The sequence below is a fragment of the Phoenix dactylifera genome, chromosome 9 (genome assembly GCF_051530095.1).
Source record: "Phoenix dactylifera cultivar Ajwa chromosome 9, Ajwa_hap1_PhDact_Kaust_v1.1, whole genome shotgun sequence".
Taxonomy (NCBI): domain Eukaryota; kingdom Viridiplantae; phylum Streptophyta; class Magnoliopsida; order Arecales; family Arecaceae; genus Phoenix; species Phoenix dactylifera.
In genome coordinates this window covers 6,374,224-6,510,764 of record NC_143198.1, presented here as the reverse complement: position 1 = coordinate 6,510,764, position 136,541 = coordinate 6,374,224, and the positions used below count along the sequence as shown (strand labels likewise).

The window sequence follows — 136,541 nt, the reverse complement described above, 5'->3', positions numbered from 1 at the left end:
TAGCGAGTTCCACAAATTCTTGTACATTCAAAACAAAAAGTGAATTGAGATCAAGCATTTACTTTTTTAGCTAGAGACCAATGTCATGGAGATAAGATGGGATCCATCCAAAAACTTATTAGTTTAGGTAGACATCTAATGTGTTCCTCGACTGAGAAGGTTATTTTTGGAGGAAAAACTATACATTTTTGGGATCTTCATTTTCCCTGGATAAAACCCTAAGGCTTTGAGTTTCATCCTTACAAATATACGCCTCAAGCAACATAGCATGAGTCGATATGCTAGATATCTTGAAAGATCCTAAGCTCATATTATATCTCACGAGCAGCTCAAGTTCATCTTGAAATTAAATGAGCTAGCTTGAACCCGTCTCACTTACAAAGCAGGTTGAGCTTGAGCTATGCCTAGCTCACTTGTGTTAAGCTTATCTACACCCTTAACCCCTATGCATGAAAAAAGAAGTCCATAAAATGCTTCTATATTTAAACACAGACCTTTGTCAGCTCTTGAAATGATACTTTTAACCACGATATAAAATTTGTACGTCAACATTAATTGCAAAAGTTTTTTCTCTCCTTCCTGTAGAATTGGCTGGTCCAGCACGATGGCAACAATAGTCTGTCATCATAATTTCCTAAAGGTGGACAAAGAGTTTGTTGGCAGGAGTAACTAAAGATTTGCCGTAGACCGTGATTTTATAGCAACTTCAACCAGGGAGATAAAGTGAAACTCTCAAAATGCATCACTTGCAAATTGTACTCGAGCTTGAGAATGCACAGCATGGTAGCGTGATTCCTTTCGAGAAATTAACATGGCATGAAAAATTTAGAAAAAAATTCAAAGTTATAGTAGCAAATTTTATTATTATTGCTATTGTTGTGTTCTAGATAAACGTCAACATTGTTGAAGGACACCATTTTCGTGTCAGGATCAAAAACAACAATGCAAGAAAAAGCAACACCTCTAAGATCCTCAGAAAGGCATTCCCTGAATTGGATGGGGCACAAATAGTTCCACGAGAGTAACCAAGATAGCTCAGTCATAGAAGCGATGGCAGCAGGAACAACTTTCATCAATACCCTACTCAAGGTACTTAGATGGACAACAATGCCGACCGGACTCCTAGTTGTTTCCCAACTAGAAAATATATTTGAAGGGATATCACTTCAACTGCTTTTGCTTCCAAGCCAGAGAAGAGAGATCGAAAGAGCTACCTGAGATACGCTCTTGTGAAGTCATTTTTCTAGTGCTGGCGTAATAAATCTTGAGTACTTTTCCCAGCACATCGAAGACGAGGGTTTTTTGAGTACTTAGTTCTCTGTAACGAAAAGTTGTTTTGTTTTAATTGGTCTCCCAACCTCACGTTCATGTATGCTGCTAACTAAATCATGGATATCATATGTTTTTGGGGTGTCATGGATATCATTCGATGCCCAAATTTTAAGGCAGAATTATAGTGCCAGCAATCTACTGGCCACTCTAGCAAGAAACTATTTGGTTCCTCAATGACTCCAAAATCCCCGGTCGAAACGCTCGATGTATTACTTGGATGGTCAGCCACTTTGCCAAGACCACAGGGTTCAAGGGTTGAATGCTTGACCTCACCTCCTAAGGTATATTACCTCCTTTTCTTCACCTTCCCGGGTCCTCATCCTCTTTTTTCTTGCCTTCCACTTCTTTATCCAATGCTGCATCATCCTCTTCTCTTGTTGCTGAAGAAGAAGCAAAAAGACAAAAAGAAGAGATGATGGGCCAGGCCGAGAGCCCAAGAAGATGGATATGGAGAGGCCCAGGTCAACCGGGAAACGGGCCACACAAAACCCTCCACAAGAAAATACTTTTTATTTTTTATGACATGGGTGGTGCAACATAATGTTGGACATTTCTTCTCTTTTATTTTTAAGTAAATCATCATTTATATTTCTTGAGTTCCTTGTGGGAAGGAGGAGAGAAAGAAGTAGTCTTCTCCCGGACGAAGCTGAGATGGACTATGGAGAGCACAGTCCACTTTATTTGCATCCTCTCATATATTTTCACAAGGGAATTGGTAAGGAATCTCTTTCTTCCATTACCCTACTTTGATTTTATTCTTGCAGTGGATCAATTTGGAACCATTCATGTGCATTGCATGTGCCTAGAGCTAGTGTATAGTGACAACTTGTTTGCTATTAAATTGGTCGATAGAGATGGCAGTGGTCCAAACCTTTCCCCACACCCACACACATTTATGTTTGTAACTATCATGTAGTAAATAGCACATTTTGTGGGTGTTGGTGGGCCTGATCTGAGGCCGTGTGAGTTAAGGCCCATCAGTCAACAGGTACAATGAAGCCATAGCAAGTGCCCCAACTACCCCACAAATTTCTAGGAAAACATTATAGTTTGGCCCCCTCTAGTTTTAGATGGATATTCTCATTTAGATCCCCTTCTTCAAAATTTTTAATTAAGTCCATTCAATTTCCTAATTGATCAAATGTGGTTTTGCAGCCTATGAACCACACTCAACACTGTGAACCTGCTATCTTGAAAGACAAAAATGCCTTCTACCTCTTCTTTCGCATATCCTGCATTGTTATCTGGCCAATCCTCACTCAAGGCTCCAGCACAGTGCACACCGTAGGGTTGACCCCGCCGACATTACGGAAGACGTAATGAGAGCAGGGGCCCAAAGTACTAGGCATGGTAGGCCATCTATTCTCAAATTCAAGTGGTGCTCAGATTACCATGCAAGGAGGATTCATTGTAGAGATACTCATACTTGAACGTCGGTCAAAAATGAGCCTCATCATAGGTGCTAGGGAATTCTTTTAAGAGCAATGAACTTCTCATATTTTCTCGGCAAGGAGATTTAAATGAGGGTGAGGGTGGGGGTGAAGTTGAGGAAAGGACTATTGATGGTAGAGAGGAGGGGTTAGTGGAGTTCGAGCTGCGAGAGGGCCATCAAAAGGGTGAGGATGAAGAGGATGGCCATGAGGGTTTTGAGATCAAGGTATGGAAGGGGTTGGCCACATTGACCATGCCATCGGCCCCGTCCCAACTTATTCTCTAGGTGGTAAATGCTATCTACGGCCTCGAGCAGCCCCTCCTCTCCAACCCTTGCATTGACCTTCTTGGCTACCTCTCTATCCTCAAGTACCTTGAGGAGGCCCTTTGCTTCATTCCTAACAACTGCATCCTCGTCGTTCAGTAGCTCGACAACATCGGTGACGGCCTCAACGACTACTCTATCATTCCCACTTCTTATCTATTCTAAAAACCTCCCTCTTCATCCTCAAGACCTCCTTCACCCCACTTGATGATGGCCTCCTTAACGTCACCCTCAACAAGATTGAGGCCAAGTTTTGTCGCCTCCTTACTGTCCACAGCACCCCCTCCCCATGCCTTTCTCCTCTTCTTCCACTGTCGAAATGGTGATGGCGCCGCCATTGCCCCACCCCTCTTTCAGTCCTGATCATCCAAATGTTGCTTTCCATCCTCAAGAGAATGACCGCTAATAACTACCTCGGTTGCTGCATCGCCACCTACATTGACGTTTGGGACTCCAATGTCCGTGCTAGCTAGCCTCTAGACCCTCGACCTTGAGATCACCTCCTTCGAGTTTGATGATGTCTAAAGCATCAAGCCCTACATCAACTACTAGAGAAATTATACCCTACATTTAGTGTATCACCTCAATATACAATAGCTAATAATATGCTTTCATATAGAAGCCCACATCTACTCCCCTAGCTCACCCCCTTGCTCTCCTCCTGCCCTGTCCCCCAACTTTTCTACTCCCTTTCCATCTCTGGCCCCCTCATCCCCCCATCACCCTCCTCCTTCTCGATCTTGCCATTATCATCTAGTTCCGACTTCCCCCCCTTCCCCCTCCTCCCCATAGGTTCTCCCCTTTTGCCTTCTCTGCCGGTCTCCTCTGCTTCCTCTCCAATGACCTCAATGCCAAGTTCTAGCTCCCCTTCCCCACTTCACCTAGCATCAACTGGGGATGGATCGCCTCCTCTATCCTCTTTCTCATTGTCATTTTCATATTCGCTAATGTCGTTTCGTCGTTGCCATCGCCTGTGATTCCCCCATCATGCTGCCGGGGGTGGCATTTTGCCCATGAACGGGTTCGCACAGGAAGACGAGAGGGAGAAGGAGAGGATGTTGGAGATAGAGGAGGAGAGAGAGGAGATGTTGGAGATTGGTAATGAATGGGTTCCAGCCAATGGCAGTGCTATTGTACGAGGCATTGATTTGGAAGTTCATAATGTAAAACCACTAGTTCGCATCAGTGCCGGCGTCGATGCAATCAAAATGGTTAAATCCGCTTTTCTTTTTCTTTTTTTCCTTACACTAATGTAGCCAAATGTTATTGGCTTGGTGAACTGCTAAGCTAGTACACTAGGTATAGGATATAATTTTTCACCCTAGGTCGCCACCTCTAGTTTGCAGTCAAGCACCTCCTCAAGGTCAGGTACCACCTCTATAGTGAGGTCTTCGAGTGCACCCCCCCCCCACAAAAAAAAAAAAAAAATATTTAGGCCAGCTGCTTCATCAAGATTACCACCTATGACGGCATCTTCGTCTTCCTCCACTTGGGAAAGACCATCACCAAGGTCAAGAAGGACCCATCAAGTTCCTCAAGCTCCTAAACATCGTCGACTCCTTGAACAAGCTCTAGTTGAAATTCAATCGCCTCTTTTTTTTTTGGTACTTTGGTAGCTCACGTCAATCTGGCATGAGTTCTACCATCAGCATCAAGAGAAATAAGAGTACATAATGGTAGGAAAGCAAAATCAGTTCCTATCCATAAAACCTCTTCCAAGTGGTGAGCATCAAAGGAGGCGACCCAATCTGCTGCCATGTTTGCCTTCCGAAACACATGGACAACTTGAAATGAGCTGCAACCATCCACCAGGCTTTGAATGTTCCTGAGTAGGGGGTAGCCATCGCCCTGTCACCCGACGTCACGAATCCACTTAGTCACCGTAGTCGAGTCTCCCTACAGAATGATGCAGTCTGCTCCTAAGTTCTACCTCGCATAGGTGACTCTCTCCTATGCTGCTCTAAGCTCCGCTCCAATAGCGGTCATATCACAGGTGTGCCTTCCGTCTGCCGCAATCAACCTAGAGTCATGATTTCGGATCGCAAACCCTGTCCCTCCTCTGTCTCTTCTCGCCAAGGCGCTACCATCAAAGTTCACCTTGAGGTGGTCAGGAAGTGGGAGCTCCCAAGAATCAAGAGTAACCCGGGCGTTGTAACAGCAAAATGGGAGCCCCAGATGTCCCTAGCCCACTTCGGTGAAGGTGCCTGGGTAGCGGCGATAATTTTTGTCGCCTGACGGATGACTCTATCCACCAAAGCCCTCGGAGATGCCCTCCTACCATAAAAAGTGCAGGCATATCTGTTTAGCCAGATGTGATACGCGATATAAGCACAGGTGCTGCCTCTGTCCAGAGTTTAATCACCTCTTTGACAAGAAGGCCTGCATCGAGATCCAGAACCTCACTAGGGATTTCATCAAGCAGATGGTTATGGTGCCTCTAGTTTAGGTGGAATTATTGAGGCAAACTCCGCCACCTTTCAAGGGCACCATTCTGAGGCTGGTAAGCTTAATAACAGAATATTGCAACAAGCTTTTTGGTGAGGATTGCCACCTATTTCTCACCCAGGTTCTGATCATTCATTGAAGCTGGAAGCATGAGAAGTTCTAAGATAGGTTTTGAAGCGATTTTATTCTCCACCCCAACCAACCGATACTAAGGATATTTTAGTTCCATATTAAATTTATGTCATTATATAATAGTCATATGACCTAATTTTATTAACAAAGATGAACGACAGAACTATATTAGGTTAGCTTGGTAACTTAAAGGATCTAACTAAATTTTTTTGAAAAAGTAAAGATTTAAGTGAGAACTGAGAATTGCTCAAATACGATAGGATAAAACTATAGTTTTTCCAGTTTCTAGAAGGTATAGAGGTCGGAAAGTGTTGAAAAAATACAATCAAATAATAATAATGCTGCAAACTTCTTTTTCTTCTTTTTATAATTAAATGGGATATCACTTACCAAGCAACAATAATCTCTATAATCTACTTAAGCAATTAATAAGCAAAAATAATCAAGCAATCCACATGCAAAAGGCAACACAAATTTTTTTTAACGTAAAAAATTCTTCGATGTGAAGAAAAAAATTATGGAATCTAGTCCAACCAAAAAATTTTACTATTTAGAATAATGTGATTACAATAGATTCTCTCTAGTTCAACTAGAGACAGCACAAATATCAACAAGATTTAATCTTGGCTTATACAACAAAAATATTCATCACCAATAAGATGAATTTTGACAATAAACAGCAAAATAGAAGATGAATCTCACCAAGTGTTGATGCTTGAAATAATCAATAGAGAAGGCTTTTCAAAGATGCAAACCATTTAATCTATAGCTCTCACTGTCGAAAACAACGTTCTAAAATTTTAGCCAAATCTGAATAAAATCAATCATCTAATCATCTAACAAAGCATCATTTTTTTTTCTTTTTTTCTTCGCTTTTTTTTTTTTCTCTCTTCCGTGGTTTCTTTGTGATTACCTCACCCACACCTGCAGTTTTCTTCTTATCCCATATTTTTTAAAAACCTTCCAATAAGGTGGGTCCCATATGAGGAGGGACCACACCAATAGAAAAGAACATCGTGCAACTTCCAATAGGGTATTCTAATAAATGCATCACATGAGCCGAGCAGCCACCCGTTGGTTACATGTCATAAAAGGATCAATGATACGATAACTCGGCGTAATCAAACTTTATGGGGTTGCTCCTCCAATGCCCCTAGACGAGCCTAACTTTGGCGAAGAACTTTCCCCAAGAATGTTTTGATCACCAGGAGACTTCACAAAAGAAAACCTTGTCAAGCCTATTTTCTACAATTTTAACATATAAGTAATGCATGAAACTTCCATTCTAAATGTGAAAATTAATGACAGTGATTTGAACAAGATGCGAGTTTCTTTATGATGAAGATATCATTGCATTTGTCCACACCAGCTATCCATGCATGCTACACGCAAGTGAGAGAAACTTTTGCACGTTATGGTTTGCTTCATGAGCATGTTTTCTTTTTTATTTCTTTTTTATTTCCATTTCCTTTCCTTTTCATGGGCATGCTTTTTATGCAGCCAGACTTGACTTTGGTTGTACTTAATTCGGCAGGTTTCCACATGTCCTGCCGACGTCCCACGCCGACATAAGACATTGATGCTCCCATAGATTGCCCGTACATGTACATTGGTGCCAAACAGAGTCAAGAATGACACCATGTTTTTGTGGTCACTTCAGTTATTACTGCACAGGGCGTCACACTCAAAGCCAAGGAATCTAACAGTGGGGCAAAGGCAAATGATCATCGTACGTACAAGGGTGCACTGATATAACTTTTTAAAATTATCTTACAACTCTTTTTTCTATTCATAGTGAATAGGTTGGAGGTGTATTTTACTTGAAAATAAGAATATATTTGTAACGGCAGTCCAACAAAAATGGCTAGACTGTGAGTAGTATAACAACTCAGAACCTCACCTAAAATTTCTAGCCAAAAAATATTATTTAGATTCCTTAATCCTGTATAAGCATATAAGTTCTATGCAACAAATAATCGATGTGAGACTAAACACACACCCGCACGGATCTTCACATGCTTTCTTGTTCAAGCCCTAACATTCTCATCAGGCTAAGGGTTCAAATCCATTCAAATCTAATCACAAATACTACGATTGGCCCGTGGTCAGCTCCAATGGATTTGTGCTGCAGTGTCCTCTAGTCCACATAGGTTATGGACTAGGTCTGCTATGATGTCATTTGTAACAACTCAGAACCTAATCCAAAATGGCTAGTCGGAAGATATTATTTGGGTTACTTGATCATGTATAAGTATCCAAGATCTATCCAACAAATAACCGATATGGGACTAAATACATGCCCGCACGGATCTTCATAGATAGTGTAAAAAATTATTTTCCACACCATACAGCTATGTACGCCATTTATTACTGCCGCTCGTTCTTGTACCAGCGCACCAGGCACAAGCACAGATGAATGGGGCCCAGAGAAACTATGGGTTGTGATTGGTTGTGTGCATGGATGACGTCGTGTATGCAGGGTAAAGAATAATTTCTCATAGAAAGTAGAGATGAACAGCTCGGGCTTAGTTTGATGATTGGCTTGGCCAAGTTTGATCATTCAGAAAATGAGCCAAGCTTGAATGACTCGATAAATTAGATATGGGCTTGGCTTGTTAATCAGCTTGATCAGTTGACAGACTTGCGAAGCTCGGTTGGAGTTCATGCCCCTTTAGAATAACAAAAGCCTGGTAAAAAGAGAGAGATGAGACTCATGGCTCGATAATGACTTCTTGATCACTGTGAATAATGCTAAACATAATAACCTTCAGTCCTTGTAACATGGAAAGCTACTCCATCAATTGATTCAACAGGACATATCACTAACTTTTTTCAGTATCAAATATAGTCTCAAACTGGGACATAAGACGATACTGCTCTGTTGCTAATTAGTTCCAGCAACATCTTGCTTACTATAAAACTACAAATTATTAATTTTATTTTCTTTCTTTTTGTTTGCTTAGCTAATGGACACTTAAAAATCTTTTCAATGTACCAATTGATGGATCTCCATGATGCAATACTATAAATGTTTGTATTACTTTCAAAATTCAGCTTACTGTTCCACAATTTAGTGAAAGCTGAAAACCTACTTCTAAATCCATCTTTTTATTGTTTTAGCAACCTGATCATCTCAACCATGATCAGCTCCGTGATGCCATGCATGAGAAGGCACTGGACAAAGAAATGACGTGGAGGAAGATCTCTACCTTCTCTCTCCGGGAGAAGGGAAGATCCCAGAACAGCTCAACCAAAGATTTTTGGCTTTTGAATGAAGATAGAGAAAGTATACCACCACCTATCCTGCCCTTCCACTTAATTACATGCCTGTTGATATGCCATGAGAAGCTACTTTTTGATCTCTATCACTCCACTTACCTCAAATATTTGAATTCTCATGTAAACAACTACTTTCATATGAAATGCGGGGCGATTGATCGCATTGTACTCTCAAGGGTCATGATCATATGTTCAATCGAGACTCGTTCACCAACTCGTTAATGATGACTAGGTATAGTAGATGGTTAATGGTCCAAGGATAAGAGAGTTTGATATGGATGTGGTCCCTGAAAGGCTGTCTTTGTTGAATGCCATAAAGATGCATGCACTTGGAGCTTGTAGCCATCTCCTTTTTAATAAATGTATATAGATTGCATCCAAGTCCAATCTTAGATGTTGACTGATAGTAATTGCAAGCAACCACATAGCATGCCCTTGGCATTGTCTCTGATTATATCACTAGATTGAACTAATCATAATTTAATGCAAGCAAGCATCATTTGTTATATTAAGAAGTACTAGAAAGTTCTGGCAGTTAGTATAAAACCTATGATTAGTGAAGAATACACACAAAGATGTCAGGAGTTGCTGCTGGCTCGCCACAAACAGCTATAAACTAATCCTTGCAGACCTCAGGGGAAGACTTTCACAACTATGATTGTTAACAGAGGGCTCAGCATAAAGGAGAATCTGAACTCTGAAGCATGATCCAATGTAAATACCGAAGTCAGCTGCCGACGGTTAAAGAATAAGAGAAAAATCTGAAGGTGGCCAATGGGCACACTGGATCCAACTTGTGGATAGAAGGGAAGCTGAGAAAAATATAAGCCACAAGCATTGGCCATGTTTGCAAGAGGGCCAACCAGTGGCACTAATCGCTTTCAAGCTTCCAGCTTCAAAGAAAGGAGAAGAGCTGTCCACAGCCCCACATATGAATGGCTGTTGCTGAGAGGGTTGGTTCAGCAATCTAAGATTAGATTCTCAGTGGGACCTCCAAAGCATTCTCACAGCTTCCTCTCCCCCCCACCCTCTCCACTGCAAAGAAGCTTGCTAAATGATTCTGGTTCACCAGCCTGAGACATCACAGCCAGCATGGTCCCCCTGATTTCACATCAGCACCAACATGCTGCACTGATGAGGCTTAGCATCAGAGCAGATGAATATTTTTCATAAAAGGAGAGAGGATCAGATTTCATCATGTGGAGCCTATATCTTTCTATAAAAAAGAAAGTGACCGGTGGCGATCTTAGCGGGGTAGGATGCGACGATTAGATGGATAATGTATCTATGGACTACCCCAGAAATGGCCAATACCCCTGCCATAAGCCACTTGGTCATGCAAAGATACTAGGTACACCTTTTTCTACTCTGGCTAATTGGTCTCATGACAGCAGTAACTTCAAACCCCCTAACAGATAACCAAAATCAGGTCAGAAGTTTGAATAGATACTGGAGAATATTGTAGATGGCTGATAGCATTTTCAAGTGGTCAGGGTAAAAAACAGACCTTCCCAACTTGGTGGTACTGATTTAAAAGGAAATGATAAGGTACTGTGCATTTGAATTTTTTCAAATCAGATTGATCCTATGCTTGCCTTCGAAGATAGATATTATGAAGAAAACTAACACGGATCAAAAGAAGCCACACTGTTCATATCAGAATTCAGAAATTTCTGTACCCCTACTTATAATAACCAGAAGAGAGATGGAAATTTCAAAAGATTAGCAGCACCAATCCCTGCAGCTCCATGAAATGGTAAATCTGGTCGTCGTAGCAAACATAGAAACCTTGGTGTATCCCCAACAAGTTTTTTTCATGATGGGACAAATCAGTCCGCATCTTTAAAGTATCCCAAACATAGAGGGAAAAATCTGAAAATCAACTGTTTTTAAATTTCCAAAAATGTTCATCCCAGCAATTTATGAGTGTAAGATGAAGAATTATGTGAGTTTCATAGATAACATTAGGAATAAGTAATAAATATAATCAAACTTTTCATTAAGAGGATCAGTTAAGCATCTACAGGGTTTCACATAAACTGGCCTCCTAAATGACCATCATAAAAGAGAATGAAAGATTGATTTTCTTCGAAGATGGATTTAGGCCATGCTTGGAATCTAATTAATGAGGATTTTGATGAGGCTTGCCAAACTCTGGATTTTTTTTTATGGTATTTTATTTATTTATTTAAGGGGAAGAGAGGAAGATCCATCCAAGATAAATTACGCAGATCCAAATACTTGAAGATGCACTACCCAAAAACTCAAACTTGGAACCTCCTCCAATGAGAGGAGGGGTGTGACTGATAAGGAAGGCATCACCTAGGTCACTTATTCAAGAGATTTAATAACAGATATAAGGTTCACTTACAAGTTTACCCACTGTCACAATGGATCATTCAAATTGACTTAATGAGAAGCACCTTTTCAAATAGAAAGCACAAAGAACTGGATGTGATGAATTGGCAGAGCTTATTCATTAAAAGTAGTGGAGCAATGACAATATATTTACAGCTGCTGATTTCGGAAATCAGTGAAACTATATCTTTGTATGAACCAAAAAACACTACAAGTTCACATGAGATAGAAACAATCACAATATCATTAGCTTGAGTTTTGAGCTCAACGCAAAATGATCAGATCTTAGTATCCCTCAACACTTACTAGTAAATGATGGCTTCTACAAAGTAATTAGAGTATCCATCAGGCCAACATCAGGGGAGGAGACAACAAGGTGGCAATCCACATCACACGGTCTGACCAGATTTTCCTCTGCATCATCATTAAAGGAAGCCATGAGGCTATGGTTCTTGCAGTTGAATTATTGAGTTAATGGGTACTGGAGGGACCCTCTAAATGTGAACTATATGCATGATCCTGTCCACATTAAAAAATGAAAAAAAATGAAAAGCAAGGATTTTTTTAAAAAAAAGATGGCGACTTAATTGCCTGGCCGATTCATAGATTTCACTCGAAGACATAGATGGGAGCACACTGAAAGGAATACATGATGGCGAAGCTATGTGAACTTGACATTTTGCGATATGAACAAGGAAAAATCTGCCAGTGGTCCAAACTCATTGATGATAATAAACTCTAGCACTAGCCTTGTTCTCATTTATTTATATCATATGCGATAGTAGACATTACAAGATATTAGCTGCATAACAGATTCAGCATAACTGTGAGGAAAGACTAAGGCTTACATTAATAGGTTGAAATAAACAATATATTTTTCTTTTTATGATGAGGAGACATGACAAATAAAAATATAAGATCGGTTCCATTATTAGATCCTAAAAAAGTGATTACATATTGTCCTCTCACAAATTGAGGTCTCCATTAATATTCAATGACTTCAAAAAAATTTAGTGCACTAAACTCATTAACCATATGCTATTTACCAGATTTGTTGTTTTGATTATTCTCAGCAGGAACTTCTCCAGCAGTAGGAAGGATGCTGCTGTTCGGCGCTGCTGCTGTCTGATTCTGCTGCACCATGCGAGATCCGTATGTATAGAAATCCATTTCCTGCATGAGATCATGCTGGTAATTTCTCAGAAAAGAGAAACAAAGGCACAAGAGTTTGGGAGCCACACACCTGAGAGGGTGCTCTCATGTGATGGAAGCCAAGGTACGGGGCATATGATCCAGGAAGATGGACATTCTGCATCTGATTAGGAAAGTTCAATGCATTCAAGGCTGGAGAGAGGCACAGTGGCATCTGGTGTGCCGTCGAAGTCGAGGCTATAGACTGATTGATGAATGGGACTCTTGGTAATTGGACTGGACCATGTATAGAGGGCATGGAAGCATGACCCATTCCCATACCCATGCGCGACATGTATTGTTGGACAGCAGGAAACATCATCGGTGCCATGCCACTTCCCATCCACATTATCTGAGGCACCGGTGACAATAAATGTAAAGAGATCAGATCTAATAAAAATCATGGTGTTCATATGCTAAGATATAATATATCTTCGGGACCTGAACTTGCAGTTGAAGGGACTTCAAGTACTCAATTGCCTCATCTAGCATCGATGCTTTGTCAGTCTGAAATTATAAATTTACCATATAATCAGCATTTGGTGCGAACTGATAAAGTGCCATGGCAATTGCAAATAAAGTGCAACAGAATATGCTGAAGAGGGCATAGAGAGAATTTGTCCTCTATCTACTATTACAAACTTGATTACATCATGACTATGTCCAATGTTCCCAAGAATAAAGTAGCTGAGGATTAGAATTCACAAAAAGAAATATTTAGAAATTGCTATTGCAGCTCAATAGGATTATTAAATGGCTATAAAATTCTATAATGACGATGAAATGCTTAGGATTCTCTCCATACATGATGAAGACAGATGCATTCGTACCTTGTTGCAATGAGGTATGAGCTCTTGCAATGCCTTCATCTTTTCATTTATTCTGTCCCTTCTTCTCTAAACGATAAAGTATTCATACAAGAACATAAGTTACAATCAGAATGAAAGAATAAGAAGATAGTCATCAACTCTTACCCTCTCCGAGAGATTATGGACTTCAGCAGAACGGCTTCTTCGTGTAAATGGAGACCGTTGAGCTAGCTTGTTTGCCTCCACATACTCATAGTCAGCCTCCTGCATATTTTAAATGTTTCGATGCTGTCAATGTTTCAGTGATGCTACATGGAGTGCATTGGAAAATTTTGAACAGGAAACTAGCATAAAATTCAAAGAAAAGGGTTAAGAAAAAAAGAAGTGGAGTACCTCGCTCTGGCATTCGGATTCCTCTGCATCTCTTCCCTTTCTTTTGTGGCTCTGATTGATGGCACTCTGCCGTCCTGCTCTTCCAAAACTACAACCAGACCCACCTGATGATGAAGTAACAGTAACATCATACGTGTTTGTTCGCGTTCTCTCCGATGGTGATGTCATCTGGGCATCCTCCTTCAGGCCTATTGCAGCAACTCCTGCAGTATCACTGCTCATGGTGTGGCTGGGATCAGGCTGAGCTTGAATCTGGTTGCTACCGCAGATACTTGATGCGATTGTCATCATCGAGGTGGACTCTCCTGCCCCTAACCGAATCCTCTTCCCTGATTCCTTCCCCAGCTGCCCATTCAATGATCCCACATCAGCCATCACTGGCCCTGGCCTTGAGAAGTGCGGAAAATTTACGAGATTGCTACTTGGCAAACAAGGAGCCTGCTGGGTAGAAGCAATAACGTTTGTTTTAGGAGGTGGCATTGTGTTTTCCTTGAAACGAATACTGGATTGCTCAGGATCAGACCCAGCAAACACATTTGTTTCCTCGATTGCACCAAATTTTGTGGGCCTCTCTCCCTCTGCAGCGACATCTTTAGTCATCTTACCGGTACCAATGGCATCTACATTTGGCATTCCACAGAAGAATTCTGGGCAGAACTCTTTTTCTAGCGAATCATCAAGAGAGTATTGGAACCATGATGCAGTTTCATCTTCTTGACTCAGATTGCTCCAAATTCCGAGAGGCCCCCGGCACTTTGGTGCTGGCTCAGCTTTCTGAGCTTGTTTAAATTCACCGATGGCGGGAGGGGATTTCCGATGAGTCTGACTGTGTGTGATTACACGCCCATCTTGCCACACAAGCTCTACAAGCTCATCGTCCAGCCTGTGAGATTGAAAATGTCGAATTAAACGGACTAGCTTGCGTACTATCAGGAAGAGTTATGATCTTCTCCTATAAAATTTACCTAGAAATTGTAGAAGAAATGGAAGGAAAGGGAGCAGATCTTGACCAGATAGTTTTTTTCTGATTTGTTGCAGGAAGAACTCTAAAAGATGTGGAGTCATCTTCCAAATTCCAGTGAGGAACATAATGATTCATCGCACAACTGTTAGCTTCCTTCTGACATAAAAAAGAGGTGAAGTATATCAGAACCAAAATGAATAGAAGTATAACCAATGGTCAAAGATCAAAAGTTATGCATGCTGCAGGCAAAAAACCAGCAATTTAACATATAGCAAGCATAGGAAGAGCTCAACTATTTAACATTTAATAAGCACAAAGAGCAGAGGTCCAGACATGCATGGTAGAAGTTCAAGAACACCTTATGATTAGGAGTTAGTTTCAGAATCTTACACATATACCAAAGAAGAAATTGATGATCCTTGAAAATTATGAAGCTTGAATAGACTCTAAAGAATAGAAAATAAAAACAAAAATGATACATAGCCTGAATACAACGCCGATTAAATCTTGGAGAAAATATGCATAAATTATGAGCGGATGAGATACTGAAAGGAAAAGAGCTTGTCATCTAACTGGTTATTCTAAAAGATGTCTTAAATAAATCAGTCATAGCACGCAGAAAGCAGAGAAAAACTCGACAATAGAAGAAACAAAGTGAGAAACTCAGCAGCTGAGACCTACAAATTCCAACGAAGGCCCAAAAAAGGGCAGAACTTCCGCAACCAAAAAAAGCAGAAATTGCCAAAGAAGCCACCAAAAGCGAACTAAAACGGAGGCAAAGTGCAAGCATAGAGGCCAAGAAACAACCGAGCAGAAAGAAGGGCCCCCAAATGAGCCACCAGTACATGACAGGAAAAGAAAAAAAGAAGTAACAGAAGCAGAGCAAGTAACCAACCACCAGAAGAATCCAATATTTATCTAAATAAATCGAATTTTTTCATTTTAATGAAGGAGGTCAATACATGCAGAAGAAACAAACCAACTTCACCCAAGGAAGTACTCAACCCAATCATTAGATATCATAAAGACTGAAAATTCATTCCACACCATTTACTTAGAGTGAATCATGCTCAAAAAATACATCTTTGTTAGTTAAAAAAACAAAAAACAAAAACAGAAAAAAAAAAGGGGTAGAAACCAGGTTGCAAGATTAACAATAATCTAAAAAAATATGAAGAAAAAAAAAAGGATAAAACTTTCTAAATATAAAATAAAAAACCATGAGAAAATGGAAAGGAATATCATGAATACAGAAAAAAGTCATATGAGTAAATTATGAATAAAGTTAAAAAATATCACAACCAAGAACTCAAATTTAGCCAAAAAAAAAAAAGATGTTCAAAAGATGCCTACAATGATGAGAGGAAACCAAAAAAGACCAGACTTCCTACCTCCAAGGTGGTTCCTTTCTCTTCCAACTCTACTGTTATGCTGTGCGCTGCTTTGAAGAAGAGGAGATGGAGACTATGAAATAGAAATGGAATAGATTTCCCTCCTGCTGCGGTCTCTGTCCTCATCTTTGTGAGGAAGGGTCAACATCGTGTGGGGTTAGCTTCTGCGGTGACCCGTGGGTTTTAACCACCGTCGGATTCGGATTTGGGAGGAGGACATGACATCACTGTCATAACTTATGCATGGCATTTATGATGGCGTCTGTGGGCTGTCTGATGAACCATAATTTTTAAAGAAACCTTCCCTTCATTTTTATGGGTTTTTAATTTTTTTTGTATACATAAAATAAGAAAAATACTGTCCTCTATACTATAGAGTATGACCAAAAAAAAAGTGTAGATGGAGTTTTCAAATTTCTAGTGAACGATTGAAGATAAAATAAGAATTAGAGCTCCTTTCTAGACAAACTTGCTCAACCTGTCTCAAACCAAAAAAAATTGAGTGGCTGGCTTTACGCATAGTAGCACTCGATGTAGAATTTACGAGTGCAAATAGGCCGAATTTAATTTGGTATCATTTAGGTTGGACCAGAATTACTTGCATCATTTGAGTATGTATGGTTGTTGTTGTTATTGTTGGTTTTTTTTTTTTCTTCAATTTTGTTTAACTGACCCAGTACAATTGATGCCTAATGTTGCGGTTCAAATCTGGCCCGAGGATGATCACGCCAGAGGAGTTGGAGGAGCTACCGGAGTGAAAAAGAAGACAGGAAGAGCCACCTCCCGTGGCCGATGGTGTACCTGCACAAAGCCTCACCGGTGTTTCCGGTGAGAATCTTCTGACGATCAAATTAGAGTAGAGTTTTGTATATCCAACACAGAAGTCTCTAGGGATTACCTGTTGGAGGCTTTTATAGCCCTGATAGGAGCACTTAGGTGGTGGAAGTATGGCCCGTCCTTATTATGAGAGGGAATGGCATGCAGCCTGAGCTAGTTTGTGGTGCGCGGTAGAGTCTGTTTTAGGGAATGATAAGACGTTGAAAGCCGTAGCAGGGCATGGCCCGTTATCATCATGAGTGAGAGTGGCGCGCTGCTTGGGCTTGATCATGGTGCGCAGTGGAGTCCGTTCTTAGGAATGGCGAGATGTTGCCCCCGGCCGTTCTGGTCCGATAATCGGAGCATGGTGGGGCGGCGTCACAATGTACGGCCACGTAGGAGGACGAATGCATGCACATGGGTGCGGTGGCTAGCAAGGCCTAGCTTGCCAAGGCTGCATCAGGCATTTGGCAAGGTCGGCTGGACGGGTGCTGAGATCGGTCTAGCTTCTCCAGTTTGGTGGTGTGTGTTGGGAATTGTATCCTAAATGTCAATCGTCAGCATATTGATGATTGAATTTTGTAAATGAATTGACAAATTAATAAAGTATTATTTGGCATTATTCATCATTTCATCTTCAAATGAACTCTTATATGATGAAGTCCTTAGGACTTATATTATGATAAAGGAGGATTTATCTTTGAGTCCTTAAACTTGTTCGCGACCAAATGATATGTTGTTACTAGGACGACAACATTATCGAGATTAGGTCATTGTGTGACATATACGTTGGTTGTCCTCTTAACCAAGGAGTATGGAGACACTGGTATGCCACACAGGTGAAGTGTAGGAGTACATTTCACCGAACGTGACCAATTCTGGAACGCTCTACTGTCAGGAGATGTTCCGAGTGGATATGGGTATAAGTTTGGTATCGGACTACCTGAATTTCTAATTCAATGACGGAAGGTCACTGGGTGCAGTCAAGTACTTGCGTAGTCAGTTGTGAGTCGAGATGGAATTAACCCCTCCTGAAAATAGGAGATAATATCTTGTGATTAATTTAGTAAAATCTTGGCCAGAGTAATCCCAGTGAGGAGTCACGGGATATCTAAAGTTAATCACATAATGGATGTACTAATTATAGGATTGATAGTGAGCTTTAAGTCATCCTGGCATTAGGAGTCAAAGGGATTGAATTATACAGTAACCATAGTCCAGGGTTTCAGAATATTTGCTTCGCATATATTCGGCCTATCCGGACATCGAGTACCATTGCTAGATAGTTACATCGATTAGTATAGGAAGATGTTCCTATACTACCGGCTTAGGTTTGAACCTATGAGGGCATAGAAGTTTCTAGGTTGATCAAATGGCTGATTGATGATTAAGAATCATTCAGGGGTAATTTGGTCAATTCGATTGACAAATTATCCTAAGCAAAAGTTGCATTAAAATAATTATTGAATTATTGGAGGATTAATTAGCAATTAGATTGCTAATGAACTCAATTTGATTGAGTAATTGGGCTTAGGTTGAGCCAAATTGAATAGGATTCAATTTGGGCTGCATCAGGGTTTGACCTAATTGGATTGTGTTCAACCCAAGTAGATTGAGCTTGACCAAATTGATGGAACTTGACCCAATTGGATTGGGCTTGATCCAAATCAATTAGAAGACCTTATTTGATGAGGATTATGAGTCCAAATAATCAGAATTGGATAAGAAGAAGAATCTCTAAATTTTAGGAACCCATCCTTATCTTCTTGGAGAAGAATGATACCTTGATTTATCCCTAATATTTTCCATGCCTATCCTCCTTATTTTTAGCCAAAAATTGGAGTGAGAAGAGAGGAGGTGTGGGTAAAAATGGTGCCTTAAATATTCCTAAAAAGATTTAGATGAATTTTCTAATTTGTAGGGATTGCATGGCGCATGAAATAGGGTGGTCTGCGGCTGAACTTTGAATGCATGAATTTCTATCTTTTAGGGATCCAAAATGCACGAAATTTGGATACTTGGGGGGGTCTTTTGGCTATAAAAGACCCCCATGCCTTGGGTTTAATATATACTATATTTAGAGGTTTCAAAAAATTCTGAAAAAATTCTCTGAGGACCTCCATCCCTTCTTGTCCTTCTTCCTCACGTTCATCCTCCATCTCCTTGAAGAACAATCAAAGGTTGAGTGTTTAGAATGAGAAAACTTTAGCCATTGCAGCATTCCTACGCGAGCTAGCACTCCCGCGGAAGACGATCTACCTAGGGCTTCGCGTGTACTTCTTGTAGAGGCCATTTGTGTGCGTGGTTGCGAAGTCAAGAATTAGATCCACAAATTTCTTCCATCATAAAAGGTATTAATTTTATATTAATCTTTTATTTTGGAGTCAAGGTCTAGGTCCGATTTTCCGAGATTTTACCCTTCTTTGGGGCTCCTCACGGAGTTATCTCCAGAATCCATTCGATGGATATTCAGAAATTAATCGAAATAGAGTGTTTATTTTTCAGATCTAATAGTTAATCAAGCATTAAAGTTTTAGTATATTTGTTTAAATGATTCCGGCATAATCCTATGTGTTCTTACAATGCTGATTTCTAGATTTGATCTTGTAAGCATGCACGAATTAAATTGTTTGATTCGATTTTTCCGCTACATTTTTGAAACTTAAAAAGAACTATGTATGGGTTGATCCCTTTTATGAAGGGGTACGTAGGCAACCCGATCAGGTTTAGCCATGGTTTTCAAAAAAAAAAAATTCAGCATGCTTAACACTGAAGAACCTCGGATTCACTTTCAGCGTGCCCCGTGTCCGAGGGTCGAGTTGCAATGTTTGAAGAGAGCGCCCGAGCTTGGTCGGGCGCATCGACGAGTAAAGCGGGCGCCCTGAGCTTGGTCGGGGCGCATCGGCAAATACAGGAGAGCGCCCCAAGCTTGGACGGGGCGCGTCGGCGAGTGCAGGAGGGCGCCCCGAACTTGGTCGGGGCGTGTCGGCGAATAAAGAGGGTGCCCCGAGCTAGGCCGGGGCGCGTCGGCTTAAGGAGGGCGGAAGAACTTTCGGTAGAGTCCGAAGTCGGGCTAATTTTGGGCCAGACTGAGGATACGTCTGGTCGGCGTTGGTGTGTTTGGGCCCCCATTTGTTTTGGGCTAGATGGTCTATTTTGACCCCCATTATTTGCTTCCCGACTTTCGAGATCGAGTTACTTTCCAGCTCGGGTGAAGGAAGTAGCTGGACTATTGATCGTCCTGCGCATCATCCAAGCGCTTATGAAAATACACACACCGAGCTGGGGATACTTGGGGCAGTTTATAGTCGAGAGCGTTGAGTCAGGCTTTCAGAGCTAGGCTTAGGTGGCTTGAGTTGCCACGCCTTTCTGAGCAGAATCCGTCGGGGGGACTTCTTTGCGTTCCACATGTGCATCTTTTTCAAAAAGAGGTTGCTGGATGGAATAGAAAAAGGGGCGACTATTAATGCCCCGTCTCCTAAAGTGCCATGCTTGATGGAATGCGAGAGGCTGGCTATTAATGCTTCAGTCTTCGAAGCATTTCGCCTAGTAGAATACGAGAGGCTGGCTATTAAAGTTCAGATCTCTAGAGCACCCTTCACGATGATCGGCATTTAGTGCTGTGATTCAGGGAGATTTGTCGAAGCCGTTTCGGGGTTTGCCATGTGGCAGAATTTGGCTCGCCTGATCGCTTGGGCTATCCGATCGGAGCCATTGAAGTGGACTATATAAGACTTGGAGAGGGCCCTAGGATCATTATTTGATCCTTTCCGCCTCTACTTCTTTTCTTTCCGGCCGCCATTGCTATGGTGTTCAAGTCTTTTCTTGGGCATTATGGGAGCTTCTTGCCGACCTTTGCGTTGAACGCTGTTCATAATCTCTGGCGATCGTCTCGCTTCCCCCAGATCATCTTCCTCGGTGAGCTCTTCGGGTAGGGGTTTTATCCTTCTCTTGATCACTCAGAGAGTCTTTTGTCTTTTCTCCTCTTTGTATTTCCATGAACAAGGCAATGAGTTCACCTACAAGGTCCTGATGTTCGGCACAGGTTCATCCTGGGCTCAGACTTCTTCCAAAGTAGGGGAGACTGAGCTTGAGGCGGGCTTGGGTCCACACGGGACCAGCTCGCTTTTGAGTGATGAGGATTTGGGTACAATTTGTTCCCAATTCTTTCTTCCTCCGGAGTTTATTCTCGAGCTCCCGAACCTTGGAGGGTGAGTCACCAATCCGATTGGATCGGAGTGTACATAGAGACGCTCCGAGCAGGGCTGAGATTCCCTCTACATGAGTTCGTGGGAGAGCTTCTGACGGTTTACCATCTTGTGTCTGCACAGCTCGCCCCGAACTCGTGGAGGATGATAATTGGCTTCATCGCTCTTTGCCTTGCACATGGTCTGTCCCCCTCAATAAACGTCTTTAGGAGTTGCTTTATATTAAAGGACAATTCCGCAGACAAAGGATGGTGGTACTTCTCCCTCCGAGGAGGCCGTAAGCTTTTCGGAGGTATTCCTACCTCCATTCACAGGTGGAAGGATAAGTTTTTCCGCATTTTCTCCGAGCGGACGTGGGGGTTTAATCCGACCTAGAGTTTTTCGCTGGCCTCGACGAATAACAGGCTCCTACAGTTGTCGCGGTCCGAGCAGGGCATTTTAGATAGTTTGCTCAGACTGGGGGGAACACCACAACTCTCCGACCTGCTCAGCAAGGAGGCTTTGGTAAATCATGGCCTAAACCCAGCTCACCCCGAAGGTAAGAGTAACTTAGTTGCTCTTTTTTTCTTTCCATGCTGGGTCCTAATAAGATCTTTTGTTGTCAAACATTGCAGGGATGATCTTCAATGCCAAAACGTTGATAGCCATGTACAGGAAAAGGATGGCCACCTCGGAGGGGGCCCAGCCCGAAAGAAAGCCGAAGAAGACCAGGGTTAGCTCCGACTTCGGCATTGAGCTGCGTGAGTTTAGGGCGATCGAGGTTGCCGCCCTTGGTCAAGTCGTATCTGATCAGACTATCATGGCGACGGTCGAGGCGCCCTGATTAGCAGCAAGGGGTCTTTGGATTCAGTGGCGGCCATGTCCATCGGCCAAGTCCAAGAGGCCAGAGAAGCCATCCGACTATCTGAATCGGGTCCTAAGTTGGGGAGCGGGTCCGAGCTCCCGACTCCTTTTGTGGACCCGACCCCTATTGAGGTCGCGGCTTTCTCTGAGGTTCCGACGTCGACCGAGGTCGACTCCATTCCTTTTGAGTCTGGAATAAGACAATCGCAGCATCAGTGTCGCATATCTAAGGGCGACTCGGCCCTTGAGTTTGATGACGTCGCTCGCGTGGTCGTGCGCAGTATTATGCTCCCACGCGGTCGAGCCTTAATGGAGGAGAATTTTGACGACTTTATTTGTTGCGTTTATTCGAACAGTATCCGAGTGAGTAGTGCAGCCTTTCTACTTATTCATTTTCTTTACAAGTGTCCGACCTTCACTGACTCTTTATCTTTTGCGCCAGTCCCTTCATGTGGTTGACATGCTGATGTTTAGCATGCTCACCTATCGGAAGGAGATAAGGGCGCTTAGGCCGAGGGTAGAGCGTGCTGAGCTCCAAGGACAGGAGGTCGAGGAGCGGGCGACACTGGTTGAGCAGCAGCAGCGCAGGATCGAGGTGAGGGCCGCAGTTGCGGAGCAACGGCTTCGGAGTCCTAGAAAGAAGGTACGGGCCATTGAGGCCCTACTTAAAGACAAGCTGCTCAAATCCAAAGAATGGAGGCCGAGCACTCTTAGGCTCACTCATCTGCCGCGGGTCATATTTCCAAGCTTGAATTTGCTCTGACCCATTTATAGGACAAGGTCGAGAAACTGAGGCCGAAGATCGGGCGGCTCGAAAGACTCTTGGAGAAGTCTTCCCGCGAGGCTGTTGAATGTTTGAGTTCCTTTTGCTCCGCCTTTAGAATCTGGCTGGGCATTTGAGCTTGTCCTACTTTGCGTCCGGTTGTCAAAGAACCAAATTTCGCAGCTCAGGTCTGAGCCAGTCTTACATAGCAAGAGTTGTTTTAGCGATTTGCCAAAGTTTTTATGCTCGACATCTGCTTTCATCTCGGAGATAATCCTTCAATAAAATGAGCTCATAGCTCTTCGTTTGACATCGCAGACCACCTTGGGCCCAATTCAGAAGGCAATGCTGGTAAATAAGAAAATCTTACTCGAGATCAGCTCAAGAACAGAATTCCGCCCGAGAGTTGATTCCAACTCGGGAATGACTCGAGACCTGCTCGAGAATTGCCACCAGCTCGAGAATAGAATTCCGCCCGAGGATTGAATCCAACTCGGGAATTGCTCGAGATCTGCTTGAGAGTAGAAATCCACTCGATGGTTGCCACCAGCTCGAGAATAGAATTCCGCCCGAGGGTTGATTCTAGCTTGGAAATAGCTCGAGATTTGCTCAAGAGTAGAAATCCGCTCGAGGGTTGTCACCAGCTTGAGAAAAAAATTCCGCCCGAGGGTTGATTCCAGCTTGGAAATAGCTCGAGGCCTGCTCGAGAGTAGATATCCGCTCGAGGGTTGCCACCAGCTTGAGAATAGAATTTCGCTCGAGGGTTAATTTCAGCTCGAAAATAGCTCGAAAGCTACTCGAGAATAGAAATCCGCTTGAGGGTTACCACCAACTCGAGAATAGAATTTTGTCCGAGGGTTGATTCCAGCTCAGAAATAGCTCGAGACCTGCTCGAGAGCAGAAATCCACTCGAGGGTTACCACCAGCTCGAGAATAGAATTCCGCCCGAGGGTTGATTCCAATTCGAAAATAGCTCGAGACCTGCTCGAGAGTAGAAATCTGCTCGAGGGTTGCCACCAGCTCGAGAATACTACAGATGGGGGTGCTCTTCAACGGCTCTCCATAGACGCCGCAGGGCGTCCCCCCACTCAGATTAGGGGTGCATTTATAAAATACTGCGGATAGGGATGCTCTTCAATAGCTCTCCGTTAATGCTATAGGGCGTGCCCCCACTCAGATTAGAGGCGCAACTTATAGAATACTGCGGAAGGGGTGCTCTTCAACGGCTCCCTGTTGATGCCGCAGGACGTCCCTCCACTCAGATTAGGAGTGCACTTATAGAGTACTGCAGATGAGGGTGCTCTTCAACAGCTTTTTATTCACGCCGCAGGACATCCCCCCACTCAGATCAGGGGCGCATTATAGAAACAGACAATTTTGTCGATAAATCCTGTAGTCGTGAGACTCTTTGGCTCTCGATTGATGCTGCAGGGCATCCCGAGCCAAGCTTGAGGGACAACTTTGTCGATAAATTCTACAATCGCGAGGCCCTTTGGCTCTCAATCGATGCTGCTATGGGTTCCGAGCCGAGCTCGGGGAACGACTTTGTTTATAAATTCTGCAGTCGCGAGGCCCTTTGGCTCTCGATCGACGTTGCAGGGCATCCGAGCTGAGCTTGAGGAACGACTTTGTTGATAAATCCTGCAGTCGCGAGGCCCTTTGGCTCTCGATCGATGCTGCAGGACGTCCCGAGCCGAGCTCGAGGGACGACTTTGTCAATAAATTAATTTACAACACGCGTCGTGAGAGCAGCCGGAGTGTGTCAAGGAGTTTCGGAGACATTTTTAAAGAAATCTCAGGGAGTGACTTTATTAATAAACACATTCTGGAATTTAAAAACTCTGACCTGGCGGGGCTAAAGTTTCGTCCGAGGGCTATAGCTTACATCTTGGGTCGTAGGACCCGAACTATCGTGGGCACAGCCTCGCCCCTGCCCCCCAAAGCCAAAAAACCGTTAACGAGTAGGAGGCGGGGGCAGTATTGGTGATGCCCGCACCGAGGCAATTATCATCGGGCTGGTTGGGCGACTCCGGGCTCTGGCCATCGAGCTCCATTCTATCGGCTTGATCACGGACAAACCGACTCAGTAGGCCTTGGCGGACGATCGTTTCAACTTATCACGGAGCTGGTAACAATCCTCCATGTCATAACCGTGGTCTTTGTGGAAGCGGCAGCATCTGCCCAAATGCTTTCACGACCCTGACGGTTGCATTTTTGGTGGAGGCCGGAGGTAGCCACGACCTTCAATTTCTATAAGGATCTCTGTCCAGAAAGACGTGAGGGGAGTGTATTCCGCAAAGTTAAGGGGAGGTACTTGCCAGACCTCCAGGGGGATCTACTTCTCGATTGGTGGTGCCCCTTGTAGAGCTCTGTGACTTGTCCCTGGAGCATTTGGACTTGTCGCCCCACTTCCTCGATCTTCCTGTCGAGCTCGGTGAAAGATGAAGCTCCTGCCGGCCGAAGGCTTTGAACAACCGCGGTAAGAGCATAGACTTGCTGAGTGAGCAGGTAAAACTACTCTGGCTGGATCTGAGGAATCTGGTCCGTTGGTTTGGGGTGGACTTTGAAGGGAGTGGCCGGGCCCTGGCGCCCGGCTACTTGATGCGTTTGGAGCTCCGTGACTTCTTAACCTTATGGTCTGGCATCCCAAGTTTGGTGGTGTGCCCCGAGTCCGAGGGTCGGGGTGCATTGTTTGGAGAGGGCCCCCAAGCTTGGTCGGGCACGTCGGCAAGTAAGGCGGGCGCCCCGAGCTTGGCCGGGGCGCGTCGATGAATACAGGAGAGCGCCCCGAGCTTGGCCGAGGCACGTCGGCGAACAAGGAGGGTGCCCCGAGTTTTGCCGGGATGCGTCGACGAATAAGGAAGATGCCCCGAGCTTGGCCGGAGCGCGTCGGCGAATAAGAAGGGCAGAAGAACTTTCGGTGGAGTCCGAGGTTGGACTGATTCTGGGCCGGACTGAGGATACGTCTAATCGGCGTTGGTGTCTATTGGGCTGAAATTGGGCCTCTTTTTGTTGTGGGCTGGATGGTCTATTTTGACCCCCATCACCTAGTATTCCCTGGGATGCTATCAAGGAATTAATTTGTTCCCAACTATTTTAAATTATAGTTATCATCGCATTTGGATCTGAATATCTTAGTTTGCAAATTTGGCTTGGGTTGTGGTTAATCTTAAAAGTTATTTATATTTGGTTCAAGTTAGGCCTTATTACTTTATATTCAGTGAAATTTGATTTTTTTTTCCCCTTTGTGTACATGGCTTGGTTGAAGAATTGTTATTTTTTTGGATTCTACAACCTAACCCATGTTTTCACATTCAAGTCTAAGCCTAGAAATAGATCTAGCTTAAGTATTTTTATTTTTGGTATTTTTTTTTAGAGAAAGGAAGGAAGACCTATTTGCACCATAATTACTCGGGTCTAAATGCTTGGAAATGCACAAAGTGTGTAATTCAAACTTGAAACCTTATATTTTTAAGTAGAGAGAGGTGTGACCACTAGGATAAGCCCCAATTTACAATGTCACTCCATCACATCTTCAATTAATCTAAAATTTACTAATAATTCCAGCCAATGTTGTTCTATATCATGTCACAGGAAGATGGGTATGTTAAATTTGAAATTTTCTTGAATTTGAGCATAGATGCTCTCCAATTGTTGCAAATTAATCTTCTTCTCTTATTGGTGGCTGGGCCTTCATCCATCTTTAGTCTATTGCCACACACCTTTCCACCATAATTTATCCTAATTTGATCTAAAACATCATTCTAATTTTAGAATGAATTTTTCTATTTTCTGTATCCAAAAGATTCTAGAGCTTTAAATCTAAGTCAATACCCACTTTATATCTTGCCTAGACCTCCCTTAACCCCTACCTTAACTTAATTTAGCCTAATTAGTCCAAAATGACTAATTTCTCTTTTTTTTTCCCAATATTCGTACATGATTTTTTTAAAATTTTCTCAATTAGGACAATATATGTTATCCATTTAACCTAGAATTTCACATATGTTCAATTTTATTAGCCACCACCCTAACAATTGGACCATACCATCATTAAGCCATGTACATCTTTTGGACATGCATATAGATCTACACTTGCTAAATTGGGTCTAATTATCTTGATTTATCTATCTTTTGTCGTCATCCATCAGCCCTTATATCCACGAATCAAGATCTCTATTATCATCACTCTCCCTCCCTTTATTCTTAACTATAAATTATCCATTTAGATCTAAAATTCTATAATATTACCATGCTTGATCACCTTGTAATCACCTTTAAGCCCCCTTATTGAGACACTTAGTATCTCTCTCTATATGCCACCTAGCCCCTTCTAAAGCCTTCCTAATTTCTCATTTACCCCCAATACCACATTCACATGTACACCCTATCTCCTCTAGAGCTAACCTTGCCATATGTCGCACTCTCCTTAATGCTCTACAATTTTTCTAGATTCCATTTAAATCACACCGACAACTAACTAAACTATCACTTCTCCTAATGCCAAAGGCCCTAGAATACACATTTGATTTTAAACTACATTTCTTGCATTGTACGCTTCTTCCAATAAGACAAACTAGGGATCTCTCTCATAACAGTCTAGCCACTTCTTTAAGTGAAGATCTATAACATGCTTTAGCTTAATAAATTATTTTATGTTTGGCCTTCCTAAACCTATCATCTCTCTTCTCAAATGTCCATACTAATCCTAGATATATCTTAAACCCTTACTATAACCCTTAGATTTAGGATTTATTGCACTAATACCCTTGTTGTACCTCTACTTCGACATTTAATTACCTTTTTATCTTCATCAATCTTAGCCATCCATTCTAAATCTATTTCATCAATCCATCAATTAAATCTCTCCATCTCACAACCCTCTCATAAATCACGGCTCTTGATCTTTTTCTTCTCTACCTATATGCATACCCCTCCTCTAATGAGAAATGGAAGAGAATAAAAAACCATGGGAAAACTTACCAAAATTGAGAACTTAACTTTAAGACATTCCTCCTCTTAATTACCTCCTCCTCCTTTTTCTTTTTCTTCTTCCAATCTTTTTTTATTACAAGAAAATCATAATCTAAGCCATTAGCCATCTTTATAACTATCAAGGAGATTTAGAAGATAGATGTGTTCTATCCCCAATCTCTCCAAGTAGAGATTCGAAAACTAAGGAAACATATAGAGGAAGCAGCGAAGAAGGAGATCAAAGTGCTAAACCGGCCTTTCATCCTCCTCTTCCCCCTCTCTTCTCTCTTCTCCCTCTTCTCTTCTTCTTCGCTTTCTTTCTCTTTTTTTTGGTATTTTGGAGTTATTTGTGCTTTTTTCTTGCTAAAAAGCAAATAGAAGCAATTAGGAACCTCTAACTTAATTCTAGGATCCCTAATTAGCAGCGGGGAGAGGGGGCAAGGGTGATCCTAGCAGTAATATAGAATTTAGCCTTATCCAAATTTCTTCATATATTTTCTAAATTTTTCTTAGACAAACCTAGGTGGTGACTCCAAGTCCTCTTGCCAAGGGTTGGCCAACATTAAATCCCTTATATGTTGACAAACTAAAATATAATGATGTGATGCCATAATATACAATCTTGACCAAGCAAGTTATGGGCAGAGAATAATATTGTTATTTAATAAAGAACAAGAAAAAAATCTCTCATTAGGGGTGCCACCATGCCACTTTGAAAGCCATTAGCTGCTTTTAGGACACCTTTATTAACATTGTTTCTTTAGTGGATGAACAACAATTGACTCTCTGTTTCTTTCCTCATGGAAAATAGCCATTCATTTAATTACTCTATTGATTTAACTTGGTAATGTTGTGTGTTTAGTATCATATTACATGGTAATATCACAACCACTTGGAGCATACTTCTCTCCCTGAATTATCACTTGAATATCACATGTTGCATGACATGTAGCTACCTAGTGGGATAGTTGCACTAATATTTCTTCTGTCTTTATTTTTACCCTTGCACCTGTTGCTTGACATCTCATTGGTCATCAAGTACTAATGGGCTGCATATGTGCTGAGTAATATTGATAATAGGTACAATCCAAAAACATTATAAAAGTAGGCCCTTGTAGTAGGATGCAAGCAACCTTACTGCTAAATAATATTTCATATACTTACATGAGCAAAGTTGTTTATCAAATAGAATCCTTTCTCATAAATTACATGAATGGAGATGAGGCTTTTAGGCACGTTCAACCATATGAAGGAGATTTTGGATGGTAGATTATTTGAATGAGTTGAGGAAAATTTTACAAAGGATAACACTTTTCGTAATTAAGAGTAACGATTTGATTAAGATTGCAACGAAATGAGATGAAAGTTCAACTTACTAATATGAAAGGTGTGTTACTATATTAGAGCTGTAAATTATAAGTTGAGATTTGAACTACGGTTGTCTGTATGAAAGGAGTTAGTTTAGTTGAGGTAAGAATTCAACTTACTCATATCAAGAGATGTGTATACACTACATCTTTTTGTTCGTCTCAAGATCAAATGCTTTCTGTCTTTTCTGCAAGAAAAGCAACTCAATAAAAAAGATTTGCTTGGGAAAAAACTCAGAAAAAAACTTGCAGGGTGCCTTTTATGTAATCAAGGACCGGAAATATGTAGTTGATTATTTGTTCTCTCAATGCTCTTTCTTTTCATCAATCAGGAAGGCTATTTGGTCCTTCTTAGGTGTGCTTTCCCCTACACTCTTTTGAGTTTTTTTGTCTCGACTGGAGGAGAAAAAAATTTTCAAAGTCTGCTCAACCGATCTTACTCATGTTGATTGCGGCTATAAATTGGGAATGTTGGAACGAACGAAATTCAAGAGTTTTTCTTAACAAGCAATCTTCTGTGATAGTTGTTGCTTTAAGAGGTTTTCAATTACTTAATGATTGGTCGTCCCTATGTAATCACAAAGCCTTGTTGGTTTTTGGAGAATTATGGTTGAAAGTGAGAGACCTTCCACTTGCTCTAATAGAAGATTAGAATTTCAATAAAGGAGAACTTTTTCTGCGCACGTAGAAGACAAAGATCAGCATTACTTATTGGTGGATTTCATTGTATCATTGAATATTATTTTGTTAATCTATTCTTCTTATGATTAATCTGTAGGAATTGAATACTTCTCAGTTCTTCTTGTTTTCTACTCTCTCTTCAAATTTAACTTTGTAATTCATCTCAATTGAATAAATATTGGGTGGCTAAGCCTCCCTTCATCTCAAAAAAAAAAAAAAAGTAATAAAAGAGTAGAACTGATTGCCATTGGAGATGACATGTGTCAATGCGGGATAGGAGCAACTATTTAACAATTAAAAGGAAGATGTATAATGCTAAAATATAATTCTAGGAAGAGGTCCTTCACCAATTAATAATCAGCAATTTTACTTTTACCTTTGCAGATATCTTTTAATTATTTTATTTATCCTTTTGCTTTTAGCTTTTACTCAGTAGCATAGCACCATAATGATCATCTCTCCTCCCTCTTAAGAAGACATCACTCCTGTAGAGAAAATCCTTAAAAGGTCAAGATAGCCAAACCCCTTACCATCTATCTTTTCTGGTTCCGACATGGGTGGCACGCCCGTGTATCTATCTAGCCCAGTCGTAAACTTGTTCTCCTTTTCATCCCACCCTCAGGAAATAGAGAAACAGAGTATTTCAATGTTAGAGCTATAAATAAGTTGCACTTTGTACTGGGGTTGTTTGTATGAAAGGCTAGGGTTGGTTAAGCTGAGGTTAAGCTTGACTTACTTAATTAGCAAGTAGATAGACAGATATAACATTTTTACCTTTGCACTAGAAAAAGATTTATTTTTTCACTGATCTACGCAGTGAGGAGATGGCGCTTTCTCATAACTGCAAAAGCTTCTGATTCCAAGAGAAGCTTTTTTTTCTTTATTACTTTATACTATTTGTTTATTAACTAATCATCAGCTCCCTTTACTTCTCAAAAATCATCGGCACTCTTTTGGACCAGAAAAAAAAGATCCTCCCTCCATCCTCTTTCCCTTGTTGAGGCCAATGGGTGGCAGAGAATTCAACTTGCGAAATCTGCTCACATCCTCTCTCTTGGTGAGCAAGTTTGGGTGACACGAGACTCTGAGCCAAAGCTCAAGTCCCCATAAACTGCCCATGGCTGTAATTGTAATTGTGTATATATTCATCTAAATATTAAAATTTATATAAATACCCTTCCAAATTTAATATTAATATATATAGCCTTATAAATACTTATTTTATGTTTATATTTTTTTTTTCTTTTTTTCTTGCATATGTACCCACACTATTTAATGCCATTAAAATAATTAGCAGTTTAAAATTAAAAATAACTAAAATACCCTTAATGGGTAGATATGTAAAAAAAAATATTTATAAGGGTATACATGCAAATAGCAATTTTGCAAGGATATTCATGCAATTTCACATTTAGAAGGATTTACACGCAAAAAATTTTAATTTTATTTTTTATTTATTTCAACTTGTTTTAACACTAGGATTAGTCTGGTTCCTACTCTAAAATATTTTCTGTAAAAATATTGCTCAAGAAAAAATAGATTTGACAATTAGATAACAAAAATGATTATGGAAATTTTTTTATTAATAAGAAGATTATTCTGCTTTATTCTTCTTTATTTATAACAACTACTGTATCTTATTTCATTAAAAATTAGCTTGTAGAATTTATTACTATAGATGGATATATAAGGACATGTATCACAATATAGAAAGAGATTAGAATTTCTTAGAGGTACATAATAGATTGTAATGATTAAGCTTCTTTGCTAATATTGTACTCATGGGTGGAAGAAGAACATCAATCATCCCCAAGCAAAATTATTAGAGGACTTCAAAATCCTTCAGACTTACTAAACAATCTCCACGGCTATGTGGTAGAAGGCCACCTCTTATATTCTATACCTTAAGCCACTATTTTTAAAAGTTTTGATTTTCTAGAAAAAGAAAAGATCTAATATTTAGGGCTCATCTTGTCATAGTAATTTTAAATCACCCACCAGCCTGCACACGAAAAATTTTCTAGCTCTAGAAGATAAACATTACAAATGTCATATACTAAAATATAAATGTAGCAAATCTCTCACAACAATTTTCTTTAAATAATCCATAAAGCTAAATGTATAACTTGACCATCTTTATATAAAAAAAGAAACAATGAAGGAAGAACTTTGATGGCAATAAGAGGGACTCAAATTCTACTCCAACGAACCAAGGAGAGGGAGAAGGGCTATCTACTGTAGAGAAGGGAGTCGAGGGAATGGTTTTGAATTCGGACAAATAAGTGAAAGAGAGAAATCAAGATAAATTAGAAAATTTCTCAGAAGAGGTAGAGATATTAGTTCCTAGCGAGACTCGTTAACATGTTACCTACTTTAGAAATAAAAAGATAATTTTATAATTTTAATTAATTTTTAATTTAAATAAATGTAATTTTTGCTAATCACGTCAATTGAATCGCTTTGTCAAAGATATTCATACAAAAATAGTATATTGTAAGGCCATGCACCCAAATATCAATTTGGAAGGATATTCATGCAAATTTCAATATTTACAAGAATATTTATAAAAAAATCTAAAAAAAAATTTATGTATACTTTCCTAATATATTAAATTGTATGAATACCATCGCAAAATTGCTATTTATTTGTATACCCTTATAAACATTTTTTTTGTATAATTACTTATTAAAGATATTTTAGTCATTTTAATTGTAAACCGCTAGCTTCTTAATGACATTAGATGGCCTAGGTACGTGTGTATAAATTAAGATATATATATATATATATAATACATATTTTATGAGGATATATATATATATATATATATATATATATATATATATATCAATTTTAAAAAGTATTTATGTATTTTAATATTTAAAAGAATATATATCTGGAAAAAAAATTATCTGTGAGCAATGTGATGGTGGCCTTGGAACCTTCTAAGACATGTCGCATATATAGCTTGGATACACCAAATCGTGCCTCTGACGTGTTGAGATATTGCTAGGTTCGACCTAAAATTTGTCTGAACAACACCTTGGAGTTTTGACACGAAGGCAACCCAGTTTCCAAGTTTTGGACTGTTGTGGATTGACTAAAAACTTACTCTGGATCGCGGTCATACGTAGTGCATGCGAGAGAGACGCTGCTAGGAAAAAATTATACAATATTTGAGATGCAGGAGAAGGGATTTAATGGATTGTTGTGATCATTGAGTCTTGAAGGGAGGAAGCAATGGGATATGGAGGATCTTTCTTCTAAATAAATTCATGGCTTTGATGTTACTAGAGAGGAAGGACTTTAACTTACGGTCGACATATTATGGAAAAGATTATTATAATCTAATAAATCAAGGTCAATGGGCATATAAAAATAGCAGTTATGAGGGTGCTTGAAGGGTGATTTATGTAGGTTAGCAAGTGTTTTAGTAATGGAAAATATTCTCCTAAAAGGTACCTGAAAATTGCCAAGGGCAAATTTGACATCTTGATCTCGAATTAACACCACAACACCATGGGTAGTTCTAAATACACCCCCCGATTGCTCAGGACACCCCCCAAAAACCAAAAAGAAAATACCCAAACTAACCTTTAGTGTAATTACCATATTGCCCTTGAAATTTTCTCAGTACACCCCCCTTCCTCCTCCTCCGTCTCCTCCTCCGTTTCGTTTTGAAAAGGAAAAAAAAAACCACCCCTCAAACCCCCCTTAAACCCCTCGATCCATTTACATCGTTTAGGCGATCTTTGAAGGAGATTTAAGCCCCATTCGAAGCATGGATAAGCAACTAGTGATTTGGGACGAAGAATCGGCCGCAAAGGTACGTGTTCCACCTTGTTTCGAAAGTTTTTTTTTTTCACGGTTCGTGCTCCGTTCGGCACTGGATCGCCGAACAAAAGGCTTCTGTTCGGCTGCATAGTGCCGAACAGAAGCCTTCTGTTCGGCAACGCTCTACCGAACAGAAGGCTTCTGTTCGGCTGCACAGTGCCGAACATAAGGCTTCTGTCCGGCACACTGCAGCCGAACAGAAGCCTTCTGTTCGGCACTCTGCAGCCGAACAGAAGCCTTCTCGTGCCAAATCGCGTGCCGTGCTGAATTTTGTGCCGAACAGATCCTCTGATTCATTAATTCTTGGTGATAAATTATTTTATATGTAGGGCTATGCTACAACCGAATCGAGTATAATTGGATCAGAATTTGTACTGGATTACACAAGCGAATTTACAACTTACGAGGTATTATAATATATTGTGCAATTTTGTATTAGTTTAGCGAGCTATTTTTACAACTGTATACTTACATAAATTGTTTAATGTATAGATCTTCAAGAGTAGAGAGGACTTGTGTAATTGGTGTCGTGAAGCTGGGAGGCGAAATGGTTTTGTTGTTGTAATCAAATCATCCGATGCAGGTACCATTTCTAAGAAACCCAGAATTACGTTAGGTTGTGAGAGGGGTGGGACGTACCGAACCAAAAAAGAAAAGCGAATAAAGACTGCCTGTGGGACAAAGAAGTGTGGATGCCCTTTTGCATTAAGAGGAAAGAAATTGGATACTGCGGATGATTGGATATTACTGGTCGTATGTGGAGTGCACAATCATCCCGCTGCAGAGAATCTGGAGGGGCACTCATATGCAGGGAGATTATCTGAGCAGGAGACGGAATTGTTAGTGGATATGTCGAAGAGTTTGGTTCGTCCAAAGGACATATTATCCACATTGAAGGAAAGAGATGCCCTCAATGTTACGACTATCAAGACTATCTACAATGTACGTCAACGGTTTAAGGTTGCAGAGAAAGCCGGGAGGTCTGAAATGCAACATCTATTAGGTAAATTATCAGAGGCTAAATATATTGAGTGGCATAGGAATTGTACTAATACGGATGTTGTGCATGACTTATTTTGGGCACACCCTGGCAGCATTGATTTGTTCCGTGCATTTCCCCGTGTGTTGATAATGGATTGCACGTACAAGACGAATAGGTATCGTCTTCCGCTCTTAGAGATTGTGGGGGTGACATCTACTGACATGACATTTTCAGTTGCTTTTGTATACTTAAATTCTGAGGGGGAAGAAAGCTATACTTGGGCATTGAGAGATTGCGCAGTGTCATAGCTGATGATGTTTTGCCTGAGTTGATTGTTACAGATAGAGACTTGGCTTTGATGAATGCAATTCATAGAGTATTTCCTACTACTAGACATTTATTATGTAGATGGCATATTAGTAGGAATGTTTTGGCCAAGTGCAAAAAATTTTTCGAATTGAAGGAGAAATGGGATAAATTTATTATGAGTTGGAATGTACTAGTGCTGTCCTCCACGGAAGACGAGTATAATGATCGCTGGAGTGCACTGCAGAGAGAGTTCGGTACCTATCCAGATGCACTACAGTATGTGTCAGATACTTGGCTGAGCAAATGCAAGGAAAGATTTGTTGCGGCGTGGACTGATACATGCAGGCACTACGGAAATGTGACGACAAATAGGTATCACAAATAAAGACTCATTTAAATTTAATTTGCCTCAATTCTTATATCTAACTTTCATTTGTTTACTAGGGTCGAGAGTGCACATGCAAAGCTCAAAAAGCAGCTTGGATCAAGCCAAGGAAGTTTCGAGTCATCTTGGACTAGAATACATGGATTGATTGAGTTGCAGCACAGCTCCGTTAAAGCCTCATTGGAGAAGAGTTTATTGGTAGTGCAGCACAACTTCAAGCCAGCTGAATTCAAAGAGTTGCGAGGTTTCATATCTATAAGTGCGTTAAATCATGTCCTCGCCCAATCGAAACGAGCCAATTCAGTTGGGTTTGATGATTCAAATTGTGGGTGCGCTATTCGACGCACACATGGTATACCATGTGCTCACCAGATTGCGCGGTACAGGGTGGAAGGTCGGCCCATTCCTCTCGACTGCATAGATCCTCATTGGAGGAAACTTGATATTCTGCCTACCCCCCCCCCCCCCCCCCCGTGCAGCCAATTCAGTTGAGTTGTGATGCAGAGTTAGATTTGATTGCGCTACGATTCAAGAAGTTAGATGGGGCTTCTCAATTGCAGATGATCAAGAAGTTACGAGAGATTGCAAGTCCAGATAGTACACCTCTTTTAGAGCCTGCAAAACGGAAGACCGGTTCACGTGGGCGCGCTTCACTGAAGGTTGATACGTCTACTCGACGTGACCCGTCTGCGTTTGAGTTGGTTCTATCTGGACAGGATAGTTATTCACCTGGTGTTGAGAAAGTTACCATCCGCAATCCATCTACTCAGATTCAAAAGAGACGGCCCAAGCAAAAGGTAAGTACCAAATATTTATTTCCTTACAATAGGTATCACAACGTCTACGGGATGGTCCGTGCCGTGCCGGTATGTCATGTGCCGATACGGGACATGTCGGGACGTGCCGTGCCGAGATGTGCCGATACGGGACATGTCGGGACGTGCCGTGCTGAGATGTGCCGATACGGGATGTGCCGTGCCGAGATGTGCCGATACGGGATGTGCCGTGCCGAGATGTGCCGATACGGGACATGTTCTGCCATTGTTACATATTTTCTATCATTTGATATTATTTGCAGATTTTTCGTACTAGAGCCCAGTCACATACGCCCATTATCTATATTGATGCTATTCCTTCTGCCTTGAGACCATACATCCAGCATATCAAGGATGTAAAAGCTGATGGGAATTGCGGATTTAGGGCAATAGCTGACTTACTGGGATTTGGAGAAGATGACTGGGTGCGTGTTAGGAAGGATTTATTGCAAGAGTTGCAATGTCATTCGGACCACTATCGCACATTATATGGTGTGGAAGGGACGATTGCTGAGATCACTCATGCATTATCATATTATGATGATTGTCCACCATATGACAGATGGATGACTATGCCGGACATGGGTCATCTTATAGCATCCTGCTATAATGTTGTCCTATACCATCTCTCGTTGCAACAATGTCTGACCTTCCTACCTCTCCGTTCTGTGCCAGTACCTCTTCTATCCCGCAAAGATATCGCTATCGGATTCGTAAATGGAAATCATTTTGTTGAGGTACTACGTTCACAACACTTGCGAATATTTAATTTTGCTTATTTAATCTTGCTTATTTATAATTTTGTAGCTATTAATATTTTCTTATTTCTAATTTTGAAGGTGTTCTTGTTGCCGGGACATCCCGTTCCGCCAGTAGCGACCAACTGGCGAAAATATCATCTTCCTTGTGCTACCGGATGGGAAAATTCATATGAAGCACGGATTCAACAGTTCAAAGAGAGCATGTCACCTAATGTTATAATTAGCGAGACAGTAGAGTTAGATTGATTATTTATATATGTACAATTTTTGAAAGTTGTAAATTTTTTGGGGCTCTTAGAGTCATGTACTGTGAAACTCCATCATCAGCTGGGAATACATATGACGACTGTTGTTTCCGTTGAGATTTCAGATGTAAACAGAAACATACTTAAGAGCTGGTGGGAGCAAACAAATCAAACAGGGGAACTAATAGACCTTTCTGATGTACAAGAACTTAACGGTGACAAGCTTGAGCAGATGATTAACACATTTGTTGGAAAAGAGGGCTCTGTGATGTTCTTGGTTAAGAGGTTAATCGGCTGCCCTCTCCTTGCAAGGCCAGGTCTTGCCACTGGCACCCTCTTAGGCTTTGCTGCCTTTTTTGGAGGGGAACTTTGTCCAGGGTCAGCTTTGATTGGAACAACATTTGGAGGTACCTCAGGGGGAGGTGGAGGCAGAACATCAGTCGTATCAGATTCAGGGTCAAACCCCCCACGGGACTCCATCTCCTCAGGGGGAGGTGGAGGCAAGACAGTAGAGTTAGATTGATTGTTTATATATGTACAATTTTTGAAACTCCATCATCAATATAAATCAAAAAATATCTGTCTTCGCATTGTTAGATTGATTGTTATGTGCACTGTTATATTTATGTAAAATAGAACGGGCCAGGATTTACAAAGATTACACGTAAATGTACCAAAAATATATATTTTTCATTAATATCAAAGGCTTTACAAAGATTACAAAGGCTCCATCATCAATCCCTATGACGCCATCGTCGACGCGTGTACTGCTGTACGTCCGAATGAGAGGGTCCTGGATCCAAATGAGAGGGTGCTGTACTCGGGCCAGGCTCATCACCCAGAAGTACCTGATGCATCTGAGAAATAGCATCATATAGGTGCCCGGCACCTAGTGACGTAGCCTCTGAGGGACCCATCCGTACAATGTCGGTACTGATACCGAGTGCAGCTGCATTACGCCGCCGGTGCATGTCAGCATCATCGTGACCTCCCCTAGCTCCAGAATGAGTACTCGAGCGCAGATGAGGAGGCTGAACTGCAACGTGCGTGATACGGAGATACCACTCCATGTATCCCGGTACGCTATCTGATGGCCGGGTAACTGGGTGGCTCCTGCTCGCCTGGCTCAGCACGTGGTCCTCCCACCACTCCCAAAGCTGATCCATATAGGAGTAATGTATCCGGTACGAGCCTGCTGTGGAACCTCTGTTGGCTCGCGTAGGGGCTAGTGGCGCTCGAGGGATGGTCTGAATACGACCAAACTGTCTAAGAACCCTTTCTGGATGATAGGGTTCTACGATATCAAGGCACTTGATGGAGCCACTAAAAAATGCGACGGGTATATATGGGAGATCTCCCCGAAGCCGATGATGGGGATCCCAAATAACCTGTAAAACAAAAGGTCCATTTCAGTTTTATACTATATCGCATATTAAATGTACTGACAAACACAAGCAAATGGTAATATGATACGTACCTCATCGATGCTCAAAAGGTCCAATGACTCACGTAGAACCACTAAATGGTCCATCGTGGTACGGGATGGAGTACCGGGCATCCAGCGGTGCACGCGGGGACTGGCATCAGTATACTCGAGCGACGGGTGAGGACTGAGTGCTGGAAAATGCTCATAAATCCATGCCTGCAGAAGCGTCATATAACCACTGATCTGTCTCACTGATGACCTCGACGCAATCCCCAACTGCCGATACAAATATGCTAAGGCAGCTGTACCCCAGGCATATGTGCTCACCCTATCCAGATCCCGCAGTAAACACAGATACGCTATAGGCACCCTGGTCCCACTCTTATCAGCAAAGAGTGTGCAGCCTAACAAAAATAACAAATAGGCTCGTGCTGCACACTCTATCCTCTGCCGCCTGTCTCTATCAGATACAGAGTGAAACTGAGTCCTCAGCCACTCCATCCTCACAGACTGACCGCGCGATGACAGTACCTCCTGACGCGCGTCTCCAGCTGACACCCCCAACAACTCCACAAGTAGCTCCTCAGCATCCCGATCACTCATCCTCTCAGGAGAAACTGATACTGAGGAACCTGCGACAGGAATCCCTAAAATGGCGGATACATCATCCAACGTGATAGTGATCTCGCCAAATGGTATATGGAAGGTGTTCGTCTCGGGCTGCCATCTCTCTACGAAGCCCGAAATCAGAATCTTATCGATGAATCGATAAGAGCACTGTACTAACTCTACGAGGCCCGACTGCCTCAATAGTGCTCTGAACCTGGTATTTGGTTGGTTTGAAGACCACCACTTCCATTCACCAACCTTGGCAGTATGGTTCATGCACTTTAGTGGAGCTCGTTCCTGTAATATAAATGTATAATTACTACTACTTTATAAAACATCAATAAACAAAATATAATGCTATAACAAATAAACAATACCTGTTGCCTCCAGATGGAAGCTGCTATATGCGTCCTGAAACTGATCAGGACGGACTCATCCTCTGGACCTCCTGGACATGGTCCAACGAACTCATCGTCTTCGCCCCTAGCGGGCATATCATCATGCTCTGACTCAGGAGAGTCCGATGGCATATGAGCAGGCTCGGGAGAAGCAATCCTAGCACGACGTCTCCTAGCTGACGCCGTAGGTCTAACTCTGGCGGGACGGGGATCCATGTCTGAAAATATAGAAATTCAATGTTAGGCTATATCAAAGAAAATAATTCAATTGCATACATAAATGTTCGGCACAAAATTCAGCACTGCACGCACCAGAAGCCTTCTGTTCGGCTGCACAGTGCCGAACAGAAGGCTTCTGTTCGGCTGCACAGAGCCGAACAGAAGGCTTCTGTTCGGCTGCTCAGAGCCGGACAGAACCATTCTGTTCGGCACTGTGCAGCCGAACAGAAGGCTTCTGTTCGGCACCGTGCAGCCGAACAGAAGGCTTCTGTTCGGTTGAGTGTTGCCGAACAGAGGGCTTCTGTTCGGCACTGTTCAGCCGAACAGAACCCTTCTGTTCGGCGATCCAGTGCCGAACGGAGCACTGGAGGCGGGGGGGCGGGGAGCTACCTCGACGTGGTCGTGGAGGCGCCGGCGAGGTGCTCGTTGCTCGGGAGATGGCCGGGGAGGTGGTTCCGGGAGAATGCCGGCGACGAGAGGGAGAAGGGGAGAATGCCGGCGACGAGAGGGAGAAGGGGGAACGGGGGGTTTTGGGCGAGGGAGAAGGGGGAGACGGAGGGGGTTTGGCCGCCGGCGAGGTGCTTGAGGTTCTTGAGGCGAAGTTTTTTGGGCGGAAGGGAGAAGCCGGCTGGAGTGGAGTTTTGGAGGGGAAGAGCGGGGTTGGGGGGGGGGGGGGTTTGGGGGGTGTAAAGAGCAATTTAGGTGAGGGGGTGGGGAGGGTGAAGGGTAATTTAGGATTTTTTAATTTTTTAGGGGTGTCCTTAGCAAATGGGGGGGTGTAGAGAGTATTTAATTTTTTTTTAATTTTTGGGGGGTGTCCTGAGCAATCGGGGGGGGGGGTGTATTTAGAACTACCCCAACACCATTGAATTGTTATAAAGCTGGGTTTTACACCCTTTTTGGATTTACAGCTACAAGTAGGCATGCTCCCCAATTTGTTGGCTAACAGAGGGAAGAACATAGATGATAAATGGATCATGAACTGGTTATACATGCTAGCGTTTGATTCTAAACAGAAAGGAGTGTGTGTAATTGACTCTGCATGGAAGGAAGACCCACTAGGTTATCACTCAGTTCACAACTCATACAAAATCATGTCGAGGATTTCGAACTTGTCATGATCTATTTGCAATCGACACATATGGGTAAGAGCTTTCTGAGACTCAAATGACAACCAAGAAGATTGCATGGTTCGAAGTTTCTGCTAATGTGCTGGACTGGTTATTCATTGATATCCACGGGTTGGCCTTGATTGGGACTTCACAGTCCAAAGACCACAAAATAGATGGGAATTTGTGATGTGTTCCTGCTAGCTTCGACCCCCTCAAGTGTGTAGTCTGCCACACCATGCCATGAGGCATGAAGAAAACTTAAGGAGTAATACCTCCTAAACTTAATGAGATGCCATGATCACAGCCCAAATTTTGTTGTATTTTCTATTTTTTAGAGTATGGTCATTTGGTATGTGATCATAATAGTGAAGTTCCCCTTCAGAAGGTTGGCAAAATTTTACCATAAGACTAAGTAAAAACCTCATCTCCAAGTTATGATAATCTATTACTTTGCATCTCATGATCACATTCCAAACATTGATATCTTTGACTAACAACTAGGACAGAAGATAGTACGAAGTCAAAACTGCTGCCGATGTGGCCTAGATTTATTTCATCTTGCACTGACTTCTTATCTGCAGTGCTTGGACAACAGGGCTTGGTACAAACCAAAGAGTCCACCCTACAGTGGTAAGAATTGAGGCAATTGCAGTATAGTTAGAGGTCAGAAACTGGCCTTCTAATTTGGTTGAAGAATTCTGAACTCTGTCATTTTCATACTGCCAGGGCCAAGAGCCAGCCGCTAAAATTTTGCTCAACAATTATGTTAACCATGAAACACATTGGTGATCCTACAGTGACGTGTGATTCTTTTTCTTCAGACCTCGCATTCTGCTGCTGAAGACATTCAGTTCACTGAAATGGTTACAGATTATCATACTAAAGGGCCAAGGAAGGAAAAAAGTATTAACAATACAATGATGCCATGGAAAGCGTAAAACCAGAAATTAAGCATTTCTATGATAGTACAAGCATCTTTACTAAGATATATAGTTCCAAAACCTAGGTACTTTACAAGAAATAGGCCAGCACACCACAAATAATGGCCTTCCATTTGTAAATTTCTGCAATCGAAATCTATTATTATACATGATAGTTGCATCCATGGAAATGTACAAGATATCATATAGTTGTGTATAAGCATTCTATTTCTTATAACTGTTAAGTTACAATTTCTCAACAGGGAATCCAACAACTTCTCTGGTTTTCGATGCTAGCAAACGAAGCTCCTCAGCCTCTTGATCTGTAAGCCTCCACCCAAGAGCACCAACAAACTCCTCAGCCTGTTCTGCATTTTTGGCTCCAGGGATGGGCACAACATTCCCCTGACATGTCAACCAGTTCAGGGCAACCTGGGGAAGAAAAAGGAAGAACATATATCCTGCCTGTTAGCAGATTGCTTTTCATTTTTGACAAGAAGCAGACAAGAGTATGAAATTTTATTTTAGCCAGAAGATTAATAAACTGAAGTATCCTTTATTTTTAGGCTGCATTAAGGTTTCCATTCTTGTTATGTGATTGGGACTGGATACTGTTTTACAACTGCATGAAAGTAACAGTTGATAATTTCCTGCCTAAGTGTTGGAATATTCTTTTCTTGGCAGCTTTTTCCATTTTTTTTTCCTAAAGAACAGTAATATAGCTTCTGCATGCAGCATGAGTCACAGTATAATCTCCTCAATATGGGATCCCCACATGTATTAAAATGCACCTCTTTTTCTATTATAAAACAACTAAATTGGTCCTTTTCTGGACTGTTGGATAACCTATCCACATCTTCCCTATCAAAAGCATGTGCAAGCATACAAGAGAATCCAAATGGACCGGTTTCCCTTTTCTGAATTGATGCAAAAATTATTCGATGCTTACCTTTAAAATAAAAACAGATAGAACAAGAGCAAAAAGGATATCTGGGACTAAAAATTCTTGATAAGGCTTGCCTCCAGTATTTCAATAAAATATCAACATATATTCTGATAAGCTGAGCTATCTGAGGTTATGAATTGCAATGCCATAGATACAACCATCTGCAAAACCATGTATCTTCTCTGATACAGCAACTGCATTTTCTCTATATTTTTGCCCTCTTTGACTTGGTGGTTATAGAAATTTTCATATCTGTTAGCAATTTATAAAACAAGCACAACTCCAAGTGAACAAAAAAGCACCACCAGTTTAAGACAGAAGAATAGAACCTGCGTGGGACTTTTGCCATAACCTTGTCCTATCTCTTTAATCCTAGTCAGCAGTGGTTGTAGCTGCAAAACATATAATCCCTTTAACAAAAAGGAGGTATATGGCATTAGAAGCAGCAAGCAATCTCGGTGCAGCAAATTCTTACCTCTTTGAGGAATTCAGGAGTGTAAATCCGACCCCTAGGGCCTGTTGGCGGATTCTCTGGTGTATATTTTCCAGTCAGGACACCTGAAAAAAAACACGACAGGTTAATGTCGAGAAAATTTCAGTCTGTGGGAACTCAGAAAAATTGAGCAGACACTCAGATTACACCAGTAACCAGTCATTGCCAAGTCAGACTATAAGCATGTCATTCTAACTCTAGTAGTCATATGTGGCAACGAAAACGAGTTCTTCTACTTAGTGATAAAAACCATGCTAATTTTTATAGAAAAGAATTCAAATATCATTCAAAACCCAGAGTGCTAAATTGATCAACTTCTTTATAATATTTTGCAGGCATCACAATTTGCTACACTGAGGAACTGCTTTTATCTCCCCATATGGTACTAGCAAGAAGTTTCATAACAGCAGCAAAAGATTCTTAATGCACATTGCAACAACGTTAGAACACTATATATCATAAGACAGTTTGTGGAGAGGCTCTTACAATTTACCATTTCACAAACTTGAAACCTATAACTAAAAAGTATGTCAAATATGTTGATGAAGCAATTTTAGTGTCTTGAGATGGTAAGCTAAATCACCTGCTTCAAGTAGCACACAACCATAGCAATGTATTTTTAGTACTTTTAGGCATTAAACTCACATTATATTGCACCATTTATAGGCCATAACCCAAAACTATATTTGGCAAAATGTCAAAGCTATGAAATAAGTGCAACCACCTTATCATGTCATAAAGTAAGATGTATAATAATATAACATACTACAAATATATGAACCATGCCTTGAGCAATAGGAGAATATGCAATCAAGGTGATCCCCAGCTCATCACAAGCAGCCTTCACACCATTTCTCTCGGGATTTCTATATATGAGGCTGTAATTGACTTGGTTTGAAGCCAGCGGAATTCCTCGCTTCTTGAGTTGATTATAAGCATCTCGAAGACGCTTTTCTGGAGCATATAAAAAGCCAGATTCGTTATGCTATCATATGAAGCACACACTTCTTGTAGCAAAAGTAACCAAAGACATGTGAGACAATTACCACTGTAGTTTGAGACTCCAACAGCCTTTACGAGGCCCTGTTCAACAGCATCTCCAAGTCCATCAATGTATCCTGAATTGATTTCAAAAGAGCTGTCACCTTGTACTTGAGTTTCTTAAAATGGGGCATTAGGTAGTCACAGAGAAAGACATCACTTCCACATCTACTCAAGGATGTGTAAAGATCAACTACCTTCATTTCCCCAAATCCCAGGCCTGAAAATCACCAAGACTCATTACGTCAATTACCATTGTACTGAGATAATTTGCAAGGAATATCAGCAGGAAGAGGCTTGACAAGCAGACCAATGAAGCTGATAGAGGTCAACTGAGGAAAGGCCAAGGCGAGAAAGTGAACTTTTGAGAGCAGAAAGGACACTCCCCCGGCCGAACCTCCATGGCAAAGGTGCAAATTTTGTTGCCACAGCTACCTCAACTGATTCTTTTTGTTGCCTCTCCTTAATGAATCTGTTATTTAATGCCAATTTAGTAACAGTCAAGCAGAAAGCGTTAAAGATAGCATTAGGATCCAAATATCTGAAAAATAGAGCGGAGAACAACCTAAAGAGAAATAAGATCAGAAAATGAAAATTATCAGGTCAGGTACCTTCCAAGCAATGTTTCTGAATTCACTACTCCCATAAACTATAAAAAGGAAAAAAAATGCATAAATTTTTGTTGAAATATTTGTTCATGCCATCAAAACAGCTCTAGGAGAAAGAAGAACAGAAGCTGCTATCCTACCGCTGCACCATAGACTTCAGCTGTATCAAAGAAGGTTATGCCACCATCGATGCTTGCATCAAAAGCTGCCTTAGCTGCCTTCATCTTCCGATCTGGCATCTCATTGCAATGTTAGATTTTTCTATAGAAAACAGGAGTTGAAACTTGAAACCTTTAGATCAAATTTATCAACTGAGAATGTTAAGAAAACTAAAGACACTATAAGAAGTCCTTTTATAGTGTCAGAACAGATTTGGGAAACCCAAGATTTCACAGTCTTAATCGACAAGTAGGCACTACTTAAAAGGAAGTAGATTGAGAAACATTAAGATTAAATGGTAGTGAGAACAGATAGCACAACTTCAATTGGAGAATGATCATGCTGATGTCATGAGACCATTAGCCAGGAGGAATGGATCAGAATAAGAGGTGGCTTTTGAAGATTGCACTGGCACTTAAAACCCCTTCCACCACCAAGCTTTACATCAAAAGAAGGCGAACAAATGTGCGGAGCGTGGCTTCTGAGACCACACTGGCTTTTATGGCATAAAAGTGGAAATTCAAGAATTCTATGGCAATCCATCCAAAGGACTTATCAAGTGGCTCATGATGGTGGAGTTTTTTTTTTTTTAATGTGATGGATATCGCTAAGTGGAGTGCTATTCTGATATGATGGATATCCCTGAGCATAGAAAGGTAAAAATTGTGCCATTAAACTTCATGGTTATGCTCCTATGAGGTGGGAAAATATGCCGCAATTGAAGGTTAGCATCAGTGATGTAGGACAGTAGAGAAAAAAAGACCTGATTAGGGTTTACAATAGGGCTGATATCCATGTATTACTGGAATTTCAGGTTAAGAGTTGAATTTTCAAGAAAACTGAACTAAAACGGTGATGTTTTCAAAGTAAATAAGTAATGGATGAATACTGCCTAACCTAGGGTTTAGGATTCTAGGGCTTAAATTGAATTTTTAAGGGTTTATCCAATTGAACAATTGAAATAAAATGCTTTCTGGAAATTCCTGGAAAAAATAATCTATTATGTAGGTGATATGAAAAATCTATAGTAAATTGGTTAGATTATGCTGGTAGAACTAAATAATGGTACGAAACCTGGGATTGTTTGCAAGAGCTTCCTAATGATCTAAGATCCCCTTGTGGAGGTCAATTGCATGCCTTTTTACATTTGGTGAATTAAACTGTTTCATATTATCAGAGAAAAGCAAAAAAAAAAAAAAAGATGATATAAACAAACCCAATCAAACAATACCCATTCATTCAAAACAAAAAAAAAAAAAAAAAAAAACTCTTCCTTTCATGCAAACTACGATATCGAACTCAAAGAGAATAATGATCCAATATCTCATAGCAATCAGTGGGAGAGCATTACCATCCCATCCGGAGTCATTCCAGTAGCTGGTGTCTCCCCACGACCAAGCACCAATCCCCAGCCTGCTGACCTTCACATCCGACCCTCCCAGCTTCACTTTGTTCTCTTCTTTCAACGTTGTAACATCCTCAGAGGCCACGGCTCTCGTCGTAAGAGCTCTCCTGCCACGAAAGAGGCAAAACCCCGCACTGCTGAGTTGCAGAGCCATAGAAAGCCCCAACTACTCTAAATCCAGAAGCAAAAGAAGGGAGGATAGGATCACAAAAACGAGGGATAATAACGTCGAAAGATTCGAACTTCAGCAAATTAAAGCCCCAAAATGTGAATTCTAATAGCAAATTGGGACGAATTTAAGGAATTAAAGAGGGAAGGAGTTGGCTTGTAGGTGGACAAGAGATAAGGGGGCTCTGGCTGTGTGGTCAAACGAATGATTGGGTAATGATAGGTGAAATTTAGGAAGAATTTGCCGGTTCGAGTGGTGGGATTGGACGGAATTTTTTTTTTGGTACGGCTCTTCGATTTTTTTTGAATAATTATACCAAAAAATTTAAAATATTTTTTTTATTTTTTATAATTCGTATAATTAAGCCATCATATTTAAATTCATTCACTATGAATCTAACTATAAATTTTGTCATGAGATATTCACATCATCCCCATCTGCCATATAAACTGCCACATAATATCACGTGATAATGCCATCACGGTAGATAAAATTTGTAGATAAAATCTAAATTAAATAAAATTTAAAAATTTGATAATTTAATTATATTAAAATAAATTTATAGAAAATAGAATTTTTTTACATAATTTTTTTTTAACAAAAAAATTAGGTCGGAGGAGGGGTGGGAGTTTACTTGGAAATATGATAGACCATCAGGTTGGCCTGGACCAAGGTAATGCTTTCTCAATAGCGTCAGGTACTAGTTTGCTGCCTGCTCATGGCAAAATGTGACCAATAAAAACTCAGTCGGAAAAGAATTTTTAACAGGTCCTGGCCATCAGTGCATGATGAAATATTTAGTTAGGTTCGAATGGAACAAAGATTATTTATGTACAAAAAAAAGTTTGTTTATCTAGATTACACAAAGTTATCTTACGAGTACAGTTATAATGTCGGGGATCCATTTCCTCCCCTTTCCAATGGAAGGTGCACCACGAGCAATACATAAACTTCTTATTAGCTTCGACTACTTTGCTAGATTCTTAGTTAACTAATTAAAAAAATAATTAAAAGAAATTCTTAAATTTATACAAAGTTATATGCAAAGAAGTTGTCTCCTTGGGGAGAGGGCTTGAGGAGGTGAGCTTGAACGAGATTGCCGGTGGCGATGTGTGGCATGCCAAGTAACGATTAGCTAAGAGAAGTAATTTAGTATAGGGCTAAAAACAGATGGGATACTACCATATCTATATTTATATTTATATTTTTCACCATATATGGATAAAAACATTAAATAGATATCAAAATTAGTATCCATATTTGTTCTAAATGAATCAATCAAATATAAGTATATCCATATTTATTTTAAACGGAAACAGATACCAGTCGAATGGTAGTTATATCTATATTTTCTTTATCCGAATATAGATATAAGTTGGATATTATTCAAATATAAATTAGATGTCGAATAGAATTCAATAATAAAAAATAAATAAATAATATATTTATGAAAGATGGTATGCAATCTATTATCAAGATTGCAAGTTTGCACTTTAACCAGGTAATGGTCAAAAAAGGTAATTATTAAAGTTGCATACCAAGAGTTTGGATCACTAATCCAACTTAATTAGCATCAAAAGATATTAAAAACTTAAAAAAATTTAAATAACAGACGTAATATAAAATATTAAAAGTTTTCTATATTAAATACTGATTGGTCCTTGTAATTGCAACTACATGAATAAAAGGAATCATAAATTATCTATTTTATATATAATATTGCTAAACATATACATGAATATATGAATATATTGACATTATCGATATTATTAAATCTTTTAAATAAAAAGGTTTTCAAAATATTATAAAGAATGAAACAAAGCTATCTATTTTTTATTTTTAACAAATAGAAAAAAAATATTTTTTATAAAAATAATTAATTATTAAAATATGAAAGACCATAATATAAGACTATATTTTATAATGTGAACAAATTTTGAATAAGTATGATGAACTATAACTTTATAGTAGTAGTTAATGCTGTCATAATAGTTGAGTAGCGGGCAACAATCCAAAAGTTTCAGGTTTGATCTCTTTGTATTTCTATTCGAATCCGATCAGAACTAGATACAAGATCCGGTTGAATAATTTCCAACCCTTTTTCAGCCCTAGCGTGATATGTGACCTTCTTTCTCTTTCCTTCTATCCATCATCGATTACAGAAAGAGTGTACAGATGGAAACACTGGGGCTTGACAAGGTGCTAAGTTAGCACCCTGACGGAAGCTTGAGCACTTGCCGCGCCGCTCGGAAAGGGTCCAAAGGCCATGGACTTTGGTGGCACCATGCATGGTTACCCACCCAAGCACACACTAGCCTTACTCGTGATAATATTGCACCTTTAAATTTAAAATAAATATAGAAATAATCTTTTTTTGTATAATTTCGTTTTTTGTTAGAAATATAAAACAACAAAACGAGTGTGGGCTAGATATCCATTAAATTTGCTAGTTCCGCGGACCACTGCAGACATTTACTCCTATATATCCATTAGACATCCAGGTTTGTGCTACGTCACAAAGTTTTGCCGGATTCACATTCCATGTCATAAAACCTAGTATTTTATTTATACACACACACACACACACACACACACACACATATATATATATATAGAGAGAGAGAGAGAGAGAGAGACGTTGATAACTTCATGTACGTAGATATAATGACGGGAATATGTGAATTTATATATGAATGACAGAATAACATACACGATGACATAGAATGGAGGTACATAAAATCACTCGAGAAACCCACGAAGAAATATCCTATACAACAATATAATGACCCCAAAGTCCCATTATATTGCTATAAAATGGCCTCTGTCTCATACTACTAATCCCACTCCAACACAATCTGGCATACAATACATCAAACTAGACGACGAATATCTGATCCTCATGCCCATCAAGCTGGAGGTGGTGTGAGGAAGGGAATTCCAGGGATCGTTGGAAAGGAAGGGATGGTTGGGATGGAAGCCATAGGAGGCAGCGTGACCTTTGGAACAGTAGGCATGGTCGGCAAGGGTGGTATTGTAACTTTTGGCACAGTCGGCACCACGGGCAATGGCGGCACTGGAACATTTGGAATAGTCGGTATCGTCGGCATCGGAGGCACCGTAAGCTTCGGAATGGTTGGTATCGCCGGCATCGGAGGCATTGTCAGCTTTGGAGCAGGCGGTATGACCGGCATCGGGGGCAGTGCCGGCTTGGGCAGGGTTGGGATGGCCGGGGCCGCAGGTGGAGACTCCGCCGGCGCGGGGGTGTCCAAAAGATGGCGAGCTGCATGGCTCATGCTGCTGAGGCTCAACAACACGAGGGCGATGAGAAGGCTCATGGTGAAGAGGCTGGTGTTGGAAGCCATGATGCTGTGGATATCACAAGGTTTTGGTTAGCTATGGGAAAGAAGGGCTGAGGACTAGCTGTGATGGGAGATGAAGCTTGCCTTGCTTGGTATTTATGGTGAAGGGGTTGATATGGGGGTGGCATGACTTTGAATTGTGTTAGGAGGGTAGAGCTTGGTTGGTGGCTTTCATTTGGGTGTTGTTTCATGTGTTGGGTGGGAAAGATTTGTGGAGGTGGACACATTTGTGTGGTGTTGTTGGTTCACCTTCTTAACAACATATAAGAACAGGTGTCAGAAGTTGACAGATGGTTAAGAAATTTTAAGTGGAGAGGTGGGCTAACATTAGCAAATTCTCACCAGATGTTGATTTAGTTATTATTAAGAAATGTGAAATTGCTCAACAAGATTTAATTACCAAAATATGGCAAAGATAACATGACTCGATCCCTTTTATACTATGATGGACCTATATATAATTGGCTCGAATCGGGTCTAATTTAGGTCAGGATTAAACTAATGCTCATTGTTTGGATCAAACTGGCCGTTTCAAACAAAGTTTGATCAGGTTTCAAAGTTTTGGTTCGAAGTTAATGCTCACTTTTCACGGCTGAAGTTATTTGGCCTGATCAAAAGTTCCATCCAATTAATTTTGAGATTCGGACCTGAATTGTGGCTTCGGGTATATACTACGTACTCTTGGTCAAAGTTGGCTTAGGTTAGGTGCAGTGATGGTGTTTTCATCCCAATTACTTTCTTCTTTATCATTCATTTAAATATAGTAACATGACATGAGACCTTACAGTTTAAGTATTCAACATATTACGTTCCTCTAGATTTCAAGACTTGAAGAATTCTTCTCTGAAAGTTCATCTTGTTGCAAAAACTAATGATTTGCTGGTCAAAAATTCTTCCACATATGCAGTGATTTAAGTAGATCCGGGTGACCGAGTGGGTTAAACTTAGTGTATTCCACTTATATCCCATGTAATCTGATTGATGGAGGTGTTGGGTCGAGGTGGATTCTGGTAGGGGCAAAATATAGGTTGACTTGAAAGAATTAGGCCAGATTTGGCTGAAATGAAGGTAAGTTGCAATTAGGTTGGTTTCAAGTTGGGAACCTTTAACTTGCCCACACTTAGCAAATGTACAACTTGACCTAATCACTGGTTGGATTGAGTTGAGTTTGGATGAACTAGACCAAAGTTTCACCCTGTCCTATTAATGTTGTGTAAAATTTTATGTTAATGATAGATTTAACTTTTGCTAATTAACATGTTTAATGAAAAAGATCCAATTTGGTGTTTTCTTGGAATATATGATATAGTGGTCTGCCGAGTTTCGGTCTCATACCAACAGGAATTTAGTTCGGTATGCATAGTGCACTTTATCAATGGGAAAAATTCTATAATCAGTTGGGACCTATTTGAATAATCCTATTGAATCTTCAGGATTGGAAATAAGATTTCTAGGATTACAGAAATGAGGCTTGGCCCAGCCCACGATAACTAAATCTTTCCTAGTCCATTCCTACAAAGAGAAAAAAAAAGACTTGCTAAAGTTTTTTTCTTCTTCGTATATGATTTGGACCAGTCTACTTCAAAACTATTCTTGGATATTTTATGAATACAAACCTAGCCCCGTCTGTAGCCTATAATCCTACTGGTTATAGTTGTCTAATCCACGAATTCTCACTACAAAAGAAAGGATATGTCCCGACGCTTTGTTTGGTCTTTACCAACGCTTTTAAGCGTCGGTAAATTTCCTGCCAATGCCCCCCAAAGCGTGGGTAAGACGTCGGACAGGTGGGGGTGGGCTCAGTTTACCATGTATGCCGACGCTTTTAAGCGTCATTCATCTGCGAGGTAACCGACGTTTAAAAGCGTCAGCCAACTTCGACCGACGCTTCAAACGGTGGGTTTCTGTCGGACTAGGCTGACGCTTAAAAGCGTCGGTTTATGGGTTTTTGCCCGATGCTATAAAGCGTCGTTAAAGGCGTGCCAGATTCTGTAGCACTTGCTATTGCCGATGCTTAAAAGCGTCGGCAATATGAATTTTTTTAAAAAAAAAATCGTAAAAGCAATTTTTAATACTCTGTATACATTAAATTCCAACAAAACAAATACACTAAATCACATAGATAACAAAATGCACGTCATAAACAAGAACTTTTCATTCAAAATATTCATATTATCATATTTGATTACAGTGTACTTCAAAAATACACTAAAAACATACGTCTCAAATTCCTAAGTAAACAACCTACGATGTATCAAGGGTCGACGACATCATCATCTCACGAGTAGATGAAGTATCAGCAACCTACAAGAAAAAAAATACTTTAGAAATTAAGAATACGAAAGTCATCACGCTCATACAAGAATACATTATAATTACGTAAAATATTCATATAGATTTTGTTATGTACCGGAGGAGCAAATCTCTGCAAAAAAGATGAAATATGGTCAAGCTGATCCTGCAAAGATTGTATCTTCAACTCTTGGCTCTGCTTCAACTCCGCCATATCAGTCATATTACTCTGCCTCATCTCCTCTATCCTTGTCTCATATGACTGCTTTATCTGTGCCATCTCTGTCTTCAAACTACAAACCTCTGCAGTGCTAGTACCTTGTCTGGCATCTTGGGTATATCGGCTCACTGCAGACAGCTGAGTGGGGTAACTCCGACACCGTAACCCCTCACGCGACCATAACGTTCTGGGCCCATCAATTCGGCATAGACCTGAGCCTCGATGCGACTGGTCACGTCGGATGATGATGACTCCCCGACGCGCTTTGAAATAAGAGTTGTAGCTCTTTCCTATATCTCTCTAAAAAAAAGGGTCACACTAATATTTTAAAAGAAGTAAAATTAATAAAAAAATTATGAACAAATAAAAAATGAATACATACAACTATATCTCTCGACTCGTCCCAGACAAAGCTGCCATCTCGGTGAGTGTGGGTCATCTTATAAAACTCTACCTCACCAAGCTTCCTTCCATGCTCTACTATCTACACATACGGAAAGTATATTGGCAAACTATATATCATGATACGTGCTATATGTTAGTAGAGTTTCAAATAGTCTCAAAAGAACTTACAAATTCATTTCTACATCTCGCATAACTCTTCGAGCCCGAAGTGTGAGGAACTGATTGAGATGCTCGTGCAGCTCTACCAATATTAGAATATGTCTGCCAAAATAAAAGCACACAGTATAATATGATTCAATGTATATATTTGCAATCTATATTAATAATAAAGAGAATATAAGATATTGAAACAATATACGTGACCTGTCCTCTTTAAGAAAATCAGTAGCGAACAAGCTTCCTCCACTGCTGAGGGTATACATCAGGAGGAGTCACACGAGCAACCTCTTCCTCTGTCATATCCTCGCGCTTGAAGTCTGTCTTTAATTTTGTTTTATATTCTTTTCATTTGCGGTTGAGGGACTTTAGCACCCAATCATGGCTCTCTGGAGGGAGTACAAACTTACCCTACAACAAGATACAGAATGTTATAATAATATTAAACTCAAAAGTAAAATTATGGTAGTAAGCAAATTAACATACAGGAGGTGTCAAATTAAAAAGAACAAATTCAATTCATTACATGTATAGGTCTAAGAAGCTCAACTTTATACGAAGGAAGCATGTCATTCCACTTCGTATAGTTGAGCGGACACAGCTGACCCTTGCGTGCAACCGATCCTAAAAAGCTTGATAGAAGGAAGACTTCCAGCTCTATTGATGGGCTGCCCCAATTCATTGCATCGGATGATGATCTTCTCACCTGGAGGAAGCTTCCACACATCCTTTGCTTGAGTGGGTCCCCGTCTCGTCCTCACCGTCCCTTGTCCATCTATTAAAATTAAATAAAATATGTCTTAAAAAGTTGAAGACAAATATGAACATAAAATATGAACTTTAAATCGAATTACCCTGGATCCGGAGCTCATCCTCTTGGCAATCAGCAAGAGGCTTGTGCTAAGATCTTGACTCGTGCTGCTGGTGCTCACATGGCTGCTAGGACTGCAGGGACTGATCAGAAGTAGATCCCACCTGAGAATGCTGGAACTCCACATCTCTAAATCGTCTCTCTCGAGGCATATTGTTACCTGGTATACACAAAAAAGAATCAATATTTGGTTAAATGATAAATTTATACTAAATAAAGTGCTAATAAAAGAGAACATTATAATTCATTCAACATATACATCATAAATTTTACTTACCATTATGAAACTACATTCTCATTCAACATCCATCCTATCCAAACTCGTTGGCGCATTTACTTCATCAGTTGGCCCAACATTATAAGGCATACACTGAGTATAAGTATCGTCGTCCTCCTCTTCCAACCCTTTTCCCATATCATACAAGTCTCTAGGTTTCATCTTAATAACAAGAGACCAATTTTTATCTTTTGAGCCAATGCCACTGAAAGGATACCAAATGCCCATGTTCATAAGTGTTGCAAAAAATGCATCTTAGTAGCAAATCTAAGGCATGCATTAGGACCCTCGGGATGCTATTTTGTCTGGATTGATTAAAAAATGTTACCAATTTTTCTTTACAAGCATAGTTTATCTGACGACACACTATATTGAAGTCCATGCATTGCTGCTTAGTATATTGATTGAACAAAATTCCAATATGATTTAATCTAATTTCTATCTTGACTTGCATGCAAACCAAATCACCTATCAAATTTGATCGAACTAGTAGCTTTCCAGATATTATATCTCCAGAATTCAATTGATGTTTTGAAGATAGAAATATCTTTACATAATTATAATTATTAAATTCAACAAAAATTTCAAAGAGTTAGCTCTTCACAAATGCAGGGTAAGCGTATGATGTGGTAAGGGTTTCTCCTTTGGCATCAATGGCATTACAATCAGTCTCTTAGGATGCACACAATAAATTATTTACAACCATAAGATGCATTACTAGAGTCACACAGTAACTTCTACAACATGGTGGAAGTAACATAGAGCATAAATACTACTCTGTGCACGACAGGATTTTATGTAATGACACAATTAGGCCGGAGATAATTGAATAACTCTTTACAGAAGTGTTCTCATGAATGAACAGTGGTAATATACACTCATATGTCAGAGTTTGATGCTCCTAGTTACCTTGCTTTGAAATTTCACATGTTCAAAAAACAAAGTAGGGCACGTACTTTTCCTCAAAAATTTATATATTTACTTGCACCTACAAGTGACATAATGTCGCTATTAAGATAGGATTCAAATATAATACCAGGGAGAAACAATTACAAAGGACAAAACTATTTATCCTACAAGGTAAAACAATATACAAAAAGGTATAGGTAGTATATCCAGCTACTTACTCGAGCCAAATATTTGAATTCTGGCCAGGCATTGGCCAGTGTGCGTCTGACTGAAAATGAACCAGTTACTCGTGTATTTAAATACTATTTTGAGTGCTGAGATTGTTGAATTTAATTCAGAAAAAAGGCGATCAAATGGTCACACTACTGAGATCTCATTGGTGCTGCCTATGATGTTTATATTTGGTATGATGTTTATACCTAAAAAAATAATTATATAGTCTTTTATATAAAGTGTAGAAATATAATTATTTAACTTTTTTAATATAAAGTCTATCTCGGAGAAAAGCTCTAACATAATTTTTTTTAATAGATTTTATGTTCCCATACAGAAATGTTCGGCAAAATTAGGAACAAAATTTCAGCATCTACCATTGTTCTAAATTTGCTACATACAAGTTATTCAGATTGGATTTTAAAGAAAGTCTTCGTCTCAGCATCTGGAGCTATATCTGGCCAAGAGTTGTTGTTACAAAGACAGAGCAATCACAAATGACTGTGAATCTGAATTGGGACTGGGCTTCTTGATCAAGATTTCTATGGTTCATAATACTCATGTTTCCTTCCTTTAATTAAAGGTTCTTGGGGAAGCTGGGGGGTTGGATTTGTTAACTGATCCTAGGCCTATTAATCTCCAAGGAGGAAAAAAGTCCCACATGATTCAGGCCGGAGAGTGTTGGGTTGATAAAAACGGTACTCAAATAGGCTTACAAGCCTATAAATCCAGTAGAAAATTTAGTCCAAATCTTGATAGATTATCTAAATAGGTTCTTAGGAGAACTGATTTGATATTCAATTTTTTAACTTAGCCAAATAGCAACAAAATAATAAAAAATAATAATTGTTCAATGTGCATCAAGGATCATACTTCTTAAGGTTGCCGCTCGATCGAGGTTTGAGGGCTGCTCGAACGGTGCCGGAGAGGAGGGAGGAGGAGGAGATCCTCGGGCGGAGGCAAAGCTAGAGAATCAGTAAAAAAAGAAAAAAACACCCACGAACAAGAAGAGGCGGAGAAGGAGGAGAACAAGCGAGAAGGAGGGAGAGGAGGGAGGAGGAGAAAAATACCTCAGGTGGAGGAGGTCGGGGTTGGTCGGTCAGCGCCGGAGAGGAGGGAGGAGGAGAGGAGGTTGGAGTCGGACAGTCGGCACCGGAGAGGAGGAAGACAGGTGGCTAGGGCAGCGCCGGAGAGAAGGAAGACGGAAGCTAGGGTAGTGCCGGAGAGGAGGAAGACGGAAGCCGGAGAGGAGAAATAAGGGGAGTAGCTAGGGCATAATGAGGGCTCGATCGGGGTCGGGCGCTGGGTTTTGAGGGTTTCTAGCCTTAGATGACGCTTATAAGCGTCATCTTTGATCGACGATTATACGCGTCGTGTTTACGTGATGCTTATAAGCATCGTCTTAGGCCAGGGACAACAATGACTCTTAAAAACGTCGTCCTAGGTCCAGTTCCCACGCTTTCCAGCAACGCTTTCGCTAGAGAACTATGACGACGCTTTTAAGCGTCGTCGATTCTTTCAAATTGCCAACGTTCTTCAAAAGCGTCGGCAAAATTTGGCGCGGCAGAAAATTTTACTGTAGTGTCTATAGGATTTTAACACAATCCTTTAGGAAAATCCAAGCATGCTCTTAGTATCAATAACAAACATCCTCGAATATTTACCTCATATAAAGGATCCCTTTTGATAAATGAAACATCATGCCTAAAGAAATTAGTATCACTAAGTTTTAGAAAATAGTATTCTAGGTTTGAATTCTACCCTCACTAAAATTTCAATTAAGCATCTTCCTATCCTAGTGCCAAGGAGGAAAAGAAAATTGAAAATTCCATGAATGAAGTTATAAGATCATTTTCAAACAGCCCTTCACGACCTGCAAAAAAAGGATCGCATGAAGCATCTATTTGAATCAAGTGCGCAACACCCAACTTTTTTAGCTTAAGAAAGTATCAGGCCTAGCCCATTTAACCGGCCCGAAGCTTATATTTCGGCATGATCTGAACAATGTGGCTCGGCCTTATGTTTAAATTAGGGCCCAAAGGCCTATTAAAATAAATAAATAAATAACAAGGGTTGGGGTATGGACTCCCGATGGGAGTCATTTTCCTCCTCAACTCCTTATGGGAGTTTGACATTGAGAGGGTTGAGAGGGTCTCGGGTGCTTGATCCAGGCCCTATTGCAACCTAACGTTCATTAAAAAGAGAAGCTTGCAGCCAAATGAAAGAAAAGCTCAATCTTCCTCATTTATTTGTAAGCAATTTATAAGTTCTGAAACTGTCCAGCAATTTGTACAGTTGCATGTAGTCTCATTGTAATGCACAGCCTTGAAAGATCTCCTCTCAGAGAAACTCAGTCTTGGATTATCCTTTCAAAGTAATAAAGCTAAATTTGTACTGTTTTATGGATTCCCATTGACAAATTACAAATACATAACTTGTTTAAAATGAAATCAGGACAAGAAAAAGAATCTCCCCAACTGGAGCAGAATTATAGTTTTGCCACGTCCTGTATGTCTGTCTTGAAGCTATAACACTACTGGAAAGCTCAAGGTTTAATTTCACTCAAAATTTAACCTTTTGAGGCTAAATCTATATTTTAAACACCAAAACGCTCAAGAGCCTACGTATAATTCCAAAAATCTTAAAAACCAAACACATTTCATACAGAACTAAACTTTACAGTCCAAAATAAAGTACATGTCAAATTCTCCTAGATAAAAAGTAGGAAATCCTTTGCTAGAAACACCAATAGAAAGTTTTTGTGTTTTTATATAGATCCGGAATCCATGAACAATTCGAGCGTATGAATTATTTATGAACATTTATGGAGATAGATATACCAAATAACATATTTGTTGATAGAATGGATTTAATGATACCCACACATTTATAGTGAGCAAATCAAGTGGTGGATCTCATAATCTTAAGTAGGTGAACCGTGGACTAAAATTATATTTGAGATGTCGATATAAGATTAACAACAATAAGAATAAGTTTTAAAAATAAACATCCAACATTATTTTGATGCGCATGCGACTATTCCTTCCTTTCTTTTAGACAAACTTTTTGCAAAAAATTTATTGATGTGACCTAAATCTAATCCATCTATCACGGGTCGATACATGGTAAATATTTTGAAAAGATTTGAATTCGAAAAATTTAAATTCTTGGTGGGTCCAAACAAGAAAGGAGATTACGACAGATTTGAATCTCCACACTCCTCTATATAAATAGGACAAAGGGATCCTAAGGGCACAAGGGGAGGAATGGCAAAAGGCTCTCAAGAAGAATTTCTCAAGTTCTCATGGCGAGAAGCCCCGAAAAAGAGGCTCCCAAGCTCTACTGGCGAGAGGCTCCCTCGGAAAGACTCTCAAACTCTCATGGCTGCCTCTGCACTCGACTTCTTTTCCATGGCTGTCCCAACATGATATCTCTTCTCTAGATGAGATAGGCATCCCTGGAGACCAAGATATGAGTCCTTAGAGACCGCCCTTCTCTGCCACCCAAGATCCGATGTTGTGCATACAGGATCAACTTTCTTAGAGATCAACATGCAAGTCCCTGGAGGCCACCCTTCCATGCCATCCAAGACATGAGTGTTGAGCACATGGGATGCACAACTGCTGACCAAAAGGCCAGCCAGAACCAGGCCGAGCTCCCAAGCCGAGTTCTCTAGGCCGAGTTTCCAGACAAGCTCATTAGATCAAGCATTCTAGGTTGAGTGCCAAAGCCGAGCAATATAGGACGCTAGCTATCATACCTAGCACTTCAAGCAAGCCAAGCTCCCATGTCAAGCACTCCATGTCGAGCACTTAGGCCAAGCCCCAAGATCGAGCACTTTAGTCCGAGCGCCCAGACCGAGCTCCCAAACCAAGCAACCAAGCTTTCATATCGAGCACTCCAAATCGAGCTTCTAAGCCAAGCTCTTTAGGCCAAGCTCCTAGGATGAGCGCTCCAAATCAAGCTTCCATGGCTAGCACTTCGGATTGAACTCCCATTTTGAGCACTCTAAGCTAAACACTCTTAGGCCAAACCTCCTACAGCCAAGCTCCCAATGGTCAAGCCTCTGATAGCTAAGTCTCCAATGGTTGAGCTACCAAAGGCTGAGGCCGAGCATTCCAGGCTAGGCAATCAAGGCCTAACAATTCACAAAAATTACTCTACTCTGATGCTTGTTATTATTTCTTTTCTTGCTATTTCTCATTGTTATTCCAAAATTCTGTGTAACTTAAGCATCGGAGGAGGCTTGGCCCACCTAGTGGGCCTTTCTCTTCTCTTTGTGTGCAGATCCGCGACTTTTAGCGGCAGATCAGCGCTCCACTTTCTACTATCATGGACCGAACAGATTGATCGACACCCTTTATACCTCCAAATCATCGGAATATGGTCGGACAAGATTTGAGCATCAATATTATGAATCATCATCTCCATGAGTGAAATTGTAATAACCCCAAAATATTTTTTTTATATAAAAAGGGATAGAATAGTCCTTTAAAATTGATATAAGGGTAAAATTGGAGGGAATCAAAAGATAATGGCATAGTTGTAGATACGTTGAAGTGGTAAGGGTAAAATTGGAAGGAATCAAAAGTTAATGGCATAACCGTAGATATGTTGAAGTGTTAGGGGCAAAATGGGAATTTAATAATATTAAAAAAAGGGTGAATAGTATCTTGATGTGATTTAATTGGAGGGTTTGAGCTGGCTTTTGGAATGAAACCGAGAGAAAGAGGGAGGGGGTTCTCAGGCGTGAAACAGAGAGGAAAGAAAGAAAGAAAAAGAGAAGAAGAAGAAGAAGAAAGAAGAAGATGAAGGGGATTCGAGGAGGAAAGAGATCCCGGTTGCACTTCCAGCTGAAGGGAAAAACGTAGATCTCCTTCCCCTCTACGCAAGGACCTCGATTTCCAAAAAGAAAAAGGTAAATGTCCATCCCTATCTAGTCTTTTGATAACATTAGGCTATACAAAGGGTGAATATAGTCTAGAGGGGTCGGATAAGGGTTGTAGAGGCGGTTAAAAGAGGAAGAATCGGATTTTGACAAATTTTTCCGGCACTACGGAAAAACTGTGTCGAAGTCCCAACTTCGGCGAATTATTTAGGGGGCCAAACGGCCTCCGATGATGATGCATGTTATCTCTTTGGAATCCTCTATGAGTGTAGAATGTTAGGTAAAAATTTCATCAAATTTGGAGTCCTAAAAGTGGATCAAAACCGGGATGAAGTAACCCACTGTCAGTTCGGGTTACTGTTCATCCGGGTGGAAAATAAGGGATTTCATGCCATAATAGGGTATTAAGCCTAGATTAGGCTAAGGGAGACCTTGTACTCGTGCAAGGGAGTCCCTAATACACATAAATGATGAGTTAATTAATAGAAAAAAAAAAAGAGAAAGAAAAGAAAAGATTTAGGGAACGGGGGAGTTGAATCAATTAAAGTCCCCTATATTATAATTGGCACGTAGATTATGGCCCTTGATACAAGACTAAATGTATTGTAAATGCATGTCACAGTTGGGCAAGAAGCTAGGGAACAAGAGGAAGAAGTTTCCCACTGCCTGCTGTAGATTTTTGGAGGCGTATCAGGGCTGTGCCGGATTGACAGGTGAGTGGGAGTCATGTACTTTGCACCATGAGCACATTCCTTATTCATTTTCATGAATGTTGCCAAGTGTGACTTGATTCCACCTGAGCTTATTGATTAATTGTTGTAGTAGATTCCTCTATAATCTTAATTCTCCATGCTTGATTATTCTGTACATGCATTTGAGGAAACATTGAGAGGAATTACGAGGGGTTGATGAGTAATCAAATTGATTCCGAATTGTGAAATGATTTCTTTTGTAAATTGATTTCATTTCCTCTATTTCAAAGACTAGTGAGTGGTAGTCTTGATTATACTCCTTTTTAGTTGAGTATTGGGAGGGTGCATTATGGCATTTATGCATGGCTTGGCAGTATCTGCAGGACACCTATAGTCGATGGGGGTTGAACATCGGCCTTTGTGCGCACATAGTAGCCTTCTGGGTGGGCGGAGCCCAGTCCCTTCCTAGGGGGGGACACGGCCCTAGGCGTAGGATCGGCCGGTCCTACGACTTATATTCTGCTTGCCGCCGGGCATAGTAAGACCCCGCGAGGTGCAGTATGGCTTTCCGTGGATGTAGAATTCCCGCGAGGTGCCGTTTAGTATGTAGATGTGAGATGGATTTCTGTTCTGGATACTGGCCAGCATTTACATGATCAGTGTGGTGTATTATCCTGCATATGCATGTGACAGTAGGGAGTTGTTGCTGGTTCGCCTGGGGCGTAAAACCCACCTCCCGACAGCTGTCTAGTGATGATTTACATATTGGTGTGGTGTCATATTCGATATATGCATATGGCAGTAGGGAGTTGTTGCTGGTTCGCCTGGGGCGTAAAACCCACCTCCCGATAGCTGTCTAGTGATGATTTCAGCATATTGACACCTGATTTGTATGTTCCAGCATTATGATCTGTTGAGCATATTCATGAGTAGCATATATGTTTACTTGATTATTCCATATATGCTTCAGATGAGTTGATATTGATTGTGGTGATATTGATGATTTACTCCATATTCTCTATGTTGAGATCATGTTCATCTTGTTATTGATCTTGAGATTTCATCTCGAGCCATGATTATATTCTGTCTCATGTGCATAGTACTCTCTACTCCACTCACTGAGTATTTATATACTCACTCCCCAGTTTGGTGTTTTTGATTGCAGGGCAGGTATTGTATAGAGAGGAGCAGGGTTAGAGATTGCCTGCTAGCTGTGCCGCTCCATAGTATAGTATAGTATAGTATAGTATAATGTAGATAGAGGTTTATTCCCTTTTGGTGTATTATAAACCTTCTGTTGTATTTAGTGTATAGTTACAGTCATAGATCCTGTTGTGGATATGGGTTTGACCATGGATAGAATGGGAACCAGATTTTTATACAGTTGAGTTATATGCCTGTGATGATGTATTGATATATATTGTCCAGGTTCGTTATGTGACAGGTTATGTGATTGCTGCTCTGACAGGTAGCGTTTTGTATGTAATGAGATAATCCTGACAGGTCACCATAGGAAAGGTGATCATTTTGTGCATGCATCATGCCAAAATTTTCAGAATTTATTGATGATTAATAGGTAGTAGGGTTCTACGTGGTGGCTGGTGGCCTTATGCCTACCCGCACCCTAGGACCGTCGCGGCGGCCCGCCGGGAACGGGGCGGGGGTCGTGACAGAGGTGGTATCAGAGCAAAGGTTAAGAAGAGTCATGTCAGAGCAATAGGGTGAGTCAGGATTAAGTATAGGATTATACTATGGAGCATAGGGTTTTTCTGTATGTTAATTTATGAGTCATTTACAATTCAGTAAAATATATTATGACTCAGTGTGTAATGACTGCCCTCTCTTTTTAACTCTTTTAGAGATATATAAAGAATACCTCCAAGGAGAGGACCTGCTCGTCCTGGAAAGAGGATGGAGCCAGATATAGCATTGGATGCGGGTTCTGCACATGTCGAGCCCCAAAGAGAAAAATCTCCTCCTGCTGATAGACGGAGGGTTAATGATCAAGGAGAGGTAGGAAGTAGAGATGCATTGATGGAACAGTTACTGGCGGAGAATCAGGCTCTGAGGGAGCAGATTGCTCGGGGGAAATCTCCTGCCCCGTCAGTAGTATCCATCCCACCTCCTGTAGTTGTGCCAAGAAGTTTGGCCAGGCGAGCTCTAGATGATGAGGGGATTACTGTACAGGAATTTCTGAGGCTCAGAACCCCAGAGTTTAAGGGGGAAGAAGGTGAAGATCCTCAGAGATTCCTGGAGGAGACTGAAAAGATGATACGGAGACTGCCCTGTTCTGATGCAAGGGCAATAGAACTTGTAGGGCTCACAATGAAAGAAGATGCCTGGGACTGGTACCAGAGGCATGTGGAGGACAGATTGTACAGTAGTAATCCTCCAACCTGGGAAGAGTTCAGGCAAGCAGTGATGGATGAGTTCTTGTCTCCAGCTGAGAGGCAAAATCGGGCTCTTCAGTTTGAGAGGCTGAAGCAGATGCCCGGAATGAGCGTATCTGAGTACGCTCGTGAGTTTACTAGATTGGGGAAGTATGCTCCTTACATCATCCCCACTGAAGCTGCCAGGATAGAAAGATTCAGGCGGGGCCTGATTTCCCCGCTTTATAATGCGGTGTTGGCAGTAGAGGTCCCCACCTTGTCTAGGCTGATAGATAAAGCAAAACAGTGGGAGACCAGAAACAAAGAGGAAAGAGCTGAAAGAGAACAGAGAAAAATGAATGTGGGGAAGGAGCAAAGCAGTAGAGGTAGATCTGAGGGAGTAGATCTCTCGGAGGGCCCGACGGAGCAGTCTGTACGCTCAGCTCCACCTGCCCCACGTAAGAGGAAGTGGAGGGAAAGAGGTCAATCACAAGATACTTTTCTACCATCAGTACCTCGTCCTCCAGTCACTATGGCTAGAACTGAATCTAGGTTCCAATCATGGCCAGTGTGTGGCATGTGTGGGAAGCAGCACCCTGGCAGATGCAGAATGGGTCAGGGAGTGTGCTACAGATGTGGACAGCCGGGTCATTTTGCCAGAGAATGCCCGCAGGGTGCCACCCAGCAGTTTGTGCCTTTAACATCCTACCCTTCTGTGCAGATGGACAGGCCTAGTAGTAGGGAGCCTGTAGGCAGAGGCAGAGGTCAAGCACAAACATCACAGCAGAGTGCTGGACCATCTCAACTGTCAGCTCCAGTAGGCAGAGGGCAAGGAAGAGTGTTCACGGTAAATCCACAGGAGGCACAGGCATCGAATGCAGCTATGACAGGTATACTCCTCATTGATGAGATTAAAGCTAGAGTGTTATTTGATTCTGGAGCTACCCATTCATTTGTATCCCCTTATTTTGCTAAAAAGTTAGCTAAGGATAAGATATTAATGCATATCCCCTTAGCTATTAGTACACCTGTAGGGGATAGTATAGAAGCGAAGTATGTATATCCTACCTATGTGGTAGAGATAGAAGGTAAAACACTCCCAATTTATTTGATTTCCAATACCACACCGAGCAGAATATGAAGAGCAGATACACTCACCCCTTTGAGTAATCAGGTAATTTACTCTTTTAAATTCGAGGACGAATTTTATATAAGGAGGGGAGGATGTAATAACCCCAAAATATTTTTTTTATATAAAAAGGGATAGAATAGTCCTTTAAAATTGATATAAGGGTAAAATTGGAAGGAATCAAAAGATAATGGCATAGTTGTAGATACGTTGAAGTGGTAAGGGTAAAATTGGAAGGAATCAAAAGTTAATGGCATAACCGTAGATATGTTGAAGTGTTAGGGGCAAAATGGGAATTTAATAATATTAAAAAAAGGGTGAATAGTATCTTGATGTGATTTAATTGGAGGGTTTGAGCTGGCTTTTGGAATGAAACCGAGAGAAAGAGGGAGGGGGTTCTCAGGCGTGAAACAGAGAGGAAAGAAAGAAAGAAAAAGAGAAGAAGAAGAAGAAGAAAGAAGAAGAGGAAGGGGATTCGAGGAGGAAAGAGATCCCGGTTGCACTTCCAGCTGAAGGGAAAAACGTAGATCTCCTTCCCCTCTACGCAAGGACCTCGATTTCCAAAAAGAAAAAGGTAAATGTCCATCCCTATCTAGTCTTTTGATAACATTAGGCTATACAAAGGGTGAATATAGTCTAGAGGGGTCGGATAAGGGTTGTAGAGGCGGTTAAAAGAGGAAGAATCGGATTTTGACAAATTTTTCCGGCACTACGGAAAAACTGTGTCGAAGTCCCAACTTCGGCGAATTATTTAGGGTGTCAAACGGCCTCCGATGATGATGCATGTTATCTCTTTGGAATCCTCTATGAGTGTAGAATGTTAGGTAAAAATTTTATCAAATTTGGAGTCCTAAAAGTGGATCAAAACCGGGATGAAGTAACCCACTGTCAGTTCGGGTTACTGTTCATCCGGGTGGAAAATAAGGGATTTCATGCCATAATAGGGTATTAAGCCTAGATTAGGCTAAGGGAGACCTTGTACTCGTGCAAGGGAGTCCCTAATACACATAAATGATGAGTTAATTAATAGAAAAAGAAAAAGAGAAAGAAAAGAAAAGATTTAGGGAACGGGGGAGTTGAATCAATTAAAGTCCCCTATATTATAATTGGCACGTAGATTATGGCCCTTGATACAAGACTAAATGTATTGTAAATGCATGTCACAGTTGGGCAAGAAGCTAGGGAACAAGAGGAAGAAGTTTCCCACTGCCTGCTGTACATTTTTGGAGGCGTATCAGGGCTGTGCCGGATTGACAGGTGAGTGGGAGTCATGTACTTTGCACCATGAGCACATTCCTTATTCATTTTCATGAATGTTGCCAAGTGTGACTTGATTCCACCTGAGCTTATTGATTAATTGTTGTAGTAGATTCCTCTATAATCTTAATTCTCCATGCTTGATTATTCTGTACATGCATTTGAGGAAACATTGAGAGGAATTACGAGGGGTTGATGAGTAATCAAATTGATTCCGAATTGTGAAATGATTTCTTTTGTAAATTGATTTCATTTCCTCTATTTCAAAGACTAGTGAGTGGTAGTCTTGATTATACTCCTTTTTAGTTGAGTATTGGGAGGGTGCATTATGGCATTTATGCATGGCTTGGCAGTATCTGCAGGACACCTATAGTCGATGGGGGTTGAACATCGGCCTTTGTGCGCACATAGTAGCCTTCTGGGTGGGCGGAGCCCAGTCCCTTCCTAGGGGGGGACACGGCCCTAGGCGTAGGATCGGCCGGTCCTACGACTTATATTCTGCTTGCCGCCGGGCATAGTAAGACCCCGCGAGGTGCAGTATGGCTTTCCGTGGATGTAGAATTCCCGCGAGGTGCCGTTTAGTATGTAGATGTGAGATGGATTTCTGTTCTGGATACTGGCCAGCATTTACATGATCAGTGTGGTGTATTATCCTGCATATGCATGTGACAGTAGGGAGTTGTTGCTGGTTCGCCTGGGGCGTAAAACCCACCTCCCGACAGCTGTCTAGTGATGATTTACATATTGGTGTGGTGTCATATTCGATATATGCATATGGCAGTAGGGAGTTGTTGCTGGTTCGCCTGGGGCGTAAAACCCACCTCCCGATAGCTGTCTAGTGATGATTTCAGCATATTGACACCTGATTTGTATGTTCCAGCATTATGATCTGTTGAGCATATTCATGAGTAGCATATATGTTTACTTGATTATTCCATATATGCTTCAGATGAGTTGATATTGATTGTGGTGATATTGATGATTTACTCCATATTCTCTATGTTGAGATCATGTTCATCTTGTTATTGATCTTGAGATTTCATCTCGAGCCATGATTATATTCTGTCTCATGTGCATAGTACTCTCTACTCCACTCACTGAGTATTTATATACTCACTCCCCAGTTTGGTGTTTTTGATTGCAGGGCAGGTATTGTATAGAGAGGAGCAGGGTTAGAGATTGCCTGCTAGCTGTGCCGCTCCATAGTATAGTATAGTATAGTATAGTATAATGTAGATAGAGGTTTATTCCCTTTTGGTGTATTATAAACCTTCTGTTGTATTTAGTGTATAGTTACAGTCATAGATCCTGTTGTGGATATGGGTTTGACCATGGATAGAATGGGAACCAGATTTTTATACAGTTGAGTTATATGCCTGTGATGATGTATTGATATATATTGTCCAGGTTCGTTATGTGACAGGTTATGTGATTGCTGCTCTGACAGGTAGCGTTTTGTATGTAATGAGATAATCCTGACAGGTCACCATAGGAAAGGTGATCATTTTGTGCATGCATCATGCCAAAATTTTCAGAATTTATTGATGATTAATAGGTAGTAGGGTTCTACGTGGTGGCTGGTGGCCTTATGCCTACCCGCACCCTAGGACCGTCGCGGCGGCCCGCCGGGAACGGGGCGGGGGTCGTGACAGAAATATATATCAAAAGGCAAAATTACATACTGTATATCCATAAAAATGGAGCCTAAGCATTTTTCTGAATGGAGGAACATGTTTGATAGTAGTTTTTCCTCTAAACTATATGTGATCTAGGAAGATTTGAAGAAACTTCAGAACAAGGATGCTTTGAAAGAATAGTATTACTAATTTCTATTGATGCTTTTGCTCAAATGCCTTTATGAGTAGTAGCAATCGATAATGTAATGGTACTCAGAAGGAAAATGTGGAAACTTTAACCTCACTCAGCCATAAACATACGCAACCAACCATGTCCATTTTTTTTGAAGCAGGTTAGTTAAATGAAAAAATCATGTGCATTAGATATAAATAAACACAAGTAGTATTACTTTTGTATTATCTGTTATCTTCTTACATTATTAAAAAAAAAAAAGACCTGTTATATTGCTAATCAATGATAAAGGATTAAAATATTTTAACGAAAGAGGTAAATAAAATGATAATGAAACCATAGAGGGGAACTTACACAATAAATTAGAATTGTATATATGTATATGTGTTACATAGGATTCTTCAAAGCTAGCTATAACCAACCGGACCTTAATATCCTTGTAGATAAGATACCTTTCTTAATTTCTGAACAACCACACAGTAGTAACCCCTATCTCTCTCTCTTTCTCACACACACAAAAGCAGCATATATACATCATTTTTTGGAGTCCCTTCCTTTAATACAGTATCTTTAGTTCAGATGAATACAATATACCTGCCTCAAAAGGTATTAGCTTCAAGCGCGCGCGCACACACACACGGAGAGAGAGAGAGAGAGAGAGAGAGATTGTATGGAGTTCATAAGAAGTCATGAGCCCATGATAGTAGCAACATACTATTATTAAACCATGGTCAGTAAGTACATAGGAAACGCTGCGGTATATTATACTCAGAGAGAGAGAGAGAGAGAGAGAGAGAGAGAGCGTCAAACCCCTCTTTATCATCTTAAACTACCTCCGTATTAACTTAACAAAAAGCATTATTCTAGAAACTAAGACAACGAGTGTCATGTCTAGATAAAGATATATAAAGCACTAACTGCACGCCAATACTATGACCTCATCATACTTCTAAAACCTCAGAGGCAATCATTAGGCCGCAGGTGCCACATCATCATCGTCGTCGTCGTCATCACCCTCGCCATTGTTTTCTCGGTAGACCCGATCATCAAATGCCACGTCCTGTGTCTCTCCAAAGACTAAACCACAGGGAGCCGACTTCTCATTAATGGTGACAACAGCCATTGCAGTGGAGGAGGAAAGTGGACAAAGGGAAAGAAAGAGCTGGTACTTTATTTGGGGTGAGGAGTGAAGCCGGACTTGGCTCTGTAATTTATACACTGGAAAAGGCTCCCGAGATCTTTGTCGATCGAGAGTGATGCCTTCCGCTTTCGGTGGGGTTGGGAGGAGGAACGTGGGGTAGGAGGTGGAGTGGTGAGCTCCTGTTCACACGTTTGTCCTAGGTGGCGGGTGGACCCCGCTATTTGGGGCGGAGCTCATGGGAGTGGGTCGCGGTCCACGGTCTCCACGTGGGTGAGGCGATCCATGCACGCTCTCGGCGCATGCGCTACGTGCCACGCTGGACCGTAGAGAGGAGTCTACTTAAAAAGGTAGTACGTACACGGGTCGTAGTATCTTTTGCGAGTAAGAAGGATTCCCCTACCTTCGCACGAATCCACCATTGGATGGCCCACGGCACAGATATCAAAGCTATAGGAAGTCCACCATTCATCCGCCTGCACAGCTCTCAAAGCGACGAGTAGATGATCCAACGGTGGATTCACGCGCAACATACAGCCCGTTGCCCTGTAGCTGACAAAAGAGTTGCTGGTGGGCCCAGCTATTCGTTGTCTCAAGGGGTGTGCAAAATATTGGACGAGAGAAAGCGGGCTGGCGAGCAGACGGTGTATTAGCTGCATGGATGCGGAAGTGTAGACTTTAAGAGGCGTGACGGCCATGTGATTTTAGTAGATGATTTCAATTTTGGTATGCACGCAGGTAGGTCAGATCGGTTCTTGATCCAACACGATACAAAGCCAACCTGTCAGATATATATGTATGTCGAATAGGTTTAGATTTTGCTGGATCAAATTGAATTTAATCATCAGATATGATCTTGACCAGGTTTGGATTTTGCTGCATCAAATTGGATTTGATCAGAGGTACACCCGGGCAGAGTTTGATTTCATAAGATACCTTGACCTGCAGTGCAACGGAAATGGGCTAAAGCTGGTTCATCTGGTTCATTTAGTGAGCATGACATGAGGTCTTTCAAGGCTTCCAGCTATTGTCCAAAATTTAGTGAGACTTTTGGAATCATCCGTACATAGTCATAAAGTTAATTTTATTTGAAATAATTATTAATTTATTTAAATTTAGATCTTTATTTGACCTGCTCGGGCGAGCCAGACCTAGCTCTATCTTGGCTTGTGTGGAGTGATTGATCATAACCCTATTTGATTTTGATGAGCTCAAAGCATCTGAGTATATCTCTTGTTTACTAATGAATTCAATTGAGTGTTTCAGTGAAAATCTTGTCTAAAGTGTTTCTAGACTTGGTTCATAATATTTTGGATAAGTTAAGAAGTCAGTTTGAACCAAAGTCTGAGACTCGAGTCGACTCCAGAGTATTACGAGTCGACTCCAAGCGTATCAGAATCACTGGCACGGGCTCGAGTCGACTCCGGACCATTACGAGTCGACTCCGACTGAGAACAGACAGACGAACAGAAGGACACAACTTAAAACCTGTCAGCGAGTCGACTCCTGAAGTGCGCGAGTCGACTCCGATGTTTACCGAGTCGACTCCGGAGTAGTATGAGTCGACTCCAAGGAGTTACAGACAGAAAAGTCAGAGAGCGAATTTCGACCCTGAGATTCGAGTCAACTCCTGTGGAACGCGAGTCGACTCCGATGGTTGGTAGGTCGACTCCAAAGAAAGCGAGAGTCAACTCTCAGTGGTTCACAAGGCAAAAGTCAGAGAGCAGTTTTCGGACTCTAAGATTCGAGTCGACTCCTGCAATGCGCGAGTCGACTCCGAGACAGCACGACCCCAAAAAGACAGAAGACCGATTTACTGTCTCTGAGAGCCGAGTCGACTCCCAGACAGCTCGAGTCGACTCCAAGGCAGCGCTACACCAAAAAGGCAAAAGGCTATGTTTCGGAAACTGAGAGCCGAGTCGACTCCGGGGAAGTTCGAGTCGACTCCAAGACTGGACGAGCCAAAAGATAGAAGATCGGGAGTTCGGGCTCTGAGCGCCGAGTCGACTCCCAGGATTGTCGAGTCGACTCGAGTGGGCCAAGTTGAAAATTAGCTCCATGGATTTCATGAGATGAGCCGACTCCGAAAATGCCAAGTCAGCTCCAGAAGTTGGCGAGTCGACTCCGGGTCAAGACGAGTCGACTCCCAGTCGAAGAGGCTACTTTAATTCAAATCCGGAACAGTTGCCGAGTCGACTCCAGAAAAGCATGAGTCGACTCCCGCTACAGCCGAGTCGACTCCTGATCGCGCGAGTCGACTCCGACCCCCAACGGACATATTGTCAGGTTGTGCAGAGTGTGCAGAACGGGCAGAAAAAGGTGTCTAACGGCTAGTTTCCGTGGGGGATGGCTTAAATAGCCACAGAGGACTGTAGCAAGGCAAAGAACTACCATTCCATTCAAAGAAATCAAGCATTCATTCTCTGCAAGTGGTTTTTCAACAAAAAGAGGGAAGAGCGCCATAACTCCATCCAACTACCTCTTCCCAAACATTGAAAGAGATCTCCTCCTGCATTCAAGTCGACCAGACATTCAAGAGGAGACCCGAAGTTCAAGAAGCCCTACTCTACTCCAACTCAAACGTGTTTGAGGGCTCTTAACTTCTCTCTAGTTTATATTGTTATTTATCTGCTTTTGAGAAGCTCTGTTTTTCTGTTTGTTGTCATTATTTCCATCTTGTCTTTGCTTGGTTCAATCGGGGGATTGAATCAAGGGTGTAGAGGTTGGTTGGTGAGCCGAGTGTAAAACCAACGTGTAAGGGTTCGATTGTGATCCCGGAAAAACAATCGGGGTGGTTCTAGTCAGTGAGCCAGGGAAAACCGACCGAGTTCGTTGTGAGCTCGTAAAACAACAAGTTTGGTTGTGAGCTTGTAAAACAACCGGCTGTAATCCAAGGGGTTATAGTGAATTCCCAAGTGAGACTTGGAGAGTGGACGTAGGAGCAAGGGTTAGCTCCGAACCACTATAAAAGCCTTGTGTTTGTGATTGTTTGTCTCTTTCTTTTACTCTCATTTCATTCACAGCACATAGCAATTAATTAATCATCTTGGTAAAGCATTAATTAGTCATCCACAACGTTTTAATTGCAAAATTATTTTAAAACCCAATTCACCCCCCTCTTGAGTTGTCTATCTAGGCAACAGCTTGTTTACTAATTGAGTAACTGAAATTAGATATGAGTTAAACACAAGCAATTTTTAATAACGGTTCGCCAGCCTTGGTCTTAAGTTGAGAACCATGGCTGATCCATAGTTCCTAATTTCATATCCATAGTTTGATCCTGCTGATCGAATCTATTTGCAAGAGTCATGCTGACCTAATCTATTAGGTTATCCCATTTTCATAATTCTTATCGGCTAATTTCTAAAATCAATTTAATAACTAGTATTAAAAAATTTGACTCATGGAGAGTAAAAGGAAAAAAACAGAAAACAAAAAAGCCATGGCACAGGCGACATTTTTGGGTTGAGTTCGATTATAACTCCTGCAACAAGCGCTGAGATTTGTTTGTACTTTCTCTATTTTGGGATGCTTGGATTCATGATTTGGTCTTTTGGGACCTGGTTGTGAGTAGCCACCCCATTTTATTTGAGACCTTTTCTCACTGTTGCGGGGAGAGTTGTAGGAGATACTACTGCTTATTTTTGTTTGTTGTCTTAATCTTTTGTTTGCTCGGAAGGATGGCCTTCCTCCTTTATTTCTTATCATTTCATATGCCTTTATGAAACTCTCGTCTAGCTGCTAAAGGTATTTATCCAGCAGTAGATCCGTTAGATTCAATGTCAATTATGTTACAAAGACGGATGTTAAGTGGAAAAGATCTAATATTCTAACAAATTTACTAAAAAGGGGCATTGGCTTGGTCTTTTATTTTATTAGTATAGTATCACAAGGGTTCTGTTGAATTTCAAGTATTAAGTTTCATTAAGTTTCATCAGTAAGCTATGAAGACTTACTTCACATTTGGTCAGATTCTATAGAATTAACAAACCTATGAGAGTTAAAGGAATGATGGAAAGGAATAAAAAGAAAAGAGAGGGAAAGAAAACAATTTATCAAAATACTTTTACTTTCAGCTGCAATGAAGCACACAAAATTCTTCTTTCCAGGTGGAAGGCAGTTAGTCGAAAGAACAAAAGTTAGAAAAGTCGTAGATTTAGAAGCAGATTTCGATTCTATTCTTTCTTTTTTTTTTCTTTTTAGCTTGTCTTTCTTACCGCCTTATCTTCGCCTATGGATTTCATCTATGGATATTGAAGAGCTTTTACCTAAATGGACTAAAAAATCTTTCCGAAGAAAGAGAGAAGGCGCGCTACACGCTACAACTAACAACCTGCTGAAAAACATAAGATTAGTGCGCCAAAACAATCCTAGTTTAAATACTAGCGTCCTACCCCAACGTTGTTGTACTTTATTTAACTTTCCTCCGCTTGTTGCTCGCAGAGAGATAAAATAGAAAAGGATATGCAAATGGGAGATGGCCTTCCCCAAATATCTCTCATTTACACCCCTGGGAAAAACAGGATTTGAAGCAAGGTCTGTTGATACAACCACACTTTACTAGCTTGATCAAGTGGCCCCTTTTTCCGGGGTACTACATGAAGTGGATATTATCTTTCCAAACACTATTATTATAAAAAAAAAAACTAGACCTCGACCTTTACTTTTATAATACTTGAATCAGATCGTAAGGTGCTCTGATACCAAGTATTACAAGAAGCACGCCTTCCTTGAGTCTCAGAACAGATATTACCATTATAAATGCATACCCTGAGGATGTATCTGCCACCTCTGAGTTCCACTCAGTCATAGCCTCCATCCCTGGCTTCAACTCACACACACACAGAGAGAGAGAGAGGTGCCAAATACTAGCAAGCATTATATATGAAGCCTTTTTCCCTCTTCGATCTTTCACTTCAGAACCCCAGAACAGGAGGTTCATTTTTCACTTCAAATGGAGGTCATAGCTGCGGGAACAATTAGTTCAGATCCTTATCTTATAGTAGCTTCAATAAAAGGCATACGTGATCTTGAATGCTAAAACTACAATAGAGAATGGATATGCACAAATTTTTTTAACAATATTCACGCTGCAGAAACAGAAGGTTCAATCCCCATTTCAACAAGCTAATGGCATTTAGAAAATACAGTCAGATCAATCAGCAAGCAAGAATGACTAGTCTAATCATTCTTTTTCAACTTGAGATTTCCCTTCGGTATTTTTCTCAGAACATTCTTATCGAACTTGCTGAATTGACTCTGCAGCTGCCCAATAAGGTTGTACACAAGATCATCAATTTGGTCATCATATTTCTCATAAATCACTGGCAGAGTGTGAGCACAAACAAATCCTGTATCAAATAAAAATGAAACAAGGATCTTAATATTTTCCACTCCAATCAGATATTATTGATGCTGTTTAGCGTACTCCGGGACTATTCAAATGCACAAGCTCACCTCTACAATTTCTTTAGCTAAAAATCTTTAACATATGGTGACATGTCTTAATGTTATGGTTACAGAAGGGCATTGTCAAGAAAACTAACTTATCATAGCAATACTTAATATGCCATCTTGTTTTTGCAGAAGACTAAATACCAAGTTATAGGAAAATGAGACTACATTCTGCAAGTGATACGTAGCAGGAAACCAAATTCATAAACCTGATAGGGTAGTTTCCTTGTTTGTGTAAAGAAACTTTCCTATTATTTGTATGCATCAATTGCCTACAAGCTTTACTACAGGAGACTGATAAAATGGAAAACGAGTTACATAAGATAAGAAGGGTATATCCTCACCAATATAAAAAAGAGTCATGAAATTGCACCAGCTCCCTATCACAGCAGCAGCCGACAAGCTTCCAACGACCTGAAAAGATAGCATCCATTTAAGCTTTGGACAGCTTTGTTTAAATATGAAACCCAGTGTGAAAAGAAAAAAATCAAGCCAGAAATTTAGAGAGAGAGAGAGAGAGAGCAGAATAATTAGCAAACCTAGGGTCAAAAACAAGTGGAATTGCTGGTGCATGTAAAGCAACCATGCTTCTCTCTCTCTCTCTCTCTCTCTCTCTCTCTCTCTCTCTCTCTCTCTCTCTCTCTGGTGGTTGTTTGGGTAAAGATGATTTTTGGTCTCAAATTTAAAATGATAAAGGTGAAAGTGTTTCAAACCACTGACGAAAGAATCAGGCATTTTTAGGTGATTACTGCAATGTCATTATATGCACTGCATCAACAGGGGTGAGAAAATAGAGAAAAATAATAACATTATATACAGGCACAATTCATGCTATTACTAGAGAGACGATGGAAAACAAAACTTCCATATCAGACTATGAGAAGATAGCTCCTAAAATGTCTTAAAAATTACAATTATAAATGATGTTTCCTTCTTTGAATTTGAACTTATCATCCACTACTGTTGTCTCTAGTATGACACCTATACCGAGGTCCTTTGGCTACTGGCTATGTTTTAAATTTATTTTCAAATATTACTTAGCGAAAGAGACCACTATACAGAATGTTATATTATATTTATCAAAATTCCAATCTTGATATTGAACTTCGTACCAATGCCCAACCAGTACCCTGTACTTAGTGACAGAACAGTACATACCTCGGTAGCGACACTCAATACAGGAGACATTCCAAGTCCTGATACCCTACCAATACAGTGTGTTTAATGCCCTGCACCAAATAGTACGTTCCGAAATTGCAAAACATGATATTCATAATAATTCATTAGGCACCACCTCTCTACCTTCTCTAGTAACTTTTGCTGAACCATCAGCTGATTCCAATCAAACTATAAAGACCATTAAACTGTAAATATCCAAAACTTGGCAATTCCATCAAACATCACTATAATAAGCTTAAGTACTTCCCTTGTAAACATTCAGCCAGTTCTTCAGGCTGTCAGCCATCATAACCAGCATAGCTATGTGGATATAAATTTGATTTGTCCTGTTTTTGTTTCCCCATGTATTTTGGCTTCTCGTCCTTTATGGGAGTTGTAAAGTGGCTAGCCACCTAAAAAGAGTATAAGCAACTCTAAAAATCATATGTGGGATTAAACTATTCCATTCATCACAGATCATGTTTCCTTGTTTTTTTTGTGTTTTCTCCGGTTCTTAAAGTGTATCATTTTATTTTTGAATTTTGTTTACAAATTCCAACAAACTTATTTGATGCCATCCCACTTCTACTATCCTCTAATAGCATTTACATCCACAATGCATTTTTATTTTTGGTCAATCTTCTTGAGCTCATCACCGTAAATTCTTATAACAGAGTTGTTAACATTTCCAAGCTCCTGCTTCCTTTCTTACCAATTACTTTGGTAATTTTCACCTTGCCGACCTAGCACTTAACTCTCAAGTTTAATGCACTTTAAATTGCTTTATAGTGTTAGTAAGCCCCTAGCGACTATCAAATGCATCGATCTTTGCAAGTCACCTCATCTCCTGCATGTCTGATTTGCCTTCACTGAATTTGAATACTTGGTTACATCTTCCAATGAAGAAAATCATATCTAGTTTGTCAATCTCCGTGCAATCACAAGAGTCATAAAAACCAACTTTAATCTAGATGCTTTACCTCTAGCAGCTTTGAATAAGGCTTCCAAATGCCTGGTCCCAACATATTTTCATCATCTGGCACCGCATTGTTTATGTTGGATGAATGACTAATCATCAGCTTCTGAATAATAATGCATATGACCTCTCTAGCCAGTGTACCACCTCATTAACCAGTTGAGGGGTACGCAATTGATTTATTAATATAGGTGCTTGCTTTTGGCGTTCAAAAATATACATCATCACTACAAGTTCAAGACAGATAGGAACAACTGCTACACAAGAACTCATTCTGTGTATTGTTAAGCATTATATTGAGGATGCCTCCCCCCATTCTTTGACGTTTGATCAGGCTTCATCCACTTTTAGGTCCAAGAATTTGCTTGATGTGAACCATGGAGAACATTAAATCTGACTCTCAGTGCTTTTATTACAGAATGACTAAATTAATATAACCATACCTGTCCCTGTCCCAACTATTCAATGTTGACTATGACCAGATTAATTGACTAATACAAAACAATTAGTTATGCAGGAATATGAGACAATCTATTATTATCAATGTATTACTTGATGTAAATGTTTCTTGCCAAATGACTTCTAAAATTAAGTATCAGAACCAACAGGACTAACACAAAAGCATGCAAAGGATGGGATTAAGATTATAGCATACCATGAGAAAGTGTTTCAAGTTTCTTCCACATGCAACATCTTGAATGAATCCCAAAAATTGATTGATTTCGGCACATATAAAAACAGCAATGTTCATAAACAGCTCATCAGGCAAAACAAGGCGAGGAACTTGAGATGGAGACCTGTCAGAAACAAAAAGTCAGTATCTTACCTTCCACACATTGTTATCTAATATTTGAGCAATTTCAATACCTGCTTAGCATGCCTGAAGCATTGGACCAGAGAAACTGAATAAGCATTCCAATAACAAGTGCCAAGCATAAGAGAGTTAAAAAGTGATAATTAAGCCACTCGAAGAGAACCCAGATAGCTGTTGCACCAGTCAGGACGCTTGATGATATCTTCTTGTTCCTCCATAACAACACATCAGCAGCTACAAGGAAAAAATGGAATTTATCATTTTGAGCAAAAGAAACATCCAAAAGCAGGAAATCTTGATGAAGAAATGGCTCACATTTTCCACCACCCAAAATATTATGAATAGACTTCCGGCGTCCAAATAGTTTATTCATCTGGGCAGTGACTGCATTTTGCTCTTCTGAAAATCTCACAGATTTTTGATTTGGGACACTGTCAGCAATGCTGTCCACTATGGTGTTCAGGATATTTTCAACTTTATTCTCCACGTGCCCAGACATTTTTCCTTCTGTTAAGCATCAAAACTGAATAAGGCAACGTATTGCATCCATTTGCATGCAATTTTAAAACAATTAAATAACTTTTTCAGCGTCAGTTAAATTACTTAGTATAGTAGAAAATACAGCTAAAGGATAATAAGATCAGCAAACACTGATCATATCCAGAAATTTTGGCAACAACATATTAGATTGCTCAGGGGAAGAAAATACAGCAGCATTAAGCAATAGTGGCGAGACAATCATCATGAGAAGTTGAAAACAGTTGTGGCAAGGATGATTTCTACATAAAAAGAAGGATGCAAGCACCAAAATGAAAAAAGGGGCGTCTAAGCCATGTAGAAAGAATAGTTCCATAAATGAAATTGTCTAGCAGGAGCAAGAAAAAGAAGAAGAGAAAAACAATTTCTAGTGTATTTTAAAAAATAAGAGGAGGCAACCTTTACATAGCTTATTTCTCTAAAAGACAAAATGGTGCGGCATATGCCCTAATGATTTGAGAACAAGCAATGCAAGGTCAGAGCAAAAGCAAGAGTTTAGCTACTTTAATCCCAGAAGCACCAAGTTTTTATTGTCTGTGAATGGAAGACAATACAAGGTGCCAACAGGACCCTCGAAGGCTTCACCTATATTAGATGTAGTTATAAAAATGTTATATTTATTTTTTATATAGGAAACGATATTATTTTTTTCAGTTGTTCTCATTATTCTTTATAATATGTTACAGTAAATGCCTTTTTCAAAGGCCTCAACCCATCAAGGTGCCTTGCATTATTTATCTCCTACTTTAACTCAATAAAAGAAAGAAAAGCCATCTGTGTACTTAAACAAACTAAAGAAATGACTCCAATATGATAAAGACAACCAAAATAACAAGTAAAAAGATTTTTATGGCTAGTTTCCTTTAGTTCTGACCAAAACCACTGAAGCTAGATTGGAAATGGCTAGTTTGACAAATAGTGGCCAAAATAGTCAAAATGACCAAAACCCGAAACTGGACTAGAATTCATTTCAGTTCAATCTTGAATGAAACAGATCCATTTGGCCGAACTTTGAGATGGTGCATTTATCCTTTTTTTAGGGGCCTTCACATTGACTAAGATTCATGGTGCCCCTAGAATTCGACACAAACATCCTATTGAAAACAACTAAACTTTCACATAGTATCCATGCCTTAAAGATGGTTGCATGACTTTCGAGGTATCTAATGGCATAACTGTTGTCAAAAAACTTGTCTATAGAGATGCTATCACATGACTCTTAGACCTAGAAGGAGTCATATGCAGCAGATTTCTAACAGGAAACATGGTAGCCAATCAATAAGCTAGCAGGGGTATTGCTGTCTAAATCATCTGAAGGCCTGAAGCCATAATTACAATTGTTAGGATCGACAGCATTTGCAATGCTTCACTATTTTGGCCCCAACTTCCTCATCCCACCTCTGATTGAGGTGATTCAAGTTGCTTGGAAAGCTAACTTGATATTGGACAAAATGAAAGTAACTTTGCTAAAAAATTCTGACTGTGCAGTTGCTGGTTAAGCTTTGAAATCACTTATATCTACGACACATCCTACCACTGAAATAGTTTGAGCTCTTTTAGAACCTGTGAGTCAAGTGTCACCACATAGCCTTGCTTTATTAATTTGAATCATTCAAGAGGTCATCTAAGGTGTTTTTAAGCCCTTTAGTTGATCTTAGCATGAATATCAAGACAGGTGATTTTCATCCCACATCACAACAACATGGTTTATTCTTATTGCAAGAGCAGTGATGAAGTTTAAGATAATAAAACCAGGAACTAGGAACACAGTGAAGAGTTGAGCTTCTCTACCAAGTTAGCATGTGGTAGAACTTAAAGAATCGTAGAGATAAATGAAAGCATGGAAAAAAGGGGTCCAAATCATGGTAGCATCACTTGCAAACCTAGCTTTCGAAATAAAAAAAGAAAAGGAAAAAAAAGGTTGTTTCTCTTCACCGTCAAGTCAACTCTCTTAATCAAATAGAAAATGTTTTGATTTTTTGTCAAGAATTTAGTTGGTTGTGTTTTTCCAACATTAAATCAAAGATCGTCACGAGAGTCTATCTATGTTAGACAACTCACTCTACTTAGGCAAGGTTCCGAACTTTTCCCAGGCTTAATTGTATTAGGATCAGGCCAAAAGCAAAGATAGCACTTCAAGCCTCTCCACCATGGTTATGTATAATAAGTAGCACTATATAGGCATGTACACATAGATATTAAATTCGGAATCATTAATATGTATTCCTATATTGGTCATAATGTTGAATCAACAAGGGAGACCTAACTTGCACATGCTAATGATTGGATCTTATTAGTCTTGAGATAAAGACAAGCAAAAACGGATTAGGGCAAGATAACCTGAGATGGACATGAGCTAAAGTGCACATATAATTATTAAAAATAAGAATAATTTCCATTTGGTATCATTTTCATCATCTAGTCTTTCCTGTTGAAACGAAGTCAACCATGGAGTCTGAGGAAGCTTCCTAAAAGAATTCTGTAACTTTTGCAACTGACCATTAATCAGATATAATTATAGATGTTATTTTAGTTTAACTCTTTGATTATAGTTTGCGATTTCAAGATGATTAGCACTTCTACATGAGAACTTGCCATCTTCATCTAGCCTCTTTCCAAATCTAGACAAGTGTTAGAAGATTATTCCTAGCCTGCATGAAATTGAAATGTGAGCAATAAGTTAGGTTTCCTTACATTTAAATGTTAAGGCCTGACATACATTGTTGACGCCTTCCCGACAGCTTAAACTTTTGGCTTATAGTCATAAGTTAACATGGTATTAGACACAAAGGTCATGGGTTCAAATCCCAATTCGGGGCAAAATTTCTTTATACAGCCTATTTATTATCTTGAGTTTTTTCTCTGCTTGATTTGTTTCTAGTTGTTACTTGGGTCGTTCATGACTTGTTTATACCTTCACGTGCATGGTACATGGTTATTAAGGTATGATATACATGGTTAAACTCTTCACTAATAGCTTAAGCTTTTGGTCCTAGTAGTTAAAGGTCGCAGGTTGAAATCTCATTTAGGTCAATTTTTCATTAAACCATCCATTGTTATCTTGAGTCTTTTCTTCTCTTATTCTCGGTTAATTCATTCTTAATTCATTCTCATCAAGTCATTAATGACTAATTCATGCCTTCATGTGCAGGGTCTAGGATGCACGGGAGGGGAGGGGGTGTTAAAGGCCTGATAGACATTGTTGACCCCTTCTGACAGCTCAAGCTTTTGGCATCTTGTAGTAAGTTAACAATTAATTAGACTTCTAGGTTTAATGATAGGCAAGTCTCTTACCTAAAGTTACTTATTTGGTATATGCTACCTGAAAATGTTTTTAATGAGTCATATAATGACAAAGCAAAGGATCATAAATCTTATTTAACCAGGACTTTGACATGACAAGACTATAACACACTTGTTTGTGGTGAAAGCAAGTGTTTGAAAGAAGTTTGGAACCATTCACAGATCTATAGCAATGGCTAGGAAAAAACTACGGGCAACATGGGAACATGATCTAAAAATGCTTAATGATCAAATATTACTATCTTTGTACACTATTGAAAAGTTTAATGTTTGAAAGCAAAATAGGCATGATCAAACCAAATATATTTGAGTACATAATATCGGTAGCAGTCGAAGGCTTACTATAAATTCAGCAGTTCAGCTCATACCATTTCTAATTCAGCTCATACATACATACGTAAGTACATACATACATACATATAGAGAGAAATACATGCATCTATCCATACATACATACACATATATATACATACATACATACATATATATATATATATATATATATATATATATATATATATAGAGAGAGAGAGAGAGAGAGAGAGAGAGAGAAAACTAAAATCTATAAAAGGAGAATAGTAAAAACTGTGCCATTCGTGAATTTATTTAGATGCTCTGGTCCCAACTCAAGTCCTCTTCCACTAAAGAACAGACCAGTCAATGAAAATGTATGAACTTCAAACAACGGAGCATTCAAATAATTAGGGCCCTTTTATTCCAACGTTTTCATTTCTAAGAATTTGTAGGATGGACTAATGTAGAGGTTCCAAGGTTAGATTTTGACACAGAAAACATAGATTACAAATGTTACCAATCCGAAAAATATTAACAAACAGCACCCCACAACATCAGCCAAACCAAGAAAATAAAAATCTCCAAATTTTTCTGCTCCTCAAACCATTCCACACAGAAACACCGACATAGCATCAAAAATTGAAGTTTTAAAAAACAAATACACACTAAAACCACAAAGTAGAAAAAGCTAAATAATAATAAAAGTAAATAAATAAATAAATAAGCAGATCAGAAACATCAACCGATCGGATGATTTGACACCCTAAGGTTACTAAATCCACAACCTATTGCGCAGATTTCAACAATAACAACCCAAAATCAAGCACTGAAACCCCTAAATCAGACCAGAAGTTACCCAAAGAAACAAACTCCAGCATCCAACCAGAATCTGTACTTTTGACGCAACACAAACTATATCAGAATCACCCGATACACAAAACAACAAAAAAAAAAATCAAAGCTTTCAGAAGCTCGAGCTTCGAAAGATCACTCACATGGACAAATAGATTATAAAAAATAAAGAGAGAGAGGACTCACCCGAGGAGAGAACCGACCGAGATAGAGAGAAAGAGGGGAGGGGGGGGGGGGGGGGATTGGTTCTTCGAAGAGTAAAGGATTTAGGGGGCGGCGATGGAGACGAGGTGGTGGGAGGAAGCCCAACGGTCGCCCTCAAACGGCTAAACAACGGGCTCGATATTTTTTGGGCACGAGGTTGGCGTGAGGAGAAGGACAGATGGAGAGGTTACGCCCGGTGTGCGGCGGACATATCCAAGTCCTTCGCGGCTATAAGTTCTACACGTGTAACCCTACCATTCGTGAAGCAACTGCACGAATTCCAAGGGTATCCGTGTATTATGCCGTTCTCCATGTTTACGATTTAGTTTCTGATATGTATCGGACGGAATCAACGAGCAGGTGACGTAGGACCAATTGACGGCTTGGTCAGAGGAGACTCTCAGGACTCACCGGTGGACGAGTAATTCTCGGGAGCGCCCGTTCTGCTACACAAAGATTATTAGGATGACGTGACGAAACATCATTGGCCTCGCGCCGCATGGCGCCTCATCGTTCTTGTCGGAATAAGTGCTCTGTGGGGCCAGTATAAATGCTCGAGAACGTAGCCACCCGGACAAAACAAGTGAATAATTTGTTTTTCTTTCCTTTTTTTTTTTTTTTGACTTTTTTCTTTTCGGACAAATTCATGACGGAATCTATTGGAAATGCCATAAGCGCCTTCACGAAAAGCTTCCAAGACTACTGAACTCAAGTTCTTTGACTTTACCCAGAAATGAACTTCAACAATCTTGACATTTACCTTGGTGATGAAGAGGATGACGAGGACGAGGATGGCAAGCTTTTTCTCTTTTTTTGTTTTCACTTGGATTTACCGCGCTCATTGTATCTTGTTTTGGTTTAGGTATACTGAGATTTTTGTACAAACTTCTCCAAGAAATAAAAAATAAAATTTCTCTAAGTACTTTCGGTTTGCACAGTTTGTTTTATTTGAGTTTGATTTATTGTACAGAATTTCTTTCTTTTGATGCCTCTTCTTAGGCTTAATTTCGATCAGAGAATCGGTAAGGATCCCAGCTAATCTTGGGTTATCATCATATGAGATTCTAAAGTTCATCCCCAGATCAAATTCTGAGTGAGCTCGGCTTATGGAGGTCCTAGACGGGTCCGAGGTGTCTTCATGGGAGTAGCTGGTTTCATTACCGAGCTCTCTATTACCTCGGAGGTCTTAGGTCGGAGCCCAAGCAATCCTAGGATATCCTTGATCTTATCTAAGTTGGACATATTAGTCATAGTTGACCGATCATCGAGATACTTCAGCTTATACGTCCCTAGTTGTATTGCTTCAGCTACTCAATTCGGTCCTTCCCAATTTAGGGTCAACTTTTCGAGCTTCCCTAGTTGTGACACTTCAATCTTCCTTAGGATGAGGTCACCAGATCGGAAGAGCTTTCTCTTGACCCTTGAATTGTAATACTGAGTTGCCTTTTGTTAATATGTTGCCATATGGGTTTGAGCTCGTTCTTTTATCTCCTCTAGAAGATCGAGATTAGCTTGGAGCTTATCTGAATTTGTGTAGTCGTTGAAGCTTTCCACCCGAAGTGATGGCAGTCTGATCTCTAGTGGAATTACTGCTTCTGTTCCAAACGCAAAGTTGAAGGGCATCTCTCTAGTAGGAATTCGATATGTTGTTCGGTATGCCCATAAGATATCATATAATTCTTCATTCTTCAATCCATAGTCTTTTTGCTCAGTCCACTCCTACTTTTAGGCCCAGTAGAATTGTCCAATTGGTTACTTTGGTTTCTCAATTGGTTTGGGGGTGTGCTACCAAAGTGAACCAATAATCAATGCCAAGCACGAAAGGTCTGGAACTGAGTATTGTCAAATTGACGCCCATTATCTATGATGATTACTCGAGAAAGTTCGAACCTGCAAATTATAGCCTTTCAGACAAAGTCTCCGAGGTTTTATCTTAGTAATCTGAGCTACTGGTTCAGCTTCTATCCATTTGGTGAAGTAATCCACAGCCATTATGAGAAACTTGCGCTGTCTGGTTGCCACTGAAAAATGTCCGAAGATGTTGATTCTCTATTGTGCAAACAACCAAGGGGCATTGATCTGTGTTAATGGTACCGCTGGTCATCATTGAATGTTGGTGTGGCATTGACATTTGTCACATTTCTTGACGAAGTCAGCTGCATCCCGCTATTATAAGGTCGGCGAGTAGTATCCTTGTCGCAAAATCTTGTAAGCAAATAATCTATCCCCCAAATGATTGCCACATATTTCTTCGTGTACTTTCCGAAGTGTATAATCTGCCTCAATTGGATGGAGGCACTTAAGGAGTGGCAATGAGAATGATCTCCGATATAGCCTGTCATCCAAAAAGACAGAATAGGAAGCTTGACACTTTATTCGGCGGGCTCCAATTCGATCTGTAGACAATTTTTCTTTAAAAAGTTAATTAGAGGATCCATCCAGCTCAGCTCGACCATGGTGTTCATCATGAACTCGGGTTTTTCGATGCTTGGCATCTTCTGGACTTCAAAATATATCGCTTTAGTCAAATCGATAGCTTCCTCCTAGCCAGGTTGTCCTACTACCGACTTGCGATGGGAGACGATAACTTCCTCAACATTAGCATACTTTTCTAACCACACCAACATCTCGACGAAGTCTATAAGGAAGCGTTTCTCCAAGAGAAAAGGAAGCGAGACGATCTTAAACCGTCCTTCATCGGCAACATCACGACTGATTGATCCTGGTCGCGGACTTCTAATGTTGCCTCATTAAAGCAGTTGACATAATTTCTGAAAGACTCTCCTTTCCTCTGTTTAACATCGAGCAACACATCAGAACCACGACGATGTCTTCAACTGGTGATGAAGTTCGCCGTAAAGAAGCGTCCAAGCTACTCAAAAGAATAAATCGATCCAGGCTAAAGCCCTAAGAACTAGAATTGAACTGTTTTGCTAAGAGTAGCAAGAAAAGCTTTGCCAAGCATGGCATCAATAGCTTCATGCAACATCACGAGAGCCTTGAAGCTCTCCAAATAATCCATAGGATCTAAAGTGTTGTCGTATGGCTCCACTTAAGGCATTTTGAATCGAGATGGGATCTGCTCCTCCACGATCTACTAGAAAAAAAAAAGAGATTTTGTGAAGAAGTTGAAGTCATTATCCAGCCTCGAAGTATATCCCTTAAGTGCTTGAATATGTCGACCCATCTTCTCAATCTTTCGATCGACGTCAGCTTTTCGTCGGGCTAGAACTCCGTCTGATGAGAAGATAAATGAGCTAGAGCGGAATCTTTGTCGGAATGGAGGCTTAGACTATGCCACTTCGCATCCCTAATAGGACTCCTACAAGGGTGTATTGACTCTGTCGGGACCACTCAAGACTTCGGAGCTGCAGATAGTGGCTAATTTGGTGCGTATGGTACGTTGGTTATTAAGAATGGTGACTGAGCTGAACAGGTTTTGGCCATGTTGGTGCTAGTCATGTTGCTGATTGCTGCAAACCCTGAACTGCCGCAGTCAAAGTCTACAAGCTTTGTCGACGGGCATATTCCAAGCTCTACAGTGAACCTCGTGGGGCCGGAGCGCGATGCTGTGAGGCATTTGATGCTCGGCGTGGTCTGTTGTTGAGGTGAACGGAAGAAAAGTAAAGTCGGGTATAATATATCATATAATATAAAATATAATAACTCTTTTCATCTGTTTTGCCCGTTGCCCCTCTCCTCCCGCCACCCTGACCACTCATCCTTCCATCCCATCCCCAATCCCTCTCCCACCACCCCCTGAAAACCCACCCCCTCCTCCCCTCCTCGCTCGTACCCCGTCTCCAAACCCTTCCCCCATGGTTTCGAGGGTTCCAGCGACTTGACGAGCGTCGCCATGCATCTGGCCATGGAGCGCTTGATGTCGTCGCCGGGGTAGAGGTTACAGGCCACCGCCACCATTGTCTGCTGGGTGGCGGCGCTGCCACGGCGGATCAGATCGGTGAGGTAGAAGAAGACTCCCTCAGAGGAGGAGAGGGCTCTGGGTGTAGCAGGATTAGCGGAGAGGGCATGGATTGCTCTTAGGGCGTACTCCGTCGCTTTCCAATCCGATGCCTTGCGGAGTAACTGCAGGAGCCGCTGTAGGCCCCCTTCCCCGATAATGGAATCTCGGATCTCCTCGTCGCCGGCGGAGGTGAGCGACCAGACGCAGAGGCGGCGTTTGTCTGGGCATCGACCGTGCCGAAGAGGAAGAGGTCAATCGGGAAAATGACGGCACCCTCCTAGGCCATGGTGATGCGGAGATGGATGATATGTTCTTAAGCAAAACCAGCGGGCGACGACGAGGGCTTGGATGGCGTGGGTGCTCGGTCGTGGGAAAGGGAGCTTGAGATCTGGCCCAAACGTCCGACGTCCAATAAGTAGTGGGCTCGGCTCTGAGGAGTAGGCCCGAAAGCCGAATTGGGATCTGACTTAAATTAAACAGTATCCTGACCTGAGCTCCATCCGAACCAGGTCCAGCCCGGCCGTCTAATCCAAAGCGCGTAGCTGTTGGTCCCCTTCTAAACTTTAATATGACGGACCGACGTATTAAGGCAGGGCAGCTCCGAGGAAGGTGCCGAATGCCGCTAGCGTTCGCTGCCCCTTTAATGCTTTCACCGTTTTTTTTTCTTCACAATATCTTCTCGTCGTCATCTCTTCCCTTCTCTTCCAATACGCTCTCGTCGGTCGTCCGCCTGCGGTACTCTCTCTCTGTCTCTCTTCCATTTGGATTCTAAATTAAGATATTTGCTGTTTCGGCATTGTCGGAGACCTCAAACTTTTCCCAATCGGGGGGGCTTCTCCTCCTGGCCTTGCAACGCTCTTCGTATCTCAAATGGTGTTCCGCCGTCCATTTTCTCTTACTTGTCGATTCCGGAGCCCCCCGATGATGCGAAATTCGCATCTTTCTCCCGAATTTTGATCCAAAATCCGGACTTTCCGACTCTTAAGATCCGATCCTTCTCAAAATTGGAGCCTTTCCTCATGGAGCTCGTCACCGAGGACCCGGCGGCGGAGGGCAAGGAGCCGGAGATGGAGAGCCCCGCCAGGGAGCCCCGCCACTACCGGAGCCATTTCCCCGGCGCGGTCCGGCAAAAGGCCTACCTTTTCGATGGCCACGGCAACTTCTTCACGAAGGAATGGGACCTCCGAGAGGGCAACGGCCGAGAGTTTTGCTGGTATCACGTCGAGCTCCCTAAGGGCAACCAGAAGCTCGCCATCTCCGCTCAGTACCTCATCGACGTTCTCTGCCCGCCATTGAAACTCCAAGACATTCTCACCCTCGTCAGCAATGGTCCCTTCTGCGGCCATGTGGATGGAGCCCTCGTGTTCCGGGTGAACTCTCCGGGCCCGGCGGCGAGCAATTTCACGCTTCGGCTCGCGGCCAGGGTCACCGAGAACTCAGTGATCACCGTGAGCCTGGGACGGGTGCCGAGGCTGGGTTTTTCGCAGACTGAGCAATCGCTGCTGTCGGAGATACCGAGCGTGGAGAGCCCGAGCCCACGTTTGGTGAGAGATGAGGAGATTGGTGGTTCAAGCGGCATTGTGATTCGCGAGCATGTTCTTGAGTTTTTGCTGACAATGAATCATTCGGAGGAGGCCGATAATCCTGTACCGAAGACTATTTCTAATCTCATTGTGCATATTGTTGACAGCCATATTGATCAGGTGCAGGATATAGTGACAAAGCTTGAGATGGAGTTGGATTCGATGGAGCTGGAATTGGACAAAGGTAATTATTGCCATGAATCAATCTTTGCCAATATCTTAACTGCTCTTATTTCATTGGCGCCAATATATCTATCGGTTATAGATTTAAATGTTAGTTACAGCACTGAATCTGTATGGAATGTTGTAGAAGGAAAAAAATGCAAATTTGGATTTGGAAATCGAAAGATTACTGTTTACAGAACGCACATGATTCTGGAGGCAACCTATAGATACTTACCTTAGATATTTCATGGCAAAGATTGGCAAAGAAATATCTTTTCTTTCCATGACAAAGGCAATCTTTTTCTTTATTAAGGGTATAATAGATATTTCACTCAACTTTTTTAGAAAAGTAGATGCTCAATCAAACATAAATCACTCTAAAATATACTATTTTCTATGGTCAACCAAATATGCTAAAATCATTTTTTTCAAGTATCATATTTCCAGGAATCAACTTTCCAGAAAAAATATTTCGGTAAGAAAAAATTCTTTCCGCGAACCAAACGAGTACTGAACGTAATTAAAAACTATAGATTAAGTGTGTTGATGTGGTAAAATAGTTTCTCCACAAGTCTTCAAGTGAATGAAAATACTAGATGATTGAAAACTAAATGTGGATAAAAATTGATATGTTAAGTAGCACAGCTGCCATTTAGTGAAGTTTATGAGTCATATGAAATTGTTTTGGTGGCGAATGATTGAATAGAGGCAATGAAAGATGACAATCATCTTTAACTTTGTGATAGAATTTTCAACCTATAATCCTAACACTCCTTGCTGCAATGACTTGGGTCTGCTGGAGAGAATGAAATGCAAGAATTTTCCTCAACAAACGTACCTCTGTATGATCGATTGCTTCTGAAGGTCTTTCACTGTTTACTGAATGGTCTTCCTTGTGTGATCATAAACAATTGGCTGATTTGTGAACAATTTGGGCTAGAGTGAAGAACAGCAAAGAGGTGCTTGTTGGACATTGTACGCATTCAATCAGATCTCCTCTTCTTCTATTTTTTAATTTTTATTGTTCTATATTCTCTGCAAGAGCAGCAAAGTACTCTGTTTAGTGCTCTTGATTTCTTATCTTCTTTAAATTTCAATAAATTATGGGTGGCAGCTTAGCCTCCCTTTCCCTCTAAAAAAAAAAAAACCTTTATGATAGGATACTGGACTAGGAAGTTTGATTTTGTGTTGAAGATTGTAGGAAAAAGAGGGGAAGACCTAAGGTAACATGGATGGAAGTTGTGAGAAAAGATATAGAAAAGCTTGAAATAACATAAGAAGTGGCCCCGAATAAGAATACTTGGTAAATGAGAATCTGTAAAGCTGACCCCAAACAGTTCAGAAAAAGGCTGGATTGTTATGGTGTGATAGGATGCTCAACTAGGAGGCTTACTCATAGGCAAATTATGGAAATGTTTGCTAAGAGATTGTGGATGTGATCATTTTATGTTTCTGTAAGAAAATTGTATAACAGATCACCAATGGAGGGAGCACGGCAGGTGTTGAGGGAAAATAAAGTTATGTTCACAACATGTAGGACAGGAAATCAGTGGCACTTGACTACTGTTATTTTGGGGAGAACAAGTATATGGGGGGCTAATACAAGGAATGAGAATCTTTTATGATAATATCAATGAGTTCCTAGATGCTATGGGCCTATGCAGGTAGGCATGTGACTCTTTCATCGTCACACTTTGTCGTATATAGAGGAATCTTAAAGTATGGGCATTATAAATGTTGTTTATGGATGATGTGTTGGTTAATGTCTTGAGTATATGGGCATGCTAAGATGAATCATACAAGGAAGCTTTAGGGATTGTTTCTGAAATCAGAAAGCATTGTTTGCATTTTCTATAGCAACATGTAAGGAAATCAATCTGTGGTAAATTTGTGAGCCAAAGGATATCACTAGTTTGGTATTTCTGCTAAGTTATGGCTGTTTGTCAGAAATCAGAAACATTAGGAGATATGTGATGGCATTTCTAGATTCAACTAGAGTAGGTGAACAAAATAAATATAACTATAACTATCAAGCCTTGGTCTTAATATTTGGGGTCAACTTGTTTAGACCTTTTCTGTCATTCTTTCCTATAAAGGCTTTGTTTGTAGTTTATCCAATTTTGCTTATAATTTTGTATTATCTGATCCTTCATTTCTCTTCCTTGATATTATAACAATAAGCTAAGTATAAAAGTCTCCAATAATGTGTCAGACTTGAGGGGTGAGTACGCTAAAAACAAGAAAGCTGGGACAGATATGCGCTAAACATAGGAAATATAAAACTTAGAAATCAGCTAATTGTGAAGCATTAAATAGTTGAATTAAGGAGTGGTAAGGTCTTATGGATTGATCAAGTTGGTGTTGCCCACTGAGATTTCAATGACATATGCCATTCTTATAGCATGCCATCATGTGGTACAAATCATATGGGGATATACAGGACCTTGTTTACTATGAAAATACAGTTTTGCTCTAGGTAACTTTTTGCTTGCTACTGACATAAAGTACATTTTATAGAGTTATCCTCTGTGTACGATGAGGCATCAGCAGCATTTGCACCATATAATATGGTATACAATGATATTCTAAATTTTGACGGTTATGTGCATTGGAGAACAAATAAAGCCATAGTTTGAAAAAGGCCTTAAATTTGGGTGGAAGAATGTATGGTGGAAAGTTAACGCTAAGAAAACCTCGAGAGAAGTGTAAAAATAGGATTTGAAGAACATACCATAGAAACATAGCCTTTTATAAGCATTAGTAGCAAGAGTCCACTGTTTATCTATTTTTTAGTTACAAAGCATCGCAACTGAATGAAGAGTGTGTTTGGTTCACGACCGGAACCGGAATGGCTTGGAATGGGAATCGGAATGGCCATATTCTCCAACACGTTTGGTTTATGATTGGAATTGGGATCGGAATATCCAATTGGGGCATTTTTCGAAAATCAACTAAGTAAAGGGGTATTTTTGGAATTTTTTAAAAGTAAATCTGGCAGAATGGGATTTGACTACTTGGAGAAGAGCCGGGATTAAGTTTTGGGGATTGAGGCATTCCCCCTTGGAATATGAATGGGAATGGGACTCCCTCCAACCAAATAACGGGAGTGGGAGTCACTCATTCTCATTCCCATTCTATAGCCCGACTACCCCCAACCAAACATATCCGAGATATATTTACAATTTTAGCTATTTCACTTACTTTTAGCATGGCTATGAGTTTCTTTTTAACTTTTTTTCTCCTTCTGCACTCTTACACTAGTGTGTAAGCATTGTTGGTCAATATACTCGCTGAAGCTATTCTTTTGTCTCTAGGAGGATCTACACTGAGGAAACAATTGTTGGATGATAGAAGATTTCCCAAAATGCATTTGAATTTGCAGCATCTCCTGCAGGTATTCTTTTTTTTTTTTTTTTTGGTGGAAAGCTAATGGTAGGAAGGTGGTGGTAACTTTAAAATCCTATAGTTGTCCAACTTGACATGAATCTGAGTGAACGAGTATGTTCAAATGTGCACATGCATGTGTATGATCATCTGCCTCTGGATCATTTGAACTAAGAACTCCCAACTCTAAATGGATTATTGATCTTCTCATTTTTCTATTCATATTGTAATCCAGGTAGTTGCTCATGGTGAGCAAGTATTCCCACGTGTAAAAGAGAAGTGTGCAACTAAAAGTTGGTTTGCGAGTGAAGACATAATTGCTCTTGAAGAACTAATCGGTCGTCTTAGGAGGCTAAAAGAGAATTTGGGATTCATAGTTAATCGGGTGACAGCAATTCAGGCTGGTCTTGATAGCTGGCAGTCAGAGCAAATAAACAGGAAGCTTTACTATCTTTCTTTTCTGTCTATGATCTTTCTTCCATTATCTATTGTTACTGGAGGTAGTTTCTCGCTTCACTTTATCAATTTGAAGTACTATATTCAATATCACATGATTCATTTACAAGGGACTCAGTTGGATAAATGTTTAATTCATCTATTCTTTTGATGTCGCAGTATTTGGGATGAATGTTGGGGGTGTACCATGGACAGGGCAAGGAGGCCCTGATTTGAAAGACGGGTTCCGTAATGTTATGATTCTCTGTGCTGTGTTACTGTTTCTGCTTCTAGTTTGCTTCACTTTTCCTTCCCTCTATGCACGGATATCTTCTGGGAGAAGGCATGCTGCACTGAGTTGGTCTATTGGTAGAAAGTCATTCTTGAGAAAAACCATTCATCGAGATAGATTTCAGGGAGGAGGTTACATCCACATCTGAAAAGTTACCTTGTTCTTGAACAGTTGGAATCAGTTTCTATAGCATATAATTAATAGATGCAGTTTTTATGGCATGCTAATATTATTCTTCGTCTGGATTGTCTCAAGTCTCTCCAAATCTCTTGCAGGGAATGTTCCATCTCTTTCTCAAGCAGTTTCTTGTAAAGGCCATTATAAGTACTCTCGCCCTTAAGCCAAATTTTCATAATGTAACAAAAAACGAATTTTGCTCCATCTTTTCAGCTGACTATTGCCGCAATTCGAAATTTTTCTCATCTTGGTGTGCAAGGATGTCAATTAACAGCGAAATGAATATCCTAAAACATCATGGATGGTTTGTGTGAAACCCAATAGTCCCACATCGGAAAGACTCGTTCCAGAGTCTAGGCATATGAGACGGTGTCTCCAAATCTTGCAGACGTGTTTTGGGAGAAAAACAAAACCGAGGAGGGGTGAAGGACGTTTGCATGAAGCCCCGAAATCGGACAATATCTGGTAGGGAAGCTCTGTGTTTTCCCCCTCACATGGCACCCACGTGGGCACTGGGTCCCTTACATGCCCCGCGCAGGCAGGGGCGTAACATTTGGTATCAGAGCCGAGGACGGCTCTTGTTCGATGGTGTGAAGAGTGTGAGGCTCAATAGTCCCACATCGGAAAGACTCGTTCCAGAGTCTGGGCATATGGGCATATGAGGTGAGTGTCTCTAAATCCTGCAGACGCGTTTTGGGAGGAAAATAAAATTGGGGAGGGATGAAGGACGCTTGCGTGAAGCCTCAAAATCGGACAATATCTGGCAGGAGAGCTCCATATTCCCCCCCTCATGTGGCCCCCACGTGGGCACTGGGTGCCTCACGTGCCCCGTGCAGACGGAGATGTGACAGTTTGGATGTTCCTATATGAATATGCACAGCCGTTGCAAAGCGATGCAATCATTTAAAAGAGCAACTGAAACTGAAGCAGAATTCATTTTGAAACAGGGTAAATCTGACAGAATTCTGGAGTGCTCTTTTATCATGTCTTCTATTCACTTGTTGGAGCAATGCGCTATTCTGGTCTAGCATTCCGCTGTTGCGGTGATCTGATCTGACGAGAGGAGGGTGGAAAGGGAAGAACAAGTCTTCTTGACAAGGAAAAAAAAAAGAAAAGAAAAGGTCTCAGCTTGTCTTAAGCTAAATCAAAATGAGACTGATATTGTATTAAACATAGACCAATCCCTGAAGAAAGAAAGAGCAGAGTGCACATATACTAATGTAGAGGAATTCTTGTGGAGAAAGCTTCAGGCATTTCTCTGATATACTTCTTCGTCCGATTAGTCCAGAGGGACACCAGACTTCAAGGTCATCCTTTTGGTATATCCAAGGATTTCATCTGATCAAAATGCTCTATGGTAGAGGTAAAGAAAGATATGATTGGCTAATTGACATGCCATCCTTTGTTGGCTAGGATGTCTCTGCATTGTGTGTCTTGAATAGCTAGCCATAAAGATGTGATTTTTCTTTTTAAACAGCTTTCAGATCCCTAGTTGTAATGCTGGAGTGATCAGCTTTAAATCACAATGGAAATGGCCTCCCTTAATTATCTCAGAAATTCTTCCCTTATAAGAAGGTGGTACATTGAAAAGTAATTATTTTTCTTGAAAATGTTATTTGCTTCTTCTAAGACAGGTTGCTGCTTCAACTGATTCCTAGCAAACTCAATAACTGAATCCATAAATCCATGCACAATATACTCTCATTCACAAAATCAACTATAGCACATGCCACCACTTCTGAACATAGTTAAAAATCAGCAACTTTATGCCTCCTAAGCCAAGAAGCAAGCATCACTACCACCATCCCTCATGGGAGTCTACTGGGAAAAATGATGATTCCCAGAAAGTGTCTTCTTGTTGCGGTCCTCCTGGTGATCCTATCGATCAATGCTAATACTTGTGGTGCTGCTCAGCTCCTATCAGAAGATCATACCACTGGTGTCAACATATCATCATTAGACTTGATTTATCATCTATAGCAGGATTGCTTCCAAGCATCCCCAGTTTCTCTTTCTTTGGACATGATGTTCATCTGCTGGATTTCTTGTCTTCCATATTTTGTTATCAGTTTTGAGGATTTGCAGGTTATTGATGACTGCAAAAAAAAAAATGGTAATGTGTTGATGCTTACCATTTTCTTTAATTCCAGTCTAGCTGATCCTTGAAGTCTGGTGTGATGCTTATCATCAGCTTGTACTGATGTTTTGAAAGTTTTCCGTGAAGTACGACTTGATCCTGATTTCTCTTTCCATTAACTCCTTTGCAGTTCTCATAATTGATTACAATTATATAATCATTTTGTGGAGATCTAACAGGTTTTTCTCTACGTAAACATGTAGAAGTTTATGATTGATCATTTTTTGAGCTATGTAGATATCACCCAACAAGCTTAGATCCATTCCCAGGAGGAGGTGCCAACCAGCTGAACCAAGTCTGTTGGCAAAAGATTATCATTGTTCTAAAATTCATCTTTTTTTTGCATAAGATTAAACATTCTAGATGTACTTGTTAATGCATGCACACCAAAAATAATGCTATTTGATAAATCCAATTTTGTCTAAGATAGTCTTGACATTGGCCGAGCTGCTGCTCTGACTCCTAATTGGGTAACAAGCCATTTTTTCCCTTCTTTTGGATAATTTAATCAAATATGAACTGTAAATTTAAACTTAGTTAATGAGTCTCAGGAAATCAAGTTTAATTGGCAGATAACTAGTCAATTAAAGAAGTAAATGCAGTGCCAAGAAAACTACTTTGCTACCAATCACCTGCTAATGATCATCGTTCGCTCGGGATGTGGTAGTTGCGGATTGATGCCGGATCGGCGATATCTGCTGCTTAGCCAATCATCGACTTCCACATCTCCCTATCTGCAAGTGGATGATCTTTAATTTCTTCAAAAGAGGTTAATCATGGTTTGCCGGAGAAACTATCCATTTTGTAATTTTTGTTTTTCCTGGGTGGAATACATATGCCGCATACATAAACAGCCTATGTACATGTATAGCCGCAGCACACGGCCAGGTAATTATAAGGAAGAACACCAAGATTGGAGATTGGAAAGCAATGTGGTGCTACGTGGACCAATCAAAGCTTCTAAAACCCTATCCAATCTGAAACTCTCATCTTCCCTGGATCCAGTTCCACGTCCACCCCATATCCAGAAAACCATTTCTCTCCACTCATCACAAAGCCAACGCAATAACCCCCCCACTTCCACCTACCAAAAGCCAACAAGAGAGGAAGACAGACCTCGGAGGGAGTGGTGAGAGAGAAATGGCATCAACTGCTTGCTTCCTCCACCACCATGCACCCTCCACCTCAAGGACTCCATCACGTCCCATGCCGCGCATCAGGCCTACCCAGCTGGTCTGCAGGGCCCAGAAGCAGGCAGGCCTAGAAGCCGAGAGCGACGCCGTGATCTCCCGTCGGCTGGCTCTGACGGTCCTCGTCGGCGCTGCTGCCGTCGGTGTGAAGGTCTCGCCTGCCGATGCCGCCTATGGGGAAGCAGGTAGTCTTTCCTTCAACTCTTACCCTGCAATAAAAACACTGGCAATAATTATTCAACTTGAGGCCTGTGATAGTCCTAGCCATCAGTATGTGTATAAATTACATAAGAATTTGAACAGAAAAGGAAAATATAACTAATTTGAACATGAGTATAGTATAACTTGTATCCAATTTTTAAAGAAATAAAAATGCCTAAGATTGTTTGTTGGATGCAGCTAATATCTTTGGGAAGCCGAAGACAGACACAGACTTCTTGCCAATCAGTGGCGATGGCTTCAAGCTGATGATACCATCAAAGTGGAACCCAAGCAAAGAGGTGGAGTTTCCTGGTCAGGTGCTGAGGTTTGAAGACAACTTGGACTCCAACAGCAACGTTGGCGTCATGGTCACCCCCACAACAAAGTCATCCATCACTGACTATGGCAGCCCTGAGGAATTCCTCTCACAAGTAATTACATTTCCTCTCTATTTTAGTTCTTAATATACTAGCAAAGTTTCAATCATGGGAGTTTTTTTTTTTTGATGTAACAATCATGGGAGTTTTCTAAGCCAGATAATCTTAACCAGGCCATACTCAACAGTATAAAAACAAATCATGAGGAACTGTAAGAAATCCTGAATAGATGGTATGTTATTATCCTGTTGTTATGTGCATTCCTCATGCCAAAATTAATGCTTCTTAGCTTGTTAGAATTTGGTGAACCATGAGTCCTAACCAGTGAATCTTTCCTGCATATGTTCTATTAATCCTTTGCCATCTGTTATAATTAAAGGCTGCACCTTCTGCCACTGCTAGCTTTCTACATTTTCTTGCACTTCATCCATATTCTTTAAGTGATCCCATCCAATTTCCTAAACCTTCAAGATCAGCTGCGTTTCTTATTTGGCCCTCCAATTTTTTTATGGATGACTACTTATCTGAAGATTTTTTTTGCCGCATCCACTGTGGCTAATCAAATAAAGCTCTAAGTGATCTCATAAAAGTTTGACTTTAAGAACAAGAACCAGGGGAGAAAAGTTATGTCAGCTTCTCGATATACACAGTTGGTGAGGAACAATGATCAGCAAAATTCCTCAACAAGTAGCTCATGGGGTTTCTATACTAGTTGCTCGAGTTCAAAAATAAAAAAGAAAAAAGGGGGGGGAGAAAAAATCATGTAGTTGCTCAAGACATTAAATACAAGATTTTGGCAACTGCGCAAGGCTGCAGCCCAAGTTTATAAGCAAAAGTTCTGATACCAGAATGCTGGAGGACTTGAGTTACAATACATTTCTGTGCAGGTTGATTACTTGCTAGGGAAACAGGCTTACTCCGGCAAAACAGTCTCTGAGGTATGTTAAAAACCATGACAAACTTATTAGTCTTTATCAATACTTGGTTGTGCCTTTTGATGCTCACATGAGACAAAGAAAATATTCAAGGAAACATTATGAAACTATACAATTTGTGGTGATAGGGTGGGTTCGACCAGGATGCTGTAGCAACAGCCAACATATTGGAAAGCTCCACACCGGTGGTAGGTGGGAAAAAATACTACAACATCTCAGTTTTAACGAGGACAGCTGATGGAGATGAAGGTGGGAAGCACCAGCTCATAATCGCAACAGTTTCAGATGGTAAACTATACATCTGCAAGGCACAAGCTGGTGACAAGAGATGGTTCAAGGGTGCCAGGAAGTTTGTGGAGAGCACAGCCAACTCCTTCAACGTTGTATAAGAAGGAGGCGTTATGTGACATTTCTTTCTGTAAATGAGTTGAAAGCAATCAGAACTGCCATCTTTAGGATCAGAATATGTTTAATATGAGTTGTTTGATAAGAAATCGGTAAATGGGATTTCAAGGTGCCACTCAAGCAATTTTAATCTGAAATATCTTTGGAAAAATCTCCATTTCATTTGTACCCCCTAAATATTGTTTAATTATATAAAATGTTATAATTTCACCAGTCTTTGATGCTGTAATAGAGGTTAAGCTCTGGGAGTTATGCCTAAGATTTGGAAGATGGCAACTTAAAGATGATGGAACACTGTCCCATTCAATGGTTGCTCCATCTTAAAGATGATGGCTTTAGGAATGATGAAACAAGTCATCAGATAGTCCAGTAGTGCACACAATACTGATTTGATCAGGTAAATAGAGTCCTCCATTTCTAGCCCTCCAATCTTCCTTGCATGCTTTGAGTTAATGCTCTCTAGTCCGATTTACTAGGCCTCCTTCCAATGATCAGCACCCCAAGATATAGCCACATGCCAGTATATTCTGATACTCCCACAGTGCCTTGATTCTTTGCTTCATGCCAAGATTAACCTTCGAGTCGAGCTTCAATGAAGATTTTTGCAACTTGACCCTCACCAAACATCAAGTAATACCCCATGACAATTTCCTTCAGCACTATAGGTTTTGCCTCAGTGGCATAAACCACCAACATACAATCATCTGCAAACAAAAGATGCGATATTTGTGGAGCTGCTAGGTCAAACTAGTAAGCAATTGATGCATGGTTGGAGATAGCAATCCTCGACATACGTAACAATGCATCAGCATATATAATAAAAAGGTATGGAGAAAGAGAGCACCCTTATCACAAAACTATAGAGAGCTCGAGAATTCTTTAAATGCAACCATACACCTAGCCAATCCAATCATCTCGGAACCTCATCTACCTTAGAGAGTTGAAAAAAAAGTCCCACTGAACTCGGTCATAGGCTCTTTCCATATCCAAGTTTATATCTATGAGACTGCATCAGATGGAGCCATGGAGGCCTTGATGAGGTCGCTCATGATCTCTTAAGCAAGAAGAATATTGTCTGAAATGCTTCTAACATCAGTAATTTCAACATCAGTTGCATCCTATTGACAATGATATTTGCCATAATTTTATAGAGTGGTGCACAAGTTAAATAGGTCCAAAATGAGATGACTCTACCTCATCTAACCTCTCAGGTAGAGGAGTACCATGAAGGTCTTACCATAATTTTATATCTACATCCTCTGTAACTTCTCCATTCCTGTCCCTTAGCAAGCAGATGGAATTTGTGTGCCTTTTTTATCATTGTGGATCTGTGCAAGAATTTATTATTGATATCCCCATAATGCAACCAATCAACCTTGGATTTTTGCCATCAAGAGATCTCTTGTTTACGAAGTAGAGGGTGGTTATGTGAAAAACTAGCCCTTAGGATGTTTAAATTAGCATCCCAAAGCCCCCTTTTGATTAAAATCCTTCTGCTGGAGGTGAACTATAATTCCATCACCTTGGCCTGCGCTTCATGAGCACAAGTTTCCACTTTACACGGTACATGGCACATCACACCATACCAGGATATTCCACACACCTCGTGCAATATCCCAAGATCGAGAACAAAAGAGCCAAATTTTTTTAAAGTGAAAATTAAAAGAAATAATAGTATCAACAAGAAGAAGCAATGATCTGAACAGAGGCAGGATAAGTAACGCACCTGGTAGTTTAAAAAATATTAAATCCAACCTTGAATAAAATGCTCCATCAATACATTCCCATACCATTGCCTAACCTGACCCCTTGTTGCACCATGTGAAATGGATTCCAGTAAAGCCCAAGTCAAAAAAGAAGTATTAGAGGAGACAAACTCCTTGAATTCTCTGATGCCAATCTTCTCTGTAAAGGGTTTATTACCCCTATTTCTCCTTCTAACCATCACCATAGCTGAAATCATCCACCACCAGAGCAAGGATATATACCCAATTGTGGAAGATTCTTGCCACAGGGTCAGCCTAAGCAAATACTCCATGTCAAGCAACCATAGATCCTCATTTGCTTCAGAGATAATAGCAAAAGTCTGTGGGCCGCAGATATTAAACACGTCAACAATTGCAGAGTCCCTTTTCCATGTTGTATAATAATGCCACCCAACAAGCCTCAAGATTCAATGGCATGGAAGCAACAACTCAGTGGCAATCGACGACAGATGAGGTTCAGACTCCTCTTTGCCAATCTGGTTTCAGAAAATGCAAAGAGGTTTAGGTCATCTACATGGAAAATAGACAAAATGAAAGAGGGATTGCTCAACTGAATACAAACATATATATGTATATACATATATTGTGTGTAATGACACTATATCTCGTTGAAAATCATGGAGTACATGGAAAGAAATGTTGATGCCAATTGATCCTTTAAAAATTTTGGAGATGTTTGTTGAGATTAATGAAAATCATGCATGGATAATATTTGTCCAAAATGTTGGTGAAGCTGTTGCCTTCTTGCCTTGGTTTCTAACAGTCATAGGAATGTGGCCATTTCTGAAGTTACTACACTTTTATGACACTCACAGTCAAATCAATTGAATGAATTTTATTAAGTCTTCGTATTGTAGGTGTCATTTATATGTCTATAAACTTTTTTCTTTTGAATATGTCTGCTCCAAATATGGTTTTCTTTGAAACTGTTTCCCTCATCTTCAACTTTTTCTAATGAAATGAATGCTTTTTTTTTTTGTTAACAATGAAATGAATGTTTTTGAATCATAAATATATGCGAGCAGTCCAAGCCTTTTTGTTTAGGAGTTGGATTGAAAATTACCCATTGTGAATGTAATCCGCCAGACTTCTCATGAACATACTAATTTTTTTAATATCCTTTAATATGGCTGAAGTTTTACATTCAATCACCTTAAACATTGATCCACTTCAGAAAGATAGGAATAAAACAAACTAGAAAGAATATAATTTTTTGTTGTTCTTGCATTGTTCTTTCATGATTCTTTCATTATAAACACTGATGAGATATATTAGGAAATAGTGACCAATATACTCATATCATATTAGTTGATATATTGAAAAGTTTTGCGGCATATGTTGCGAGATAATAAAGACTAAGATTACTAGTTATGTCATATGATTAGAGAGTGCCGGATATTTATATAAAGATGGCATGTTGAGCCTCACCCTGTAACTTTGACAGGAATGGTTACACTCAACGGGTGGCCAGGATCTCTCCGTCGCCGGCATCCAACATCAGATGGTGATCAAATCACGTCCGTTCATAGCAGAAAAGAAGGCGCTCTCCCTCGAATCCTCTAAACCCTAGATCTCTAAATACCCACGACGCAAAGACCGTGCCTCCCTCCCCAGAACTCGAAGCCGCTCGTCCGCGAAGTGAGTCGGAGCCGGGGTCTGAGAGCTCGAGACTGTTGAGACGATGAGGGCGAAGGTAAGAAAATCGCTTTGGTTTCTATTCAGATCGTGGCCTTTGCGTTTATTTTTCCTTTTTCTTTTTTGATTGTAATCGATTAGAATTTCCGATCGTGGAGCTTAACTATTGGGATTTAATCTACTATTGTGGAGGAATTGGGGATTTGGTATGGACTTTATTGATGATTTACGCGTGATCTAGTGGTGGCAATGTGATAGTTTAGGTTATGGAACTTTCGATCAATTTAGTTTCTTCATATGTTTCTGTTTTCTTCGAAGCAAGAGGAGTCGTGCGTGATTGGAAACGTGGGTTAGGGTTTTGATTCATTGATCTTCTGGGAGTTCGCCTTGAATTTTGATGCCAATAACGAGATTCATGTGTTTTTGTTATACAATGGTTTGCATTCCATAATACTTGATAGGTGGGGATATCGTGTCGTTATTCTTTTAATTTTCCTCTACCTGTTATTTCTCTAAACGATGCTTTATTTCAATATCCTGTGTTTTTTTGTTTTTGAAGCTTGAACCTGTTTTTTTTTTTTCAAACAAATTGCTATAGCACGGAATTTGTCGAATTTATGTTTATTGCATGGTTGCAACTCGAATAGATGGTAAGTCCGTTGCATAGAATTTTATCTTTATTTTTTGTTGGACATGTGTTGCTTGTAGGTTTATAGCTGGAGACAGAAAATGGTATACAAATGTAGGTATGAATGTGCTGCAGAGAGAATAGGGGAAATTGTAGAGTAAATATTATTTTAATGTAAACATTTGAATGGGAACAGTCGAATCTCAAGGATTCACCGAGTATGATGTGAGTACAACAGTCTTGAGTTGTTTGCTAGAATGATTTCAAGTTTGCGATTATATAGTTAAGCAAGAATCATCAAAGAGAAAGAAACTAAGTTGCATGAAGTTTGGTTACAATTTAAGGCATGGTGGGGAGCAAATAACACAGTGGCAATGAATCTATTCTTAAGGAGAATGGGCTGAGAAGAAAAAAGTATATTGGAACTATGGCTTATGATGACATAAATTGTAGCTTTAGATCTGAACTGATTAGAGAAAATACAAATTGATGAAGTGTGGGGGAAGAAAAATAGATGTGGAGTAAATCTGGTGCATTATTGGAAAAGGATATATGGTTAGGAGAGATGATATTTATGAATATTTTCAAATTAGAATGGTAAATTTTGAGATGACATTTTGAGAGATGCAATGACTTTGGGGCATATGTGAGAGCAATGTTAGATGATTATATTAGAGACTTTTCTGAAGTGATATAGCAATAAACTTAGAGGAAACACACTTAGGTCTGGTGCATATGAATATTGATTAATAAATTAGAGGAATCATTGAAACCTTACTGAAAGGTAAGCATCAAAATTGGATTATTGATTAACTTGTGGAGGTCAGCATGTTGAGATTTAGGCCCCGTTTGGAGGAGCTGTTAGAAGTAGAAGCTTTTGAAAGTAGAGCTTTCTAAAGTAAAGCTTTTATAAAAAGTTCTTTGCTGTTTGGTAACTACATTTCTAAAATGTTGTGCCACTTTAACACGTGTTTGGTAAACAAACTGAGAAAGTACTTTTAGTATGACAAAATGACCATAAAAGATATTGCATTAGTATTATACAACATAGCATAACAAAATATAATATGTATTAATACATAAATATATGATATAGTATAATATTATTGTAATGTAATATAATATTGCATACTATAATATAATAATTTAATATAATATTAAATTATTTAACATAACATATCAATGTATTATGATATAATGTAATATAATATTATGTTTATAGTATAATACAATAATAAAGATATAAAATATTATAATTATTAGCATAAATTAAATTTTCATAATATAATAAATTTTCTAGCTACGTGATAAAATTAGTTAAACAATTATTAAAGAGATATTTTGTGTAATTGTTATATTTTATCACGGATATTTTGGTCAAAAAAACAGCTTTCTGACCGAGCCTAAAAGTGACTTTTTGGAAAACTCCAAAATGGAGCTTCTTCCAAAAAGCTAAAACAGCTTTCCGAATTTTTTACCAAACACCCCTATTTCATCTAAAAGTGCTTTGGAGGCCTGAAAAGTGCTTTTTGGCCTTCCAAAAGCTTTTCCAAACGGGGCCTTAGAACGGAAAAAAGGATGCCAGAGATTGAAGCAAAATGGTTTTGTTTGGTGACTCAATGAGAAAATGATGGATATTCAAAATAACACAGATTATCATGGAAGCTGTCTGTTAATGTGCATCATATAAATAGTCAAGGGAATGGTATATTAACTTTCAGGGTGAACGTTAACTGTCTATGACAATTGATGTGGCTTTATGATGGTACAATATGGAGTCTATTTTCTTCTTTAGGCAACAGAAAGAATTTTGAGTAACATGGAGGATCTCAGTTTGATGTTTTATCATGCTTGAACGTATGTTAAGGTAGTGCTAGTGTTAATTTTGGAGACACCAAGGAAGATGTATGTACTACCACCCAAGAGAAAAGAGAAGGCATGTGGGTGCATGGATTGTATCAAAGCTGTTTGTTCCTGAGCATTGATGAGTGTTTCAATGACTTGGATTTCACTTCTGATGGGATCAGTGCTAGGGGTTTTATCAAGTAATTCTTTGTTTATGCTTTCTTACTCTGTATTTAATACTGTCATTATGTAAGAAATGCTATTATATATGCTATTTACAGATGATATATTGTTAGATATTGAGCTCAGAATTCAGTGATTGATGAAACTTTTGGTGGATAATGTGGCCTGATAAATAATTATAGTGCAAGCATTTAAAATGCAACTATTGTAGTGGAACACAACTTTGTTTATAATCAACTGCTAAAGATACTGTAGGATCTGTTTTTGCTGTTGTTTATCTGTTTTCTAGTATAATGTCAAAATAAACTCAGACATGTCCGAGAAATTTAGGAAACTGATTGTTGAAAAGTTTCGGTGGCCTTTTAATATAGGTGAATCATTATGTGACGGTTATGTTATTCAAAATATAGATAAAGAATCTTATGGAATTTGTGGGGTATTCTTTAATGCAATTAGTATGAAATTTGAGGGGCAGCTGGCATATTGGTAGTTTTTCTGTCTGTTCCATCTGTTATTTGTTGTTTCTAAGAATCCTTTGTTACTGCAGCTCTGTTTTCATTTCTATTATTTCTTGACAGCAGCTTATGTCTCATCAAATCATTCATAAAACTTAATCTTGATTTGTCTGCTTTGTTCAGTGGAAGAAGAAGCGCATGAGGAGGCTCAAGAGGAAGCGCCGAAAGATGAGGCAGAGATCGAAGTAGATGGGCAAATGCAAGGGCGATCTCTATGGATCCACCTCTCTTCATTGGATGTGCTATTGGGAGCATGTTCGTGTGGGGATGTTGTTCCTGGGGAAAAAGCCTTGTCATTTGTCTTTCCAAGTGCTTGTTTTGAAGCTTTGGGTGGTAGCGCATCTGATTTGTCTAGCAAGAGAACTTGTATTTGGTTTTTAACTTATCTAGAGGCTTGAGTAAGATACCTTTATGTTTGGAGCTAATACTATAATTAAGATGCGAATATTTAGTGCAGGTCCATTGTTACCTATATTACATCAGCAGTGGTAAGCATTGTTATATGCTGATTTGGAAGAGGTAAAAGGATTAAGAAAGAGTTCTTTGGTAGCCTTTGTGCTTGGAAGCTTTGGTAGCGTTGAGCAATTCAATGTACTGAGACAGAAAGATAGAGGTTTCAGAAGGTCAAAGCCAGTTCTGTTGAGAGCATGTTGATTTTAATATCCTAGCCATCAGACTAATCCAATCAGAACATCTGGAGAAAATTTATAATCCTTTCACTGAGTTCAAGTACTTGATATTTGGTCTTGCCAACTAAAATCAATTTTACTCAGGTTAAGGATTTTGTTACAGAAAACTTAGTCTGAGATGAGGCTGTATTTTGCATGGGGAATTCTCCGTGCCATGCTCTCTCTGAAGTCCATAAACGTTTTCAACTTTCTTTTTGTTTGCCTGTGACATCTTAACTTATTATTTTTTTCTTGATTTAAGCAGGTTTTCAGGAAAGTCACATGAAACAGAAAGCCCAGTCTAACCAACAATATTGTTAGCTTTAAAGCTGAGGTAGGATAACTACAAAATGAAAACTCAAACAAAGTTTGCTATACTGTATCGAATCAGACAATAGAGAATATATCGTGCTGTATAAACTTGGTACCGACATACGGTATGGAAAATATATGCTTGTACGTTGAACTGGTTCCATATTATACTGTAGTAACAGTAATAATGGCCCAGTCTAGCCAACAATATTGTTAGCTTTTAAAGCTGAGGTAGGATAACTATAAAATGAAAACTCAGAAACAGTTCACTATACCGTATCGAACCGAACAATACAGAACATATCATATTGTACGAACTTAGATATACAATATGAAAAATATATGCTTGTACGTTGAAGTGCCTCCATATCGTATTGTACTGACATAGTAATAGTGGCACCAATATGGGCAGTACATAGTAATAGTGGCACCAATATGGGCCTGGTATCGAAACAACGTACTTTGCTCATAAGACTGCTGCTAAATATTGATATGGAAAGGTCCTTGCGTATGGGGAAGAGAATGGCCTGAAGAAGTTCATATGAGCCTTGCTTCTTATGCATAGATACATCTCAAGTTGATTTGATAAAGGGAATAGGGGACTGAGGCAGAGTGGCAGTGACTCGGGTTTGGTGTTAACGTTCTTTTACAATCATACTTCTTAAGTACCCAGCTAGTCAAGGTCTTCTTAAGCAAAATTAAATTTGATAAGGTGTTGTTTCAACTGGGGGGTGCCTGTTTTTACACCCAGAAGCAGTTGCTGATTGCTGTGCTATAACAGAAATATATGTCACAGTACTGAATATAAGATACCTTGTACCCTTTTGTAATCTGGTCTTGCTGATAATAATCATCCAGGTAGAAGGCAACTCACCACCGGATCCGCACCCAACATAGAGGTGATGGATGAATTTATGACATCAAAGTAGGCATGCATACTTTAACAAGGAGGTGTTTTAAAGTGACAGTGATTTAGGGGCATTTAGTCAATTTGGTGAAGAGTAGATATTTCTTTCTTCTGCAAAAAAACAATACCAAAGAGCAGATAGTTAACTCAAAACTTTTACAAATCTTTCACAAATATAACTTCCCACAGGGGACAATACTTCTGTAGGTGGTTACTGCAAGGATAGGAAAAATGAAGAAGTAGACTGATTACCATGTCTCAAGATTCAATTTTGACCACTCACTTTTCACCATTTCCGAATTGTGGTATAGACAGAAAACAATGTGAAAGATTCAGGTGAGATTTGTTGGCCAAAATTTAGCTGGTGATACATGGTATCCTGTAATTTGCAGTTTTAGCATCTTATATTCCTGACAAGTGAATTGTATGGATAAAGCATAAAAGCTAATATTTTGGATGCATTGCACCAATGCACCTGTAATTTTAGATTCCACCTAATTTCATGAATACCCAGCATGGTGCATTGCTAGATGATCTGATGTGCATCAATGTGATAGTTCCTTTTGGTTTCATATCAAGTCTTCTGGTTTTTTTTTGGTAAGCCTAAGTCTTCTAGCTTTCTCATGAAGAATTTGTAGGGTTTTGGTGAGAATGACAAAGCAAAACTATATGGTACAAAGTAATCAAATCTTCTGAATTTGCATATGTAACAGACTGTGTTAATATTAGCTGCAAACCTTATCTGACCTGCTAAGGTTTCACCTCATTATCCATTGGTATGTGATAATCTTAAAGGCTGCTGGGCTAATTGTCTGGTGAATAAGCTTTGTCAGGGTCCTTAGAACTGGACAAGTGAAAGCAACCTATTGATTCTGTGAAATTTTGCTCTTCACGTCTACTCTCAAGTGCATTTTTTGTTTCCTTGAGACTCGAGAATTTTAAAAGTCAGTTCTAAAGCACCCACACCTCAATGATCCTTCTTACTTTGCTGCAAACTGACTAGTTTCAAACTTGAGGACAAGTTTCTTTTAATAGATGGAATGACTGTGCATCCTGAACTTCTCAAGTTAATCTCTTTGGTAGCTTGATGAAAGTAGGTTGTAGAAGGTAGTCACTGAACTTTCTTGGCCTTCAAACTTGACATGGAAAGGCAAACTGTCAATTGGGTTAAATGGAATTGTTTGGGACTTTTTTCAAGAAATATCCTGCTGATATTATTCTCATGTGCATCAATTCAACTTTGAGTTTCCAGCCTCTTGGGCCATTGTAAAGATCAAATATAAAGCACCTAGGTCTAATTTGAGATAGGATAGTAGGGACAACTTCACTACAGCCTACTACTTTCGCTGGTGGAAGCATAACAGCCATGACAACTGTTAAATTTGAGGAGGCCTTCCCTTCTGTAAATTAGAATGATGTAAGTATGCACCATGCATCATGGACTGGACAGGATCTATAGGGTATTTCTTTTGGTACCATGATGGGAGTAAGTTGGAAAACAAGCAATGTAAGTTTTCAGGCATCAGACAACTTGATATTTCTTCATGATCATTATTTATAGGTTCTGTGGTTTCACTAAATAGTGGGTGGTATGAGTATCAGTAAAATCACTGTTGGCATACATATTTAGATCTCTTGCAACTACAGGTGGAAAATATAAAGGGCTTAATGGTTAATGATTTGTAAGGTAAATCAGCTTTTAATTTTTTTTCCTTGACCACTATTATCATCTTAACTCTCTTCTTCTATCAATTTGCTGTCCTCTAACTTCATCTTCCTCAAGTATTAATATGCATGCCGTTCAGACTCCACCTTTTTCAATCAGGATTATTGGATCTACCCTTTGTGTTCTAGCTTTCTTTCATTAGTGACCTTTTAATGGAAAATACTTCTCCCATTTTATCAACGTAACAGCGTTCAGAGAAAGATTATAGTCAACTAGGTAGTTGGCATTTCACCACCTGATACGTATCCTAAATTTTTAGAGTTTGATAGCAAATCTGCTTCCTCAGAAACCTCAAGTTTCCACAGTATTTTCACACACCTTGTGCACTTGTAGAGTATTTTTGGTGACTGATTTAATGTTTAACAACAAAAGTTTTTGCGAACATAGTATTTGGTGTGTTGTAGTCCTGGGAAGAAAATGTCATGCAGCAAACTAGTTAGGCTCGCTTCTAATCTGAGTAGGACATTGTTATGAATCAACCGACCGCTTGCACTAATTACCGAAATGTAACTCTGGAACTTCCCTTGCTGATCACAATTCAAACAAAAGCAGCAGAAATATTGACCATGTACATTAACCACCTTCAGGTCATTGCACCATTACCAAAAAGTCTATGATTGCTGAGTACAATCTAACATCTTATCAGAACCTTTATTTGCTTGGCAACAGGTATGAAGCACATAATTCTCATATCTAGTTTTTGCAGGTGCTACATCAGCATCTGAATTTTTCCTGCCTCTGGGAAGAGGAATTATAAAGCAAAGGTGCAGACAATTTCCAATTTGATTGATAGATCTTCAATATCAATGTACATCTAGTGCAAGCCCATCTAAGGAACAGCTGAGAGTTATTCTTGCTAGGTTGGCTTGTCACTTTTAACCTATCATGCAATTTTGCATGAAAGCTGCTACAGTATTGACATGATTTCAAGTGCCTAACAATAGGATTATCAACATGAGCTTCTAAATAGATTAGCGAGTCGCTCCTACTAAAATCCTATAGCACTTGATGTCCACAATATAGCCAGTCAACAGATCATGCTTATGAAAGCGAGAAATTGACCAATGAATTGCTCATAGCATTTGCCGAAACAGTCCTCCCAAATTTAATAAACTTACAGCTATTTTGGTTATGTCAGGATGAAAGTACAATTCTGTCTCTGAAATGCGAAATCCTTGTGCTCATATTGCTTGACATGGAAACTGGGCAACTATAGGCATATAAAACCTGATTGATTTCCACAGAATGAGAGCATCATATAATCAAAATTGACACAAATGGTACATACTGATGTGGCACAGCTTGCAGTTTCCTGCAGATGATCAAGCACAGCATAAACCTATGATCGGGCTGTGGATCAGATCCAACAGCTCCTTGTAAATCACATCAATGGGTCGTGTGACCCACTAAGTCAAGGCAGGGGTGATTCACGTGGGAGACTGGATCCTCATCATAGGTGCTTTGAGTTGCTTAGCTGTTCACAGGAATCTATGAGATAACCCACTTTGTTCAATAATTGCACGAAAGTTCCACAGAGTTCTATGGTATCAATAAAACATAGATAGATCATCTAGTATTTTTGCACATTGCATGAGATTCAGCAAAGAAATGCAGTATTATATGAGACCCTCTGCAAATAAACAGGTAATTTTTCACAAAGGCACACAACATGAGGTGAGCATATACATCAAAATTGGTGTAGAATACATTGATCAGAGCATGGGCAAAGATAAGCTTATATCCTAAACTTCATAATAATGTTTAAAACTGTTTAATTGCAACTGCAGGACATCTGGACAGAAGTACATCTCATGCTAAAGACATGCATTTGCAGTGTCCAAATGTAAATTTTATTGACATCAAGAAGACATTATATATATAACTAAGTCAAACAATTCTAGTTCGCTAATTTTGTAGCCCACATCAGCCAAATACAGTGAAAAGAAATCAATCTTTTGAACTATGCAGATTCACTTAATATCACAGTAAATATAAGAAGTCGGATGACTGTCACTTGGAACAATGGTGAACTGAAACCACCCAGAATATCAGCAATCCATCCATCCTGCTTCTTATCTTCTTACTAGGCTAAACCCTTGCATCTTCCATGAGAAAGAGAAATGAGCAAAAAAACGTTCATAAACTCTTAATTCAGTTCACTTCAGGTGTGCCTTGTTTTTAAAAATAAAAAATCACCAGGTAGACAGAGAATTTATTGTGTGCACACACACACACACAAAGAGAGAGAGAGAGAGAGAGAGAGAGAGAGAGAGAGAGAGGATGACAGATTTTAAAAAGATTTTGAATTGGTTCTAGTGCTAAAATAAACTTGAAAAAATAAAAGATGCTAGTAATAGAGAGTTTGTCTAACTTGGCAATTAAAGTACTTTTACATGCTACAGCAGCAACTCAGTTTGTTCCTGATTATCAGAAGACTGTCTAGATAGATATGATGATTCAAAAAACAACCCAAAAATAGCTATACAATCAATGTTCTGCCAATGTTTGCAATATAATGCCAGAGCAGGCCAAGCTTTGACCAATCATAGGGTCATTGACTAACATTCTTGTCCCTTATCTGCAGCTGCAATTCTCAAATTTGCCAGAAGTTACTCCAAGTCATACTGCATGGTGATTCTCTCCATGGTATTCTGGCTCACGGCATGTTTAGAGTACAACTCTTTCAACACCTCTGCAGCCAAATCAATTTCATCCTCGTGAGCTATTCCTTCCACTAGAATTGTGTATGTTGTCTCGTTTGGTACATAACCCTTCTCAATCATTGTTTCATAAATATCCAAAGCAAGATCTGTCCGCTGAGCCTTGCACAATCCAAGTATAAGTGCATTATAATTGTCTATGTCTGGCTTGTTACCATATTGCTCCATCACCGAAAAAATCTCAATTGCCTCATCCAGCATTCCCTCCATACAGAGACCCCTAATCAAAGATGAATTAGTATATGCATCTGGAGTAAATCCATGCCTTGTCATCTCATTTAATAGTTGGAAAGCAGCTAAGGTGTTCCCTTTCTTACACAAGAATGAGATCACATTTTTATAGAACTCATGCATAGAAGAACTCTGCTTATTCCCCAAGCTTTGGATTATGGAGAAGGCCTCTTCCACCTTCCCTTCCCCACAAAGCACAGCTATTGCATTATAAGTCCCTTCACTAGGCGAACAACGCCGATGCATCATCGTATCAAGGCACTTGAGCACCATATCTAACTTCCCCTCTTTACAATACCGTGCAATTATCGGATTATAGCTTGCAGCGACAGGCTTCAACTGATTCCTCATCATCTCCTCCAAAATCTCAAGCGCTTGCTCTGTACGACCATGATAAGAAAGCGAACCTATCAATATATTATATGTAATAATACTCGGAGCACAGCCCCGATCCCCCATCTCAGCCAAAAGCCCCTCCACCTCCTCCCACTGCCCCTCATAACACAAGCTCCTCAACAAAATATTGTAGCTCACAACGTTGGGACTAAACCCTTTTGATGGCAACTTCCTGAAAAGCTGTTTCGCCTCTTCCAACCTACCCTCCTTGCAGTACCCAGTAAGCAATACATTGTAACTGACTAAATTAGGCCTCCCTCCCTTAGCAATGATCTCATCCAACAGCCTCACCGCCACATCAACCCCTCTTTCCTTGTAAGCGGCCTCTAGCAAGAACGAATAAGTGAACACATTCGGTATCAATCCTTTGTGCATCAATCTTTCCAGAAGCTGCAAACTTTGCTGCAAATTTCCATTGATGCAAAGCCCTCGGACCAGAGAATTGTAGATGATGGTGGTCGGCGGGCATCCGTACTCCTCCATTTTATCGACTAGCTGCATTGCGTACCCGACGTTCCCCCTCTTGCACAAATGATTGACCAAGAAATTATAGACAGATGAATTGGGGGTGCTCCCAGAAGTGAGCATCAATTCCATGACACGAACGGCCTTCCGAATCTTATTGGACTTGCAGAGATCATACAAGAGCTGAGCGGCTTGGCCGGTGTCGGGCTTGTGGCCCTTCCCCACCATGTACTCCAGGTAGAGGAAGGCATCATGGAGCCTGATCTCTCTGCTCCTGGACTCGTTCTTCCCATTCCTCCAGCTGGGGAGAGAAATGGCGGCATCTTTTGGGGAGATGGCGCTGTGGGTGGATGCTAAAACCCTGGCAAAACCCTTGCTGATGGAGGGAGTGTGGAGGGTTGGGGGGCAGGAGATTAAGCAAGGCTTGGTTCTGGTGGGCTCCGAGGTCTTCGAGCTTAGGAGGCGAGAGATGGGGTGAAGCAAGGCCGACATGGCCCTTTCTTGATACTCTTTGAAGGGGAAGTCTACAGGAAAAAAAAGGGAACTTTGCTGTAAGAAGAAAGATAGGGTTTTGGCCAATGTTTTAGAGGTTAATAGTGCAAAGATAGGGGGTTTTTTTTTTTCTCGAGGAATGAAGAGACTTTACTTGCATCGAGGAATCAAGAAAAGGTTGGGTTTTTATATGCATAGAGTGGAGGGAGGACCTTTTTTTCTGTGATATCGTTTGCTTTGATGCAGCAGGAGAAGGTGAGCAGCGGAGCACCACTCATCCGCGGCTACCTGTTCACCACCCAAATCTTTGTACCCTTGGATGTCCTCTTATCCGAGAAAGCCTTTCACACTGCTGCCTGATGCCCGGTCGGGTGCCACTTGGGAGTCCAAGCGGGACCCATGATGCCTGGTTCTCGGAAGGCATTTTAACAACGGTGGGAGGGAGAGATGTGCTCACGCAGCGCCCATGGACCAATTATGATAATTTTTGCCTCTTTAGGATAACTTTGGCCTGCTTGGGAGCCCAGTTGCTCGAGGTGCTTAGGACCTCGGCGGAACTGTCAGCAATAGTGCGAAACCGCCAATGATGGTTTTGGAGGAGGCGGATCAGAGATTGAGCAGGCGCTTTTCAGTCACACTGAGCATGGAATTATCGGTCCAACCATTCGCATTCGATGACTGCCTCGACCTTATTCTTGAGCTGGAGACACTCCTCAGTATCGTGGTCATGGTCCCGGTAGAAGCGGCGGTTCTTCTTCTTGTCCCTCTGGAACGTTGGAGCCTTTATCCGATGCAGAGGGCGTAGGTAGCCTTGGCCTTCGATCTCCATGAAGATCTGGATCCTCATGGCATTGAGAGAGGTGTACCTTTCGAACTTCTGAGGGGGCTCTTGAGTCGTCATGAGCCCCTTTCATGCCAAGGTGAAATACTCTTCGGCTCTCTTTGCTCCTCGCGCCCCCTCTTGCCCCCTCGAGGAGGTCTCCTGCCAGCAAACTCATGATGGAAGGCTATGGCTTCCTCCACGTTGGCATACTTGTCTGCTCGCACCAACATTTCGGCGAAGATGGTGGAGAAGCGCTTCTGCAAAGAGAAGAGGAGATGCGATGGTCGTAACCCGCTCTTGATTACCGACATTACGACCGACTGATCTAAGTCGCAGACTTTTAGTGTCGCCGCATTGAAGCGGCAACGTAGTCTCTGATGGTCTCTTTCTTCTTCTGCTTGATGTTGAGCAGCGCATCCCAACCATCACGCCGCCTTTGGCTAGAGATGCGGTGTGCCGCAAACGGGCAGGCATGTTGCTCGAAAGAGTGGACAGATTTGGGCCGAAGCCTTGAGAACTAGAACCAAGCCGCCCTCCAGAGGGTTGTAGGGAAGGCCTAGAAAAGGACGACAACGGTGGCTCCGTGCAATATCATGAGAACTTTGAAGCTCTCTAAGTGATTCAGAGGATCCAATGTGGCATCATACGGCTCTACTCGTGGCATTTTGAACCGAGGTAGGATCGATTCCTCCATGATCCACCTGGTGAAGGGGGGCTCTGAGAAAAAGTTGGGATTGTTGTTCGCCCTCAAAGCCTATCCCCCGAGGGCCTAAATTTGTCAGCCCATCTCCTTGATTCTCCTATCGAGGTTGGCAACCCGCTGGGGCAGGGGCTCTGCATGGTAAGGAGGCGAATGACTCGGAGAGGAAGAGCCTTGTTAGAATGGGGGCTTGGAGTGCATCATTTTCCATTCCGACCAGAATTGCTCCACTGAGTGCGTCGACTTTGGTGAGAACACTCCGAGTCTCGCCCTCGAGAACGGTGGCTAACTAGGCGCATGTGGTGCACTGACGACTAAGAATGGTGGCTGGGCTAACCAGATTCTAATCGGACTGGTTCCGGTCGTGCCACTTCCTGCTGTAGGCTCTGGATCGCCGTGGTCAGCACCTGCACTGGTTAAATGAGTAGGTTGAACTACTCATTGCCCACAGGCACGGCAGGTTGTTTTGGCAGAGCAAGTTCCATGCTCCGTAATGACCCTCGAGAGGTCAGAGCACGACGTTGCGAAGCATACGATGCACCGCGGACTCCTCGTGACCTCATGTTGGCAATTTCTTCTCTTTATTAGTATCGATGTAGCTGGGGGATGGGCCCTTTCTCTAGCCCCAATATGTTTGTCACTAAATTTTGGACTGGGGTTGGAGTGCAGCTTGGCTATTCCTGAAGTCGGCAAGAACTGAACCAACTGGCCAAGGTCTAAGGAAGCTAGTCTCCTCCGACTTGGCCTACAAGAAGCCCACTTGTTGGAGAGTTTCCGATAGGAGACCCTCCGTTGCCTTAATCAGAATATAGAGGCAACATATAAAAGAGATATTTTAATAGTGTGTAGCTCTCTATGAGTGATATTGTATGATATTGCATTATGTATCTGAGGTCCTCCAGATCGCCCCTTTATATAGAAAAATCAAACTTGTCATGACCTAGGTCGGCCTGCAATAGTGGTCATGTGGCGGCAAGTAGTACGGCCTCGGCATGAGCGGTGTACAGCATTGACCACGTGCCAAATGCAAACCTATCGCAACAGCCAGTCGCTATCACGACGGTTGATTGCCAGAACTGTCAATTTCTGTCAGCATGTGTCAATAGGCTCCTTGATCGGAAGCGAAGTTATTCACCTCGGTCAGTTGGCTCCTCGGCTGGAGCCGAAGTTACCTACCTTAGTTTGTACTGTGGTTGTCGAAGTCGGTATAATCCAAAATCGAGGTGTCTAATATTTTCTCCATCAGTATTCTTTATACTTACTAAGTGACAATTAGATGAAATGGTTCAGGTGGTTTTATTAGCTCTTAGGGCATGGTTCGGGGCAGTCCACAAGATCCGGCAAGATCAGGAAGGAAAGAGAGTGCTAGAGGAAGGTTTGCCTAACTCGGCAGGAGTTTTTATTTTAATCCAATGGGGATCGGGTCCTCAAGCTCCTGCCCTCTCCCTCCTGCCTCCTCCAACACTCTCTTCCCCTCCCGATCCAGCCAAATTCTGCAAACAGGCCTTTAGAGGACTCTTGATATACTGGGATTCTTTTAGAGCTAGGGCCCTCTTGGAGATCATACGATTCCTTGAATTTTATTCATGCATGGATAGAATTAAAGTCATTATACGAGAAACTTCCTCTCAAAAAGTTTGCGTTAAAAAAGTCAATCAAGTACACGTGTATCCACTTGCAGCTATCTATGACCCATCTGAACTCTCCACTTCTGCAAGCTTCATGCCACTCATTAATGTGACGAGCTTGCATGGTTGCTAAATGGAGAAAATTATGCAGCCGGCATCTTACATCCTGATTTTCCATTCACCAATGGAAAAGTCATACATCAGCAATGTAACATTTTTGCATGAGATTTGAGTTGCAGAAGGTGCACCGATATTAATTTTTGAAGAACATACAACCCTAGTATCTGAATAAGGGTCTCTTCAATCTTTGCCTGGCAATATCAACAAGAAATAGAAGAAAGGAAAGGCATCCTTACTTAAAAATGGAAGCAGCTACCTGTCTGAAAAGAAATATAGAACTTCACATGGCTAAGAAATTGCTTGACTCCGAAAAAAGTCGTCTAAATTACAAAATTTTCATGCCCCAGATGAGCTTTTGATCGCCCACACGGAGCTTCCGGCTTTTGCAGTGAACTGAATCTCCCAAAAAATACCATACTCCAACCCACCCAACCAACATTACCTTCATCGCATGACAAAAAGCCAACCATCAGGCTGCCATAACACTCTAGAGAGGCAGCCATCCTAAAAATACAAATGCCTTCAACATATTTGATTATACAGTGCATTAACTTCACATGCATCGAAGTTGTCAATCCCACTGACCAGCTTTCCTAAGGTTACACAGCAAGATTAGCCAATGAGCTCTGCAGGTTTCTTGCAATGCAGATTTGAGCAGTAGGAGATGTTGGAACATCACTCGTTGCCGCTTGGTCTCTTTTCTAGCAAGGATGCTAAAAATGCTGAACAAAGTTTGGTGAGGGGTGGAAGAACATGAGATGACCCACTGAATATGGTCTCCCAAGGTCTTTCTGATGGGACAAAAGGGATTTCTGGAATCTGTTCTTTCTTCAAACTGATGTCAGGAAGCTCCCCATAGATTGATGCATATCCAAACCGCACTACGGCAGGGGAAATAGAATGTGAGTAAATACCTTATTTCCAATTTTTCATATAACTGGATTTTATGTATACAAATACCAAACTGAAATGGCTTTCAGGGGAAAGCAGATTAGATTGGCCAATTACAGAGCCACTAAATGAAGGATGGGAAACTTTCGCAAGCTTATAAATACCATTTAAGCTCTGCAAATATTAAGCTAGAGAATATATTGGCGACGCTGCTAGCAAAGATATAATAATGCAAGTCTCACCTGCTTCCTCAGGTGGTGCTTGACTTTTCTGAGCATTTCTCCTAATCTGATTTTCTTCACTGCTATGTGGATCAAAGATGACATATTCATGATCACCATTTATGTATAGCAGCAATGAAGTGTCTTTTCCCTCTTTACATTTAGTATCGTGGAAAGATGGATTGGGAGGTAGAAAAGTGAGGCCACCTCTCTTTGCCTGAATTGGGAACAGCAGCCAAATTAACAATTTCTGAAGTTGCTATAGAATTCAAAGTTCTATCATGGGATTAAAGAGAAAAAGGGACTAAAACAAATGGTACCAGTGTAAGTTGGCCAAAGTCAACATTTAGAAGAGGAAAACTATGCAAGGCCACACATTAAAGATATATAAAATTGGATCCCTGACTAGCTATATATGCACTAACCCAAACCTGTGATTGAATGTTGCTGCAAGCCAGTTTCACAGCTTCAGCTTCAATTATGTATCTTATTCATCAATGATATACTTCTTTGAAGACACAGATGCTAAGAGAATTTGTTGTCATATACTAGATGGTAACAGTGAATTTAGTAATAGACCCATACACTAGCTGGTAACCGTACCTTCTGTACCGACCATGTGGCCAACGGAACTGGATTCTCTACATCAAATAATAATATTACTCCATCTCCATCCCTTGTAGTAGTATCATCTAGTGAAATATGATTGGCCAGGACAGCAAATTGAGATCCATCCGCCGTACAGCTTACATCTGTACAAAAATAGTGTGAAATTCTACAGAGAAGACAGGCTATAAATATGATAACTTGATATGAAATGACCCATATTCATGATTCATGCAAAAGAAACAACAAATTAGTCCAGGTAGACTTGTACAATTACAATAAATAAAGTCCATACCTTGTGCAAAAAGCTTGTATGACCAATACATTGACAGATTTGATGTGCTCCAAACAGATAGCTGTGGTTTTGATCCCTTCGACGATGATACTAGATATTCTGACTTCCCAATGAATGAAAGTCTTGTGATTGGCTACAAAACAAAAAGATCTAAATATCATTTTCTGGATTTGTTTGAGCAACTATTTATTGTAAACACAAGCCAGATATGCTGAGGATCACCGAGAGTGTATCTCCAATTATGGCCACAAGAATATTTGAATCAGGGTCCCACAGTGTAACAACAGTCCCTGCTGCAACAGCTAGAACAGATCCATCAGCAGAAAAGGCAGCAGCGGTCATAGGTTTCTTCCTGCATGTTACAAATATAGAATTTACTTGCAACCTTGATCACTACATGGTGGCTCAAATTTTTCACTCACAGGACACAAACATGAACAAGAGAATTTTGGTTCACAGAAGTGTTATAAGATGGAGACCATGATCAACAGTGTGGGATCTCAATCTAGAATAGCAACTCCACATGTTTGCGTGCATGCACATAGAGATATACATATTTGTGCGTATGCTTGTATGGATGGAAAAAGGGGACTTTACACCCACTGCAAACTTCAATGTTAATGAGAGAAAAATGAAAATCTAAAATGCTGGACATCAGGTATAAAATTCTAAATGCCTATATACAAAAATCATAAGTTTTGAAGACTCATATCCTATCAATCAAGTCACCCCATGATCAACACACTACTTCGTACTATTAAGATTTTGTATTTGGGAGGATTTGAATCATATGCAAGACACTTCCAAAACAGATGATCTTCTGCGCATTAGCATTTTAGACCTTGTAGATCACATGTGTGTGCGTGCAACTGTAAATCTACATTTGGCTCATATAGATTTACACGTGTAGATCACATGTGTGCGTGCAATGCCCATTTCTCCAAGCCAGCGACAAAGCATACATGCAATCCAAACAATGAAGCGTAAGCAGAAATTTCGCTTGCATAAGGCCGAGACAGCTGTTGACGGCTTGCACAATCTTCATGGACCCATTCCTCACCACCAATCCCTTAGTAATGTGAAAAGAGAACACTAACAACATAAGGAGGGCTCTCAAATGAAGAGCAACCGCATGCGCATGAACCGATATTACCTGATTATATCTATGCGAGGCCACCACCATAAAAGGGGGATCTCTTGCATCAAATACAATTAGAATATTGGTTCAATGTCGGGGTCATCATGCCTGACTACTAAACACTGGTCAAGGATTGGTGACCCAACACCTTGATGCCCCCGAGGGACCACATGTTATTGCCACTAATTTATGATACTTTTTCGAGTTTAAATATTATATTTCGAGCAACATTGCATCTAGTGTCTTGCGATTACTAGTCCCCATCCTGCTACTTAATAGTGCCCATTCCCTTGGTCTCTATCACCACGGTTAGCAATGCCCATCCTAAAAGTTTGCAATCCAAGTTCCCATAGTTAGCAGAGACCAAGCCTGTGATCAGCAATCCAAGTCCCCGCAGTTATCAATCCCTATCCTCATAGTTAGCAATGCACATCCCTGTAGTTAGCACTTCAAGTCCCCACAATTAGCAGTGTCCATCCCGCGGTCAGCAGTCCAAGCCCAAACAATTTAGCAGTGCCCATCTCCACAATTCAGGTCTCCACCCCACAATTAGCAGTCCAATTCCCACAGTTAGCAATCCAATTCCCTGCAACTTAGCAATGTCCCCATCCCCACAATTAGTGGTGCCCATCCACATTAGTAGTCCAAGTCCCCATAGTTCAAAGTGTCCATCCCTAAAGTTAGAAGAAAAAGTCCCCACAACTAGCGACTTCCATCCTACTATTGACAGTGCCCATCTCTGTAGTTAGCAGCCCAAGTCCATATAGTTAGTAGTGCTCATCCACACACTTAGCAGTTCGAGTCCCACAGTTAGTAATGCCCATTCCCATAGTTAGCAGTCCAAGTCCCAGCAATTAGCAGTACCCATCTCCATAGTTAGTGGTCCAACTCTCATCAATTAGCAGTACTCATCTCCATAGTTAGCAGTCCAACTCCCCTCAGTTTAGCAGTGCTCATCCGCGCAATTGGAATCCACAGTAACTAATGCCCATCCCCATGGTCCGAATCCACATTCCTGCAGTTTAGCAGTGCCCATCCATGCAGTTGAGGTCACCATCCCCGCAATTAACAGTGCTAATCCCCATAGTTAGCAGTCCAAGCCCCCGTAACTAGCAGCCCAAGTCCCGGCAATGAGCAGTGACCATCCCCTATAGTTAGCAGTCCAAGTCCCCGCCCCTCTCCCTCTCTCCCTCCCTTTCTCTCTCTCTCCCTCCCTCTCTCTCTCTCTCTTCCTCTCTCTCTCCTCCTCCCTCGCCGGTTTTTCTTAGCCGGTACGCGCCGGAACAGCACAGCATGGCACCATCCCGTGGGTGCCAGTTCCGGTACTATGGACCGTGATTGAACTTCTTTAGTGTGATAGAACATTTGCAATCATGCATCAACCCCTCAGATCACCAAAAGACTCTGGCGAGCAGACCTTGCGACTTCTATTATCAGCCATTTTGGTGATTATTTATGCGAACCCTTCATTTGTGATTCTGTCTTTAAAGTTCAAATACATCCCAACTCATCCTATGGCCTCAACAACTTGGCCACTCCTTGTCCTGTTCTACCCAAAGATTGTTGCTATGCTACATCTCCTGCACTCTCCATTTCCCTCCAGAAAATCCATTATACATTGCATGCACTTCTTCACAACAAACTCTTCCTGCACGATTCACAGTCAGTTTTACCACTGCTAAAGATGCTACAGCAAGCCATTCAATCTGTAAAGACATGCAAGTATCTTGAGCTTAAACCTCACATTTTTTCCATTATTGTTTATATGAAGCTGTGTGGAATACATGAACATGGTTGTATGTACATGCACCACATAATATCATTCCTCGATCATTGGCTATGAATCCTTGTAATTTTATTTATTTGTCTTACTTTCCTAATTGAAATAAAGTTATTGCTCCAACAGTGGGCCCTAAAGTTTCATCTCACTTCAGTTCAGACTCTTCCTAGGTAGTTTATCAATTCATTATTATATGGGTAGAATGAATGCCCAATGACTCCAATCTCCATTATTGAGGAATAAAACCCTATTGATTATAACAATTCATGAATTTCTCTATAATTTCCACTAGTTTTGCAAACTTCTTTTAGTCTCCATGGCACTTCTGCATGCACTGACCCATCTATAAATGAAAGTAGTGTTTTCTTTCGCATTCTTCAGCCATAGGCTATTTCATTTAAGTTGACAGGCCATTCAGTCTGTATCTGCCCTTCCAAGTACTCGTCAATAGCCCCCCTATCTTTGGCTTATTGACGATGAGCTCCAAACTTTTTGCCTCTGGTCCAATTCATGATTTTTCCTATGGGATGGTTGCCTACATTTGTCCAGAATACCAACTGCAGCAATATAGAAGGACAACTGAGACTAAAAATAAAGGATGATTGAAAAGTCTGTATCCAGATGTCGAAAATAAAAGACCCATAACTTTTCAAGTATAGATGCTCCTCAGATATATGCTGCCTGTGCAAATTAGGACCTAGTCTTAATCTATCTTGTAGTTTTGTAACAGATTGTACATCAGATCCAGAAATAGATCTTTGATCAAATTTCCCAAATACATATGTCTACATTAAGCCTCAATTTAAGAACTCAGAATCATGTTTTCAGATAAATAATATTAGTATGCATACAAGCATGCATGTGCAACCATGCGCAAAAAGGTGTCACACAGGCATATATAAATGAAAAGTGATTTCTCCATTATTTTCATCCATGGATCTTCCCCCTTGTGTCTTCACCAGTCAGAATCAGGGAAAATATCAACAAATCAATGGGTGAATGATGTTTATCAGTCTGATTTAAAAGTTACTTGGTTTCTTGAATCGGATTAATGTGCATAATTCTGCCATGTCAAAAGAGATAATAAAAAGTAAAACAGATAAACTAATGATTAATGAACTGAATGTGATCAATCATCATATCAAATCCCGTGAAAGGAAAGCAATACTTGTATGAACCAATAGATTGGCATCTCCAACCAGATTTCTGAAGCATTTGATCTGTATCTTCGGTGTAAGAACTATGAACCCAGACCTACAAAATAGAAACTAAATAGTAAGGTCATATGTATCAAGAAAGAGAAAACCAAGAAACAGGTAAAAACAAAGGTTACCTTAAAGTCACCACCAAAAGAAGAGCTCACAGCCATGTCATGGCCAGGACGAAATGCAAGAGCAGAAATTCCAGCATCACTATATGAAAAAGAAAGAACAAATTAAAAGAATATTTCATATCACAGTCAAAAGGCTTTTAACAGCAGAGAGCATTATCAATGATCATAGGCACTTCAAAATTATAAGATTCCATATGCTTGTTGTCTCCAAATTACATGATTTTTAGTATGTAAGCACTTTAGAGATAATAGATCGCATTCAACAGCACAGATCATTGGTGTCCAACCCTCATGATCCAATTTAACCTGACTGGACCCAACTAGTAACCCGGTCAACCAGATCCTAGCCTCTTTCTATAGAGTGAGAGAGAGAGAGAGGAATATGCTGAATAGATTGTCTATCAAGTCTATTGACCAAAGTATCCTTTTATAAAAAAAATATATTTTATAAATCATGTTAACAATAGCAATTTTGGTAAATATCTAGAGCAATCTGTTTTACTCTTATCTTTCTATTTGAGAAGTATGCAAATTATTACTGTTCTACATTACTGATTCCCTCAACTAATTTTCAATTTTAAATGGTTTGGGAGTACTCTAACCAATCCACACAAACCACATCCCAACATTTTCTCTCAAAATTTTCTTTTCTATTATTATTTCTAGAATTAGAGCTATCTCCCCAGATAAATTCAAATTAAAATGTTTGAGAATACTCTCTCTCCAATCTACCAAGCTCATATACAGAAGTTGCACATACATTGAACATGATAGGCTGTTGTCATATATGCATAAATAGTTGGACTGCATGGAAAACATGAAATTTTTTGCAAAAAATTTAACAATTCAAAATGAATGATGATCCATCCAAAGTAAAGATTCAATCATTAATAAGATCTAGACTATAAAAAGCCTAGAAACCACACATCATGTGTTTTGGTAGTCTTTAACCCAGGCATCGAATGGGGAAAATATAAATAGTTGTCATAACATAATATTGCGTTTTGTTGTGATCTAATCATCAAAATCCATTGAATTCAAACCTGCCCATGTTCCAAGACACATAAATCATGATCAATGAAGTGGATCTTCAATTTATTTGCCCTATCATATACTTTGGCATTCTAGCAATTTTGGCATTGCTCATTTTTGTGCTCATCTAGTGTGTCGGTTAAAGATCTCAAAAACTAATGATTTTTTACTTAATTTTAAAAGATGTAGATCAAACTCGATGGTGTGGATTTTCAACTTGTGTGGCTTGTCATGGTTTTTGGAACCATTAAATCTTTTGTCAAAAATTCAAATGTTGTGCATTCTATACATTTCTCTAGAATAAATGGTGAAGTATAGCAATAATCTAATAAACCAATCTTCTCCGTATACTACAGATATGTCAACATATCATCTATCATCGACAGAAATGCATTTTATACATATACAACCTCCTCATGCAAAAGAAGAGCATGATCTTATGTGCTAAATTTGTAAACAGCAAGGTACAAGGTCTCCCAGGAAATAAAGCATGTACATTATAATTTACCATTATGCAAATATCACTAAATGCCTGAAGATCATGAATCAAAAAGGATTTTTTATGTTGCAATCATAATATACACCAAGGTTCGCTGAATTGATACTAGAGAGAGTACCGACCGGTGACCGGTTCGACACGGTGTGGATCCAAACCGTACCATTCCAAAGAGTACAAACATAGAAAGAGCCAAAAGGGAGGGGGAGGGGGAGAGGGAGGAGAGAGAGGAAGAGAGAGAGGGAGGGGGAGAGAGAGAGGGAGGGAGGAAGGGAGGGAGAGAGGCTGAGAGTTAGAAAGAAGGCTTGAAAGTCCTCATCGATGGGGGTTGCCCCTGTTTTGTTTCAAAACAATGGATGCCCTAATTTTTTTTGTAAATGTCGAATTGAAATTAGCAAACCATTTTCCGACTTTCTTCTTAGCAAAGTCGGCAAACCGTTTGCCGATTTCAATTCGAAATTTACAAAAAAAAAAAAATTAGGGCACCCCCTCTTTCGTTCGAAATAGGGGCAACCCCCTGTTTCAACAAGGGGGAAGAGAGGCAGGGAGGGAGAGAAGCGAGAGGGACTGAGAGAGAGGGCATGAAAGCCCTTGTCATCCATTGGGAGGGGGGGGGGGGGGGGGGGGGGCGGCGAGGAGAGCTTTGCGGGGTAGGGTTTCAACAACAGAGTAATAGAGCTTTTCAGGAGAGGGAGGAGGGGGAAGTTCCAAACCGAATATAAGAAGTAAACTGTGTCGGTAACCGACCGATCCAATTCGGCACGGTTCAGAAAACCTTGCTACCAACGCAAGGATATGTATTGAACTTCTACACTATAATTCTTATGGATAAAGGTGTATTTGCATGAAGAGTTGAATTAAAAAACAACTGTTTGAAATGTCAAGTTAGGATGGAAGAAAATCCAAATTAATTTTGCCCTTTTCTCAAAAACTAATGCTGAAATTTTTTGTTAGTGAAGATGTACCCTAAAACCAAATTATTATTGTTTGGACTACTCAGATCCCCTTCTAAATTGGAAGTCCCTTTTTGGAAGGCAATCATAGATAAGATAATGCTGTCTAAGACTAATCTTCACTTTGCCATAAATTTAAGAGGAATTTTGAATTGGCTAGTTACCTTTCTTGATGACTCCAAACAAATGTAATGCATTAGGTGTTTCCAATGAATATTGGGAGCGCTTTTTGCACTTCATATGGTGTCCAACTTGGTAGTACAGGAAAAAGACGCTTAAGAGATTTGTTCCCTGTGGAATGTTATGGACCTTTTAGGGTCGCAGGCAATTTTTTCCTTCTTATAGAAAGTTTAAACATCTTAGCTTCATTACATACAAAACAATCCAAAAATACGTCTTTTAAATTTTCTAAAGATATAAAGTGTTTATAGGACAAATGCACTTATTCCCAATGGAGCATGAATGAGATATCTCAGTACAACAACCTTAAAATTTTAAGAGCAGCTGACTATAATTAAAAGATCAGCATTTAAGCACATATATAAAGATATCAGGAATTCGAGACTCTTAGTAGTGAAGATTCTGCAATTGCATTAACCTGTGAGGCTCATATATAACAGTTGATAGAGAGTATTCTCCCATCCGAGACCCATGCTTCCAAAATTTTAGACTTACAAGACCCCCTAATCTTTCTTCAGGAAGCTTAACATCAACTGTGCCCATCACAAAGCCATCAGTGGAAAGAGATATCAAAGCCACATATATCTGCAACCATTAGAAGTAGGGAATGCGATCACAATTTAGATCATATCACAAGAATTTTTAGCTAAAAACAAAAAGATTTTGGCATAATTTACTAGAAGGCAACAACACCTTCTACTCAGTATTTAACCAGATAGCATCAACAATATATGCTGAGTCAAAATCGCACATAATATAGCAGAAAATTATCATTATGATCGATGACCACATAATATCAGTATAAAAAAAACTCATGTCACTTCCCTTCAAGAGATTGCTTCGTAAGGCATTTTGTTCTATAAGTTACAATTTATTATCTCAAAAAAGTTACAATTAATTTTCTGTGATTGGAATAAATGGAAATATCTATCCAATTTTTATGTTATTTTGTCTGAAACTCTGGATAGTTAAATTGACATCTAACAAACTTCTCTACATGTATGGTGCATTCTTATATCTTATTAAATAGGCCTTGCTAGTCACTTTTGACAGATAAATAAACAGAAAAACATGAACAATGATGACTAATCATTGGTACATACCATGGTAGCCAATATTTGTAATTTATGGGGAAAGTATACCAATTGGGATACACTTCAGTCCTTTGTGAAATGCATTCTCAGCAAAACATGTTGAACGAAAAACTATCTGGCAATCAGAAAAGTACCAGTTTTACTTCTTCATCTTTATCGTGACAATACAAGCAATAATATTTATCTTCAGTTGACTCACATATAGATGTGATTTCAATGGTTGTACATGCTGGAGTGTCCAATATGCTGAAACTTCGGACCTTTAGCCTACTAGGAGGCAACTTTGATTTTAGTCACAAACAGCCAAAAAATTGCTGATTTTTCATTTTGACAAATACATGTGGTGCAGGCATTTAGAAAATCAAGTACAGTTCAATTCAAGACTCTGATTTGTGAAAATAACTTGCAATTTCTGGTACCAGCAAATATTTTAATCAGGTCTGTCATTTATCATATTTATGTTGTGTGAATTGGTCACTACCACGAGAATCTACCAAGATGACCTCATGTATGACTACAAGAACCACATAAGAAACCATCGCAGCTTCAAATAGCTTCAAGAGCCAGGTGAAGATCATAAAAATCAAGAAGTGCCTGAAGCGTATGATGAAACCCTTTCTCTTTTTTTTAAATTGTTAGTAAAATCTTTATAACTTCTAGAAGCAAAGACTTTTAGCTTTTAAAAAAAAATGAAAACAAAGCATGGGTTGTTTGCAAATGCCATCACCAAAATCGATCTTCATGCTGTATTTCACTATATTGTAGAGAAACAAAAGCAGATAAACAAGAACAATACCAACAAGCCCACAACTTTTGGTTTGTTGTCCTCCAGTATCAGAGTCTAATGAGTTAATATTGAAGCTCTTTGCAATTGTCTTAAATTATTATTGCTCATTTTTAACTCAGCTTGATGCTTTTCAGAATTCACCGAATATATATACTGAAGGTTCATGAGGGATATCAAACATTATAGAGAAGATCAAAAGCATTTCTTGGGCATGATCTTTTCCGATCGCATTTGTTTGTAAAACCAATAATGTTGATGTTTTTAATAGAACATGGCATGCATCTCTTAATTTCCTACAGCATTGTGTTTAGATTTCATTCTCCAGCTTATAATATATGATTCAAAGATAAAGGCAGTTCCCAGTAATAAACTTTACCTGATTCTAAACTCTTCCAAGTTTAGTCAAATCTTGAACAGATCACCCAGTTTGCTAGAACTTAAGTTGCATAACCAATAAGGAAGGTCTCCCTTCCAATAAATGATGTTCTAGGTTTCACAGCAGGCCCTTTAATTGCTCATGACTAGATGGAGAATCAGTTATAGAAAGCACCCAAACTTGTAATATTTGAACTACAATCTCACCAACATGTAAATTAGGTAAGGATTAAAGCATTAGCTCCAAAATACAGAAGTGCATTAGACCCTTTCTTCTGTTGTATCTTAAAAAATCCTGGTGGCAATGCAATATTCTGGGATGAAAAACACTTAATTTGCTAAACCTGTAAAATATGGTTCCTTCACAAATCACAATATTCTAAAATTCAAACAGTTATAATAATAATAACAATAATAATAATCCTTCTAATGCTAAGGGAGTAACGACATGTTAGTTTCTTCCCAAAATATCAACAAGTTGTTTTCCCAGAAGACTACTTTCAAATGATAATTATCAGAACTTCTAGGCTTCTAAGCCCTCCACTCCTGCAGAATGTGGCAGCCAACCAGCATAGCCCACCCACAGGGGGGGGAGAAATGGCACATTTCACGTTCTCTATCTTGTCCAGTGAGAACAAATGAAAAGAAAACAGGAAAGAATAAGGAAAGAGGCAGAAGAAGCCAAATTGTGCAAAACAGAAACACTGGGGAAAAATCAAACAGGATAGAATAAATTTAGTGCCTTACTGTGACATCATCAGCAGGCTGAAAATTCTTTTCACATACTTGCACCTGGAAAAGATCAACAATGATTCCATCAGTTCTCAAAATTATATGTACAGAAGATGAAATATAAAAGAATCAATCCTCTGATGACACAAAGCTGAATCTGCTCTTGGACTAGACAGCTTACCTCGGAAACCTCAAGGTTGTCATATAAGCTGAAGAACTGCACACAATAATCTTTCGTTGGTAGGGCAACTAACCCAGCAGCATGATCATAGGCAAACTCACTTCCTAAGCCTTTATATCCATCTGGAAATGAGAAAGGTAGCTGAAAACAGACCATGTAAGCTTATATTAATAAGTACTAAAATCCCAACAGCAAGTGTTAGACCAAAAAAAAAAAAAACCCAAAAGAAGAAGTCTATAAGTAATAAACTGAGTCTCGTGGCACTTATAATCCACTAACATTGAATCCGACATAAAATATAATATGGCAAGTTGAGTAGTATAAAGAGATATGACAAACCTTAATTCCTGCAATAGACTTTTTAATCTCCATTGTTGGCATTTTTAATAGATGTATTTGATTATCTGCACAAGATATCTGAAATAACAATTTCAGTTAAAACCAGTCATCCTAAGAAGATGCCAAAATGCAACACATATACAAAAGAAAATGCAACAGAGTACAAAACCAAAATGCATGGAAGAAGAGCAGAAACAAACTTCTATACATCAAGTGATCAGATTTCCATAAAACCTTTTCAATACAAGAATTACAGAGAAGGAAGGGGGGGGGGGGGGGGGGGAGTGCCTAAGAAGCAAAAGGACTTAAAGATTTTTAGTGTGCAGTTTTCTTAAAGAGCTTGTAGCTAAGTAGAACGGGTTTTGGTAACAGCAGCCAAGTAATTGACAGGAATTTTCATGCAGCTAAGGAAAATAACAACCACCATAACCGTTCCTAGCCGTAGTGCACCTTTGCTCTGCTAGTACAAAACCATTAAACAGTCCTGGTTTTACAGAGGCTAAGGAATTGCCAGGAATTTTATTACTGTTAAGTCCTATCAGCGCAACCATCTAATGTCTGATAGTTGATTATTTTGCGGATTGATGATGAGACCAGAATGAAGCAAAGGTTTAACTGAGGATTAATATAAAAGCATAGTTATCAAAACCAGATTGGCCTTGCCAGACAGACAGGGAAGCCAAAGAAGCAGACCAAGGGCTGATCCAACTCCTTAAAAAGATTGGATTTCGAAAACCAGAGATAACCATTAATCCAGCCAAAAAAAAATTTCGGTTTGAAACTGGAGACCAAGCCAGTTGGTTCCTAAAGGACCAGCCAGATTTTAAACCATCTCTAGATGACATTTTTACCCCCTCATTGCAGTCTAAGGTTATAAAGGAAATTTGGTATAATTAAAAAATAAAACCAAACTATAAATCCCTGATTCTCCCTAATTTTCTGATCTCTTTTGTCTCCCTGTTTCTCTCTCAGTCCCAAATTCATCCCCCTATCTAGCAGTCTGGCTTTCAAATGATGCAGCCAGTAGCAGTGTGGAACACAACATTGTCAACATGGCCCCTTCACCTCAGTCCCTAAGGCGCACATATTGGTTGTGCTGATGACTGATGATAAGTCACTTCCAAAAGAAGGTTGACTTTTAAGCATCTTTTCTAAAATTAGCAGCTTAAATACTAAATATCCTGTTTGCTATCTATGTACTTTAAACTGAGTTATCACGCACCTTGTTGCTTGTTTTCTGGTTGTTCATAATTTGATACTCGACTCAACTCAACATATTATCATAATTTGACAATTTGTAGATTCCACTAGTATACCTGAAATTTGAGCATAGTTCGTAGGGAAGTATTGTTATTTGGCATGTCATGCTATACTAAACAAGGCTCTTAATTAAGTGTGGAAGTGTATACATAAAGTTTCTTATTTTCTTTTTTTTTCTTATTTGTTCAGAACTTTCAACTTATTTTTATTAAACTTTGTGCATTCTTTTTATTTTTAAATATTTCTAAATACCAACTGCAAATGAACCGAAATATGCACCCACATACCTCATATGCACTATGTTGTACCTTAACCACCTATATACTACAGACGCTTTTTTAAAAGCTTGATTACGTATAAGATTCTTCGAAAGGGGAAAAAATACTGATTCTTGGGCAGGCACAAAATAAATCATTTCAAAAGGCACTTCTATATTTTCTTAAATAGTTTTGTTACCTTTACTCGCTTGATTTACTAAAACATATCTAACAGAAGTATGAAATTCTTATGAAAACTTAGTGATGCATCATGCACATTACCATTCCAAATGCTTTTGCAATATCAATTGTCATTATTTTCCTTTTCTTATCATTCATAATTTTTACGGATGTGTTTCACAATTATAGTATCTGAGAGCAAGGAATGCCGTACCGGCCCGTACCGGCCGGTACGGGCTGGTACGTACCGGTCCGGTCCTTGACCGGTACCGGAAACAGATGAAAACCGGTATTTTCCGGTTTTCATCTGCGAACCGGCCGGTACGGAGCCAGTACCGGCTGGTACCGAGCCCGTACCGCTCGGTACCGGCCTCGTACCGGTGCAAACCGGTACGGTTTTAATTTTTTTTCGGAACCACAGCGCTTCGCGCGTGGTTTTAAGGAAGAAGTGGCCCACTGGCCACTTCTTTATAAAAAAAAAAAAAAAAGCTGTGGCTCGCGGTACCGGCCGGTACGGTACCGGTCCGGACCGGTACGTACCGGTCCGGCCGGCCACCGGTACGACGGACCTTGTCTGAGAGTTTGACATAGACAATCCCGTTACTTATAAATCATCATGAAAGGAATTGTTTCAAAACTCTTACTTTAGAATATTAGAACTTTGTCCAAGTTTCCATGTTTTTCTCGTCTAATATCTTTTTTTCTATAGTTTTCAATTTATTTATATTTTTAATATGTCTCCGGTTCGACCAGCTGACCCGAAGCTTGAACCAGTGACCCAGTGACTCAGCCATTGGCCAAGTGAATGCCAGGTTCAGTTCTGATAAGTATGTATAAAAATAATAGAATGGTTGCATGATTTAGGCCACTCACAAAAGTTGTGGCATTCTGATGTTAATGTGCTTGTTCATGTCAATTCTTCTCTGTAGCATAGAAGGACTATTAACTGCATGTTTCTCAGTTAAATCAAATGCAGGCTTTAAAATGTGAACTAACAGCTTGAGATAGGTACACTTTTTAGAAGGAGACAATAATAAAATATAATATAGCATAACATTGTATTATGTTTAAAAAAGGCGATGACTGTTTCATTTGTCCTATAATATAATCATCAAAATGGAAGCAGTATAGATTTAGAATATCCAGCTAGATAGATATGAAAAGCATGTCCTTGATGAAGCATGAAGACATTTCCATTTCCATTTCCATTCAAAGACAATTCGCAAATTTTAAGTGGCAATCTCTGTTTATTTTCTGTATCCAGAACCTAGCAAACCTAGCCCTTGTGAGTTCAACTTAAGTTTTCATACGGTTCAAGCAGATCCTGCCATTTGGACCCATTACAGAAATCATGGGGCTCAGATCTATTACAGAACTGGCCCATCCCAAAGCATTAAGGAGAATGTAGCATCCACCTTACAACTAGACTGCAAGTCAAACATTAATATTTGCAATGCTCGATCCTACACAAGTTCTAGTTCCCGACTAGGAATAGCAATAGGTGGGGTACCTGCAAAATTTACCCTATGTGTACCTGAACCCATCCCAAATCTGATTAAAAATTTGTCCAAAAATTCCAAGCCCGTCCCATCAAAAACAGGGTAAATCCGTCGGCTACCCGAACCCGTCCAATTAATCTTTATTCGAATTGGGTTATTCAAGGTAAGTCGGGTACCGATCCGGAATTACAAAAAGTTAAAAAAGGAAGGGAGAGTAGAGGGAAAGACTTTTACATAATGACCTGAACATAACTAATATCAAGTAAAAAACAATAATATAACTAATAATACATCAGACTAAAATCAATAATACATGGAAAAGGTTAGATATCCTTGGGATTTGGGATTCAAGTCCCCTCACCCCTCTCTTGTATATATATTTTTATATAATCAAGTTCAGATAGCAGGTATCCGAGGGTCAAATCCCGAACCTGTTTCAAACCCCAATGGGTTTTAATTTTAAATCCAAACCCTATAAGGTTTTACTAAACGGATCCTACTAGGGTTCGGGATGGCTCGAATATCCAAAAAAACCCACCCGGCTGCCATCCCTATTCCTAAATAGCAACCATGAAGAAAATTGGTTTACTGTGTGCTTGAGAGAACTAACACTCTCAAAATTCCCCTAGATCGATCTCTTTCGATGGACCTACAACAGATCATGCAGGTATTAAGATTGTCAAGTTGCTCCAAGATGTACGGCAGTCTAACCGCATAGCTCCATAACTCACTATTTTGCATGCCCATAAAGGAGGACCCTAGTAAGAACTCGAGGTCCAGCTGCAAACAATTGGTGAATTACCAATTTGATCCCAGCACTAAACACCAAAAGCCCAGGCCAATATCCAAGTAACAGAAGCCTCCAAAAATGTGGTAACCTCGCTCAATCAAACAAAACAGCAAACATGTTGTGGTCAAAATCAAGCACCAGTACATGGGACATGACATAGAACCATAGATTCAAGCAATGCAATAAGACTATACAAGGAAAAATGATGTCAAAGGAGTAGAGGAGTAAAAGCATCAAAAATCAAGTGGTGCAGCTGTGAAATCTTCGGAGAAGATTCTAGGAAGTACAGATTCCATCCATTTTGCTGGAGGAGGTAATATCTTTCTGAGACCAATGTTGCAATGTTTCATGTGTTGCAGCTAGTATTAAGCTAGCATGCAAGAGTCTAAAAGCCTACGGGAGGGAAAAAAGTGCTTCCTTGTCCTCCTGGCAGCATAACCTGAACTTAAAATTAAAAGGAGGAAAAGTAACATGACATCTTGAAACATAGCTTCACCGAGTAAAGCAACAAATATAGCCATATCATTCATGAACAGAAAACCATCATGTAAATAAGTGATAATATTCAAGTTATGCTATTTTTAAGTAGGGAAAAGCTGTCTTACACAAGAAAGAGAAGGATCTGGAGAATCTGTAAAGTATAACAGTGGGGATCCTAGACGGGGCTTATACTTCCTCTTTCCTGTGTCAAGCTGCCAAATCACAAGAACTCCTTCCTTCGCACCTGATTAAATTCAATCAAGAATCAATGGAAACAATGATACATGGAAAAAGTAAATGCCTGGAAAAATCATGAAAAAGAAAATGTCATCTTTAATAGGTGACCGAACGATCACCCTCGATCAACTGCACTATGGGCTAATACCACACAAAAAAGGAACATAAAATGTTAACACTTCAAATAGTAAACTTAAATTGTAAATTCTCAATCATTAGAAAATTCATCATGATGAAGCATGTAATACCTGAGTACAAATAAGCTCCATCAGAGGAGAAGAAGAGAAATTTAATTTCACTTGAATGCCAATGCCACGTTGCGCAAGAGTCTGCATCATCATCACCCCTCACCCCAGGTCTTTCTTCCTCATTAGTAGTCCTTCCTTTACCAGTTGCTTGTAAATTTTCTGAGAATTTTCTCTTTCCAAAACCTCTCCATATCAAAATTCTCCCTGTTACATCACCTCCAGCCACCATTCTTTCATATGGATGAAAGGCAAGAGTACTCAACTTTTTCGTGTGATACAGCTTGATCTTTTTTATTTCATCACACTTACAATCTTTTCCAGGAACCTTCCATATATGAAGTTTTCGTTTGTTAGGAATACCTATGTATTCTCCAGATTTACTCACAGATATGAACACCGGGTTGAGGGTCTGTAGATATAAAATCCCATATTAGGCGACATAAGGCAACCGATTATCAGATAACTGAAGTTACGAAACAGCATAAGTTTAGCATGCTAAAGGCAGACATAAGGGCTGCAACATTAAATGGTTAATATATATTTTTGACTGTATTAAATTGCAACTAGATGCAGCATATTAATACCAAATTTGTAATACAATGGATCTAAAGATCAATATGTACATTTCCATTAGGAATTGCAAAATAGAAACAGCGGAGCAGGCATAATACAAATTATATATCACAATGAATTCCAAGTGACAGCATGAGAAAATTATAAGCAAAAAATACTTTAATCTATGATTGCTATTCATTCACACCTCGGCTAACAATCCTTTGACACGATGTGAGTTGGTTAAATTGTATATCTGAATCTGTCCGCGCAATGCTTTATGTTGATCAGCTGGTTTGTTTATATCTTCAACCGAGAGATATGCAAAAAGAGTGGACATCTTGTCATTGCTCCCAACTGGATTTCTTGATACGTTTGGGATTACCTGAAGGAAAATGATAAATAACATGGCTCAAGTTCAAATGAATCATGATCACTATCTTATAGCACATAAAAAAAAACATAGCTGTGTTATAAAAAGATAATAAGTAGAAATACAATGAGGAAAAACTGTTTAATAACTTGCATGCAATAGAAGAGACGTGTTTGCAAAGATGTTCATGAATTATGCATATATATTCAGTCGACAGAAATATTTAGTCATCAAAAGCATTGCGTTGGACCGTTATTTGATCTGGGACAACTGTAAACTCAAATAAGAGCCATCTCATAAGTAAGAAAAGCAATTCCACAATACAAATATCACCTCCTAAGGGAAGCATCCACATTGGACATACTTCTAGAACAAAGAAGGTCCAAAATATTATCATAAATATAATTAACATGGTACGTCGTACTATACCGAACCAGGCAGTACAGAATGTAATGTACCATACTGGTTCGGTACCGGTATATGATACGAAGGACGTACCGACAGTCGATATGCTAAATCGGCCCCATGCTGTATCATACCATATCGATACAGTGATAGCATGGCACCGGTACGGAGCCCAATATCGAGACGACATATCTTGATAATCAGTAGTATTGGTCTGTTCTTCTAATCTGTCAAAACTCACGACACCCTTAATGTGAGCTTTCTAATCATTTCTATCATATGTCATCCATTCTTTCTTCATATTATCCACTCCCTTTTAGGGCCCTTCCAGACAGTAAGAATCCCCTAAATTACCATGGCCCCTGGCTTTCATGCATATCATCTGGAACGATCAAATTGGTACCTCTAGGCTGGTCCTAAGCTACCTCTTTCCTACAGTTACATAAATCCATTAATTTTACTTTCAAGAAATGTACAAGCCTCATTCTTTTGCTCCAAAAACACCCGAGCACAATTTTGGTCTTCTCTTTTTTCCATCTCCCACGTTCATAAGCCAATTACATGACAAATCAATATCATATGTCCATTTACCCCTTTTAAACTCTATCAGCAGCATCCTCGTCCACCCTGTTCTTTTATATGGCTGCCTCTATATAATGCAAACGGTCATTAACAAGTACTGTTCAAGGGGAAGCTGATTGTCCTTTATTATTACTATACAAGCAGGAAGAAATTTATTAAAAAATGATTGTTGATTAGTAAGGAAAATGAGTATTTCAGCTAGAAACTTATTAACCTCGACAAGTATTTCTTTTACCGAGAGAGAGAGAGAGAGAGAGAGAGAGAGCGTCAATCCTCTTATCCAGAAGATAAAAGGGCACAGATAACGCCAAAAGTATTCACTCAGAACCTTCTCAAATATTACATGAAAACGTTCTTGTCTTCGATTTCACGAGTCACATTTGACCTAATACTGGAACAAAAAGTTAATTTACATTTAGTTTACGCAGCAATTGCATGCTAAACTGCATGCTATACAAGCTAACAATTTTTTAAGCAACAGGAAGGAATAAAAAGGGAGTTAGTGGAATCCACTTACCATAGAGAAGATTGGAAGCCCGACCTTCACCTTCTTTACCAACTCCGGCACCGAGAAATCCCAATAACAGATAATTCCATCCAACGACGAGGTCCAGCAGTAGCTCACAAACTTACTCGCGGCAACGGCCACCGGAATAACCACGATGGACGTGACGCGGTCCGCGTGGCCCTCCAGTTCCGTTATCTGAGACACCAAGACGCCATTTTTTTCACCACCCGCATCTGACCCTCCCAAAAAACACAAACAGGTAGGAAAAACAGAGCGAACGGGGTTACCAGCATGCCTGTGGAGGTGCTGAAGACCGAGACGGTTCGGCCCGTACAGACCAACAGCTTCTTCCCATCGTGGGAGAAGGCCGGAGGAGAGGAGACGAAGCTCTGGCCGCCTGTGATCATGGCCTTGCTCAAGAGACGGGAATTAAGGTTCTTGTTTCTTTCTTCGTCTCTGAGTTTGGGACCTTTGATGGCGCGATGACTTGGGTAGAGACGGCAGTTTAGTGAAATGAGGAGGGGCGGATGAAGATTGGATTTTTAGGGTTTTTGGTCGGTTTGGTGTGAGAACAAGTTTGCGCCGGGCCACCTTCCGCCGTAGCACTGCGGTTTAGTAATTTTATTTTTTTTTGATAAAGTGGTATACTAATATTGAAAAATTCTTGAAATCTTTACTTCTCTAAGATTAGAAAAATGTTAAACTAACAATGATCTTCGCAAAATTCCTCGAAAAATCAGTGACCACACACCTCAGTTTAATTTTTGCAGTTGTTGGATTGGTGTTAGTTTAGTATTAATATTCAAGTTGTTATGGGTATTATAAAACCCTAAGAGACCTCTTGTCATATTAAATAACATTTATTATGTGGCCATTTTATTTATAAAATTTATTATATAGTAGAATAACTTACATTAAATTTAAATTTGCATTAAATTTGAAAAAATCATGTGAATACTTACAAAATTTAATGATATTGTTATTTTAATATGATTATTTGTTCTTTTTGATTTTTCATATTTTAAATTTATTTTTAATTTTTTTAAGTTTATTCTCTGACTAGAACTGAGAGGGTGGGATTAAAAAGAGCAGAAAGAAGATATACATCTGCAATAAAAAAGATCAAAAACATACCCAAAATTATAGAACATTTTTTACTTATAAAAATATTTTATAATAATATATTTTATCAATTGAGACATATTTTCAAAATTATTGAAGGATATCTTCATCTAAAAATATGATAAACCATATCTATTAAATTACACGTATAAGTTTGAAACTATCTCTTTTAGTATCCTATATATTTATAGTTTTATATAAGACTCTCATGATTTCATTTAAAAAGGGATCAGAAGGATTTTTTTTTTCTTTTGTGGTGGTGTCAAGATATATGGTGGAGAAAAATATATATTATTTTAGTTTTGTAGATCACGATTACGTGTGAAAAGGAGATACAAAAGTTTTTTTTTTTTTGTAAGGAAGTGTATAGCTTCAACTCTTAGAGGCCAACCATGTGAAGCTGTCATCCAAGACTTTCCCACTATACAAAGTATATAAAGTAGTTATAATAGTACTAACTATAGGGGGTACCAAAATTAGGAAGGGAATATCCTACCCT

The 136,541-nt window shown here is 40.1% G+C and overlaps 10 protein-coding genes and 2 long non-coding RNA genes across 28 annotated transcripts; 6 read left to right on the top strand and 6 right to left on the bottom strand.

The window, feature by feature from the left end:
• Positions 1 to 11,399: 11,399 nt before the first annotated feature.
• LOC103722886 (transcription factor PIF4-like) lies at positions 11,400 to 16,207 on the bottom strand. 15 transcript variants are annotated; one of them, XM_008813600.6, is made up of 9 exons: positions 16,051 to 16,207; positions 14,661 to 14,815; positions 13,696 to 14,578; positions 13,468 to 13,566; positions 13,324 to 13,389; positions 12,935 to 13,000; positions 12,546 to 12,845; positions 12,349 to 12,436; positions 11,400 to 11,716 (listed from the first exon to the last, which is right to left on the bottom strand). In XM_008813600.6, exons 1-9 carry the CDS (start codon positions 16,174 to 16,176, stop codon positions 11,625 to 11,627), a joined length of 1,875 nt encoding a protein of 624 aa, XP_008811822.5. In that variant the 5' UTR covers positions 16,177 to 16,207; the 3' UTR covers positions 11,400 to 11,624. The 15 variants fall into 15 exon arrangements, with proteins under 15 accessions (XP_008811822.5, XP_026655691.4, XP_088560224.2 ...); XM_026799890.4 differs by having other exon boundaries at positions 12,349 to 12,433; XM_088704098.2 differs by having other exon boundaries at positions 12,349 to 12,433; positions 14,706 to 14,815.
• Positions 16,208 to 35,678: 19,471 nt separating this feature from the next.
• Positions 35,679 to 37,270, top strand: LOC148714875 (uncharacterized). Its single transcript, XM_089925276.1, has 3 exons — positions 35,679 to 36,006; positions 36,288 to 36,761; positions 36,864 to 37,270. The coding sequence occupies exons 1-3, from the start codon at positions 35,770 to 35,772 to the stop codon at positions 37,029 to 37,031; spliced, it is 879 nt and encodes a 292-aa protein (XP_089781402.1). The 5' UTR covers positions 35,679 to 35,769; the 3' UTR covers positions 37,032 to 37,270.
• A 4,484-nt stretch (positions 37,271 to 41,754) lies between these two features.
• LOC103722885 (NAD(P)-linked oxidoreductase superfamily protein) lies at positions 41,755 to 46,755 on the bottom strand. The gene is made up of 10 exons (XM_039131944.3): positions 46,313 to 46,755; positions 44,943 to 45,034; positions 44,806 to 44,843; positions 44,505 to 44,666; positions 44,392 to 44,414; positions 44,200 to 44,271; positions 43,940 to 44,107; positions 43,136 to 43,218; positions 42,990 to 43,052; positions 41,755 to 42,146 (listed from the first exon to the last, which is right to left on the bottom strand). The coding sequence occupies exons 1-10, from the start codon at positions 46,518 to 46,520 to the stop codon at positions 41,961 to 41,963; spliced, it is 1,095 nt and encodes a 364-aa protein (XP_038987872.3). The 5' UTR covers positions 46,521 to 46,755; the 3' UTR covers positions 41,755 to 41,960.
• A 2,445-nt stretch (positions 46,756 to 49,200) lies between these two features.
• Positions 49,201 to 49,980, bottom strand: LOC103721344 (uncharacterized). Its single transcript, XM_008811516.5, has one exon. It carries the CDS (start codon positions 49,895 to 49,897, stop codon positions 49,442 to 49,444), a length of 456 nt encoding a protein of 151 aa, XP_008809738.2. The 5' UTR covers positions 49,898 to 49,980; the 3' UTR covers positions 49,201 to 49,441.
• Positions 49,981 to 59,674: 9,694 nt separating this feature from the next.
• Positions 59,675 to 59,962, top strand: LOC149752791 (uncharacterized). Its single transcript, XR_016396373.1, has 2 exons — positions 59,675 to 59,745; positions 59,805 to 59,962. It is a non-coding gene; the product is annotated as an uncharacterized LOC149752791 (long non-coding RNA).
• Positions 59,963 to 60,844: 882 nt separating this feature from the next.
• LOC149752790 (uncharacterized) lies at positions 60,845 to 64,772 on the top strand. The gene is made up of 2 exons (XM_089925275.1): positions 60,845 to 64,479; positions 64,539 to 64,772. The coding sequence occupies exon 1, from the start codon at positions 62,729 to 62,731 to the stop codon at positions 64,325 to 64,327; it is 1,599 nt and encodes a 532-aa protein (XP_089781401.1). The 5' UTR covers positions 60,845 to 62,728; the 3' UTR covers positions 64,328 to 64,479; positions 64,539 to 64,772.
• Positions 64,773 to 73,060: 8,288 nt separating this feature from the next.
• Positions 73,061 to 82,246, bottom strand: LOC103721345 (reticulon-like protein B8). Of its 3 annotated transcripts, none has more exons than XM_039131943.3 (6): positions 81,912 to 82,052; positions 77,237 to 77,428; positions 76,975 to 77,155; positions 76,763 to 76,904; positions 74,318 to 74,387; positions 73,061 to 73,486 (listed from the first exon to the last, which is right to left on the bottom strand). In XM_039131943.3, the coding sequence occupies exons 1-6, from the start codon at positions 81,931 to 81,933 to the stop codon at positions 73,470 to 73,472; spliced, it is 624 nt and encodes a 207-aa protein (XP_038987871.3). In that variant the 5' UTR covers positions 81,934 to 82,052; the 3' UTR covers positions 73,061 to 73,469. The 3 variants fall into 3 exon arrangements, with proteins under 3 accessions (XP_038987871.3, XP_038987870.3, XP_038987869.3); XM_039131942.3 differs by lacking the exon at positions 81,912 to 82,052 and adding an exon at positions 82,094 to 82,246 and having other exon boundaries at positions 73,435 to 73,870; XM_039131941.3 differs by having other exon boundaries at positions 73,435 to 73,870; positions 81,912 to 82,050.
• Positions 82,247 to 85,794: 3,548 nt separating this feature from the next.
• LOC103721346 (uncharacterized) lies at positions 85,795 to 92,313 on the top strand. The gene is made up of 4 exons (XM_008811520.6): positions 85,795 to 87,842; positions 91,138 to 91,217; positions 91,443 to 91,707; positions 91,823 to 92,313. The coding sequence occupies exons 1-4, from the start codon at positions 87,095 to 87,097 to the stop codon at positions 92,080 to 92,082; spliced, it is 1,353 nt and encodes a 450-aa protein (XP_008809742.4). The 5' UTR covers positions 85,795 to 87,094; the 3' UTR covers positions 92,083 to 92,313.
• A 2,960-nt stretch (positions 92,314 to 95,273) lies between these two features.
• Positions 95,274 to 97,569, top strand: LOC103721347 (oxygen-evolving enhancer protein 2, chloroplastic-like). Its single transcript, XM_008811521.5, has 4 exons — positions 95,274 to 95,623; positions 95,838 to 96,070; positions 96,904 to 96,954; positions 97,080 to 97,569. The coding sequence occupies exons 1-4, from the start codon at positions 95,389 to 95,391 to the stop codon at positions 97,338 to 97,340; spliced, it is 780 nt and encodes a 259-aa protein (XP_008809743.4). The 5' UTR covers positions 95,274 to 95,388; the 3' UTR covers positions 97,341 to 97,569.
• A 3,105-nt stretch (positions 97,570 to 100,674) lies between these two features.
• On the top strand, positions 100,675 to 104,384 carry LOC103721348 (uncharacterized). The gene is made up of 2 exons (XR_606295.6): positions 100,675 to 100,815; positions 104,052 to 104,384. It is a non-coding gene; the product is annotated as an uncharacterized LOC103721348 (long non-coding RNA).
• Positions 104,385 to 109,886: 5,502 nt separating this feature from the next.
• On the bottom strand, positions 109,887 to 112,508 carry LOC103721349 (Pentatricopeptide repeat (PPR) superfamily protein). The gene has a single exon (XM_026810125.4). It carries the CDS (start codon positions 111,843 to 111,845, stop codon positions 110,151 to 110,153), a length of 1,695 nt encoding a protein of 564 aa, XP_026665926.4. The 5' UTR covers positions 111,846 to 112,508; the 3' UTR covers positions 109,887 to 110,150.
• A 2,893-nt stretch (positions 112,509 to 115,401) lies between these two features.
• On the bottom strand, positions 115,402 to 135,537 carry LOC103721350 (Transducin/WD40 repeat-like superfamily protein). Its single transcript, XM_039131940.3, has 16 exons — positions 135,208 to 135,537; positions 134,930 to 135,115; positions 133,261 to 133,437; positions 132,501 to 132,909; positions 132,141 to 132,259; positions 127,550 to 127,627; positions 127,211 to 127,351; positions 127,045 to 127,089; positions 124,460 to 124,626; positions 121,381 to 121,459; positions 121,216 to 121,301; positions 117,352 to 117,481; positions 117,130 to 117,262; positions 116,832 to 116,980; positions 116,250 to 116,445; positions 115,402 to 115,997 (listed from the first exon to the last, which is right to left on the bottom strand). The coding sequence occupies exons 1-16, from the start codon at positions 135,325 to 135,327 to the stop codon at positions 115,792 to 115,794; spliced, it is 2,421 nt and encodes an 806-aa protein (XP_038987868.2). The 5' UTR covers positions 135,328 to 135,537; the 3' UTR covers positions 115,402 to 115,791.
• Positions 135,538 to 136,541: the final 1,004 nt, after the last annotated feature.

Bases quoted from the DNA above. Each gene is read 5' to 3' on its own strand.
- LOC103722886 (XM_008813595.6), bottom strand. From the start codon at position 16,176: ATGAGGACAGAGACCGCAGCAGGAGGGAAATCTATTCCATTTCTATTT. The intron at 13,567-13,695 runs GTACTCCACTTC...TAAAATATGCAG, and splicing joins AATCCGAATGCCAGAGCGAG to GAGGCTGACTATGAGTATGT. The intron at 11,717-12,348 runs GTAAATAGCATA...ATGATGATGCAG, and splicing joins TAATCAAAACAACAAATCTG to AGGAAAATCTGGTCAGACCG.
- LOC148714875 (XM_089925276.1), top strand. From the start codon at position 35,770: ATGATCAAGAAGTTACGAGAGATTGCAAGTCCAGATAGTACACCTCTT. The intron at 36,007-36,287 runs GTAAGTACCAAA...TATTATTTGCAG, and splicing joins AGAGACGGCCCAAGCAAAAG to ATTTTTCGTACTAGAGCCCA. The intron at 36,762-36,863 runs GTACTACGTTCA...CTAATTTTGAAG, and splicing joins ATGGAAATCATTTTGTTGAG to GTGTTCTTGTTGCCGGGACA.
- LOC103722885 (XM_039131944.3), bottom strand. From the start codon at position 46,520: ATGGCTCTGCAACTCAGCAGTGCGGGGTTTTGCCTCTTTCGTGGCAGG. The intron at 44,415-44,504 runs GTCTGCTTGTCA...GGTGATTTTCAG, and splicing joins GACCTCTATCAGCTTCATTG to GCCTGGGATTTGGGGAAATG. The intron at 44,108-44,199 runs GTAATTGTCTCA...TATATGCTCCAG, and splicing joins TGGAGTCTCAAACTACAGTG to AAAAGCGTCTTCGAGATGCT.
- LOC103721344 (XM_008811516.5), bottom strand. From the start codon at position 49,897: ATGGCTTCCAACACCAGCCTCTTCACCATGAGCCTTCTCATCGCCCTC.
- LOC149752790 (XM_089925275.1), top strand. From the start codon at position 62,729: ATGGAGCCAGATATAGCATTGGATGCGGGTTCTGCACATGTCGAGCCC.
- LOC103721345 (XM_039131941.3), bottom strand. From the start codon at position 81,933: ATGCTGGAGTTTGTTTCTTTGG. The intron at 74,388-76,762 runs GTATGCTATAAT...CTATCTTTTCAG, and splicing joins ACTTGAAACACTTTCTCATG to GTCGTTGGAAGCTTGTCGGC. The intron at 73,871-74,317 runs GTGAGGATATAC...TATTTGATACAG, and splicing joins CATGACTCTTTTTTATATTG to GATTTGTTTGTGCTCACACT.
- LOC103721346 (XM_008811520.6), top strand. From the start codon at position 87,095: ATGGAGCTCGTCACCGAGGACCCGGCGGCGGAGGGCAAGGAGCCGGAG. The intron at 87,843-91,137 runs GTAATTATTGCC...TTTTGTCTCTAG, and splicing joins GGAGCTGGAATTGGACAAAG to GAGGATCTACACTGAGGAAA. The intron at 91,708-91,822 runs GTAGTTTCTCGC...TTGATGTCGCAG, and splicing joins ATTATCTATTGTTACTGGAG to TATTTGGGATGAATGTTGGG.
- LOC103721347 (XM_008811521.5), top strand. From the start codon at position 95,389: ATGGCATCAACTGCTTGCTTCCTCCACCACCATGCACCCTCCACCTCA. The intron at 96,071-96,903 runs GTAATTACATTT...ATTTCTGTGCAG, and splicing joins CTGAGGAATTCCTCTCACAA to GTTGATTACTTGCTAGGGAA. The intron at 96,955-97,079 runs GTATGTTAAAAA...TTGTGGTGATAG, and splicing joins CCGGCAAAACAGTCTCTGAG to GGTGGGTTCGACCAGGATGC.
- LOC103721349 (XM_026810125.4), bottom strand. From the start codon at position 111,845: ATGTCGGCCTTGCTTCACCCCATCTCTCGCCTCCTAAGCTCGAAGACC.
- LOC103721350 (XM_039131940.3), bottom strand. From the start codon at position 135,327: ATGATCACAGGCGGCCAGAGCTTCGTCTCCTCTCCTCCGGCCTTCTCC. The intron at 127,628-132,140 runs GTAAGACAGCTT...TTGTTATTTCAG, and splicing joins CAGATCCTTCTCTTTCTTGT to ATATCTTGTGCAGATAATCA. The intron at 117,263-117,351 runs GTGATCCTCAGC...TTTGTTTTGTAG, and splicing joins TAATTGGAGATACACTCTCG to CCAATCACAAGACTTTCATT.